The sequence below is a fragment of the Megalobrama amblycephala genome, linkage group LG6 (assembly GCF_018812025.1).
Source record: "Megalobrama amblycephala isolate DHTTF-2021 linkage group LG6, ASM1881202v1, whole genome shotgun sequence".
NCBI classification, from domain to species: domain Eukaryota; kingdom Metazoa; phylum Chordata; class Actinopteri; order Cypriniformes; family Xenocyprididae; genus Megalobrama; species Megalobrama amblycephala.
In genome coordinates this window covers 11,948,620-12,092,757 of record NC_063049.1, presented here as the reverse complement: position 1 = coordinate 12,092,757, position 144,138 = coordinate 11,948,620, and the positions used below count along the sequence as shown (strand labels likewise).

The 144,138-nt window shown below is 37.8% G+C and overlaps 3 protein-coding genes across 3 annotated transcripts in view; 2 read left to right on the top strand and 1 right to left on the bottom strand.

Moving 5' to 3' along the window:
- The window catches only part of LOC125269609 (polypeptide N-acetylgalactosaminyltransferase 13-like), a 46,662-nt gene extending 1,077 nt beyond the window's left edge, over positions 1 to 45,585 (top strand). Inside the window, exons 2-11 of the mRNA XM_048192540.1 lie at positions 2,485 to 2,651; positions 2,891 to 3,098; positions 7,220 to 7,390; positions 8,846 to 8,963; positions 9,162 to 9,342; positions 15,859 to 15,998; positions 16,218 to 16,316; positions 18,523 to 18,657; positions 23,474 to 23,503; positions 43,014 to 45,585. Coding sequence (XP_048048497.1) covers positions 2,485 to 2,651; positions 2,891 to 3,098; positions 7,220 to 7,390; positions 8,846 to 8,963; positions 9,162 to 9,342; positions 15,859 to 15,998; positions 16,218 to 16,316; positions 18,523 to 18,657; positions 23,474 to 23,503; positions 43,014 to 43,154 — 1,390 coding nt within the window. The 3' untranslated portion in view covers positions 43,155 to 45,585. The remainder of the gene's footprint in view (positions 1 to 2,484; positions 2,652 to 2,890; positions 3,099 to 7,219; positions 7,391 to 8,845; positions 8,964 to 9,161; positions 9,343 to 15,858; positions 15,999 to 16,217; positions 16,317 to 18,522; positions 18,658 to 23,473; positions 23,504 to 43,013) is intronic.
- Positions 45,586 to 67,194: 21,609 nt separating this feature from the next.
- kcnj3a (potassium inwardly rectifying channel subfamily J member 3a) lies at positions 67,195 to 133,092 on the top strand. Its single transcript, XM_048192945.1, has 4 exons — positions 67,195 to 67,945; positions 68,898 to 69,566; positions 71,272 to 71,488; positions 128,233 to 133,092. Exons 2-4 carry the CDS (start codon positions 68,904 to 68,906, stop codon positions 128,823 to 128,825), a joined length of 1,473 nt encoding a protein of 490 aa, XP_048048902.1. The 5' UTR covers positions 67,195 to 67,945; positions 68,898 to 68,903; the 3' UTR covers positions 128,826 to 133,092.
- Positions 133,093 to 137,177: 4,085 nt separating this feature from the next.
- On the bottom strand, positions 137,178 to 142,083 carry LOC125269608. The gene is made up of 3 exons (XM_048192539.1): positions 142,068 to 142,083; positions 138,913 to 139,595; positions 137,178 to 138,777 (listed from the first exon to the last, which is right to left on the bottom strand). The coding sequence occupies exons 1-2, from the start codon at positions 142,081 to 142,083 to the stop codon at positions 138,916 to 138,918; spliced, it is 696 nt and encodes a 231-aa protein (XP_048048496.1). The 3' UTR covers positions 137,178 to 138,777; positions 138,913 to 138,915.
- Between the last annotated feature and the right edge of the window lie 2,055 nt (positions 142,084 to 144,138).

Here is a 144,138-nt window from a genome sequence, read left to right as displayed (position 1 = left end):
TTTGTGCTCCGATGCTTCCTTTTTTTTGGCGCTCCAAAAATATTCTCGTCACTCCAAAAATATTCTCGTCGCTTTATAATATTAATATTGAACCACTGTACTCACATGAACTGATTTAAATATGTTTTTAGTACCTTTATGGATCTTGAGAGAGGAAGTGTCATTGCTCCCTATGGAGGCCTCACGGAGCCATCAGATTTCAACAAAAAAATCTTAATTTGTGTTCCGAAGATTAACGAAGGTCTTACGGGTGTGGAACGGCATGAGGGTAAGTAATAAATGACAGAATTTTCATTTTTGGGTGAACTAACCCTTTAAGGTCAAACAAATTGGAAGAAACAGGGAATGAAAATGCCAGATCTTTGGTAAACTGCCGAGCAAATGTTTCTTCAAAGAGAATCATACATCAATGAGTGCAGGGAGGGGTGACATCTTTCAGTTTGCTGAACGGTGGCATAACTCAAACACAGCAGATGAATGTGGCATGTTTTGCTCTAACAGCTCTCTGGGATTTCATTATGTAACTCAAATGGCTCTTTGGATTCTGTAAACAAAGACCTTTTTCATTGCACTGAGAAAGAAAGAGGGAGGAGAACAACTAGATTTTACACTTCCTGAAGAAAATGTCAGTGGTTCTTGGCCATACAACATTCACTACCGCAATATTAGGTTGTACACCAATGTTGCTATAAGTTTGCTAATGTATTTTGAGTGGTTTTAAGCTTGTTACTATGTGTTTCTTGGATATTAAAGATGGTTGGAGAATAGTTGCTTACCAGCCCAAGTTAAAAGAGCCCACCTCCAAGTCTAGAAATTCTGGCCTCTATAGATATATTGCTGTTTTATCTACCAGGTGAAAATTGTCAGCTGGACATCAAAATTGCTAAAAATGCCAGGTCACTTACGCAATTAACAGCCAACAAGCTGCTTGATTTGAGGAAACATTTATGTCCATACTACAGTGTGGTACGACTCGAGTTACATGCTTCAGTTTAATACTTTGGGGTTATGGGTTTGTTCAAACCACTAATCGTAGCCATGAGCAATAGTAATAGTGATGCTTGCCATAGTAAGCACTACTAATGAATACTTTAGAAAACATGTAAGAAATCTCCTTGGGGTAAGATTAAATCCATTTGTCTCCCAGAGCAACAACATTGGTATAATAGTGTAGTAAAACAACTCAGCAGCACTATTGTTTGTCCAATTCACTCACTGCCTACAGCAGAAATCTCCTGTGGGTCGCTCTTGGGTGATATTCATAGATAGATGCTGCATGCCATCATCTGTAATCTGCCTCCAGTTTGTACCCTTTTGCCCCCATCCTGTCTGTGCACACAAAGAGAAGCAGAACTATTAACCTCCTTCCCCAGCTGCTCATCCATTTATTCACCTATCTCTTTTCATTCCCTCTCTCATTGTCTCTGTTTTTTAGCTCACTCCGTCTCCAGTGCAGTTTCATGCTTTATTTAGGATCTCTTGGTGACACTAGACCACTAGCTACTGTTGCTACATTAAGCCGGCAGCAGAATACACTTGTCACTCTCTTTGCAATGCTTGATACAGTTTTTTTTTTTTTTTTTTTTTTTTTTTTTTCACTTTATGGAAGAGAAAGACCATATTCTATAACTGAAGAGATTTTGACTGATTTGTGATGGGGACCATTTCATGTTATTTTCACTATATGTATGTGACGCAGGGGGGTCAGTATTTGGCTTGCTAGATATTTAGATACCATAATTACCATTTTGCTTGCAAAAAGCATCTTTCTCTAATGAGAGCCGTTCAATAGCCATGTGTTTATATGAATTTGCAAGCAACATATAAACAACATGCATACAAAACATATATTTCAGCATCTGCTGCAAGTTTTAATCAAGAAGAATGTAATTGCAGAAGAGTTGATTTTTATGTTTGTATGAAATCAGTGATCAGAGATCAACAAAGATTCAATGTTGTATTAATGCAACCTGGGACAAATGTGTCTTGAAAGCACAAAATGATAGAATGATTCACAATATACTCTACTAAGACCATAACAATGTTTTCAATCTTTATTGCAATTTTAACCTTTCAAGGAAACTGTATTGTCGTGTCACCACATAACTAATTAATAACACTCAACATAAGCCATATATACTATAGCAAATCTCAACTGCTTGTTTATATCGTTGCAAAATCTAAACTATTATATTATTGCCCACTGTTATGTTTAAGGTTGGATATACATACCTGCATATATTCAGTACACTCACGTAAAGCAATATATACTATATAGCAAATCTTGGTTGCTTGATTGTTTATATTGCCGCAAAAAGTAATCTGTATTTTGTCAGCTCTAAATGTGCTAAATGCAAGGCATGAAAATATTAACATTTCATAAACATTAGCATAGATTGTCTGTAAATCTGCTTTTGCACAATATGTATTGTGAAAAACCAAATAAAATGGACTGACTTGACTCTGTTCTTGTCTGTTTCTCAGCTGTAAGACGAAGACATACCCCGATGACCTTCCAAACACCAGCATTGTGATCGTGTTTCATAATGAGGCATGGAGTACACTCCTAAGAACCATACACAGCGCCATAAACCGCTCGCCCAGACACCTGCTGCTTGAGATACTACTGGTGGATGATGCCAGCGAGAGAGGTCATAATCACATCATTTGATTTACTGATCGTATTAATAACGCTTCCATGTTGAGTTGAAACTTTTGGTATCACACTAGCAGTTAATGGCAGAATAACTGCAATTCTAGTTTTTATACAGTCCATTTAGTCCATAAATGTCATTCAGCTTCTTAGAGACCTCAGTAGTGCAACATTAAGATGTTGTCCACCATAATCTCATCTATGTAGATGTTTGTTTGATTGTTGTTTTTCCCCCAGATTTTCTAAAGAAGAAATTGGAAGACTATGTTACAACTCTAGAGGTTCCAGTACGAATTTTGAGGATGGAACAGCGATCCGGTTTGATTCGAGCACGGTTGAGGGGGGCAGCTGCCACGCGAGGGCAGGTCATCACCTTCCTGGACGCCCACTGTGAGTGCACTGTAGGGTGGCTAGAACCGCTGCTGGCCCGAATCAAAGAGGACAGGTGAGTGTACTTGACTCGAACTGAAGACAACACTATATTCCTGAGTCCCTAACTTTGAATTCTGTCCACCTTATTTTTACAGTACTAAAGAACTTAAATGTATAGGCATTGCGAAAGTGATGAATTCTCAGCGTAGTGGAGATATTGATAAAAAGCTTTTTTGTTTATGAATGCCATTCTTGCTTGATGTGTTATTTTTCCCATTATTATCTATTAGGGATGAGCGAGTACAGCATTATCTGTATCTGTATCTGTTAACCATATGAATTATCTGTATCTGTATCTGTACTCGGAGCGGGTGGGGCCTAACCCGGAAGTAGGCGGGGCCTGTATTGAAATGGGCGGGGCTTTCACCTGGTATGTTATTTTAAGCATGCAATTGATATGGGTTGATCAGAAATTGTTATATTTATTGCTGATTAGAAAAATATTTACAGGACAGCATCAGGATTGAGCTTCAGATCAATGGTTTTGATCACGATAGCAAACTAACTATATTACAGAACAAGTTTTGCAACAATGAAAACAAAACAATGCAGTGCAATTATGAAGTAAAATGTAATGAACAACATAACTTTCTTTTTTAACTTGTAATTTTTTTATGATCAGTGTGATTTTTTTTTTTTTTTTTTTGGGGGGGGGGGGGTTCTTTTTTATTTTTTTATTTCCACACCGGGTGTGTGTGTGTGTGTGTGTGTGAGTGTGTGTGTGTGTAGCTTAATAATTAATTTGTAATATTTATAACACTAGCTTACTACCTTTATGTTTTTATGAAATACAGCAAAAACGTGTCAGACACTCAGTGTCTGGTGGTTACTGGTTAGAGACAGCTGAAGGTTTAAAAAAGAAAAAAAAATCTCCGACATTCAGAGACGCAATGCGAGTCGCATTCTATTCTACCAAGCAAGCACCACGTCTGAATGAACCCACGTTTACCAGAACTCTACTGGTTAGTAAGTACGTATTATTAACGTTACAACCCGAAGTAAAAAGCTGAAGAAACCCTAAACGTTAACGGAAAAGACCCGCGAACCCGAGTGACTGAGGGAGAGACAGAGAGCTGTTCTGTGTGTGACTGTGAGTGAGCAGAGCGAGACACAGCAACACAATACATCTGCATGTGTGTAGAGGAGGGGCGCTGTGACTAGCCTATCACAGAACGCTGACACAATCAGCTACCCAATGATGATTTTCATTCAATCCGAGCACAGATATTGACTCGTATTACTCGTATAATACTCGTACTCGGCAGAAGTGCTTTATCCGTACCGGATACTCGTTTCAGCCGAGTATCCGGCTCATCTCTATTATCTCTATTATTTATTTGTTGTTCCAGATGGAGGGGTAATCATAATCTTCAGGTCTAGAAATCACATTTTTAAATTTTTTTCTCATATATCCAGGTTTTCCAAGATTGTGAAAGCACAGTTCATAAATGGCAGTTATGGTAAAAAAAGAAAAAAAAAAAGGTGTCAGCTTAAATCCTGACTTTTAGGTGTTTTAGCTTATTTGAAAGTTTGTTTTGTTTCATTTTAAATAATTCTAAGCCATCTTGAAAGTGTGCTGAGGCCTCTGCACCACTAGACACAGTACACTTGCAACTGCATTGTTGTTTGTGGTTTAATATAGAAATGTAGTGAAAGGGTCTAAATGTTTTAAAGTTTAGGTGAAAGTCCACAGAAACATTTATACTCAAGTAAAATTGAACCAATAATCAACTTAACACTCGGAAGTCGGCTGGTCGTGCCGGCGATACCACCTTGCTCTTTTTCTTATCAGTATGAAAGAGACTCAAAATACTCTGTCAGTTTTACACATACAATTAAGAGTTATACACCATTTTAATCTGTGAAACATCTTATTTTATTTGTGTACACTCAGATTAAAAACAAAATGTTGTGCATTTTGCAAAATAAAGAAAACAAACATGATGCGTGATCTGTCGTCTCCCTCTGAACGAAGTCCAATCTGATAGTTCTCAGAAAATGAACTGTAACTTAGTGAATACTAATCACAAAAAAATGAGTGATGACAATAAATATTGAATAAATATCACTCCTCTGTATAGAAAATTGACATAAACATATGAGAATCCATCAATATTTCTCCAAATGTGCATGCTTTTAAGCTAAAAGCTGATGGATGTTGTTTTGTCCGTTTTTCATATTCATAACTCCTGACGCATAGGCTATTAACAAATTACGGTCACTATAAGAGTAAAACAGAGATCAAAATGTGAAGCTTGAGTCTTAGATCTTTTTAATGATGTATAGTTTGTCAACTACACATTAACATTTAGGCTATATAATATAACAAATAGCCTATATGAAATGCCATACAGGTAACATAAATGTTCAGATGCTTTGCATCACAGAAATACAATATATTTTATAGTATATTAAAATAGAAAACCATTATTTGGTTAGAGACTTGAGACTTGTTTTAAAAACATTATAATAGTAATGCGTCCAATCTTTTGACTGGTACTGTAATTTTAAACTATAATAGGCCTATACAAAATTTTCTTCACATGATGTGCAATAATATGTGCATGCATGAGATCACAAAAATCATGTTTTTTTGTCAAGAGAAGACATTATATTAACGTTAATACTGTTATCAGCGTGATCACAGAGGGTATTTTCACATATCCTACCTGACTGAAAGGGCTCATTATGCGGGTCATTATGCAGGTCATTATGCAAGTCTTTGTCTTCTCAGGTGTGAATCACAGCATTATTCATGAAGATTCACGCCTCCACGCATACTGTGTTTCTTGACAAAAAGTGTCTTACAAAATTTAAATCTATATATTGTTTTACATGAACGAGTAGGCAGGATCATTTTCTCCTTTATTTCAGTGACTTAAGTTTTTTCAATAACCATGCATAAACGTTATTCCTTCAAAAATACAAACATGTACATACATGTTGCCCACATATTATGGTAGCCTAGTTCGTGCTGAATACAGTGTAATGACACTTTTTTCCATTAATATGTTTATAAACAACTGAAAAAAGCACAAATGTCAGGGCATGTCATAACTTCTCCAGGGCCCCAAAAATCCTCAGACCCCAGAGGGTTAAGTACGAATTTTTTCTATTGCTTATTTAGCTTGCTTTGAATGCTTACCTTTCCAGCTGCTTTAGTTCATGGTTTCTCAAAATATAATCCTTTTACCCATCAGTAAGTGTGATGTCCATTTGTAAAGTGATCTTTATTACATTCTCACAGATTCAGGTACAGAACATAGATTCAGAATTACATTACTATGAATATCCTGTTACTCTACCGAGCACACACACACACTCAGATACTTATATTCTTGGAAGCTGTGTCGGTCAGCCTCATGCCCTGGTGCGCCTGTGGTTTGATACAGAAAACTTCTCTGTTCGAGCATGTGCTGTGCTGCATGCTTTAAAGATTTTTACTTCCCTGTCTGAGAAAATCACTGAGCAGTAAGAGATGAGTTGGTCATTTGCAGTTCGTGCATTGAGTTTGAATTGATCAGAATCAGTCTAGTGTTGCTGAAGCTGGAGGTGTTTATCCAATTAACATGGAAGCATGAGCTACAATGCACTGTTTCTATTTGTAAATGCATTTAGGATTATTCTGCTACACTACAGATAATGTCCAGTAAACCTGACATTCACTTGAATCCAGGATCTTAGGGTGGTATGATCGTTTGAGCGTTCTTTAGGTGTATGTTTGCTTGCTTCAAATACCTTTGTTGTGACTATCTTGGAGTGAATTATGCTTGTACGTTATTCCAGTGGTATTAACTCCATTAACCATTTTTTGCCAGTCTGCAAAAGTCATAATATTAAAGAGTCTCTTCTGTTACCTACAGAAGTTAACTTACTGCTAGACATAATAACAATATCAAAGGATTTATTTTTAAGTTTGTAGAACTTAGTGAAAAGGAACTGTTAAAAAAAGTGTCCATGTTTAGAGAAAATTTTGGCTTATCTTTTTTTTTTTTTTTACTTTCTCATGTTTTGTTGATCATTGTCAGTGATTGGTATATGACTGTAATTAATTTGATATGTTGAAAAATAGAAACAATTTTCACTGCAATGCCCAGTTGAAGGTGAATGGGTTATTTTTGTTTGTCATTCTAGGAGGGCTGTGGTCTGCCCTATCATTGATGTCATCAGTGATGAGACATTCGAGTATATGGCCGGCTCAGATATGACCTATGGGGGATTCAACTGGAAACTCAACTTTAGATGGTATCCAGTTCCACAGAGAGAGATGGATCGACGCAAGGGGGACCGAACCCTTCCTGTTAGGTAATACAATTTGTATTCTATTTTAAAATTTCCTTTATTAATTTAATTAAGTATAATTAAAACAAATTAATTAATTGTATTATGAATTATTATAAATTTATAAAAATTATGTAAGTTCAGTATTCTGTTAATTACACACATTGGCACTGAGAATTAAATGTTCTGTGCTATATTGTTTCTTTTAAACACACACAATGACAACAGCTTCATAAAGACACTCAGCCTTTATTCCAAATATTTCAAAACCCTCACATAATAGCTGATACTTCTTGGTTAATTGAGCAGACAGCATGTAATGTAGGCGGCACAATGGTTTAGTTGCTGTCACTGCAGCACTGCCAATTTTTAATTAACCATTAAATAAGATGTAAAACTCAAATCTGATATTGTCAGCTCTTTATACCAGTTCAATCATGACAACTCTCGGAATAGAACAGCATTTATTGATAAGAATGGAATGTACATAGGCTTAGTCTTGGAGGACTAGACCTGCTATGCTGCTGCTGCATGAGTGAAGGCTACTGCTGTAACACACACATAAATATGGTTAATAGAAAGCGAGCTGCTGCAAGGAAAGTAGGGAGAACCCCCTAGCAGATCTAGGCAGGTGGTGCTGGGGAAGGTGGAGGGCTAGGAAAATATCCATGGTGCACTGCACTGAGTTGAGCCAGTTTGGGATGGAAATAAATATGCTACTGTACGTAGAAATAACAAACAGATCTATTGGTCATGACTGAACTATGTATTTCATTTATTAACATGAGATTTTATTTTTTAAGGAAAGTTTTAAACGGCATTACTTTTAAATTTCATTTGTTTGTCAAATCTGTTATGCAAAATGTACAGTTGTCAGTGTAAAAATTAGGGTTGTAAATCAGACGTTTCACCACGTTACAATCTGACATTGATTCTATTCGCCAACGACACAACATTTGCCGATACCTCAAACCAAGCCACGATATGGTTAGATTCAGAGGACTGCAATAAATATATTGATATTTTGATGTTATTTTGATATTATTATATATCGATATTATGTGTTTCACACAACCAGCTACATTTTTATTAACTCGTTAATGCAACCAAAATTACATTGCAATAAAAATTGCATATCCTATATCCCAATTTAGACATCCACAGCAAAAAAATACACTGTCATCTCATGACATTTCATCATTGTCTTGCTCATTGGGATATGCAGTTAACAGGGGATAACAGTCAGGAAAGTCTAATATGTGCATGTCATACAATTAGTCATTTGATTGATGCATCAATCCATATTGATGTGTTGTTACACCCCTATAAAATAAAGTTATTGATCAGAGGATTCTCTTACACAGAATACAGGGGTTCACATCACTTAATCTAGCTATTGATGGTCACTGTACACATATAAACCCTGTCAGCTTTTTTTTTTTTTAATGCTGAGTTTTTTTGTTTGAATATTTTCAACAGAACTCCCACGATGGCAGGAGGTCTGTTCTCAATTGACCGAACTTATTTTGAAGAGATCGGCACTTATGATTCAGGAATGGACATATGGGGAGGGGAAAATCTTGAGATGTCTTTTCGGGTAAGAGTTCCATTTTATAGTTTAAGATATTAAAAAAGAACACTAGCAGGGGTCATAAATGTCTCACATAATCTTAATGTTGTGCTATGCCATTTCTGTATTCATAAATACACTTTGTAAGGCTCTTTTTACTGTAATTGTATGCAACCAATTTTTAAACGTATTCTGATTTCATTCCTTTTGTATGTGTGGAAATAGATCTGGCAGTGTGGAGGATCTCTAGAGATAGTTACATGTTCTCATGTAGGGCATGTATTCCGGAAGGCCACACCATACAGCTTTCCTGGTGGAACTGGTCAGGTGATCAACAAGAACAACAGACGACTGGCTGAAGTCTGGATGGATGAGTTCAAAGATTTTTTCTACATCATCTCGCCAGGTAATACTCTTCACTGAGATGGACCATCACATGATCTTTGTTAATCTTGGATTATGGTTGTTGTGTCTACGACTTTCAAACACAACTAAAAGTTAAATTGAAATAAAAATTATGCCACAATCAATTCTCCTAAGCTAGTTCTTTAATGAAGCAGTAACCGTGTTCTCACAGGTCTTCATTAGTGTCGCCATGAGGTATGGCTGTCTTTACAGAGATTTCATTTTTCTATAAGTGGCATGTTGATTTGCACATGTTGTCATGGTTGTTGTGAAAGACTGCAATTATCTTATCGTTCAGCCTCCTAGACCATTGTTGTGGTCTTTTATTTGCTCTCTGTCCTGGCACAAACACAGCTCTCCTCAAGCTTACGCAGACAATAGGGGAGCAGATTAAATTTCTTCAAATGCAATTCCTTCACCACACTTCCTCTTAACTTCCTCTTTCATTTTCTTTGTACCCTTTTCTTTCTCTCGCTCACCAGCACATGTTTGCTTCTTAAAGACGCTTACACTTACACTTCACTTCACACTTCACAATAATACATTTTATAAGGTATAACTGAATGTAATTCAGTAATTTCTTTTTAAAAGATGTAATATAAGTCTAAGGTGTCCCCTGAATGTGTCTGTGAAGTTTCAGCTCAAAATACCCCATAGATTTTTTTTTTTTATTATTCATTTTTTTTAACTGCCTATTTTGGGGCATCATTAAATATGCGCCGATTCAGCGCGCAGCCCCTTTAAATTCTCGTGCTCCTGCCCCCGGAGCTCGCGACTGCCATAAATAGCATAAACAAAGTTCACACAGCTAATATAACCCTCAAAATGGATCTTTACAAAGTGTTCATCATGCAGCATGTCTAATCGCGTAAGTATGGTATTTATTTGGATGTTTACATTTGATTCTGAATGAGTTTGATAGTGCTCCGTGGCTAAAGCTAACATTACACACTGTTGGAGAGATTTATAAAGAATGAAGTTGTGTTTATGAATTATACAGACTGCAAGTGTTTAAAAAATGAAAATAATGACAGTCTTGTCTCCGTGAATACAGTAAGAAACGATGGTAACTTTAACAACATTTAACAGTACATTAGCAACATGCTAACGAAACATTTAGAAAGACAATTTACCAAACTAAAAGTATCATGATATCATGGATCATGTCAGTTATTATTGCTCCATTTTTCGCTATTGTCCTTGCTTGCTTACCTAGTCTGATGATTCAGCTGTGCACATCCAGACCTCCTGCCCTTGTGTAATGCCTTGAACATGGACTGGCATATGCAAATATTGGGGGCGTACATATTAATGATCCCGACTGTTACATCACAGTCGATGTTAAGATTCGCCTGTTCTTCGGAGGTCTTTTGCACAAATAAAAATTTACACAAGAAGGAGGAAACAAAGTTGTTTGAGATTCACTGTATGTCATTTTCATGTACTGAACTCTTTTTATTTAACTATGCTAAGGTAAATTCAATTTTTAATTCTAGGGCACCTTTAATTGCATGTTGTTTATAATTAACTGAAAATGCTTTATAGTTTAAATTTATATTAAATGCAATTGAACTTAAAAGTGCCCTTTTTACCCACTTAAGTAGGACTTAAGTACATCTTTATATGTAATTTCATAATTACTTGAAATATGGTTAAAGTGTACTGCAGGATGTACTAAGAAGCATTTATACACTTTGTAATTTGCAATTTCTGTTGAAACTTCTGTCAGTATTTACATATATTTGTAATTACACACTACAATTATAACCGAGTTCCTGACATGTGCATGTTAGTCAACACATCAAATTGTGCTACCATTCACAAATTTTGTTTCACAAACTTACCTGTGAAAGATTTTTTTTTTTTCTACAAAATATTTCTACAGTGCCTCTTATTCCTAACATAAATATTTGATCCCCATTCAACTTTAACTGTGCCACATCCCCCTAAAACATTTTACATCCATCTGTCTTGCTCGTATTTGCTGATATGGACTTTTTTCATGACAGCCCGCAAGCGGTTCTGCCAGAGCAGATCACCCGGACATATATTTCACTCTGATGAGAGATTTTCCATATTTTATTCATGCCTGGCATTGTGCTAAGTGTCTTTTGCTCTGCTGCTCACGTATTCATGAGCGTTCTGCTTTTCTTATCTGCATCTTGTCCCCAGGGAGACCTGGGAAATGTAGTGCTATAGTGAGATTAGAAAGCCATAGTATCCTGTACAAGGACAATAATGAGATTAGCCTTTACTGAAACCTCTGTCAGTTCACTTGAGAGGGAAAGATTCAGGAGGAACTCTGCGGTAATGTGGAGCACAGGAGGGAGATTGTTCCTGGAAAGGCGTCCCAGTGGTGCTGTGTTGTGGTGTGCCGACTGGAGCGTGTGTGTGTGATGAATAAATAGCGTGGTCTAGTATGTTGAGAGTCTAGGGCATTGGCTGTTCTTAGGATAGAGAAACTGAGATTATTTGGAAGATTTGGGGCTCAACAGAAGGAAGTGTCAGATCTTTACACATTTAAACTAATAGTTCACATAGAAAAGAAGGCTCGGTCTTTATGTACTTACAGTATACCCTAATGCTATTCAAAATCCTTTTGACATTCTGTATCCAGTGCATGGAATACATAGTTAACGTAATATTCATACTAGACGTCTTGTTCTATGATCTGTACCTGACTCGAACCACTTACATTTACATTTGGCAGACGCTTTTATCCAAAGCAACTTACATTGCATTTCATTTTTCAAAACCAGCTTTGAGACTGGCCTAATAAAAATAGACCAGAGTCCGACCCAATGGCAGTTTTCTTTTTCTTCACCCCCTCCCCCCCCAACTGTACCTAAATGTAAAGAGCAGCAAAAAGTCTGAACAGCCTGCCCCAATTAAGTCACATGAGTGGGGACTTTATCAACCAAGTATGACAGACCAAAATCAGAGATGATAAATTAGAAATTATAGACAAATAAGATGTATCTGTATCTTATTTGTAGATGAAAATTCATTCTCTGATCCTTCTTTGTAATGTTTGTTAGTTATGTTTTTTAATCCATGTTGCCAGATAATGTAACCTATACTTTGTGTGTGTCAAAAATGGGGGAGAATATGTTTTTATATATATATATATATATATATATATATATATATATATATATATATATATATATATATATATATATATATATTTTTTTTTTTATTTTTTTTTTTTTTTTCACACAAATATGTTTGAGGAAAAATTTGTTTGAGGAAAACACATAACATTTTATTTAATTGATTAGTTGGATAATAAATAATTTAGATGGTTTTCTGTAATTAATATCTGGCAACTGTAGGCTACATAATTTTTCTGTTTGAGCGGGCAGTTCAAAGATAAACCACTCATAAGCTTTATGTTGCACCTCAAATGACAGGGAAATTTATATTTATGTTAATATTAATAAGCACATCCCTGCACATCCCGTTCTCTCGAATGGCTCAGGTATTTTGCAGAGCACAATTTATAGGGACCACATGCTGCTGGTTCATGCACTAGTGTCCTGTATGGTTCGGTGATTTACATAGAAACACAGCTTGACAAAGAAGAAGGGGGATAATAATAATAATGTTTTAGAATTATTGATATGTTTTGTTTTAAATAATAAAATATTGTAAAACACCCAAAATAATGGAAAGTTGATATGTTTTAAGAGTATTCAGGTCTTACCAGCATCCATTTGGTAAAAGTGCATTTATTTAAAATTTCAATACCCCAGGCTACTAATATCAGACCGACCCATGTCTGAGGCACTCATCAAAGCCTGCTTGGGTCTTAGAAACAAGTGGACTGGTGAAGACTGAAGGTTCACAGTATTCTTTTTTCATACAATGAAAATTAATCATACAGTCAGTCTCCAAAAAGGACAAAACAGAACAATAAAACTAGTCCATATAATAAATGTAGTCCATATGATTCTCTGACTAAATTGCTATATTATTACATTTTATTAATCCATACAACAGCTTTGAGTAGGGAACAGAGTGAAATCTTAGACATTATTCACTGGAAAATCTTCTACTCTGCTATAAACCTCAAATCTCATTCATGCAAGGTCACAAGTTATGGTTTATGTGTATTTCAAAACACATGATGTGACACATTTGAATATGTGGAAATGTTAATGAGATTTGAGAGCTACAGCAAAGATATTCTATAAATAATGGCATGAATTTCGGTTAGTTAAATTTTGACCTAACGCAAGTTACTTGGACTGCATTTATAATACAGTTATATTGTGGTTTTTTTTGTCCTTTTGAACACCTGTCACTGTCTTTTTTCATTGTATGGAAAAGAACAGAGTGTACATTTGTTTTTCTTAGAAGAAAGAAAGTTGTATGGGTTTAGAAGAAGGAGAGTACGTTATTTTAATTGGTGCCCGAGCTCAGAGAGGAGAGACATAACAGGGGACACAAGAGCCCATAACTAACCCAGTGATCACATCTGAGAGCAGCTCTGCCCCACGGCGTCTACTGAAACACACAAGATCATTTATCATCTGCACCACAGACAAAGAGAGAGAGAGAGGGGAGAGGTCACAAAACGTAGCAGAAAATATCAAAGCAGACATAAAGAGAGAAAACGTTTAGACGGTGAAGAAATGCACAAAGTCAACACTCAGCAGAAAGACACAAATGCCTGACGCTTCAGCTGTCAGTGTGTGCTCTGATCGCTGAGGCCTCTGGGATGTCAGCAGCTCTGTATTTGTGTCATGCAGATGTATTGTACCTCCTCTACAAAGCCACACATATGAGAGACCACCCATCTAGAAGATAAGATAAAGAAGATAAGTGGTTTGTTGATGGGTGGATTTTCATAAGTGAGCAGATAATGTTTCATATAAATTGAGCGTTTACTGGAGAAAAGTGATGTTGATGCTCCCTCTAGTGTCTGATGTTTCAAATTGAGACTTTTCAAGATTTTTCAATTGTGCCAAATGCACTTTATTTTAGGAATAAAAAATTGGGTTTTATTGGGTTATTTGCAGTTCATGAAACCATTCTTATTTCAGGACCAGTTATTCACATCACTGCAATGAATAAATACAATTAAATAAATAAATAAATAATTCTTAGTTGTCATATCTATACATTCTATTCAGAACCATATTCAGAAAGATCATATTTGTAACTGGGTCATGTGTTTATTTAGCAGACTGTCATGATCGCCTGCTGGAGTGCCCTTGATAGCCACCAGAGGGCACTCCACCCCGGACTATTGCCACTATCACGGACTCCATTTCCCATAACCCACTTCCCAGACTCATTACTCTTCATTGCACTCAGCTATATTCGCTCTTGTCATTAGTTTCTGTCTGTTTATACCTGGTTTGGTTTTGTCATCAAGGGCCGGTTGTTCAAATGTAATCTGATCGGATTTCGGCTATCTGATTGGATCACATCTTGAAAATGGGTTGTTAAAAAGGAAAAAAGGATTCTGAAATCAGATTAGATCACAAAATTCAATCTTGGTTTTTATCTGGATAAAATCATCAGTTTGTGTTGTTCAAAACTTTGTAGTAAGATTGGGATACCTTTGATCCAAAAAATCTGGATTATACTGATCCCATCAGAAGAGTGGATTTCAGGAACAAAAATTTAATTTTTATGTAATGTAACTTTAAAACTGGTCAAAAATACAACATTTTTATCATGTAATATACATGCACATTTTGTTTAGCTCTTGATTAGTTAACTTTTAAAGTAATTAATTAGAAATAGACATTAGGCTACATATTTAGCCTTTCGGTAACCTAACCTAAAGTAAAAAAAAAAAGTGATTTTGGTGCCATGAAATAATCCCCAAACAGCTGTAAATATGAAAATATAATATTATATTTGATTCCAAGTGTTTGTATCACTATTTGTAAACTACATTGGCACAATCATAAGAGATGAACCAGTTAAAATTTATTTGCAGGCGAACGCAAAGTTTCTCGTGTGAAAGCTACGTGGAATTTTTCTGAGAGAATGCAAAAGCATTGAAATGTGTTTTTTTTTCCCATCTCATATTCTTTCTATCACCATGTCCCTTTAGGGGCTCTGTAGAGCACTAGTAATCCAGATTTGGTAATCTGAAAAAGTGTGTATCTGGATCAGGGAGATCCAATCCAATTTTGCTTTGAAAAACCAGCACAAAAGTAAGATGGATTACCTGATCCTGGATAGCAAAACATGGGATTTCCAAATCCAGATAATTCTGATCCATATTAAACTTTTTGAACAACTGGCCCCAAGAGTTTTGTGTAATGTTACCTGCACGTCTGAGCACTATCTCTGGTTTGTTTTCTTGTTTTTGTGGACTGTTTTCATGGATTTTGACCCTTTGCCTGGCATTGTACTCCTCTTTGGATATCCCTAAATAAAAACTGCAATTGGATCGTACCTGCAAGTCTCAGAGCACAGTGACAGCAGACACTTTTACCTCAAGTGGCCAAAATATGATGAATTTAATGAATTTTAATTGCTTGTGTTTCTTCAGGTGTGGTTCGGGTGGATTATGGAGATGTTTCTTCTCGGAAGGCTTTGAGGGAAACTCTGAAGTGTAAACCATTCTCATGGTACCTGGAGAACATCTACCCCGACTCTCAGATTCCACGCAGATATTACTCACTCGGGGAGGTAAGAGACTTCCATTGTTTTCTTTTTCAATATGGTCATTAAAAGAATCAGTTTTTAATAAAATGTTTCATGTTCAGCTTTCTGTTTGGCATTCTGCACACATCTAAATTTGCAGGTTTATGTGTGCAGTTATGCTGAGTTCTCTGTACAAATATATAAATAAAAAATTTAATTAAAACAAATACTGCATTGTGTAAGACATTGTCCTCTTGTTCATAGATCAGAAATGTTGAGACAAATCAGTGTGTGGATAACATGGGCCGTAAAGAGAATGAAAAGGTTGGCTTCTTCAACTGTCATGGAATGGGTGGCAACCAGGTAAGAGAGCTTTATCTTAAATGCTTATTTTGCATATAAATCTAACCTAAAATAAATGAAAAATCTACAAAAAGAAAAAGTTCACCCAAAAGCTGAAATTTTGCCAACATTAAACATATCATTCCAAACCTGTACATAATGGCTTTCTTCTTTTTTTTTCTGTTGAAAACAATAAGGATACATTTTGAATAATTCGCTGGTAGCTCTTTTTCTTGCAATTACAATGCATATGGGCTGAGGCGTTCAAAGAATGCACAATGAAAGTATGATTAAAGTCAATCTTCTGAAGTAGTAGAAGAGCCTTGTTAGATAAATATTTAAGGAGACCATTTGATGCTATTTTAAAAGGTTGTTATTTTATTTATTGGGTGTACTAGAATAGTTAATATGTTTTAATGTTCAAAAAACATTATTTTCTCACATGCTCTACATTATTCCAGTCTGTCTGAAAACCTCTACCAAGCCCCTCCTTCTGCTCTGATTGACCAGCTGACCCAGTGCGCTCTGATTGGCCAAACACCTCAAGCGTGTGTCGGAAATGTAACTCCTCCTACCATAATCACGAGTTTCAGTTTCCAAGGCTTCTAAAGCAATTGTTAACACAAACGCTTAATACTGTTATCGGTTTTACCGTATCAGTTTGAGCCTGAGTCAGATTCTGACAATGCAGCTAATCAAGCAGATCGATCAGGACGCCACGACATGGCGACAACACAATGGCGACATCGCTACATCTCTCTCTCTCTCTCTCATGAACATTGTAAGGACAGCTAGGCAAGATGTCAAGATTTTAGTAAATAACTTAAATTGAAATCTTTTTTTAACTAGAAAGCCCAATGTTTGGCTGAACTAATCCTTTATTTAGGAGTAGGCAGTCATGGCCTAATGGTTAGAGAGTCAGACTGGTAACCTGAAGGTTACAGGTTCGATTTTCAATTCTGGCAGGAAATGACTGAGGTGCCCTTAAGCAAGGCAAACGCTCCCTGGGCGCCAGAGCAAAATGGCTGCCCACTGCTCCGGATGTGCGTGTTCACTACTCACTACATTTAAAGGTGCTGTAGAATGTGTTTTCAAAAGATGTAATATAAGTCTAAGGTGTCCCCTGAATGTGTCTGTGAAGTTTCAGCTCAAAATACCCCACAGATTTTTTTTATTAAATTTTTTTTTAACTGCCTATTTTGGGGCATCATTAAATATGCGGCGATTCAGGCTGCGGCCCCTTTAAATTCTCGTGCTCCCCGCCCCCGGAGCTCGCGCTTGCCTTAAACAGCATAAACAAAGTTCACACAGCTAATATAACCCTCAAAATGGATCTTTACAAAGTGTTTGTCATGCAGCATGTCTAATCGCGTAAGTACAGTATTTATTTGGATGTTTACATTTGATTCTGAATGAGTTTGATAGTGCTCCGTGGCTAAAGCTAACATTACACACTGTTGGAGAGATTTATAAAGAATGAAGTTGTGTTTATGAATTCTACAGACTGCAAGTGTTTAAAAAATTAAAATAACGATAGTCTTGTCTCTATGAATACAGTAAGAAATGATGGTAACTTTAACCACATTTAACAGTACATTAGCAACATGCTAACGAAACATTTAGAAAGACAATTTACAAATATCACTAAAAATATCATGATACCATGGATCATGTCAGTTATTATCGCTCCATCTGCCATTTTTCGTTATTGTCCTTGCTTGCTTACCTAGTCTGATGATTCAGCTGTGCACATCCAGACGTTAATACTGGCTGCCCTTGTGTAATGCCTAGAACATGAGCAGGCATATGCAAATATTGGGGGCGTACATATTAATGACCCCGACTGTTACGTAACAGTCGGTGTTATGTTGAGATTCACCTGTTCTTCGGAGGTCTGAGATTTATATAAGAAGGAGGAAACAATGGTGTTTGAGACTCAGTGTATGTCATTTCCATGTACTGAACTCTTGTTATTCAACTATGCCAAGGTAAATTCAATTTTTAATTCTAGGGCACCTTTAATGTGCGTGCACTAACTTGGATGGGTTAAATGCAGAGAACAAATTTTACCATACTTCACCTTCACATGCACTTGCACTTTAATCTTTATTCCTGAATTGAAAGATTGGCTAAGTGTTAGTGAAATATATAGGAATAATTGTATAAAAAGTAAGGAATTTCATAATTATTAACATAATTAATTCCCAGTTGATCAACCTGTTTGCAGGTGTTCTCATATACTGCTGACAAAGAGATCCGTACTGATGACCTGTGTCTGGATGCATCACGGCTTAATGGACCTGTTGTTATGCTGAAGTGCCACCACATGAAAGGAAACCAGATGTTTGAATATGATGCAGAGGTACATATTACACACAATATACCACACACACCAACCACATCACTTTTGCACACACTGAATCTAAGTCTATGGAACATAGACATCAAATTATGCACAGCTTTCCTCATAAAAAGTAGTTTATTCAAGTTGTTGGTAAGTATACTACTTAGAAACGAAAAATAAGAGAGTATAAGTTTAGTCTAGCTTTCATGTTGAGCTATACTTAACAAAACAGAGTATAGTAATATATAAGGTATAGTATAGTAAACCATTTTTGGTTTATACTGACAACTATACATAAAACTTGTACTTAATCTTTTGATCGAGATAAGCTTAGGTAAAGTTTAATTTATTCTGAGTATACTTGAATTGTAGTGGTGTTTTGACTCTTTTGATAAAGTAACCTGTTAAATATTATTTTCACACATATTAGGTTATTTGAGGTCCAGCGTATGTTTTACATACTATGTTATAATCTTACATATTCAAGTTTATAGTAACAAGTCAGCTTTGGGATGAAATAACTAGTAAATAGTATTTAAGTGGAACTGAACTTGACATTTTTTTTTTTTTTTGTATACAGTGCTATTAACCCCCACAGAAACATAAACATTTGGATTTTATTGATTTAATTTTTTCAAGGGTGTGAAAGTATTCTAACAAACAAGATTGTTAGAAATCTATTATAAGGCATTACCAAAATAAATCATTTTAAATCTCATCACAAAATGTCAAGTCAAATAGACAAAGGACCAAGGTATTTTATGTAATGCATATACCTTTGGCATAAATCCACGGGTATTGTACATAGAAGTCCACTTACTGTACCTAAAGCAGTGGTTCTCAAACTGGGGGTTGGGGCCACCAGATGGCACAAGGGGGACTCACAAAAGTCCTATAACTTTAAAGGGTTAGTTCACCCAAAAATGAAAATTCTGTTATTTATTACTCACCCTCGTGCCGTTCCACACCCGTAAGACCTTTGTTAATCTTCGGAACACAAATTAAGATATTTTAGTTGAAATCCGATGGCTCCGTGAGGCCTGCATAGCCAGCAATGACATCATCTCTCTCAAGATCCATAAAGGTTCTAAAAACACATCTAAATCAGTTCATGTGAGTACAGTGGTTCAATATTAATATTATAAAGCGACGAGAATATTTTTGGTGCGCCAAAAAAAAACAAAATAAGGACTTACTTAGTGATGGCCGATTTCAAAACACTGCTTCAGGAAGTATTGGAGCATAATGAATCAGCGTATCGAATCATGATTCGGATTGCGGGTCAAACTGCGAAACTGCAGCAATCACGTGACTTTGGCGCTCCAAACAGCTGATTTGACACTGATTCATAATGCTTCGATGCTTCTGAAGCAGTGTTTTGAAATCGGCCATCACTAAATAAGTCGTTGTTTTGTTTTTTTTGGCCCACCAAAAATATTCTCGTTGCTTTATGATATTAATATTGAACCACTGTACTCACATGAACTGATTTAAATATGTTTTTAGTACCTTTATGGATCTTGAGAGAGGAAATGTCATTGCTCCCTATGCAGGCCTCACGGAGCCATCGGATTTCAACTAAAATATCTTAATTTGTGTTCCAAAGATGAACAAAGGTCTTACGGGTGTGGAACGACATGAGGGTGAGTAATAAATGATAGAATTTTTATTTTTGGGTGAACTAACCCTTTAAGCTATTTTGAAAAAAATAACAATTGTTTTTAATTCAATATATGTAAATTAAAATTTCAGTATTCATCTACTATGTGCATAGTAAATTAATTTATTTTTGAGGGCTGTGCCGGTCAGCATGGCAACCTGCCCACCGCAGTGGCCGAGTACCACATTTTTGTGCACATGATTGCTTTTTAACGTGGAGTGAATGTCAGGACACAAGTGAAGTACAAAAAGAGTGTTTACAAAATAAATGACAGGTTAGCAACCAAAATGTAGCGACAATGGAAACATTTGGATTCATGCCGAATGAGAGAGATACTTGTTGAGCCTGTTAAATCAGTATTCTGTTTGCGATTTTCCATGAATTTAACAATAGCCTATTACACAAATTAGCCTATTCCTCTGGACATGAATCTTGTTTCTTTCCCCAAATCCTTACTCACGTCTCCTTTCACATGGGGATTATAAACCTTTCTTCCTTTCATTCACTTTCATATCTTTTATTATGGTAAAGGAGAAAAACACTGTATCTCATTGGTTTCACAGTTTTTGCAAGTTAGACAAGGTAAGGCACGTCAAGTTTATTTGTATATCGCATTTCAAACGCACCGGTAATCATTGGCATTCAGTGCGCGTACGCTATTCTGAATGCTCGCGGAGCAGAAACACTCCCGTGCGAGAGTGGTATTCTGCTCCCGGATACTGTTCTGTGCCCTCTTATCCTATGCACACACCTACTTTTTATGTGCATGAGTTTTGAGACATAATAAATGCCATAATATTCAGTTGTAGTAGTACATATTTTTCTCATGCAGCAGAGGATAAAAGAAAACATAAAGAACATTGATAGACTCTGTTCAGCTCAGTCCCCAATAAGCACAGAGTAGGATATATGTGAAACCATTTATCTTTGTGTGGAAATATGATTAAATTTGGCTTAGACCTATAAATTTTGAGCAATTTCTAGGCTATTGATTTCCAAAGTTCAAGGACTTTGTCTGTTGTTTTTTTTTAATACATTTTTAAAGTTTGAATTAAATTAAAAGCATGATTAATCTGCAAAACTTTGTCCCTTTACAACCGCAATTGGTAAATAAATAAATAAAAACAGCCACGTACACAAACATACCATTTTGTTGCACTTTTCCCAAACAAAAATTTCTGAAGGTATCAGTTTTAACGCAATATATTTCTAACAAAACGTGACAATTTATCCATTGTATAAGATATAACCAGCCAACAGAATTGATGTTCCAGCACTGTATAATTTAATATGCTTTTGCTTCAATTAAAATTGTAAATTTGAGACTGTTTTGTGCTATGAATTTTCTTTGGGGGGGGGGCCAAAAGGGATGCACCCTACTCAAAGGGGGCCTCACGCTGAAAAAGTTTGAGAACCACTGACCTAAATTACTAGTACGAACCTAGTAGTAAACCAAGCACATTTTACCAATTTCAAACTACATCAATCTTAAAAACTACTATTAAAGGTGCTAAAGAGGTTGTTTTGTTTTATACATTTTTGCAATATTACTTGAAACTGTCTTTACTAACTGATAAAAGACTATTTATTAGGTGCACTGAAAGGAATAATATTAATATACATCATCTGTGCACGAGGTAGGGCCTTAAAAACATCAGCCAATCGTTTACGCGAGGCCCTCTGGCTTGTCAATCACTGCCATTCCGTTCCTTGTGAAAGACGTGCGCGGATTGGCCCTCTGGCTTGTCAATCACTGCCATGACGTCACATTTCTTGTGCGTGACGTGCCCGGCTGCGCGCTCCAGTAACTTTCCACACTCTACAGGCGCCGCATGCAATGTTTTTGTCAGGAGACAGGAGTAACAACTGCAGATTATGAGTTACCTGCGGTGAGTCCGACATAATGAATCCACTAACACGGCACAGCGAATGCCGGTGGTAAACACTCGTGTTCCAATACTCGTGCACGAGTTTTGGGAGGCGTTCCCTCGAAATAAGCTGTGAAGGAGGGGGGTTGTTCTTATGCATGCGCTCATTTCAAAAACTCACTAACAGTCTTTGGTTTCTCAGTCGACGAAAAGATCCTCTTTAGCACCTTTAATTTTGAATCTAATAATTTACAAGTGATATATAATTGTTCATGAAGGCTGGAAGTGAAAACGCCTTATATTCAGGTGTGCATAATTATTAAGCAGGTTTTCTTTTAGAGATAAAATGAGCCAAAAAAGATATTTAACGCAGACCGAAAAGTCAATTTTTTAAATACCTATGAGAAGGATGCAATACTAATGCAGTACTAGAAAATGCAAAGTTAAGGCATGACCATTGGACAGTGAAATGCTCATTGGGTCAGCAGGGTCAGACAAAAACAGGTAGAAAAGAAAAGACGCTTACAAGTATACTACTAGTGCATTGATTTTAGTATAGGAATTGTTACATGAAGAGTTCTTGGAAAATATAATTAACTTTAAATTTACTTAAAATGAACTTGAGGAAATGAACCTCTTTTTTTGTATGAGTTGTTGCATATGACGTCATGTTCGCCCTTAATCATACACACTCCCAAGCAGTAGTGCAAATTTAAAGCTGGTGTGATGCAGCGGCAAAATCCCAGGACTATCAAGAAGTTGTTGGTTTGAGCCCCACAAAGATCATACAGAGTGGCCTGAGACCTTAAAAGAATATTCATCCAGAAATGAAAATGATCTTTTATGTCATTTTAAACAAGTATAACTTTTCTTCTTCCTTTCTGCTATAGCTCTCAAATCTCATTCTCACCTCTGCATATTCAGGCTTGCAATTTCTTAATTGGTCATAATGACACAGTCGTCGTTCACATGCTCACAGATTTATGTAAAGAAAAATATATTTATAAATATTCATATTTATAGAATGAAAACATTTACTTGTTTTTCCAGGTTTAGCATTGTTAGTGCCCTGCTGTCCACAACCATATCACATCAGTACTTCAACTAGTCTCTGCTTTTAACCACCAGATGGTGCTACATATCACATTATTATCCACCTTGTGTGCTGCTTTATTTTTGTAGTATGTCATACTTTTTCCTTGTCTGGATATTGATCACAATTCCTGGAGCAGAACTGTGTGTTTGAGATGCTGTGCACTTGCTGGCCCTGAAAATTGATGCACTATTCTTTGTGTACCTGTCTTAGTATGTTGGCAAATGGGAGTATGACTTTAAGGTAAGATGATCTGAATTGTGTTTTGCTGCGTGTTGTTTTAGCATTCTGGTAGTGATGTTTGTGAACTAGACTCCCACTGTATTTGAGTCACATTGTGAATGGTATAGAAACACAGATGCATAAATTCATTTACAGACATATTTGTAGACCTGTTTAGAGTGATGGCATGGAGGATATTTGTTTACTATACAGCCCTATAACATCTCATCTAAGCCTCCACGGGCATTGATTTTCAGTGAATATAACATAATCAATATATGAGATTCATTACAGCATTCTCAAGATATCAAGAAACACATCACATACGCCGCAGCTGAACAACAGCTGGATATTTCTGTTAATATAACAGATTACACTTCTTTGTCAACTGGGTCGATTCTGGTGCTTATATCTCAAAATAAATAAGTCATTTGATTAAAAAGAAGACATCACACTTGAGCCGTAAGGGACATTAGTGCTGAATCACAAAGGGGCACACGAAATCAGAAGCCATCTAAAAATAGATCTCCATCCCCTCGGTGGCTTTGGTTTTAATGTTGGACAGACATGAATCCAGTGTTTATTTTTCACCTATAAATTGCCTCTAATGCAGGGCATTGTGTTTATTCCACCTCCTAGAGACTTGTGCTGCAGGATTTTAGCCATATACAGGGAGTGCAGAATTATTAGGCAAGTTGATTTTCTGATCATATTTTTTTCCCAAGCACATTTTACCAATTCCAATCCACATCAATCTTAATAACTACTATTAATATTGTTTTTAATCATTTATAAGTGATATATAATTGTTCATGAAGGCTGGAAATGAAAAATGCCTTATATTCAGGTGTGCAGAATTATTAGGCAAGTTTTCTTTTACAGGCAAAATGAGCCAAAAAAGAGATTTAACTCAGACTGAAAAGTCAAAAATTATTAAATACTCATGAGAAGGACGCAACACTAATGCAATACTAGAAATTGCAAAGTTAAAGCATGACCAAGGGACAGCAAAATGCTCATTGGGTCAGCGGGGTCAGACAAAAACAGGTGGAAAAGAAAAGACACGTTAACTGCAAAATAATTAAGAATTATGTGTGAAACCATCAGGAACCCTTTAGTCTCCAGCGCCACCATTTTCCAGAACTGCAACCTACCTGGAGTCTCCAGAAGTGCAAGGTCTCAGGATCTCAGAGACTTAGGTTAGCTAAAGAATCCTAAAAAATGACCCGCACTTGATAAGAATCACAAGCTGAAGTGTTATAAAATACATGAAGACTGGGTTTTTATAGGCCTTATAAACAGACAGCTTGAGAGTGACTCCTGAAGGACCAGCACCACATCCTCTTGTACCACTGTTTGAAGAATTTATCTTCCAGAATCTGGCAGTAAGTTTTGGAAGATCATTTTTAGTCCATCTCTGCAAGACAGACATTTCAGGATAAGAGATGGACTAAAGTGAACTCAAACACCTTACTGCCAGATTCTGGATAAATTCTTCAAACAGTGGTACAAGAGGATGTGGTGCTGGTCCATCAGGAGTCACTCTCAAGCTGTCTGTCTATAAGCCCTATTAAAACCCAGTCTTCATGTATTTTATAACACTTCAGCTTGTGATTCTTATCAAGTGCAGGTCATTTTTTAGATTCTTTAGCTAACCTAAGTCTCTGAGATCCTAACACCTTGCACTTCTGGAGACTCCAGGTAGGTTGCAGCTCTGGAAAATGGTGGCGCTGGAGACTAAAGGGTTCCTGATGGTTTCACACTTAATTCTTCACCTTAATTCTTAATTATTTTGCAGTTAACATGTGTCTTTTCTTTTCCACCTGTTTTTGTCTGACCCCGCTGACCCAATGAGCATTTTGCTGTCCCTTGGTCATGCTTTAACTTTGCAATTTCTAGTATTGCATTAGTATTGCGTCCTTCTCATGAGTATTTAATAATTTTTGACTTTTCAGTCTGAGTTAAATCTCTTTTTTGGCTCATTTTGCCTGTAAAAGAAAACTTGCCTAATAATTCTGCACACCTGAATATAAGGCATTTTTCATTTCCAGCCTTCATGAACAATTATATATCACTTATAAATGATTAAAAACAATATTAATAGTAGTTATTAAGATTGATGTGGATTGGAATTGGTAAAATGTGCTTGGGAAAAAAATATGATCAGAAAATCAACTTGCCTAATAATTCTGCACTCCCTGTAAATGATCAAAACATAAAGAAAGATGATACTGTCATCATTTCACATCCTAGAATTTGCCACCATTAAATTGTGATTCAGTTTCCAATTTATTCATATATGGACTACTCAATTCTTAGCAACCAGAGAGACAGACATTTGTTTTAAAAATAACTCTCAGGTTTTTCACACTGCATGTGGAAATTGATGATTTTGGTTTACCGAGATGTCATTTGCTCAGTTTCTGGCACCGTTTCCAATTAAATTGCTATTTTAGAAGGTAAAGAGCCATTAATTCAGCATTGCTGGTCAGCCCTGTTACAGTTATATTTCTGTCATTATGAGACACCAGCAAATACAAACTACACACCCAGACTTTCGAGCCCTACATTTACATTTCAACATTTGACCTTTTCCATGACTCCTATTAGTTTGTTCCCTTATTTAGAACGTCTGTGTTTTTTTTTTTTAGTCTTAGGCACGTCAGTATTTTCACCCCCCCCCCCCCCCCCCCTTTTTTAAGCCAGTTATTTATATCATTTGCTATAGTGTGTCAGTAGGAAACATCAGTTTACATCTCCAAACATTCATTTTGCCATTAATTGTAATTTCTTCAAGCATCTTAGAGACACGGCCACAGTTCTTCTGGATTTAGTTTGTCTCAGTTTCATCTGTTTCTTAATGTAATCACAGACGGATTTGATGATGGTGAGATCAGATCTCCGTGTGGAGCACCAGCTGTTGTCAGACTCCTTGTGCATATAAAAATCTCACTGGATTATTACAATTAATGGCAAAATGAATGTTTAGAAATGTAAGCTGATATTTCCTACTGACACACTACAGCAAGAGATATAGATATACAAAAGATATATAATATAATATAATATAATATAATATATATATATTATATTATATATATTATATTATATTATATTATATTATATTATATTATATTATATATATCTTTTGTATAATATATACACACATTAGGGTCTGAGACCCTATGAGAATCTGGAATTCAAAGCCTAATTTAAACCTGGAAATAAAGTTGGCTAAAACTTTATGTGTACATTGATAAAGTATTTACAAAATTTGCAAACTATTAGTTTATAGTTAATTGATAGTTTATAAACTGTAGTTAATACATTAATAGACCATATACAGACATTGTCACTGTAATTAACAAATTATTATTGTTTAATTAGCTCATATATAAAGATTTAGATAATGCTTTGTTAACAACTAATTAACCATGAATAATTCTCCCTTTAGATTAGGGTTAATCCTTTATTTCAGGGTCTTTTAACTAGTTGCTTATTAGCATGCATATCACTAGAATATTGGCTGTTTATTAGTAATTATTAAGCACATATTAATGCCTTTTTCTGCATGACCTTATTCTACATTCTTAATACTACCCAATACCTAAACTTAACAACTACCTTACTAACTATTAATAAGCAGAAAATTAAGAGTTTATTGAGGGAAATGTCTAAGTTAATTGTGAATATGTGTTCCTTATGCTAAAGTGTTATAAGATTAGGTCACAGAAAATCAGAAATTGTCTTTAATTAAGTGATTTAAACTAACCTTTATTAGACATAAATTGCATTCACATTCATGTATTTCATATTGACAGCATTATGTTATTTTTTTTTAAAGTGGTTATGTTTAGTTTTGATGATAGGCTTAATGTATTTGTAAGCATTTTAAGGAACACTTAATACTAATGCTATTAATGTCAGATTAGTTGGTTTAAAACACTTAATTAATGATGATATTCTGTGACCTAATCTAAAGTGAGAACTTACAGTTAACAAAGCATTATCTAAATCTTTATATATGAACTAATATACTGTATGAGCAGCACTATTTATAAATCATAATCAAATCAGCAAATTAGTGCCATTAATCGTGTGAACTTCTACAATAGGTCAGATTTTGCTCTTTGAAACATTCTGAATGTTTCTAATGCTTCTAATGTTTCTGAATGAATAACCTGGATCATCAGGTTTTGTCCATGTCGGTTCAAGTACTGCTGTCATTAAAGCAAATACATTCTGAAATTCATTCATATTTTCAATTCATTTGTTTTTTTTTTGTTTTTTTTTCATTTGTGGTTTCAGTCTCTTTTTATTTCTCTTTCGGACACTTCATTGCATGTTAATTGCAATTAAATAATACTGTATTATAGTTTACATTTACATTAAATGCAATTACCTGCAGTTAAGTACATCTTTATATGTAGTCATTTAAATTGTAAGAGACTGGGCCATGTTTTGACCTAATTTTCATCAGTACCCATACCTGGTTTATTGTCATGTTTCATGGGAACCATCAGAAACGCACCTTCCTCCACATCATCACCCAGTCGTGTCTAACCATCAGTCGGCTGGAGGATGGAACGTACGGCCCAACAGTGGAGTACTGTGATGATAGCCCCCTTCAGACCTGGACCCTCCGCAACTTCACCCGACAGGAGGTCTTTAAGAAGCTCTACTACAGTCCAACTGATTACTTTCTGTAATTACCAGAACTTCCTGTTGATAGCAGGTCAGTACTGAATGAGTCAAGCAACCCAATCCAAAATCAACCCGTTGAACAGTTCCCCTGAGGTGATAAGGATTTAGGTTGGCATCCCATAGTTATTAGAGCTGTCGTGGTGTAACAACATAGTTGTTGTAAGAAATATCAGGCATATCTGTTTTGCACATGATTCTGGGTTTAGTTTGACTGTTATTTTATTTGGTCTCTGTGGTGTTTTTGAGCTTTGGATATGTAATGGTGCCATTAATGGACTATGCTTTCGACATTCTCAATTTGAAAGGTTACAGCTGAACTTTTTTTCACCAGACATTTGGAGACCACGATGGGGGATGTGTCCCAATCAATATTAAAATTAATGGTCGGCAGACATGGGTTTAAAGAGTGTATGATTACTACGCCAGTAGTTAGTTACAGCATTTCAGTAACCAATCACCAAGCAGCTAGACAAGCAGATGTGGTTGCCAGAAATTTACTGAAAAAATATGCAAAAAAACATTTTATAGGTCTTTGGTTAGAATTTAATTTTACAGTAAAACATTTTGGTAATACTTTATTTCGATGGTCCACTTCAAAATAGACATTCAGTTTATTTCATCATTAACTACACAGTGACTGGAACAACAATTAACTGCTATTAACTAACAAGAAACTCTGATTAACTAATAGTGTTCAGTTGAATGAGGTAGTTCACTATTAGCTAATCAATAACTACAGTTTTTTTCAAACCTCCCAGAAGACTAAGAACTACTATACAGGTCCATAATTAATGTGAATAATGCATAATGTATAATTAATATTAAAGTGAAGATCATGGTAACCCAATAGTAATGACTTTGGTATTACCAAATCCATCAGAAGGAATTACTAATTATTTGGATCAGTATTTTAAAGTGAATATCATGATATCTGCCTAATAATGACTGACATCATTGTAAGCTTTTGAGGTTTTTGTAAGGTTTTGGATAGTATTTGCTTCTGATGGATTTGGTAACACTTGAGTCATCACTATTGGATTACCATGATCTTCTCTTTAGAATACTGATCCAAATCGCCAGTGATTCCTTTAGAAGGAGTTAGTAACACTTGAGTCATTCAAAAACCTTACAAAACCCTCAAAAGCTTACAATGACTTCAGTCACTACCAGCAGTCAATACTATGCTTATCACTTTAGAATGCTGTTCCAATATTATTAATTCATTCTGAAGGATTTGTTAATACTTGTCATTTCTATTGGGTTACCATGAACTTTAATTTAGAATTAATTATTGTGACGAGCAGGGCGGGCGAGAGCCGTAAGGGAATGGCGCGAGGCTGGTGACGCAAGTGATAACGAGCTTCACCTGCGAGGTGCACCGGCCTTGAGTCTCTCACGGAGGAGCTCCAGGAGCATAAAAGGAGGAGCGACGACAGTGAAGGACGAGAGAGGACCAGGCCTGGACTTTATTTTATGTTTTATTATGTTTGTGTGGCCGGCAGACATCCGTGAGGGTCTGCCGGCATTACTTTCGTTTTGTTCTTTATTTTATTAAAGATTATTGTTTGAACGTTCTCCGGTTCCCACCTCCTTCTTCCCACATCTACAAACCATGTTACAATTATACATTGTGCATTATTCACATTAATCATGAACCTGTATATAGTAGTTCTTAGTAGTCCTCTGGGACTCCCAGACTGGGAGAAAAAAAATTACTGATTAGCTAATAGAGCTAACTACTTCATTCAATTACTTAGTTATTACTTACTAATTTGTTAATTGAAAGTTTCTTGTTAGTTAATTGTAGTTACTAGAAATTTTATATTGCATTACTCATTTGTTCCTGTGTAGTTATTCATTAATAACAGAACAATTTTCTAAAGTGTTACCAGACATTCTGCTAACTATATGTATTTGCAACTACATGTCAACTTATTCTACTAACCTGAACCCCTTACCCTACCTCCTACTAATGTCTACTAATACTCTAATGAGAGTTAGTTGACATGTAGTTGTTAAGTTACAGTTAGAAGAATGTCTAAAGTGGACCATCGAAATTAAGTGTAACCAAAATTTCATCTTAATTCAGTGATATCACACCATTTTCATTTGTCGTATTCTGTGAATCTGAATTCCCTGAACATAATTCACTCTTGTTGATCCAACCAGTGTTTATCGCCACCCACAGCCTAACCATAAGCTCTACTTTTCAGCACAATAGTAACCACAAAAATCAACATAACAGAAACTCTTTTAAATGTCAAACATAACTGAATATTACACATTAAAAGGTTTTTCCCTTTACTAAGAACGCATTAAATAGCACATAATTTCAACACTGAATCTCCTCATCTAGTCCTTTACAAAGCATTCTAGGAACTAGAAATCCACTGCTCTATTTCAATCAATGCAACACAAATGATTCATGTAATCCCAACACAAATGGATTAAGTTAAAACTTTACAAATTTAATTTCATTTGATGTAATAAAATTGAGTGTGAATTACAATTGAGTAAAACAAATTCAACATTTTTGTATTGCTTTAAGTCATTTTAAAGTAAACTGAGAAAAAAAAAAAGTACTGAAAAAAGTGTTAAAGAGAAAGCCACATTATTTACCATTATTAACCCTAAACAAAATGCTAAAGCATTACACATTTTCAACCGTTACATAATTTCTGTTCTTGTAATTTGTATATCTGGAAGCATCACTCAACTTCAGCTTATGTAAAATATTAATAACCCATGAAATTTCTCTTTCACAGCGTGTTTTAAAACAATATTGTTACATTCAAAATGTTTTAGGCATTTGCAATCCATATTCATGTGCTTTGTGCCAAGCACAATATTTGTTTAAAAAAATAAAAATGCTTTTCTCCCATAAAGAGTTGAGCTTGACGAAGTGAATTTAACCGTAAACAAAAAGAAGACTGACTGTAAGAGAAATAGCCCAAATGTTGTGGGCTTTTTTATGAAGTCACTGCCTTAAATATGATGTCAAACCATTATTTTTTATAGGGAGAATAGGTATTAAAAAGTGTAGGGGCAAAGACACATTCTGCAGATGCATACAGAATTTAAAAAAGCATGATTAAATCCATTTCAAAAAAGCACTAAAACTAAATTTATGCAGAATCAGGGTTATTACTAAAACTAAAACCATAAACATTTCAAATATTTGAAATAAACATTGACTGAAATGAAATTAAAAAATATAATACAAAAAGCTTTTCACCTAGTCGCCAAAGAAACATTTTTTATTTAGTTTGGTTCATTTAATTTAGTTCATTCAAGTTGGCATGAAACGGAAGTTGTGATTTTCTTTTCTTCCCTGATGTGACATATCCAAAAAATGGCTTCTTGAACAAGAACAAACGTAAGGCAGGAATTGATTTTGTCAGTCGGGAATTGATTGGATTTTTGGGTCATTGTGGTTTGCTATTGGTGGATCTCATGTGAGTGACAGATTGTCCTGCCCTTCGCAGTAAACACGTCATCAGAGAAGAGGTGTCATTGCACGAGGGAGGGGAAGTTATTTTGATTAAATAAAACAAAATAATGATGTGCACGGATAACTAATTTATAATACATACTGCTATATTCCACAAACAAGACTATAACTTGAAATATATATATATATATGTTTGATGACAAAACACGACAAAACTATTAAAATGTAATGTAAAATATACATAACTCAAATTATTTATTTTATTTAAAAAGTTGTGTATATAGACTAAAATAGTTAAATATATCAAAAATGTGTTAAGTCATGGGAAGATGCATAGAACACAAATCACAATTATTTTAATTTGTGTGGTTTTAGTGAGTATTTATTGAATGTGAGGCATTTTTTGATCTTAAATTGGTTTACGGAGCTCAGGCTGTGCTGTGAGTCTACATTCAAGGCAGGTTTCAATGCATTTAGGAGCAATTACTGCTGACCTTTTGAGGGAAATGGGAGGGGACAGCAACTCAAAGACACACAAATTCAATAACAGACATCACAGGAACTGCTGGATATATACCACTATTTCAAGGACCTTCAGAGCACCTCTCTGTCAAATTAAATTTTATTTGAAATTTATTTTATTACATAAATATTTTATGTTGAATTGAAAATTTACTGGCAGCCAGCATGGCCACCTATATCCCAGCTATTATTTAGCATCAGATCAGAGAAGGCGGTTTTATTTAAGCTTGATTATCTGTTCGTGCTGGATTGAAATGGGCCTGTCTTTGTTTACAAGCTCTTTTGAAGTGATCTCATTGTGAAAGGTTTCTTTCATGGCCCAGGCTTGCAGAGACGGACCCTTTGCATTAACACGCTCTCACGGTCACACGGCAGCTGCGTTGTGCACAAAAAGGAGGAGGGTTTTTTTTTTTTTAGTATTATTGTCTAAACCCTGAATTTGAATGTCCACTCCAGCATTTTTAATCTGCATTTTTTTTTTCAGCTTATGTTTGGCCACCAACGCTTCATCAATGCTTGTGTCTTTGTGCATGCTTTTTTCACTCATAGGTTTTTCTTTTCATCATTCGTTTGTCCTCTAACTGGTGCATATGAATGACAGCAGTACTGTATGATTTTACACACTGCAAAGACTTTATTTTATGGCTTTAGAAGCTGAATGTCTTCCAAAGGATATACCATTTAACTTTTATTCTTTTGACTTTCTGAATGCATATTCAGTTTACAGAGTGGACACCTAAAAATATCACACATTCATACACAAATAAATATATTATCCCTTTTCTTTCTTCATTTCTTTCTTTCTTTCTTTCTTTCTTTCTTTCTTTCTTTCTTTCTTTCTTTCTTTCTTTCTTTCTTATCCCGCAAATCTATAAACGTGTTTTAAAACATACATTTACATTGCTGAATTCATACAAAACACACTGTTGAATTCATACAAACTAATGGCTTGGTATCTAATCATTTATGATGAACAAATTCAGTGTTTTGTAGTCTAACCAGCATGCAAAAACACATTTTGTCACATTTGATATATCCGATATGTCATGGCAAAGTTTGTTCACATGCTGCATTGGCATAAGCCCATTAAAAAATGTTTAAAAAAATTAAGAGGTTTGAAAAAATCTCTTAAGATACCAGTGCTGTTGGAAAGGGCATACAAGTGTTTTGTGTTTATTGAAACCCTACATGAATATAAAGAACTTGGAAGATGAATTTTAAGTTGTTATGTGTAATCTGTGTTGTCCTGATCTCAAGGATATAATTTAACTCTTTTTCAAACTCCCCTGTATTATAGAGCTGTATATATATATATTTTTGTTCTAGGTAAAATAGGCATCAATTTGAATGAGTGTTATTGACTTTAGTGAGGATGGGACATTAGTTTGAGCTCACAGCGGATGCTGTGTCTGTCGCTGCTCAGATGAACACAGATAAAAGCATCTCACCCAGAGATCTCTGTAACCCCACACACTGAAACTATATCTGCCACTGAGAACCACACAGGCTTTGACTGCCATTGTAGCCAAAAAAAAAAAAAAAAAAAAATCTAATGTAATGGCTTCATATAATACTGCTTATTATTTTCCTCACCTCTGTCCATTTCTCCTCCCATCTGTGACAAAGTGTTCTGTGTTACTCTCAAACATGCAGCATTAACACATTTCCAAACATTTGTCCCGTTGTCACTATACATCTAGGGAATTTCCACCTCCAAATGGTTCGTTCTCAGTAAATGTTGTGATTTGTGCCTGAAAATTTCATTTTGTTTTTTAAATTATCTTTTTCTGAGTCCGTAATCACCATTGGGCAACTATCATGTAGGGAGATGTGTCCAGTTATAGTGGTCAATAAGTAGTGTTTCTAGGGGTTGATTATTAAACTATTTCACTCAATCCTAAATATATGCATGGAGTCTTGCAATGGTTATGTGTCATTACAAGCCTAATGCCTTACAATGCTATTTCTAGTCAGTATTCTTGTGCTTTCTGTCAATAACTGTATTTTTTTCTGTAATATATTGATCATTATGATTTTTTATTATAAACGATTTGAACTTTTGAACTTGACGAGGCCCTTATAAGTGTAGCCAGAATTAAGCCATGATGCCAGTCCATTCATTAATAATGATGCCAGAAAGGACAAACCATTATTATTTTAATGCATGCGAAGAGATGATTCTGGAAGTATTCAGAAATAGTAAATCCCTTTGTAATTTCTTGTTTTTGGATATATAGTATGTGGATGGGTCCTTTTTTGACATTAAAGGGTTAGTTCACCCAAAAATGAAATTTCTGTCATTTATTACTTACCCTCATGTCGTTCCACACCCGTAAGACCTTCGTTCATCTTTGGAACACAAATTAAGATATTTTTGATAAAATACCAAGGGTATGTGATCCACACATAGGCAGTAATGTCATTGCACCTTTTGACGTCCAGAAAGGTAGTTAAAAACATAGTTAAAATAGTCATTGTGACTGCAGTGGTTCAACCTTAATGTTATGAAGCGATGAGAATACTTATTGTGTGCACAAACAAAAATAATGACTTTATTCAACAATTTGAACCTTTGTCATACGTAGTGAACTCAGTGCAGGCTTCCTTGTTTGCCAGCTCATTAACAACAAGAGGGTGAATACTTAATGACAGAAATTTAATTTTTGGGTGAACAAACCCTTTAAGTGAGTTGCCATTAACTTTTTCCACATAGATCTAAGGCAGCAAAAAACACTCAAAAGAACTTGTGACATTTAATATTATAACTCCCTGTGATTGTCTTGGTCAGAAGATAAAAGTCTAGTTTCAGTCATGAAACTCTAGAGGACGCAGGCTGATAGGTTCTTCACATGCAATCCGCAATCATATCATTACCGCATAACAAAAGCTGATTGGCTTCTGCTCATCCTGCAGCCAATGAGATTGCTTGCCCGACATTTAAATAGTCTAGTTCAGTATTTGCTGTAAGCTGGTCCTGCAACATGCTATCAGAGTTCCTCTGAAAGCCTCCACCTCCCCCAGCTCCACCTGCCTAGATCTGCCACAGGATTTATGTATGTATTTATGCAGCAGCAGCACATCTTACAAGATCACAGCAGCACTAGCATTGCCAATTCAATAACATGTTAAAACTGTTCTGAGATTTCTGAGATCATGATTGAAAAACTTTCCAATTTCCAAAACAGTACCAGTTGTTCTAATCCATCTCATATTTTAATAATCCAGTATTTTAGATCTACATTAGTGGATGTATATCAAAAGTGGAACATTTGTTAGGATTTTGTTTTGTCTTTTTATTTGAATGCTCAGCAAGCCACTGCAGCAACGAGAAAAACCCTAACAAACAAACAATAGATTGCATCTGTGTGCAGATTTCTGTCACTGATAACAGCCACAACATACACTTTGAATAAAACTGTAAAAAGGAAAAAAGGACATGGTTGGGTAAATCTTCAAATCAATGTAAAATTAAGTTATTAAAAAAATAACTGAGTTAGTAAGTAAATTTTATTTATAAAGCACATTTAAATCCAAAGTGCTGAACAGAGTAAGAAAACATAAAATAAAATAAATAAAATAAAACAGAAATAAAGCAGAGTAAAACCAAACAAAACAGACAATAAACAGAAGTATAATAATATTAAAATATTAAAATGCTAGGGACTAGAGATGCGTTTTCAATTTGGATTTAAAAATGGTAATCAAAGGTGCAAATCGGATGTCCAAAGGCAGTTGCTTCCATAGCATGTTCAATCAGAATGTAAAAATCCCTCAAAAAAAAAAAAAAAAAAAAAAAAAGCTTTAAAAGTGTTCCCTACCTGTAAATGATGCTTAAATGCCCAGTCTTCTTTCCACATTACTTCAGATGAATAAAGACCTTGCTCTTGCACTACTGTTATCAGTGAAGAATAAGGTATTGCCTTTATATTGTGTGTTTGATCAGACAGACAGACAGACAGACAGACAGTTTAACAAATCTGCATAGATTTGTTAAACCACCCGGAACAACCTTGCATCCACCAAGCAACCCCCATAACACACTAGCAACTGCATAGCAACATCTTAGCAACCACCCAGGGTAATCTGCTGCTTTGACACAATCTGCATTGTAAAAAGCGATATATGAATAAAGATGATTTAACTTTACTTAATCCTGTGTGGAGGATTTCCTTGAGTAGGAAATCAGTTTTGACTAGTTTACCCAAAAATAAAAATTCTCTAATCATTTATTATTTATCACGCTCACTGTCTTTCCAAAAGCATACTTCTTTCTTTAAGTGCTTATCAGAATGTTGATCATACAATTAAAGCAGACAGTAACCAGGGGCTGTCAAACTCCAAAAAGCACCATAAAAGTATCATAATAATGTACTGTAAAAATGATTTTTCATACATGCAAATAAAGATGATTGAAGTGCTTTTTACAAGAAAATACTATTTAAGTCTTTATACTGATGTATAAAGCATCAGTATGCTGTGAGAGCTCTAAAGCACAACACATGCTTCTCATGTTTGGACATTAACTATCTGCTGTTCATGATGAACTCAAAATGCTCAGTGATTTATAATAAACCTGAGACTGCATGCGGTCAACTCATTTGTCTTGCTGTCTTCTGCATGAACTGTAAAATAGTGTCAGAGTCTGAGCAGTCTACAGTTGAGGAGAGGCAGAACAGTGCATATTCTCACCTATCTCTCAGTGTGAGACAGTGACTGATTACCTTCATTCAGAGCTGTTGAGGTGCAATCACCCGCAGGCTCCAGGCTTTTTGGAAGGGTGTCTGGACTCAGCAGGGCAGCAGCTTTCATTATCCGCCTCTGGAGTTCTGTTGCATGGCATGATGCATTGGCGACTGTGTTGAATACCCACTCTGAAGACTCATATAACTAAACGGTGTTAAAATGGAGTTTGGTTTTAATGAAATCTACCCATGTAACTGATCATTTACACCATATGCAGTATTTAATAAATGCAGTTAATTCTGTGGGCTGTTTTTGACATTTCTGCCCTGCACATTTAGGGCATGCAGAATAAAATCACATCTATGCTGCTAGAAATGTGTCAAACCAATTTCAGTGCCACAGACATCTGTATAAACATTTACAAAGTATGTTTCCCTTTCGAGGGAACTCAGTGCTGCGTCAGATTGATGCTATGGGAATGGCTCTGCATGAGCCTGTGTCTGAAGCACGTGTGCCAACACTAGGGTGACCATATGTCCTCCTTTTCCTGGACATGTCCTTTTTTTTTTTTGGACCTAAAAAAAATGTGTCCGGCCGGGATTTCCAAATTGCCCAAAATGTCCGGGATTCGGATTTTGCTTTCTATAGTCGCTATTCCTTCTCGCACGCAAATTTGGAATATAGCATAAAACATTTGCGAATAAAACAGCGTTTCCATACAGTGAGCCGAAGAGAACGAAATTGTCACTTCCTGATAAACTGGTGCTAAATGGAGAAATAGAAGTTGTTGTAGTAGAAGCCACTCTAAATAATAATTTTAGTATATAATAAATTATTTGCGCCTCAGAGCGCGCAGATGAAACACAATAAACTCATGTTATCTTGCATTCAGATGCCTGGTGTTTGTGAACGCAATCGTGTGAGAGGCTTCTGGGAGGGAATTACGCAGAACCACATTAACGACAGACTTTGCTCAGGCATTATAGAATGAACAAAACAGCATTTCAGATGCTGTGCAATAAGATTGTTTGGCTGGTTGGTCCAATTATGCTCTCCCATCGCAAAGTCACGTCTTTTTTGATGCACATCATGAAATTTATTCAATGAAATTGGCCTTTAAAGTAGTCAGGTGACAACCGGTAAGCAAGTCAGTGAGAGTTGTCTTCAGGAAGCTGCTTTGTTTGATGTGTGTGTGTGTCTGTTTTTTTTAGGAGTTCTAAAATGGCAAGGAAGCAATTTAAGAGGTGTATGCCTCCGTGCATATGTTTTTAACGGAGGATCACTCGTATGATTTGTACGTTCAATGTTTGGGAATGGAGCATTACGAGAGATGCATTGTGAGTGTTTCACGCTGAAGAAGCTCCACTCCTGCCGGGCTCTTTTAAATAATGATGAGAACCTGGAGTACCCGTGGTTCAGGTCCCGTGACTGCTGAGGCAGCTTGGTGATTAAGATTTTGTGGATCGCAATTGAGGTAGTGGAGGGATTTATGACAGGAATCTCCCTTTCTTAATCTTCACCCGCTGACTCGGGAGTTCTCAGGTCGGATCTGAAAGCCCACCTTTGTGGCATCTTCTGGCTTGATCTAACTCCGAGGAGATGGATGTGCTTAAAGTTTAGACGCAAACAGCAAATGAAGTTACATCCTTCCACACCCCTGTGAACGAGGAGTTGCTGGAGGTGTTGACCAGCTATTGGAGGGAGTGCACATCTCAATGAACCACACCTTGTGATCCTTTCTGGCCTCAAACTCTCATTTTCAAGAAGATGTTTAGCTGGGGTAAAGAGTTAGCTGGATCAAGAGTGATGGACATACAAAAGTAAATAAATAAATAAAATGTGCCTAGCATGTTGAGACGGTTGTGTTTCTCTTGTTATGGGAGTAGGGCAGTGGTTTTCAAACTTTAAGAGTGAAACTTTTTTTATTTTTAAAGAAAAAAAAAACATATATGGATTTAACCGACGGTAAGAATTTTGACAGATTAAATGTTATTGATTGGTTAAACGGTTTAAAAAGTAATTTAGGTCTTTTGTCAGTATAGTTTGAAAACATTTGCTGCATGGTTCAAAAATACACCACACATAAAATTGAGTTTTTGAGAGAGAAAAAATGGCACAGATTGTGTTACAGACTATTTAAATTGAGCAGTGTAACTTTTTATGTTTGGTGGATCAATTTATTTTAATAATGAACAGACTGCAATGTCAAGTTAGCAGTGTTAGAACTGGTATGTTGTTTGTGCATGAGGCGCCTGTGCGATCACTTGAATTGTTTCCTTATAACAGCGAAAACAACTTAAAATACTCCATCATTTATGTTCATACAAATAAGAGTAAGACATAATTTGAAACCCTAAAGTGTTTAATTTATTTGTGTACACTAAAAAAAAAAAAAAAAAAAAAAGTGGTTTTATAAAATAAAGAAAACAAACAGGATGCGCTTTCTGTCGTCTCAGTTTCTTTTCTGTGAAGTTGTTATAGAGAGCGCCACACATCAAAATGTACTCGAAACTTTTGATGTTTTTTCTTTCATTTTGTTAATCTGTTAATTATTTAAGTGAAACATATTTGGTGTATTTATTCATTTTATATGTAGCCTATGATTTTATTCTGTTTTTCTCCATTCACAGAAGCGCTGCAGGTGTGTGAAGTGACAATGAATCCTCATTGCACATGTTTTGCACATGTAAAACTAGAAAAAACTAAAAAAAAAAAAAAGTTATTTTTAATGGGTCCCAGACATCCATTTGAATTTAATTCTAATTTAACAATCTTGTCGGTTAAAGGTTAATGATTGGCTAATGATCATCGGTTAACGGTTAGGGAAAAAAACTAAAATGAACATCCCTAATTTGTGGCATGAAGCTGTGGGAGCGGAGTGAGGCCAGTGGAGCAAATGTTAATGAGCGACACGTGAATAGACCTGGGGATGAAGCTCTTGGAAGTATAAAGTGGGGTGTAAAAGCATCCCACCTGGCAATATTGGCCTCCCACCAGTGTGTGAGCCTGGAGGTGGTCATGCATTTTTCGTTAGCATGCATCTCTGAGAAGTCTATGAGGGGATGAGGAATGTTAGACAGAGACTGGGTGTAGCTCACACTCTCTCATTATTTAATCCGATATAATATTTCCTCGTGTTTTGGTACAACAATGTGGTCAATTGGTTCTTTGTCTGGCATGATAGATTCCACTCATCTCATGCCCCCTTCAGCACTTTAGCTGGAGTTGATAGTGTGGACATGGATACAGCTTGATGCACAATTCTTGAGTGAAGAAGGAAGAGGCAGATTAATCAGCAGCAAAGTGGACTGGGGAACCCACACTTGCTTTTTAACTGCGTTCTCCAGTACTATGCTGGAGGTGGAGATGTAGATGCTTCCATGTGGTACACTACCTGTAGGAGTGGCAACAGAGTAGAGATAATCATATTTCTCTAAAGCTGAGACCTAGAGATGGTAGCTGTGCAGTAGAATGCCCTCTGCTGTAGCTGCAGCCTCCCTGGCTGACTCTGCTAGTTGTTCATCTCCTCTGTTGCCTCCTCTTTCAGCATTCTAGCTGAAGGTGAGAGCATGTACTACATGCTTTCATGTAACAGGTATGATGATAAAGTCAGAAGTGGTTGTAGCTGCTTTAATACTGTGAGCTGAAGGTGAAAGTGTGTATGCTTTCCTGTGAATAGGATGGCGGTAGAGTCTGAGGCGTTGCACTCTGTTTGACCTGGGATGGTAGCACTAACCTGCCCTCTTCCATTGGAAGTTGCTGGTGAATGTGTTCGTAATTTTGGCCTCCCTAGATGACTAAGTTCCCGCTTCCTTTTTTGCCCCCTTCGGCATTGAAACAGGAGTTGAGAGTATAAATGTAGATGCATCAATCTATATAACCTTCCTCAAAGTTTTCAAGGTAAATGAACAGTATATAATCCAGCTATCTGTCATCCTACCCCAGGGGTCACTGTGTGGCATCAGCATGCCTCCTTGATAGAACTCCCTATATATAGCAACCGTTCAGGGCGACCGTGTTGGCGGCCCACTTTCTCAGTTGCCCCTCCAGTCTTCTTTTGGAGGGAGTAGCCTATGCAATTGATGTTGGCTTACTTCCCTAATGACGGTGTCAATGTTGAGTGGTGTTTGTGGTTGTTTGCCCTCGGGCATCCTGCCCTCTGCCTCTCTAAGCTATCTTGGAGTAGCAGTGTAGAGGTAGGGTGGTGATTGTAGTTGTAAACCTAGAGCATCCTGTGGATTGCCCTGCTAACGCTGAATGTGAAAACCACCTCAGCATCTTCCACTATTTGTCCATGGCTGGGGCCAGTGGATGAGAGTTGTAGTGGTCTCTTGGGGGTCTGCATAATGAGCCTCTAATATGATACCCAGGGAAAGATGACTTATAAAGTAGAGAGCGGCTTGAACGGCTTTCAGATCTTGGCTTTTCCTATTAGGAGGACTGAGGGTTGAGCAGGAAGTTGAGAGAGCTGAAGGGCTTTGCTCTCTCTTGTTCATGGGATTCCATGTTTATATTTGCTCCCTTCTGAGCAAGACAGGGTAGGGCTAATATAGCGTTGCAGTAACCTGCGCTCTTCCATTGGAAGTTGTTAGTGGACACAACTTGACTGAGTTCCACTTTTTCTGTTGCCCCCTTCAGCATTGTGATCCAAAGGTGAGAATGGTAATAATAGTAAAGTTAGAGGTGTTGCAATCTATGCTTAGTCTGAGGAAGGTAGCAACCTGCCCTCTTCTATTGAAGTTGTTGTCGGATGCAGTTGCAGTTTTTATTGACCAGGCATTTTGCAGTATGGCGGCATGGGTATTGACGGTCCCATAGCGTCAAACTTACGCAGTGTAAAGTTCCATCGAAAGGGAACGTCTTGGGGTTACGTATATAACCCTGGTTCCCTGAGAAGGAAACAAGTCGCTGCATCGCTTTGCCATACTGCATGCATGCCTGGGCATCTTCCTAGACAATTACAATCTGATGACCTCTGTTCATGTGTCTGTTTATAGTCTCACTGACTTGCTTACCGGTCATCACCTGACAACTTCAAAGTCAATTTCATTGGCGTGTTGGCACACATGCTTCTGACACGCAGAGGCATTTCCATAGTGTGAATCTGACGCAAAATTTTGTTCCCTTCTCATTCATACAGCATGGTTTCACATACCATTTCTATGTTACTGCACATGCGCAGAACTTTCCAGTTTCAGTTTTCAATCAGACGAAGTGTTTACATGTCCTATCAAAATGGATTAGAAAAGGTTTTTGGCCAATTAATTCTAATTAACATGGTTACATGTGACTTTTTTATCTCGACTATGCTACTAATACAAACGGATTATTGGGGTCTATGTAAATGCAGAGATAGTATGTAATAAATACGCTTATTCGGTCAAGAGCAGTGAATGAGTTTCAAAAGTTGTTGATTAACATTAATGACACAGACAGCAGCAGGTATATTAGGCTAATTGCATGGATCCAATATACTACTGACATCTGATTTTCTCCCACCTTTTTTGAGCAATAAGTGTGTGCATTTGGCCATTCAAGCACAATAACTGAATTTCAGCGCTGATGATACACATTATATTTTGCTAAGTCATATTTTCACTTGCTAACTTTTCATTTATTACAAAATATATTACTGTTGATTAATTGGACTGTGTTGAATAGTTGCTTCAAATAACAATCCAAAATTTGGGGTTAAAATCTGCTTAAATTTCATAAAAATAATGTCAAATGCTGCTGGTTCTAAAATATTTTTATTTTATTGGTAACACTTTACAATAATACTCTAAAAAAATTGTTTATCAATATAAGTCTCATGATCAATATATTTTTACAGCATTTATTAACCTTTGTTAATGTAGGTTAATAAAAATACAATTGTTTAGTTTTTGCTCATGTTAGTTCATATGCATTAACTAATGTTAACAGACACAATGTGAATTTTAAAAATGAATTCAATGTTAAAATTAACATTAACATTAATACATGTCGTATAGTTCAATGTTTGTTCATGTAATGTTAGGCTGAAACCTTATTATTTATTTAATGAAGTTTATTATTTTTATTATTAATTTATGGTGAAATATGAGCCAGATATGTTGTTGACAGGCTTTTTGAGATTCATCCACACCAGTTTGTTTTTTCATTTTTCTATAAATCTATGTTCCCCCACAGCGGCTGACTCTGCTCCATGTGAATAGTAACCAGTGTCTGGACATGCCTTCTGAAGAGGATAAGATGGTTCCCACTCTCAGAGACTGTAGCGGCCGGCGGTCACAGCAGTGGATCCTGAGGAACATGACTCTAAGTGTCTGACAGAGCCAGCAACCTCCAGATCAGACCTGAATCTCGGCACTCGCAACACAACACGAGTCCTGGAGTCAGGTTTATGGCCTTCTTCACAGCTCTGTGAACTGTCATTTTCTGGTTCATGATCAAGTTCATCCAGGCCTTGATCGGAAGAACCACACACAGCCCATTTACTGACCCATTTGTGACCAGGCTTGTGTCTCTGTTGATGTCTGGACTGCATTCTTTAGCTTTCAGATTCACTGGTCTGGGGTCAGATCACAGCCCATGACCATCTTGGCAAGGTTTTAACGCATGCTGTCTCTGATATGAGCATGTGTCACTGGCTATCTATGCTGCTCATCCTGTGTGGGAGTTCTGATGCCTCTTAATATCCTCCACGTCATATCTTTGACAGTAGCCCATATGTTTCTTCAGAGATGGAGTGATTGTGTCAGCCTCCACTGTGCTGAAATGCATTTAACACTGGGCAGAATCTTCAGCTCCACTTTCTTTACAGCACCTGAAGGGATTGTGTGTTTGTCAGTGGATTATATGGCGACAATATTACTTGCTGCTGTTTCTCAAAAATATCTTGATCTCTTTCAGCGAGGCTGCAATATATACTTGACCTGCCTTAAGGAAACTTGATCAGAAAAGCACATTTGCTTTTTGTTTTGTTTGTTTGTTCGTTTGTTTGTTTCATGAACAGTGCTGGGTAGTAACTTGGATATGTCATTTGGATTACGTATTCAGATTCCAAAAAAAACAAATACTTGTAATTAGATTAATTGATTCTCCCCAATTCTTCTTTTTTATCTTTCAGATTTTCCTTTTTCAAAAGTTTTGTGGAATTGCACACACAGACCGGCTATGGATCAGGCTACTATAATTACATGGGAAATTGAGAAGCCACAGAGCATAAACAAATAAAACATATAATCTTTTTTTTAATTTGTGTTTTTTTATTATTATTAGTAGTAGTAGTATTTTCAGATTATTTATTTTTTTATATTTTAACTTTTTATAATTTAATTAATTATTAGCTTTTCATAAATTTATGAACACCCTGCAGTTTCTTCCTAAACCCTAGTTTGGGAAACCCAGACACAATGTAAAGTTTAAAAATGTAAGATTATACTATTCAAACCAATGTTATAAAAAAGTTAGGTCAAAATTAGTCGAAAAGTAATGTATTGTGAAATGTGTAAATAGATTATGTTACTAAATACAAATTGTATCATTTAATTTGTATTCAGTAAGGGACTACAATTTGTAAGTAATCTCCCTGGCACTGTTCATGAATTAAAGTTTTTTTTTTTTTTTTTTTTTTTTTTTATTAACAGCAGCTCATTTTGAGGTTGCATTTCATCATAATGCATAGTACAGTTTATGTGATTTATGGGTGTATGATTTATCTGTATTGTATTTAGTTCATCTGATTTTAGTTTGATAATAAAATCTTGGAAATTGTACATTTTCATAATAAAATTGAACCATATCACATTTTATCAGGTCCACATGCAAAAAAGTGGCTTCATATTTAACCCCAAATCAGAGACAGTAAGAAAGTGTAGTCCATTTTAGGACTTTTTTTTTTTTCTCGTGAATTTGGAGTAAAATATGACCTGGACATTTCTTTTTTTTTTTTTTCAGGGTATTTACCTACCAAGTGTCCATTTTTTATTTTTATCTAACATTTCTAGAAAATGTAGTGATTGTGTGTCTACATTTGGTAATGTGCTATCATTTGTGTATAAAGCATTGTAGGCAGCAGCATCTCATAGGCAAAACTAAAACAAATCATTTGAAGCCATCATCATCATCTCCATAACCACAGGTGTGTGTGACTGATGGATGCTTCTGGACACACAACTGTACAAATTATGAACTAGACCTTTTTGAGCATTGATGTACATATTAAAGCAAATATTTTTTTAAGATGAAATCTAAAAACTCCAGTGGAAAAATTGATACTGCTGTGATACTGCTTGGTGTATATAAAATATGTTTGAAAATTACTGTACAGCTTTATTCCACTGCTACTGTATGTACACATCTAATGCATCCACCATGTATTGTTAGTGTTCTATTAATGTCTGTTTAACTCACACACACAAAAAAAAACTTAACTTTAATAATATTGATTCTTGAATTGGGGGTATAAGGGTTTGTGTATTTAGTTATTAAACATGCACACAATTGAGAGTGGTGTTATAAAACTATATCTCAGTTATTAATATGAACTATCACATGCATGGTACAGTCTGACTCTGTACATTTCTGTATTTTTTTAATCTTCATAAAAATGTGTGACTTTGTACTTGTCTTAATGTTAACTGTTTGTACTTTCTTTCTTTTTCTTTTTTGTTACAACTTTTTTTGTCTCAACTGACCTCATGTTTAATAGATTAATGTAATAGAACTGTTAACTGTAATAAACAAATGTTGTTAAATGTATCACTTTCTTATTCATAAGATTAGCATAGTAAAACTACTATGTCTGTGGGTTTCTTTTTTTTTTTTATAATGCAGATTGTCAAACTGTTTTTGGAAATATCTGGACTAAGTTATCCATTGTGTTTTTTTCACTGCAGAGAAAAAGAAGAAAAAAAATATATATTTTTTTTTGCCGCATGAGCATGCAGTGACCGGCAGTGAAATCCATTGTGGTTTTGTAAGTTAAGTGCATTCAGAAATGAAGAGAAATGCATATGTCACCAAAACTGAAATATAATTTGTATAATTCTAATTCAGCTAAACCAAACAACTGCATTAGGGTCAGTTCTTGCATTTAGCCTACAGGGAATTGGTTTTACCTAAAAAATCTATATTTTTAAAATTCAAATCATAGTTTATCAGTGTGTCTTTGTTTGTGACTGGAACACTTCATTTTGAAAGTGTCTTTGTTACTTTTTTACCATGTGTAAGTATGCCTGTATATTAACGAATGCTACTTAGTATATAAAAAAAGGGACAAGAAATTTGAGAATTGCAATCGTACGGAGCCGGAGCTGGAGCTCTCTAATTGCTCTCGCAATATTTTGATGTCATACACCAAACGGTCTGTGCATTGACGTCACTTTCGCCCTGGTACACGCCCCCTCAGCCAGCCAGAGAGGCAAAACACCCTGCAACATGTGTGGCTTTATTAGGAGAAACTGCGAAAAATTTAGATACAAATCTGTATGATTACTTATATCATTGTTATATATCGTCATGCCAACCAGCCCTAAAACTTGGATAGACATGACATTATGATTTTCTATAAAGAAACAATATGTATTGAAGCACTATTCAAATAAATTTGACTTTGACCTGACACTTGGTCTTATGTAAAGACGGAATTTGTTAGCAAAATTTAAGTGACAAGGACATTAATGGATGTTCAGTCTGTTTCATTATATTTTGTAGAAACTTTTAAAGTCTGGATAACTGGCAGACGAAGGCAGAAAATACAGGGTTCCACAGTGTAATCTGTCTAAACTTGCTTTGTAAGGACAACGTCTCGGGTTACGCCTGTAACCCTTGTTCCCTGAGAAAGGAACGAGACGCTGCGTCGGCACGACACTTTGGGGAATGCCTCCAGCGTGACAGTGTCTGACGTACGTATTGAACTAATCCAATCTTGATTGATGTTACATGATGACGTCACATGTGCCGGCGTACCAGAAGCTACAAAGGTAAGCCGGCACACAACAGTGTCAGCTTTTGATGGGTCGAAGCAAGTCATTCTCAGGCACTCAGGAGGTGTGGCAAAGGGACGTAGTGTCTTGTTCCCTTCTCAGGGAACATTGGTTACAGATGTAACCCGAGATATTCCATTTCGAGGGAACTCGCGCTGCGTCTGAACGACACTTTGGGGAATGAAATACCCATTGTGCCACACCGTCTGCCCTGGTGTGAAGCTTGTCAGGCACAGCTAAGGACATAAGAACTTGAGCACCCGGCGTTTAGACAGATAAATAGACAGGAGCACAAAGGGATTCCTAAATAGATTCAGTTTACACTGTGGAACCCTGTATTTTCTGCCTTCGTCTTCCAGTTATCCAGACTTTAAAAGTTTCTACAAAATATAATGAAACAGACTGAACATCCATTAATGTCCTCGTCACTTAAAGGTGCTAAAGAGGATCTTTTCGTCGACTGAGAAACCAAAGACTGTTACTGAGTTTTTGAAATGAGCGCATGCGTAAGAACAACCCCCCTCCTTCGAAGGAACGCCTCCCAGAACTCGTAAACACTCGTATTGGAACATGAGTGTTTACCACCGGCATTCGCTGTATTGTGTTAGTGGATTCATTATGTCAGACTCACTGCAGGTAACTCATAATCTGCAGTTGTTACTCCTGTCTCCTGACAAAAACATTGCATGCGGCGCCTGTGGAGTGTGGAAAGTTACTGGAGCGCGCAGCCACGCTCGTCTCTCACAAGGAACGTCATGGCAGTGATTGACAAGCCAGAGGGCCAATCCGCGCACGTCTCTCACAAGGAACGTCACGGCAGTGATTGACAAGCCAGAGGGCCAATAGTTTACGCGATGATCGTGTAAACGATTGGCTGATGTTTTTAAGGCCCTACCTCGTGCACAGATGATGTATATTAATATTATTCCTTTCAGTGCACCTAATAAATAGTCTTTTATCAGTTAGTAAAGACAGTTTCAAGTAATATTGCAAAAACGTAAAAAACAAAACATCCTCTTTAGCACCTTTAAATTGCTAACAAATCCCGTCTTGATGTAAGATCAAGCGTCAGGTAAAAGTCAAATTTATTTGTATAGTGCTTCAATACACATTGAGTGCCATGGATAACCCTTCCAGAACCACTGCCAGGTCCACACGGGAACTCTGGCCTGGACGACAGGCCTCATATTCCGAGCACCACAAAGGTAATGAATAATAAATTGGTGCTTCCCCAAGGGGCCCTCGATTAAAGGCGTGTGGAAGGCCACTATGGCCGCCACATAGACCTTTAACGTGGATGGGGAAAGACCATCAGAGAAACGGCTTTGGAGGAACTCCAGCACTAAAGCCACTGGCAGTTAACTGGTCCAACTGACATTCCCTGCACCATAAAATGAACACGTTCCACTTTAGGGTGTAAAGTTTCCTCGTGAAGGGAGTTCAGAATGGTCTCAACTTCAACTCAAATCAGTCTTTAAAGGTTTATAAGTTACTGTTCAAAATTACTTTCCTTATGGAGAAAGTGAATGGAGTTTTTACTTCCTGGAATTCGACAGTTGCACTATTCATCAGGATCAATGTTCATAGTATTCAGGTCTTTAGTATTGTGTATTCACCATGGTAACCACTACTTTAGAACATGGGGACCATGGAAGCCTTCCAGTGACATTAACACACATGTAAAGTACAACACTATGTAAACCTGTTGAGAATAACTGACCACAGTCAATCTTCATTTATTTCCACATGATTTCACGTTAACAGGTATTGCTGAAGCACACACACACCCACCCACACACACACACACACACACACACACACACACACACACACACACACACACACACACACACACACACACACACACACACACACACGCTGGTTTCCATGTTTTATGGGGACATTCCATAGACATAATGGTTTTTATACTGTACAAACTATATAGTCTATCCCCTAAACCTACCCATTACAGAAAACTTTCTGCATTTTTATGTTTTCAAAAAAACATTTTGTATAATTTATAAGCTGTTTTTCTTATGAGGACCAAAAAAAAAAAAAAAAAAAAAAAGTCACCACAAGGTCAAAAATGACTTGTATTACTATCCTTGTGGGGACATTTTTCCAGGTACACACACACACTATCTCACTGCAGACATCCAATCCCCCATTCTATTCATTATGATAAACACACACACAGCTCCCTGAAAGAAACGTGAAAGATGTATAGAAGAGCACTACAACATTTCTCTCCTCTGATGCTGCTCAACATGACTCCTGTGCTAGATAACATAGACCCTCCTTTTAACCATGGGAACACAGCCATAACATCCTTTCTCCATGGTGAATTGGCCTTAATATTTTTCTTACCATTCTGTGCCAACTTTAAGGGTTTGGGATAATAATTCATTTTTCAGACTGCTCTGCCGTCCATCACTGAAAATTTGCGATCAGAGCTAATTCCAAATCATCAGTCCTAATCCTTCTAGATCTGTATGCTACTTTCGACACACCACATCTTCCTGTTCACTCTCTTTGACCTCGGTGTCTCCACTGGTTTGAGTCCAACCTCAAGATCCTTTAAGGTTTTCTGTAAATGCTCTGAGTTATATTAGCTAACCCACAGGGTACCTCAAGGTTCATTGCTGGGCTCCCTATTTATCTTTATATACACAGTTGTTTATCACAGGATGAGCATCGCTGAAGACACCTTTTTTACGATATACTTTTTTACTAGTTTACTTCTTTTCATTCTTTTCTTTTGCTGCATTTTCACTACTGTTAAGATGCCGTTGCTCTGTGAATTTTTTGTGAAATCCAGTCATTTTAATTGGAATCCACATGATCATAAATTTGAAATTCGTTATAGTGTATTTTTTTATATGGTTGTCTACTTTATAATAAATTGTTTGTTTTTACAAATTTTTGATAAATGCATCTGCTAAATGGATGAAAGGAATCTAAACGAATGAATCTGCTTAATGACACTCATGAGAACAAAGCAGTAATTAATTATTTTTCAAGTTAAAGACTAAAATGAGTAAAAGCCATGATATGACTACATTAGGTATGTTTTTGGAGCTATTAAAAGGGACCCCAAGAGAATGCAGTTTTAATTTGTTCATAATGTCATCTCAATGGATAAATGATCTTACTGGTGTCAGATGTGACCTGACATGACATTTAAACCATATTAAGGAGGAGAGATCAGCAGATGAACTGACAGACCTCCTCTCTACAACAGGCTGGTTAATAAGACCCTCTGCTTCATGTTTAGACTTGTTTTGTGTTTCTTTAAATAACACTGCAAAATAACTGCAGACGATTATTTCTCCAGAGAGAAAGACAGTGAAAAGCAAAGGGAGATATGATTATAAATACAGCGCCTGGACATTTTGTGATTTGTGTGTGTGTGTGTGTGTGTTTTTTTTGTGCATCTCCCTTAGGTATTGTGGTTTTGTAAATGTGAGATTATTATAAATATGTAAAAAAATAAAATAAAAACAGGCAGGTCAGTGTCTCATCTCTCTCCCACTGATATCAGAAATTTTGCTGCTCTTAATTGGGGTGGGGGCGCTTGGATCGGTTGCTCCAGAGAACAAAAGCGTTTTTAATTAGTGGGTGTTACAAGTGTGAGTCTCATGGGAAGGGTTGATCCTGAGCTACAGTGAAGCTGGACACATTCTCTAAATCCTCAGTATGGCAAAAACATTCCCTTGTTCCCATATGGACATGAGACTCATTCTTAAAATGAACCCCAGTATTTCTGTGAGATTATACAAAAGATTATAGTTCTGTGAGATTATACAGAGATTGACTTACTACTGTCACACTGTGTGTATTAGTTCACAGTAAGTACTCAGTGGTTCTCTGGGCACTTTGATAAACATAACTGGGACCACGGATAGGGACCATGGTGAGGCGGTTAGTCCGAGTGCAGCCCATATGAATCTCATTAAGACTGCAGATCCATTTCCTCATGCTATGTTTTTATAAGAAGGTATTTTGATATCTGATTTCTTGGGGATTTGATTTTATCCATCAGAAACTGATTTGTGAAAAATGTTGCATATTAATATGCTAGAGAGGTTTAGTAAAGATTGTTACTTTGTTTTTGTTTTTTATCAGGTTTATTATCGTTAAATTAAAACTAAAACCATTAAAAAATGTTACTTAAAATAAGACAAAATTGAACTGAAATAAAATAAAATATAAAAATCTTATTTTATTATCTTATTTTTATCTTATTTCGTTTATTTCAGCTAGTTTCCAAGGCATCATTTATCATTTTATTTTAGTTTAACTTGTACTAAAATAACAAAAACTAAAACTTAAATAAAAAAATAATAAGAACTGTATAGACATAAAAAAACTAATAAAAATGATAAAATTGCACAGTAAAATTACTAAATATTTTACTAAAATTAAATGAAATCAGAAAATATAAAAAATAAAAACTACTTCAGTATATTAATAGTTTATCAGTGATACTAAAATAACAGATTCTAGTAAGATCAGGTTAGTTGTCTAGTGATGCTGTACAGTCTCAGTAAAGTATGCCAGATTATGGTAATCTGCTGTTTTCTCCACAACCTTACACATTTAGAACTGAAACATGGGAAACAAATGACAGTGGGCACAAATTCATTTTTAGTGAATTGCCCCTGTGCACTATAGTGGATACTGTGCATTGTAAAAAAAAAACAGTTACACCTCTACTGAATTTTGGAATCCTAGTCTGAAATGTTTCTAATTTGCTATGTACGCATTGTCTTTTACTTACCAGCAGATAATCGTCTCAGTTACCACTGCAACATTACAGAACATTAGATAGAGTATCAACAAAACAGCCAGAGAAGATTGAAAATAGGTTTTGTACAGCATTTCCTCAGTGAAGATGAGAAACTGTGACCCAGAAGGCTGTTATTGGTAATCAATACCTTCACAACAGAACAACGGATTCCAATATCTGTGAAATAGCTAATCCTACACTACCCCACCAGTCTCTGAGAAGCACTAAAGAAGACTCTAATAGACCTTTTCTGAGCTCACAATGGAGGCAAACAACCTCATGCAATAACTCTGATGAGAGTGATTAAGGCACACGGTGGGAAACGAGAGAATGATTGTCTGGAGTGATTGGCTGAGTGACCCTGCATGGAAGTGCTGTGAGAGAATTGAACTCAGTCATTTTGTGTCCCCTCTCCTTGCTGATTATATTAATAAGATGAATCCAAGATCCCCCACCAGGCCTTAACCCGACTATTTTTATGAAATGGGTTACACAAATCTCTTTTCCTGGTCTCTGGAGAGTAGAGTATCAGTTTTAGAGAGGAGGGATAGGGGGTCATTGCTCTCACAGGATTTGTCAAAGATCGGAAATAGATAGAAATGGGGCGGCAAATCGAAGTCAGAAATAGATAGAATTGGGGTAGCCAATCAGAGTTTTCTGCCCCAGAATGGCAGAGACCTAATTAGTGGTGTTTGTGCTACTGACATAAATTATTCCCCAAATCATACAGCTTGACAAGTAGAATATTTAGTTGCTTTTCCTGGTGGATGATGCAATGGGTGAAAAATTCCATTAGACATGCATCGAAGGTTGAATCCAAGCATATGTAGAGATGAGAATATCAAATATACTTGAGATGGGCTCCAACCACTAGAGGTACAGTTACATTTAATGTTGCTTGGTGAAATTTCAGTCATTCCAGTAGGAATCTGTGCAATCAGGGGTTTTGCGTGTGGGCAAAAAAGTTCCCTATGTAGATTTAGCTCATGTTCAAGTTGGTCACGTGAATTCAATGTGCTGCTTAATTTGAAAGTGATGTCTGTGTGAGCTATGGTTCAAACATCCCTATGCTATTGACAGTGGATACTGAACATGTTTTGCAAGTAAATTTTTGCTAAAGTGACCGCACCATAACAGTGTATTTACACTGCAGCAGAATGAGCTGCAGTGCAGTAAGCAGAGTGGGCATTTTCATTTAATGAAGCTGAGTTTCACATTCACAAGGTGACTTGTGGGACTGACAGTGGACAGGATAAAGCGTTGAGAGTGGCCAAGAGCTCTAAAAATTGAGAAATGCTCAACTTTATGCATATAAGGAGCAGAAAAAGGCAGATTCCAGCTAATACAGTAGCTGTGTGGTTAAGGTAGTGACGTCTGTCTTGGGCATTTCAAAATATGTAGATTGTGCTGGAGTTTCTGCTGGTTTAAATGCATAAATCATTGTTTGTACACATTGAAATACTGCGGTTTGAACATTTTCATTGCGAATAGACTGTGTTTACAAAATTGACTCTGTATCTTTAGTTTGCCATTCGGAAACAATGTTTGCATCTTTATTGCATGTATATGTGACCATTGTATTGGCTGTGCACTGAGGTGTTTTAGCATTGTCAACAGCATTGAGCAGAGTTTTGCCTGCAGTGTAAACGCACCTTCAAGAACACCTTAGCAGCCACATAACAACACCCTGACAGCTACTGGAAAACCCTAACATCGTGGTGCACATTTTGCACAAGCTCATTCTCTTGCTCTGTGTGCTTTTTTTTTTTTTTTTTTTACACCTACATCAGTCTGTCTTTATTTCATGCTCTTTTTCTTTTATGACAAATGGTTAATAAAATATTTCTAACAGAATCTGTATCATTTACAAAGATGGTCTGTACTGCAAAATGATTCTTCACTCACAGCACCCCCTTATCTTTGGAAGATTTTTTGGCTGCTGTGTTAACTGCGAAAGTTTAAAATGCATTAATTGCTCCTCGCTGATGGCAGATAATCTGCACAATTAAAATAATTGTTCTGCTGGAGCTGTGCTGGAAGAGTCCCCTGTCACAGCTCTTGCGGGAGGCTGGCCATAAATAGCAAGATGCTCCACGCCATATGCTGTCGAGCTCATAGGGGACCGCTCCAGTTCAGACTGTCCTTATGCGCCACTTAAGAGTGAATCTTAGAGATAACAGCAGTCAAATTACATTTGTAACTGACTGTTTTTGAGCATTACAAAGATCGAGATAATGTGGAAAGTCTTACCAGGAAATGTGATGTGTTTGTTTCGCTTGAGTGAATGTGTGTGTGTGTGTGTGTGTGTGTGTTTACAGTATGTTATGCTGTGTATGATGCATTGCCAGAAAGTAGAAACCTGAGTTTCTTGTCATTCTTTGTCATGCTGCTTGTCATTATAAAATAAATAAATAAAAATAAAAAATAATAATAAGAAAAATAGACATATTCTTAGCCTTAGTCAGCTAACTTCTAAGGAGGATACTTTATGGTAGTGTTGTAGTCAAAACCACCTAAACTGAGTCAAAACCAAGACTTTGAGGGGTTGAGACCAAGACCAAAACAGGGCGATACCGAGGCCAGAAAAGAAACACTCCTCACGTTCATTACATTACATTTACAACTACATAAATAATGTTTAGATTTATGAACATTCAATATCAATCAATTCATACAATCAATATCACATTTTGCATGCTCATACTGTATGTCTCTCTTGCTCTTGTGATATTGTTTAATTATATCACGTTATACAACCCAAATTCTGGAAATGTTGGGACTTTTTTTTTTTTTTTTATTTGAATAAAATGCAAACTTAAAGACTTTCAAATCACATGAGCCAATATTTTATTCACAATAGAAAATAGATAACATAGCAAATGTTTAAACTGTGAAATTATATGCACAAAATGAGCTCATTTCAAATTTTATGCCTGCTATAGATCTCAAAATAGTTGGGACGGGGGCATGTTTACCATGGTGTAGCATCTCCTCCTCTTTTCAAAACAGTTTGAAGACGTCTGGGCATTGAGGTTATGAGTTTCTGGAGGTTTGGTGTTGGAATTTGCTCCCATTCTTGCCTGATATAGGTTTCCAGCGGCTGAAGAGTTAGTGGTCATCTTTCATTTAATGATGCGCCAAATGTTTTCTATAGGTGAAAGATCTGTACTGCAGGCAGGCCAATTCAGCACCCGGACTCTTCTACGACAAAGCCATGCTGTTGTAATAGCTGCAGTATGTCGTTTTGCATTGTCCTGCTGAAATACACAAGGCCTTCCCTGAAAAAAACGTCATCTGATTTCCATAACATGCTGTTATTCCATATCTTATCAAACTCTCACAAACAGACTGATAAAACAAAAATAAAATCTTCTGATTTACCCCAAATATTTTTAACCTTCGCAAAATATATAGCCTTTGCTGCAATGTAGAACACAGACTGTCAATGTGGGAGGACCAACATAATGAACTGTCAATATAAAAATGCCCAAGTATTTATATGATGAAACCTGTTCAATAATATTTCCATGTATTATTACAGGACTATTGTCCCCCACATATCTGGGGTCGAAGATCATCTCAACAGTGTTTTTTCCATTTAAAATCAAGGAATTATCATCACACCATCCTACAAACCTTGAAACCTCATCAAAATACTGCAGAGGTGTGGTGTTCCTGTACAATAAACTGAATATTGCTGTATCATCTGAGAATTTGATTAAAAAGTTGTTATCCTGACATGACACACACTCAATAGTATATAACGTAAACATGATGGGTGTACTAACACAACCTTGCGGGGCCCCTATATTAGTGTTTTTGACCTCCGAATAAGAGTTGTTAATCCTGACCTGTTGTGTATGGTTTGTTAAAAAAAGAGTAAAACCTCTTAATACAAAAAGGGTTCACGTTCAACTCTGTCAGCTTATTAATCAATTTGTTAGGTTGGAGTGTATTAAATGCCAAACTTAATATCTATAAAAAGTAAACGTGCATATGCTTGAGTATCTTCTAAATGTCTACTCACCAAGTGAGTGATACAATTAATAGCATCCTCGGTGCCCCATCCGGCCTTATAAGCGAATTGAAATGGGTCAAGGGCTGATTTAACCTCAACCTTTCAAACATTTACTACAATTTTTTCAAAACATTTCATAATGTTTGAAGTCAAAGCCACAGGTCTAAAATCACAGTTCTTGAGTGGACAATTTTTCTTGGGAACTGGCATGATTATAGATTTTTTCCACAAGGAAAAAGGATAAAATGCTGAAGTAAGTTCATAGGCACAAGTTTTTAGCAAGAAGGCAGAAATTCCATCTGGACCTGTAGATTTTTCCATATTGGTTACTACTTTCATAGCATCCCATAATTTTCTGGAATCCCTTGAGTTAAAACTGTGTTCTATAATGTCTCTGTGTCTTTTCCTTGCCCCCTTCAACAGAGAATTTAATTCCTTTTGGACCAATTTGAATTCAATTTTATCTTGATTGATAAAAGCCAACTTCTTCCTATTTAGGCACTCCTTAACTTCCTTTGTTATATAACTTTTGTTATTAGGAAATACAGTATACCTTTCAGCATTCATAGTGCCTTCCAAAACATGCAAGCTACCCATACTGTATGCACTTATGCACCCCCATACCATCAGAGATGCTGGCTTTTGAACTGAACACTGATAACACGCTGGAAGGTCTCCCTCCTCTTTAGGACACGGCATCCGTGATTTCCAACAAGAATGTCAAATTTGGACTCGTCTGACCATAGAACACTTTTCCACTTTGAAACAGTCCATTTTAAATGAACCTTTTGCCCCAAAGGACATGACGGCGCTTCTGGACCATGTTCACATACGGCTTCCTTTTTGCATGATAGAGCTTTAGTTGGCATCTACAGATGGCACGGCGGATTGTGTCCGACAGTGGTTTCTGGAAGTATACCTAGGCTCATTTAGTAATGTCAATTAGGACAATGCAAAAAAACATAGTGCAGCTATTACAACAGCATGGCTTTGTCGTAGAAGAGTCCGGGTGCTGATCTTTCACCTATAGAGAACATTAGGTGCATCATTAAATGAAAGATGACCACAAACTCTTCAGCAGCTGGAAACCTATATCAGGCAAGAATGGGACCAGATTCCAACACCAAACCTCCAGAAACTCATAACCTCAATGCCCAGACATCTTCCAACTGTTTTGAAAAGAAGAGGAGATGCTACACCATGGTAAACATGCCCCTGTTTTGAGACCTGTAGCAGGCATCAAATTTGAAATGAGCTCATTCTGTGCATAAAATTGTAAAAATTTCACAATTTAAACATTTGTTATGTTATCTATTTTCTAGTGTAAATATGTGCTAATATGATCTGAAAGTCTTTTAGTTTTCATTTTATTCAAATTTCAAAAAAGTCCCAACATTTATGGAATTCGGATTGTAATATATATATATATACTTTTTTTTTGCAATCATATATTGAATTTGTTGTCACCTTTATTTTTATGGTACTTTATACAATGCAGATTGTTTCAAAGCAGTTTTACAGTGATCAACAGGAAAATAATGATTCAATGATGCAAACATAGTTCAATTCAACTGTAAAGCAGCTCTAAAAAGAAAAAAAAAGAAGTGTCATTGTTCAGCTGAAGTCAGTTCAGTGTTAATTCAGTTCTGTTGTAAAGATCATCAATTATTAAATTAGTTCAATTTGGCTATAAAGCAGCTCTGCAGAAAATAGTGATGTCATCGTCCATCTCAGTTAATTTCTCATCAAATAGTGTCAGATCAATAATATAGTTGTATATTAAGTGTCCCCAGCTAATATTAAATGTCCCCAACTAATCAAGCCAGTGGCAAGGAACCCAAACTCCTTGGAAGAAAAAAAGAAAAAAAATGCATATAAGGAGCAGAATCTGCTCCTTATATGAGCAGGTTCTCCTCTGGCCAAATGAAGCAACTTATTAAGGCATCTTTACACAGAAAAAGCGGCACAGAAACCAACTCTGAAGCGGCATAAAATCACAAAAATGTGCATTTACACAGACTGTTTAATGCTCCTCTGAAGCGGCATAAATGCATTTACACAGGAATTAAAATCGCGGGAAACAATGCTTTGAACATAAGTATTTCAAAACTAACAGTTTTAACAAAATTAATTTAAAAATAATTAAATAATAAACAATGAAATATAACTCGAAATAAAAAAAATACGAAAATTTAAAGTAGTAAACTGCGTGCTATATCTCACGCTTTGATGTTTGTCATAATAAAAATTGAACGATGCAACAAAAAATTATACATTATTACACCGGGTAGTTCACAACAGGATTAAAAGAGGTCAAACTTTTTTTTTTTTTTTTTTTTCAAAGAGACAGAAACAACAAATGATGCTAGCGTTTGCGCGTATCAGGCAGCAGCAGATCGCCAGATAGACCGTCGTGTGTGGGTGAAATATCGTCCTCAAGGAGATGATTTTTGGAATATAATATAACAGTACACAATCACAGTGACGCCGATTGTGTTAAGCATTTACCTTATCTGAGAAAAATGTAGCAGCGCGTTGATCTGACAGTCTCTTCATGGGAAGATTACAAACGGCGAAAGCCAATTGATGACCCACGACGATTCTCTGCTGTTATTTTGGTGGTTTTGCTTCACGATGTGAGTACAGGACTCTTTTACTTCAATGCCCCTTGTTGGAAGACATTATTTTTATTATTTGCCCTAAGTTATATGTTTCGTCTCCTGCTTCTTGAATCTCGCGCCGCCTGAGCTGACTGGAATGCTTTTGGTTGTCATGACAATGACGTAGTTTAGAGCAGCTATATTTCGCGTTCATTTACACTGAACCAGAACAGTATCAGACTCGCCTTTGATACTAGGGGCTGAGGTGGGTCAGACCCGGTGTATTTTAGGTCTTCTTTAACACAGCATTGCGTCTTTACACTGAATTCTGAGCAGGTACAGACCCGCTTCAGAACAGCCATAAATCGGCTGTGGTTTAATTCCAGGCTGCATCACAAATCAGAAGTCAGATTGTGGATTGGTATCATTCAAAATATTTCATCCAGTTTCTTCTGCTTGAAGATTGGATTCATCACGTTGGTATGGAGACGCAGCTGGCCTTTGGGGTCTGTGCAGAAGACTTGTCTGGTTCTCGTGGGCATGGTCTCTGCTGACCTTCAGAACTGGATTGTGGTCGTGTCTAGGTGCAGGTCCACCATTTGATCTGGATACACCTGGATTCTGCTTACTACAACAGCCTTGAGGATAAGAATGAGACAGACTAATATTAGCGTAGATGGCATTCTTCTTACAATGTAACAAGTACATCAGATGTTGTGGGAAATGTAGGGGCATTTCAAAAGTTAGTGAACACCTGAATCCCTTCACAAAGGGCCTTTCCACAAGTTTGTTAGCTGAGGGTACATGCGATGGTCACTTCAACAAAGTAATTTTATCATTTACTGTCATGTGACCCAGGGAGGTGAATCCTTGCGATTCATTTAATTTTCAAGCTAGATGGCGGGAGAGTCTGAGTTAATGTATAAACAGAATAATTCAAGTTATTTTGTTTGTGATACATTACACATATTTATGTCATACATTTCATTTGGAGCTTAAATAAGTTTCATAGGTAAGAAATGTGCTTAACAGTATAGATACTTAAGGTTAACATTTCTGCATCAAGCTAAAGTTTTCTCTCTAGGTCTCAGAAATACCTTGTTGTCGTCAGAATCCACTCTGATCTTAAACCGCTCCAGCGAGACATGTGAATTTCTTTTGTTTAGAGTCTTCCATTAGCAGAGACTCAAGACAAACAGAACCTCTTCTGCTCATTAAGGAAGGGAAGAGCAGCAGTTACACTGACCTGCTCTCACCCGGAACTCATTAATAACACTGACGCTTCCGTGAGCCGGGGCTGCTGCTTTTCTTATCTGACATCTCACCATATTTAAGACTTAGAAGACTGGCCACAGGAAAGTTCATTATCTCTGAAGAAAAGGAAAAGGCCAGGAGAATCTGAATACTAATTGGATATATCTGTATATAATTGAAATCAAAATATTCCTTGAAATTTTCCCATTACATAACGCAATAGGCTGAGTAAATGTTAACAGCGGTGCATGTGGACACTTCTAGTGACAAATGATGTGTAAAATATTTTCATTATATTCAAACTTTCAAAAATATGAAATTTTTTTAATTCCACACCAGTATATGTCAGTTAGAATGCTATGAAGAATTCTTCCCACTGTCTTCTGTACTGATATTGATCCATTCAAAGGCAGACTGAGAAAATGCTAAATTGGCTGGGAAAATATCTATACTGCATCACTCTGGGCAAAGTATGATATTTCAACATTGATTTAAAGGCTGGCTGGATTTAGCTGTTTGCTCAGTTTACTTAATTAAAATGAGCTAAAGCAACACAAATCTTTTTTTTTTTTTTTTTTTTTTTTTTTTTACTTAAAGGGTTAGTTCACCCAAATATGAAATTTCTGTCACTTAAAATTAAACTTAAAATCGTTATTAGGGCCCGAGCACCGATGGTGTCAATGGCTTGATAGCGCCACCTACAAAATTTCAATTAAGCACCTTTTAAGCCAAGTTTCACGTACAAGTATGAAATTCGTTAGACACATATAACAGCGCAATATCTACAAAAAAATCCCGGGTGCAAAATCTGAAAACCCGGGTGAAAATCTGAAAACTAAGTGAGATATTTTGTGTTTTCACTGCAAAATTTTTGCTGTTTTTGCCATTTCCAGACGTTGTACTTTAACAAACTCCTCCTAGAGCCTTAATCAGATCAACATCATATTTGGTCAGTCTAATGTAAAGGCCTTTGCGACGTTAAATTGCGAAGATCTTGAGTTTTCGCTGAAGGGCGTGTCCGTGGCGGCCTGACAAAATTCGATGTTTTGCCACGAAAAAGGAAATTGTTGTAACTCAGGCAAACAATGTCTGATCTGCCCCAAACTTCACATGTTTGATCATATGTTTGATTCCTAAAGGCATCTGCATGGCAATATTCAGTATTAGTCAAAGCGCCACCAGGAAGAGTGGCACGTCGAAATGACTTATTCATATTTCTCCTGTATTTACTCGCTTACATGCATGTCACCCAATATATTCACTGTTTTCCTAAGGCCACTGGGTGGCAGGCGTGGCCCCGGGTGTGAGGGCCCTTTCATTGCTGCTTGCAGCTTTAATTTTTGTTTTGTTTTTGTGCACAAAAAGTATTCTCATCACTTCATAACATTAAGGTTGAACCACTGTAGTCACTATGACTATTTTGACTATGTTTTTAACTACCTTTCTGGACCTCAAAAGGTGCAATGAAGTTGCTGCCTATGTGTGGTTCAGAAACATTTGGATTTCATCAAAAATATCTTAATTTGTGTTCTGAAGATGAAGGTCTTACGGGTTTGGGATGACATAAGGGCGAGTAACTAATGACAGAAATTTTATTTTTGTGTGAACTAACCCTTTAATTGTCATTTGCACTCAATTTTATTACCTTTGCTATTTGTTTTAACTGAAGATCTACTTTAGTTAAAACAAATAGCCAACATACTTGCTCACAAAACTAACACAACTTAAGCACAAGCTCCTGTCATAACTAGACATTAAACATGTCTTTCCTTTTCCTCAAAAACACATAAATATCATGCAACTGGGCACCAATCAACAGCACTGGTTGGATCAACAAGAATGAATTATGTTCAGGAAAATGAATAGTGTTGGGGATAACGCATTACAAGTAATATAATTTACATAAGAGTTTATGAGTTACATAATTAGATTAAATTTTTTCATGTAATGAGTAAAGACATTGTAAAATAGATTTTAAATTTCAAGAGTTTTATTTCCTGGTTGAATAAAGGTTAAAAAAAGAAAGAAAAAAAGTAATGCATTACTTTTAAATTTACAACAAAATATCTGAGTTTCTTTTTCACATAAGCAATGCAAGTTACTTTGACACCTTTCCTGTCCCCCATGTTGAAAGAAATTGGGAGTAAGATGCAGAGGCGTTGTGTGTGCTGTGTAAACATGGTGGTTATTGAAGATATATACGATATATATGCGAGCATGCATTTGCTCATCTCGCTTGCAGAAAAAACAGATTCAGTATTCTTCAAAAATGAATAAAAGAGAGTGAAATGTAAACTATTTTTGTTTATACTATTTTTCTGCAATCCAGAATGCAATCTCTCTACTGTACAGACGTGAATTTGCATTTCCTTCAGCCTATTCATTTCACTTTTTGTGTGAAAGGACCTTTACAATTGAACAATTTTTTGTAATTAAAAAAATAAACAATCAAGCCCAGCCCAGGTGAGAAAAAGTAAGGCAAGATTAATGTAACGCATTACTTTCCATAAAAAGTAACTAACACAATTAATTTTAAGGAGTAACATGATATTGTAATGCATTACTTTAAAAGTAACTTTCCCTAACACTGCAAATGAAATTGGTGTGATCTCATTGAATTAAGATGAATTTTACTCATCATGAACAGGCAGCCCAGAGGCATGGCCACGAGATGAAGTGTCTCGTTCCCTGTTCTCAGGGAACCAGGGTTACAGTTGTAACCCAAGACATTCCATTTTGAAAGAGAACTCACACTGCATCCTGAGACACTGAGGGGAGTGTGTGCCAAAAAATGGTGGTGACTAAGCACAATAGAAGCAGTTTCAACTGAAATGCCAGAACCACTCCCCCACATACTTGGCTGTCAGTGACAGTACTCCCTACGGCCACTGCCCAAGCTATATGCTTCAATGAGGAAGTGCCTTCATATAGTACTGGAAAGACTTGTCAAAGGCCGCTCAAAGGCTTGGAACCAGCATCTTCACTGGGAAGTTGTACTTTAAGGGAATATCTTATTCTGAGTCACTTTTTAGGGGGACATAATGTTAACCCCCAAAGCCACCAGGGAGGCTTACCCAGTCTGACTTGAGACCCAGTCTAGCCAACAACATGTCTGTTTCTTAGGTCTCTTACATTATCTGCCTCAGGAGAGGTAACCAATGAGAAGAAGTGCAGAAGAGGCAGTAACCAACTCACACCAGACAAAGAAACGGGCATCCTGGGGAGCAGGACTAAGCATGGCGCTTTCCTTACCCTTGCAAATGAGGGAATTTTACTCTGCTCTACCCTGGATCTACAAAGCGCTTCTTTTTCAAAGCACTGTGGAAGCTGGGTACTCTACATATTGTCCCTAATAAGGAGAGTACCTCCAGCTCTAAAAAGCTGATCTACCAGGGAGGTCTCACAAGAGCCCTTTGGCCTTCTGACCAGACTCAGGGAGCAAAGTACTCTACAGAATGACCCTTTCAAATGAGGGGAGTGTTAACTAGGCTCGACTGAGTAGAGTATCATCCAAGCTCTGGGGCTAGAACCAGGGACACTCCTGTGGAGCCTGCAACATGATATCAATCTGCACACTCTGGGGAGCCAGGATACTCATACTAGCTAGAAGTGCTAGGAACCTAGCTGAATTGGAGGGAGTACTTAACCGTCTCAGCCTGAGCATCATTGGTTTTGGACACAAGGGGCACAGAGCTCTGAGAGCAAAGAACTCTATGGGGACCCTGAACAAGGGGAATTAATATCAGCTAGACCTGAGACAAAGCTTCAAGGGTGGAGGCCTGAATGGATAATGACTCTTGCTCCAAGACAGGTTGCTGTCTAAGCTAAGGGGGAATGGAGGCCTCAACTGGGTGAATCTCCAGAGAAAAGGCCTACGAGACTCAACCCCACGACTTGATACTTACAATCAAGGAGCTTCCACAGGAGAGCCTGCTCTAAAGGCATGAAGTTAGATAATAATACTAACCAAAGCTCTAGAGAGCTTAAAGACATACATAGCTACTATATGTCTTAAAGTGACAGCAGCCTGATATTCCTGCGGTCTGTGTTTTTAATGTTAATCAAACAACAAAAGACAAGGAAATCACTCACTGCTCTTGAATGAATGGCTTATGTAATTTTAATATGGATTAATCTTTAATTTATACAGTCAAAATGAAATGTTATTTTACATTTGATTACTTTATTAAATTTTTGTACCTGAAAACTAATGTTAGACCTACATGAAAAACCTGAAAAGAACTGTTTATTTTATTTTATTTGTATCTTTGCTCTATTGTATTTATTTGTGCTGTTGTTTGTAGTTAGATTATTTGTTCTTATTTTCTTTATTTTTATTTGACAGTAGTCCTTTTTCCCTGAACATAGCATACACCGAACCATACAGAAACCATGAACCTAAAACCGTGATACAAACCGAACCATGAGCAATTTGAACTGTTACACCCCTAGTAGATGTGCAAACCATCAGAGCAAAGGACCACTTCACTATAGCGCTGGGAGCGTCTGTGTTGGATCACTTCTCTCAGTTCCTTCTTCCTCTTCCTAGTGTCACACCTTCTCCGCAACCTGTTCCTCAGAGAAGGTGGGGCCAGAGAGGCAACAGTAGTTCTCTGGCCCTGTCTATGGTCCTCAAACCGAGACGGGTCAGGGTCCCCTGGCTGTTTAGTTGCAGACTCGTACCAGCGCGGTATGCAAGATTTAAATGCGGCCGAGTGGACCTTCGCCTCCCTGAACTTTCCAACCACCGCCTCTACAGAGTTGCGAAACTTGGGCATTGAGGATAAAGCCCTTCTTATTCTCCCTGATGTCCGCCAGGTTCACCCACTGATGCTTGTCTGTGGCCACCATCGGCGATTGGTAGATCGATGCTTCATGCCTGGTTGGCTGATGCTGATGCTTTGTTTTGAGGTGATGGGGATGGGGATTTGCGTGTCAAAGGCTGCACTGTGCATGGGTGTGGTCACATTACAGATAATGAGGCCAGGCAGGGAAGATTGTACCTCTCATTGGTTTCATACAGATATTACATAAATGAAGAATATTTTCAATATGACTTTACAAGGTTTTGTTGTTTTTGTGAGTGTGCACAAATAAAAGTAGACCCTTTATAGTTTATAGTGATGTTTTACACTTATCTGTAGGGCCCAAAAATGAAGTTGTTTCCGCTGTCAAGGGGAAAAAATCCAGCAGAACGTGTCGGTGTCAAAAATCACTAAAGATATTGAAATTTAATACTTATTGTTTTAAACCAATATAGAAAAAAAAAAAAAAACACTTCTAGAGACAACTGGCATTTCTGTAATTGGACTTTTGACTCAAAACCTTCTAGTTACTAAGATATAACTCTTGTGACAACTTCCCAGTGGCACAATATGCATCATGTCAATGAAGCTTCTTCAGTCTCTATCTAAAAGGAGAAACAGACAGAGAAAGACAGATAAATCAGTCTTTATCTTTGTGAGCTCTTTGACATAAAGACAGCACTCCTATTATATATTGATATTACTACTTCTAGTAGCTTCTCCTTTAAATTTCTGAGTCAGTTTCAGCAGTTATTGCGTCTTGCTTTAACAAGTACAGATCAATAATCTATTTATCCTTGAATGATGGGAGGAGCTGCTGCTCATTTTTCAAGGTGTAATGAAATGGAAAATTTCTCCTGATTTGTGACAAAAGGCACACACACACACACACACACACACACACACACACACACACACACACACACACACACACACACACACACACACACACAGGTTTGTTTTGCTATCAAAGTGAGGACATTTCATAGGTGTAATGGTTTTTATACTGTACAAACTGTACATTCTATCCCCTTACACTGCCCCTACCCCTAATCCTACCCATCACAGAAAACTGTCTGCATTTTTACATTTTTAATAAAACATTGTTCAGTATGTTTTTAAAGCTATTTTAAATATGAGGACTCATGAAATATCCTTATATTTCATGTTTACTTCGTAATACCAGTGTAATACCCATGTCATTATACAAATTTGTGTCCTCATAAATCACAAAAATGCACGCGCATACACACACACACACACACACACACACACACACACACACACACACACACACACACACACACACACACACACACACACACACACACACACACAGCCAACAGAAAAACAACTTTAGAGTATAAATATGCTGTTACTGCCTTGATAAATCAGGAAGATGTATGTACAATAATATATAGTCTATATATTTCAGAGAACAAATGTGCAAATGACTCCCTTATAGAAAAGATCATTTCAGCTGACTGCCTCACTTAGGTATAATTCAAAAAGCTTTTCTGTATACAGAAAGTGTTGAGATTCTTCAACGTGTCTAAATCTACATCCTCTCAAGGCCTCAGTAAATCAGACTGTCAACACAAATCAAATTAGGCAGGTAGACTACAGCGATATGTCAGGCAGGTGGCTGGTCATCGCTCTCCTTTGATGGGTAAATTACATTTGACATCCACACAAGCTATAAATAGACACACACACACAAAACAAGATGTTTGATCTTGATAAAAGAAAGATTATAGCAATTTGACAACAGACTATAACGTAAATCATGCTTTATCTCTTCTGTTGTTTGACTCAAAGGCTTTGAGCATTACTGCGTTTGATTTGTTGTGTAACCAGAAACCATAATTTGCTTAAGATGAATATGCTACATTTGTTCTGTTGCTGTGTGCAAGGAGGATAAAAACCTCCATGATGTTTAGTTGCATTTGGGATAGTCCATGTATGTGTATGTGTATGTGTATGTGAGTGTAGCCTTCATTAATTCTGTACCATTGCTGCACCATTGAGACATGTAGTGGTATAGTGGATAAAAGACTCACATGCATTTGATGTGCTGTTTATTTCATTTACCTTTCGTCCAATGAAAACATTCCATGGATGTTAAAGGATTGAACCACAGATACCAAAAAATAAAAACATTTTTTTTAATTATGTATACATAAAGTTAAGATCAGGAATTTGTTTTAAGAAAAGGTTTATTTTGAATTAATGTTAACTAAGTAGGCCTACTGTTTATTGCATTCTTTACACCACTGGTTGCCAACCCATCGATTGCGATCATGCGACTGTCCCTGTAGCTCCCGAAAATAATAGAAAAATAAATACACAAATAGCCCTGCTTGACTGTATTTGTTTCAGTGTTTCGGAGCGGCTTGGTTCATTTACTGTGCATCAATCATCTCTAAGACGCTGAAACTCCATGAGTTGCACACTTGTAAATTCCTCGACAGCATAGGCCTATTATTTATTTTCCAGCAAAATAAAAGCTTAATTTTCTAAGTTATGGTAGTTTCACAATTTGCAGTAGTTTTCTCGGTTGCATCAATTTGAAAGTTGGCAAAAAACATAAATAGAAATCTCTATTATAAAAATACAATTAGCCTAATTTAAAGGCCTCAAATTGGAAATACAATCTGGGCTGTCTTTTTCGCTCAACTCTCGCCTTTCATCAAGCCCGAGGTCAAGGAGTTTGGCCTTAAAAAGGTTGGTGACCTTACACCATTACACATCCCGTAGCCTATGTGTGCTGTAGCCTATTATAGCGTATTGCAGTGTATTTTCTGTGCATGTAGTGAATACTGGTATGTGATGTATATTGATCGTTTGAACTATTACGAATAACTAAAGTCAAATTTCTTGCAAGTATAACTTCCTTAGCCAATAAACGCGAATTGTGATTGTGAAGTTCCGCCCTCCCCTGCTGAATAACACACCTCAGTATCCCGAGGAGCTTCAGACGCTGCGAGAGAAACGCTCAGTGCACAGGAGAACTGAAGAGACAAAGAGCAGCCTCACACACTCACCCTGGGGGTCTGGAGGACACGACCTGGCTGTCCCTGCAATCATCTGGACTATTTTATTTCATTCTCTTGCAACGAGCTCGATAACACAGGAACAACAGAGCTTTGGGTTGGCGAGCAAAACATAGTGTAAATCTGTCTGTCCGAGGCGCGTCCGGATGAATTCATAACCATCAGTTTGGTTTCACCACACTCAGAGCGGTATAATCTGATTAAGTTGAATATGTTCTACCGGTGAACATACAGAGGTGGAGAAAATTCAGCCAGATGTTGAAACGCATCTAGACTAGTTTTTGTATCCATCAATTGTTGCGCAAATTGCTGGACAGGCGAATGCGCTAATCTGTTCATTTGAGACTGACGAAAATCATCCACAACTCTGAGCTTCGGTTTGTGAAACTCAAATGAACAGATGAGTGAAGACAGACTGAGTGTTTCAGGACCCGAGCCGCTGGACAGCGCCTGTGGAGAGTTTCATGCTTTCATCCCCGACGAGGGAACATGTATCTTTACACCTTTTCCGTAAACAAACAAACGATTGCTTCCCTTTAAATCACGCTTTATAGTCTGAGATGATACGCAGCTAATGAGAAGAGAGGAGAAATCACTGTATGGTGAAATATAGGTAAGACTATTGTCTTCTCTTCTTCTTCTTCTTCTTCTTCTTCAGATTTTCATTAGACCGGGGCTATCGTCACAATTTCCACTGACTGTTTCTCAGGGTAGGTTTTGAAAGTCAATGTTTATGTTTTACGACTACAGAAAAGCTATTGAACATTCCCACCGCCAAAATATTTAATTTATTATTATATATATATATAATCATGAAATCTGCTAATTCTTTAACTTTATTTTATCTAAAGTACAAAAGCCATCTTCCACAACACGTAGCCTATCTGAAATATTACTATACAGGCTATTTAATGGTTTCAGAGCAAAATGTAAATAATTAAAGAATTATGGAGCAAAAACACTTAATAAAACAGCCAATGAGGAAAAAAAAGTAACACACACACACACACACACACACACACACACACACACACTATGGTAACATTTTCTTTTTGCGTCCTTGTTACCATGTACTTGTTCTCACAATAACAGAAAAGTATGTATAATTATAAGCATTATAAGTAATAATTATAAGTAAACCTAAACAAACCCTAAACCTAAACCTATAGTACATGTAATTAATGTTACTTAGTATATATGTATGTAATTACACTGTGACAGGGACATCTTAAAATAAACTGTAACCTATAAAACCACTGTGTTGGTGAATAAATTTAGTAGGTATAAAACACATGAAAACTTGCCTGACCTGACATATCAGCCTTTCAATTTACATGTTTTATTTTTATTATTATTATTATTATTTGACTTTTCAAAAGCTTGTACGGTAAGAGATAAAGACCTTGTGACAGCTTCTTCTTAATGTGACAACTAGCTTCGGTCTCTTCTATTTCTGTGGTCTTGTTTTTACTTATAAACTCTTTATCCACTGAAAAGGTCATGACAGGTCTAATACACTGCTAAAATATCAGACAGTCAAGTTAGTATTACTGCTGTCTCTGCAGGATAAAATGTCTACACTTCGTAAGAAATTTGGAAGTGACTATCAGGTAGTGACCACCACATCCTCCAGCCATCAGAAGGAGAAGAAGAGGAAACGGCAGCGATTCGTGGACAAAAATGGACGATGTAACGTCCAGCATGGAAACCTGGGTGGAGAGACCAGCAGATATCTCTCAGACCTATTCACAACTTTAGTAGACCTCAAATGGCGATGGAACCTCTTCATCTTCATCCTCACATACACAGTGGCCTGGTTATTCATGGCTTCAATGTGGTGGGTCATTGCATACATCAGAGGGGACCTGTACCGAGCCCACGATGAAAAGTACACGCCATGCGTGGCCAACGTCTATAACTTTCCCTCTGCTTTCCTCTTCTTCATTGAGACAGAGGCCACTATAGGATATGGCCACAGATACATCACAGATAAATGTCCAGAAGGAATCATTCTCTTCTTATTTCAGTCTATCCTGGGCTCCATAGTGGATGCCTTTTTAATAGGCTGTATGTTTATTAAGATGTCTCAACCCAAGAAGAGAGCAGAGACTCTGATGTTTAGTGAAAACGCAGTCATCTCCATGCGTGACGGCAAACTCACGCTAATGTTCAGGGTGGGAAATCTGCGCAACAGTCACATGGTTTCAGCACAGATCCGATGCAAATTACTCAAGGTAAGGGCCTGCCTTTTGGCACATTTTAGAGATTGTTAACTTTTAATAGGACATGTATGTACTGAGTAATATACTTTAACAGCATGTACACAATTTGTTGCCTATTAATGTTGTGAAGCTAAACTTTTTTTGTGTGTGTGTGTGATTTTGCAACTATCATTGACTAATAGGTCTAACATGGACACTGTAACAAAACTATTGCATTCAATACTTATTTACATTAGAATGCTTAAAATGTATTAATCATTTGTGTAGGCATATATTTCAGAACATGTACACTACCAGTCAAAAGTAATTAAGATTTTGTAATGTTTGGAAAGAAGTCTCTTATGCTCACCAGGCTGCATTTATTTGATCAAAAATACAGTAAAAAACTGCAATATTGTGAAATATAATTACAATTTAAAATAACTGTTTTCTATTTTAATATATATTTAAAATGTAATTTATTCCTGTGATCAAAGCTGAATTTTCAGCATCATTACTCCAGTCTTCAGTGTCACATGATCCTTCAGAAATCATTCTGATATGCTTATTTGGTGCTCAAGAAATATTATTATCAATGTTAAAAACAGTTTTTGCTGCTTTTTATATTTGTGGAAGCTGTGATACACTACCATTCAAAAGTTTAGGGCAAGTAAGATTTAAAAAAAGACAAAAAGAAAAAAAAAGAGAAAAAAAGAAAGAAAAAGAAATTAATACTTTTATTCAACAAGGACACATTAAATTGATCAAAAGTGACAGTAAAGACGTTTATAATGTCACAAAATATTTCTATTTTAAATAAATGCTGTTCTTTTGAAAAATCTTTCTTGTGCACCAAATCAGCATATTAGAATGATTTCTGAAGGATCATTTGACACTGAAATGATGAAATTGAGCTTAGCCATCACAGGAATAAATTACATTTTAAAAAACTCATATAGAAAAAAAATATAAAAAAAGTAATTTTAAATTGTGATGATATTTTACAATATTGCTGTTTTCTTTTAATTTTACCATATTTGTTTGCAAACAATGCCTTGGTGAGCATAAGAGACTTAATTTAAAAGAAATTAAGTATCTTAAAAGAATCTTAATTATTCCAAACTTCTGACCGGTAGTGTACCCACCGTATCATTATTTTCTATACCGAAGCTGATACACTTTATTAGTATTATTAATACTGCTGTATCTATATTTACCTGAAATGTGTGATATGAGCACTGTAATGGAAAGTGTTACTCTGCCCTCTGTTGTTCATCTACAGACTCAGCCGATGCTTGGATGTGATTCTTGACCTCCTCTCATTTAATTAAAAAAGAAACAGAGAGAGAGAGAGAGAGAGAGAGAGAGAGATTTTATTTCATTTAAATGTTAAAGATGCCATCAGAAAATATGTTTTCAGTCTCTATACATCCTAGATGGCTGCATGATTGCATTCAGGCCTATATTTAAGTATGCTGGCCAAAATCTCGTACAGTAACATGAAGACATGTTATGTACAGTAGTGTCTCCCTGACATCTTTGTTGTATTCAGAAAGTAAAAATGAACCTAAATCTAGTGATTGGTATAAAAAAATTGTAAAATTAAAACTTTTAACTTTAATTTGATTTCCTGCCTCTCTTTCCTTTGATGACTGACTGTCTACCCTCACAGCTCACTTCACCGTACAGTTTGTAAAGCAATGTTTACGCCCCATCTCCCCTCTTCTCGCTCCCGCAGTCCCGACAGACACCTGAGGGTGAGTTCCTCCCCTTGGATCAGCTGGAGCTGGATGTGGGCTTCAGCACTGGAGCGGACCAACTCTTTCTCGTGTCACCACTCACAATCTGTCATGTGATCGACACAAAAAGCCCCTTCTATGAGCTCTCGCAGCGATCCATGCAGACAGAACAGTTTGAAATAGTTGTGATTTTGGAGGGTATTGTTGAAACGACTGGTAAGTTATCTTGTCTGCTCTTTTAATCATGCATTGGTTTCGCCTTTTGATTTTAAATTTAAAAGGCCTCTGAAAGTTAAAGGCTGGAATACACTACACAACTTTTACAGTCTGGATGAGTCAACGCTAGTTGCCGAAAATCAGAGCCAGTCTGCAGATTTTGGGCAGCCGAAGTTGATAGTTTATGATGGGCAAAGCTTCAGATTTTCATTCCATCCATCAGAGGATATATGACATATTTGATATTTTGAGCTGATTTTAGAACACATTGTTTTCATTTTAAATGCGCCTCCTAGAAATGAGAGTTTGTTGTTTTCTAAACAGCTTGAATGTATGGTAGTGTGTGATCCTTAGTCGTTTAGTGTATATTTACAAAGTCGGCAAGTGTATGATTATGACTATTGTTTTAAAATCTGGTCTGATTTTAAAAGTCATGCAGTGTATTCCAGCCTTAGGGTGCATGCACTAGAACAAGGGACATTGTACTATTTATTCATTTAGAAAGACTACCACATCCTGTTAAAGCTAAAATAGAAGGCATTGGGTCTCACTGGCCTTGAAGTGCACTTGATTGATTGTGTTCTATTGATCAGCAATGAAGTGTAATTGTAGACATGCTGTTTGGGGAAGTTGGTAAAACCAGTCTGGTGTCAGCGTGTATCCCTTAGGATGAAAAGCACAATAACATTTAACAGGGCTCAGTAATTAACATATATGTCTTGAAATCAAAGTTACAGTATGTCCTACAGTATATCTGATTTTCATATTCATGTCCATTTAGCTCTCAGTGTTCTACAATTTCACCTTTATTTTTTGTTTAAGATAATGAATCATTTCAGAGCTTAACAGAAAATATTCTTGGGGAAGAAAGAAAGAAAAAGAAAAGAAATCATATGTGTTCTGAAACACACTGTATTTGCCTTAGCTTTTGAAAATCCTATATATAAAGCTCATTTTAACAGGTGGTTGTCAGTTTTCATAATTATATTCTGTTTACGTAGCATAACTTTTATGTTGGGATATGATCAAAGATAAAATAGTCCTGTTGGATGTTTGGAGGTGGACATATCAGAGGTTGGCCAGCACTATGAGTTTTCGATCTAACAGTGTTAGATCATTTTAAAAATAAAAATTAAAAAAATAATTAAAAAAACTGGTGACTAATAACATGCCAGATTAATGATACTGCCTACATGTTAGGCAGTATCATGTTAGCATATCAGTTCTCTTCATTGCCATTTTGTCAACAACCCAAAGAAAGTCTCAAATACAGTACTCTTTTCCAATATCTCAGTATATTCCTCCAGGACTGGAAGACTTATTGGTACTTTGGCTTATATTAAACAGTAGGCATAAACAGAGAGCCAAAATTTGCATCTCACTGAACACTAACTCAGTTCATCTCTTTGTTGTTAGAAGCATAGTTTCTGGTACACATACACATAGATACATACTAAAAAAAGAATAGAAACAATAGTAAAAGTAGTAGTAGTTTCAGTAACACTTTAGAATAGTGGACTATCATTAAACGGGTCCTGAAGTGGATTTTTTTATTAATTTTTATTAACGTTTTCTGAGGTGCACTTATAATGTAAGTATGATTTTTACATCAAAACTTGCCATAATTTAGAAATAAAACACATTTTTCTATCCTGATTTTAGCCCTCTGGCTTGAACACTCTGTTTGAAAGGGTGTGTCTGCTGTGAGACTTGTGTAAACGCCCACTTCTGTGATTGGCTGACATCTTTGCATTTGAAATACACATTACATGTGGAACCCTCTCGGATACTTTTACTATTAACGAATTTGTTAGATTTACGAATCCTGAAAAGTGTTCATTATAGCCTTATATTTAGATCTTTTCCCATCACATGAAACGTAAAAGTAGGTGTTGTTGTCTTACTCCAGAGGTAGTCGTATGTCACATGCTACCTTGGATTCAAATGAAGTATTTTCAGCTTGATTATATAAATGCTTTTTTATTGATGACGAGGGCATTTTAAGTTATGGAACTTGCAGGGTGTATTAATGATACAAAGACCTCTTATATGCCAAAAGATCAAGGACAATTTGATTTCTCATGTCATGACCCCTTTAATAAGTAACTATGTAGGAAGTAATGCAGGACAAATGAGTAGTATGACATTAACACTTCAGCTACTACTATTAACGTCTCGGTTACAAAGGTAACCCTCGTTCCCTGAAGGAGGGAACGGAGACGTACGTCGGACAGACTGACGAATAGGAATCTCGCTAGAGAGGCCAATCTACTTCGAGTGTAACTAAAACGAGCCAATGCACATTGGCATGCAATCATATGCATCAGCTGCTCGCCTCGCAGCGTGGGTATATAATGAGCAGCAGGTGCGTTGCATCTTCAGGTTTTCGCTGAGGAGCCGAACCGGATAGGCGGCAGCATCAGCGGGGTACAGCGACTATGGCGACGGGACGTACGTCTCCATTCCCTCCTTCAGGGAACGAGGGTTACCTTTGTAACCGAGACGTTCCCATTCAGTCGGTCACGTTCGACGTACGTCGGACAGACCGACGAATAGGAATCCCTACCAAAGCGCCACAGGAGCTGCCCCCTTCCAGCGCTCTGTTGTAAGCCACCTGAACCCCCTTGCCTGAGGATGGTGGGACACAGAGAGAAAGGAACTTTCTTGGGAAAGGAACGCTGCAGAAGCCACATCCTTCCCCGGAGGAGTTATGTGGAGAAGTACATATGGACTAACCCTGTAGGGCTGTGCTACATATGGAAGAGCTGGGGTGACTCCAACCCGATGAAGGGTAGGTTCTCCCAGAGGGAAAGACACAGGCTTCGTTTAGGAACAACCGTGGAACCAACCATATGGGATCCCCGTAGGGTCACACATATGGAACCCAGCCTAAACCCGGTTCTCAAGGATACAACGGAGTATAGGCCTGGCGCCAGACGCTCTGCCACGTCGGCTGCCTAAGGGATATCGGAGGACTCGACAGGGTCTGCCTTGTAGGGACTCTCTGGAGAAGCGCATGTAGCGCAGCAAGCCGACACTAAGCCGGGGCCTCTCCGTGCCTCTGACCTGTGGCGAGAACACGGGAGGAGACCGGCTCGACACGAAGGCTATAGTATCTAGCGAACGTGTTAGGTGTCGCCCAGCCCGCAGCTCTACAAATGTCTGTCAGCGAGGTGCCACGAGCCAGCGCCCAGGAGGATGCGACACCTCTCGTGGAGTGAGCATGCAACCTGAGCGGGCAGGGCACGCCCTGAGCTTGGTAAGCCAGGGCGATGGCATCCACTATCCAGTGGGCCATCCTCTGCTTGGAGACAGCCTTTCCCTTCTGCTGGCCTCCATAACAGACAAAGAGCTGGTCTGAGGTCCTGAGGCTTTGGGTTCTGTCTATGTACTGTCGCAAAGCGCGAACTGGACAGAGCAAAGCCAGGGCTGGATCTGCCTCCTCCGAGGGCAGCGCTTGCAGGCTCACCACCTGGTCCCTGAAGGGAGTGGTAGGAACCTTGGGCACATAGCCAGGCCGGGGTCTTAGTACCACGTGGCTATCACCCGGCCCGAACTCCAGGCACGATTCGTCGACCGAAAATGACTGCAGGTCCCCTACCCTCTTGACGGAGGCCAATGCAACCAGCAGCAAAGTCTTCATAGACAGAATCTTTAAGTCTGCCGATTGCAAAGGCTCAAAGGGAGCAATCTGAAGTGCTCTTAGCACCAGAGCGAGGTCCCAAGAGGGTATGGAGGGGGGACGAGGAGGATTTAACCGTCTCGCCCCCCTAAGGAACCTGACGACCAGGTCGTGCTGACCAACAGATTTGCCATCTTTGTGGTCGTGGTAAGCGGAGATAGCAGCAGTATGGACTTTGAGAGTGGAGGGGGACCCTTGCTGCAAGAAGGAAAGCACGACTCCGATCGAGCATCTTCGGGGGTCTTCTCGGCGAGAAGAGCACCACTCGACGAACAGGTTCCACTTTGAGGCGTAAGCACGTCTCGTAGACAGTGCACGTGTCGAAGTGATGGTGTTAAGTACCTCAGGGGGTAAGTCACCTAGAACCTCCGCGTCCCGTCCAGGGACCAGACATGGAGTTTCCAGAGGTCTGGACGCGGGTGCCAAAGAGTGCCCCGTCTCTGAGAAGAAGGTCCTTCCTCAGAGGAATGGGCCAGGGAGGGCTGTCGCAAGGAGTGAAAGTTCTGGGAACCAGGTCTGGTCGGGCCAATAGGGCGCAACTAAGAGGACCTGCTCCTCGTCCTCCCTGACTTTGTACAGGGTCTGTGCAAGTAGGCTCACTGGGGGAAACGCATATTTGCGAAGGTCCCGGGGCCAGCTGAGTGCCAGTGCGTCTGTCCCGAGTGTTCCCTCGGACAGGGGGTAAAACAACTGGCAGTGGGAGGTTTCCGGTGAGGCAAACAGGTCTACCTGAGCCTCTCCAAACTCTCTCCAGATCAGCGTTTGAGAGATCAGAGTTTGCTCTTTTCCCAGTTGACCTGAAGACCCAACTGGCTGAGGTGTCTGAGCACCAAATCCTTGTGTTCACACAACTAACCCCGGGACTGTGCTAGAATGAGCCAGTCGTCGAGGTAGTTGAGAATGCGAACACCCTGTTCTCTCATGGGAACAAGGGCTCCCTCTACGACTTTCGTAAGACGCCGGGAGACAGGGCCAGCCCGAAGGGTAGGACTCTGTACTGATATGCTCGACCTTCGAACGCAAAGAGCAGGAATGGCCTGTGTCGTGGAAGAAATGAGACATGGAAGTACGCGTCCTTCAGGTCGATCGCTGCAAACCAATCTCGGGGACGGATGCACTCAAAAATGCGCTTCTGCGTCAACATTTTGAACGGTAGCTTGTACAGGCTCCGATTCAAAACTCGCAGGTCCAAGATCGGTCGTAACCCACCGCTCTTTTTGGGTACAATGAAGTAGGGACTGTAGAACCCTGACCTCATATCGGTTGGAGGGGCCGGCTCTATCGCGTCCTCCGCCAGTAGGACTGCGATCTCTGCACGCAAGACAGGGGCAATGGCATCTTTCACTGTAGTGAAGAGGACGTCCCTGAACTTGGGGGGATGCCGGGCGAACTGAATCGCATAGCCGAGCCTGATGGTCCGAATGAGCCAGCGAGACAGACTGGGGAGCGCTAACCAGGCTCGCAGAGACCGTACAAGCGGGACCAAAGGGACCACCAGCGTACCCGCAGCGGGGCAGCGAGGTGGAACACAGGGACGCGGCTCGGGGGCTCTCTTTGTGAGGCGGCCCGAAGCGGCGTCACAGTGTGCTAGGCAACACTTACCTGGTTCCACGGATGGACAGAGGGAGCAGTCGAGGCTTTGGCTGCCCGCTGCTCGCTGCTGTCCGCTGGCAACAGAAGAGGGGGATGAGAGTGGTGAGGTTTTTCTCCTCCCACTGCTCTCCAAACCCTCTTCAGACCTGGAAATGGAGGAACTGCTCTTTTAATTTTGGGTACCGCTGCCTCTTCGGAACAGAAACAAACCCAATAAAAGGATTTACCACCCGGCCCTCCTCCAGGGGTGGAAGAGCAGCCCCACCCATCTCTGGGTCGCCCGTCTCAGGGGTGATTCTCACCAACCATTTAAACAGCTGCAGAGACGGGAGGCGTCATCTCCCCGCAATGGACACAGCAGAGCCTGCTGGGCCGGAGTTTCTTGCAGGGGACGACACCCTTGGCGACGAGCAGACCGAGGGGCGGCCCAAGAGGAACTCAATGGTTTGTCATGGGAAGCTCCCCGATCCGCTACTAACTGAGGAGAACTGCTGGGCTCAGTCCTCGACAGTGTCACCGAAAAGGCCACCTCGTAAGATGGGAGCATTGAGAAAGCATTTAGCTTGACAACCTCTCGCACCTCACAAGGTAAGCCAGGGGGCACTTCTGGACCACTGAGGTGGACATCGTCTGGCTGAGGGCCTGCGCCGTGACTTTGATCACGGTTAGTCAACAAGCGCAGCTCAACCCCAGCACAGAACTACCCTCATGCAAAAAGAGTGCCTTGGCCTCACATGCAGGGTGGGTGTGGTCTGTGTACAGCCACCCCAACCAAGAGGGTAGTGAGAGAGGAAAAACTTATGCAGATTTTGGCACTTTTGGCATTCCATATTTATGGCACCAACATACCCCCATACTGCCAAGTTTTCCATGCACATCTGGAAGACCCAGGAAAGCATGGCTGTAAACTCCGAATCTGAGTCAGCATAAGCACACACCATTACAGTGGGCAGCGTCACCCTCATTTCCAGAGCATAACAGCACTCTCTCCGATGCTGCAATCGACGTCTGTCCCTCAGCTGGAGCTTCTGAATGAAATGCTAGGTTCCCCTATGAGAAGGACCAGCAATCCAATCCAGAAACTGCACAGCTTGCAATGCGCTAGAGAGGGAGGGGCCCTAGGGGGTTGGTTCCCCGAAGGAACCCCTCAACCTCATGTCACCCAAGCCATATCAGCAAAGTAGACCTCTTCTGGTGCACCAGAGAGGGCGCTACAATGGAGATTATGCAAGGGAACCGCGCATCTAGAGCGCCGAGCGAGCGCTGGGTTGCCGTGACAACCCGCGCTGCAGCCCGGCAGCTCGACGGCACACGACACGCAGAGGAGCGAGAGGTTTGCTCTCGCTGATCTCCACGGTCTTCCCAGAGTGTCGGGCAGACCCGCGGCTGTGCTTTTACACACAAGCGGCAGCTGGCCAACAATAGAGGGGACTCAAGCTTCCCGGAGAAAGAAGAGTCACGACCGGCGTGTCGACGTGATCATGTTCTCATGAAAACATGAAACACCCACGAACATCGTTTCAACACGCGCCCAGACATGTGAAACAGTGATCGTGGCCGTCAGTGAGGACAGGAACGACCGCATCCAGAAACACAAGTAGGATGTCATCTTTAAAAAGACGCGAATCTTCTTGTGTAAGCTTTTTCAGGGACTTTACTCTTTTAAAAGTGCTGAAGCACGCAGGGGAACGGCCGCCGCAACACAGACAGGGATTGTGTGCAGCCTGTCGTGTGCTCTCTCTCTCTCTTTGAAGGCGCTCACTCTTACCAGCCGTAAAAACGGCTTTTCAGCGCTCAAAAGCGCACCGTACCGGCCGTGAGAACAGCCTTCCGACGCTGTCAAACAGCTATTTGCTCAAAAACGGCAAACGAAACAAAAACAGAAAAAGAGAGGACTTCAACCCCGCTGCTGTGCTGTTCGCCCGCACTCGGAAAAAAAGAGAAGTTCAACCAAAAAGCTTGACTCGTCTTCTAGCAGACACTCGCTTGCAGAGAACAGGAACAAACACCGTTCGGCTCCGAAGCGAAAAGCTGAAGATGCAACGCACCTGCTGCTCATTATATACCTGCGCTGCGAGGCGAGCAGCTGATGCATATGATTGCATGCCAATGTGCATTGGCTCGTTTTAGTTACACTCGAAGTAGATTGGCCTCTCTAGCGAGATTCCTATTCGTCGGTCTGTCCGACGTACGTCGAACGTGACCGACTGAATGGGAACTAATATGGAAACAAAATAAACTAATCAGTAAGTAGCTAATTTAGGACTGAGATAGTTCCTTATTAGGTAATCAGTAATTACAGAATGTTATTAGCCTAATTAAGAACTATTAACTAACTATGACAAATTATAAAGAGATATAAATTAATTATTAATCACATTAAAGTGTGTCGGAGAAATAATAAATGGCCTTTTTACTCTGAACATTGTCATAATACTCATCACTAATTACTCAAGTGTTACCTAGTCACTCTTCAAGACAACATGTTCTCCAACCAATACGCCTATATACTGTAGGTCATTTGTCACTTCCCTGAAATACGACCCATAGGAGGGTTTACTAAAGTTGTGCCCCTCTAGACAACAGGACACTTTCATTTTAATTCATTGTACTCTTTTATCTGCATCATATCGCATAGCTCAATTGGCAGAGCATTGCAATATATAACAATATGTGATCATGCGATCATGGGTTCAATCCCAGGGAACACATGGGCTCATAAAGTGTATATGCACTATAAATCACTAAGGGTAGGTTTAGGGGTGGGGTGATAGTAGTCATTAATAAAAGAATGAGTTTTGCTAAATGGAAATAGGACAAATGGTGTAAAAAGTCCACACATTGCATTTAAATGAACACACATTTTGATTGGTAACTACAGTCATACGTCATTTCATGACGACAGACGTAACACGACACTGTCATTATTTTTACGGCAGCTAGAGGGCGCATGACTTTAAAACATAAATATAGGTCGTAATAAGGTGCTTGAAAAACTACCTATAGGGTCATTTTTTAGCATATTTTCTTAGCAATCGGCCTACATTCTATTTACATTAAGTGCAAATAGCTATAGATGCTATTTACACTAAATGAAAATAGCAGTATATTCTATTTACACTAAGTGACAATAGCAGTATATTCTATTTACATTAAGTGACAATAGCAGCAGTTTCTTAGCGATATGCTATTTACACTAAGTGAAAATAGCGATGTATTTACAGTAAATAAAAGTAGCAGTTCCTTGCAATAAGTGCAAATAGTTGTTAGATGCTATTTGCTATATATAAATATTATACATAGTGGAATACTATTATAAATAGTGGAAAATCTCTACATTGTTGTACATTTACGGTATGCAATAATAACAGACTGTATATGACTATATTTATTAAAATTATTAAAGGATTAGTCCACTTTTAAATAAACTTTTCCTGATAATTTAATCACCCCCATGTCATCCAAGATGTCCATGTCTTTCTTTCTTCAGTCGAAAAGAAATTAAAGTTTTTGATGAAAACATTCCAGGATTATTCTCCTTATAGTAGACTTCAATGGGTACCAAACAGATGAAGGTCAAAATTAGTTTCACTGCAGCTTCAAATTGTTCTACACAATCCCAGATGAGAAATAAGAGTCTAATCTAGTGAAATCATCGCTGATTTTCTGAAAAAAATTGAAAATTATATATGTTTTGGCCATAAATGCTCATCTTGAACTAGCTCTCTTCTTCTTCTCCTCTATTAAAATTCTGGCAGTGTAGACACTGCTAAGTGTTTTACTGCCCTCCACAGGTCAAAGTTTGAACTAATTGTTATATACTATATTGCATATAAAAATTAGTTCAAAACTTTGACCTGTGGAGGGCAGTAATATGCTTAGCAGGGTCTACACTGCCAGAATTCTAACAGCGGAGAAGAAGAAGAGAGCTAGTTCAAGATGAGCATTTATGGCTAAAACTTATATAATTTTCAATTTTTTTTCAGAAAATGAGTGATGGTTTCACTAGATAAGACCCTTATTTCTCATCTGGGATCCTGTAGAACAATTTGAAGCTGCAGTGAAACTAATTTTGACCTTCAACTATTTGGTGCCCATTGAAGTCTACTATAAGGAGAATAATCCTGGAATGTTTTCATCAAAAACTTTAATTTCTTTTCGACTAAAGAAAGAAAGACATGGACATCTTGGATGACATGGGGGTGAGTAAATTATCAGGAAAAGTTTATTTAAAAGTGAACTAATCCTTTAAATGGATGCTGCCTTATTGGGACAATAAAGCCCGCCCTATACCTATCCCTAACCCTACCTGATAAATAGGCCTACTTACTGGTTAAGCACTTTATTTCCACTTTTCAAATATTTTCTTAATTTTTACTGAAAATAAATGCCTTTCTGATCTGACATGTGATGGAAAAAGGGAAAAGAGCGAGTTCGGCAAAACACGGATTCGAACTCGGTTCGAACGTGTTAAAAGCCACTTTCACGCACCATACCCCCTACTGCCTATGCCACTGCAGACATTAAGTGGCATGTGTCTTTCTTGTGTATATAAACAGTCACTTGTCGCCACCTGGTGGCATAACGATGTAATTGATTCAATCGTTATTTGAAGCACCATGTTACTTTCCATAGGTGATTTACTCTATTTTGATAGCTTCCATAGACATCAGTGTTTGTATAAGCATTAATCCCAGTTCTTCTATAATAATATGAATATTTATAACACAGAAATACTAAAACTGTGTTGCTGAAAGTACTGTTTGTGAAGATGTTTCATACATAGTCTGTAAATGACAACTGCAATCTTTGGCTCAGCAGCATTGTGAACACAGATTTGAATATTCTAGTACAATTTTGTCAAAAGGTTATTAGACAGGCAAATCGGAATGAAATCACGTGGGTGTTTGAATTGAGATCAAAATGTGTATGTGTGTGTAAAGTATGTGTACAATAACACTGTTTTCTTCTAGAAGCTGAATTATGTTCCCTCTTTCAATATAAAGCTTCTTTGGCACAATATGCATTGTAAAAAGTGCTACAGTATATAAATAAATGTGACTTGACAAGGTGAACTGACATGTTCAGAGTAAAAAAAAAAAGTCAATCTTCAAGAACTACAGTTGTGGTCAGAATTATTGGCACCCTTGGTAAATATGATCAAAGATGACTATAAAAATAAATCTGCATTGTTTATCCTTTTGATATTTAATTCATAAAATTAGCAAAAATCTAACCTTACATTGAAGGAGAAGAAGTGAAAGTGTGGGGAAAATCACATTATGAAATAAATGTTTTTCTCCAAATCACGTTGGCCACAATTATTGGCACACCTAGAATTTTTTATGAGTAAAATATCTCTGAAGTATATTCCCATTCATATTTACATTTTTTCAGCACACCAAGGTGATCATGAACATGAAATTGTCCAGCCATGACTTCCTGTTCCACAGGAATATAAATATGAGGAAACACAAAGGCCAAATTCCCTTAATCATTAATCACAATGAGTAAAACCAAAGAATATAGTTCTGATGTGCAGCAAAAGATTGTTGAGCTTCACAAAATAGAAATTGGCTGTAAGAAAATAGCTGAAGCATTGAAAATCCCCATTTCCACTATCAGGGCAATAATTAAGAAGTTCCAATCAACTAAAGATGTTACAAATCTGACTGGATGAGGACGTGTGTCTAAATCGTCCTAATGCACACTGAGGAGGAAAGTTTGAGTGGCCAAAAAATCTTCAAGGATCACAGCTGGAGAATTGCAGAGATTAGTTGAGTCTTGAGTCTCAGAAAGCCTAAAAAAAATATCAAACAGCACCTACATCTCCACAAGTTGTTCAGGAGGGTTTCAAGAAAAATCTTCTGCTTTCATCCAGAAACAATCTCCAGCATACTCCGCTTCTGCTAGAAATCCAATAATGGGCCGTGGTTGGATCTTCCATCAGGACAGTGATCCAAAACAAACATCAAAACCAACAGAAAAATGTGTCACTGAGCACAAAATGAAGCTTCTGCCACGGCCATCCCAGTCCCCTGACCTGAACCCTAAAGAAAATGAGTGGAGTGAACTGAAGAGAAGAAGCACCAACATGGAGGTGGGAATCTGAAGGATCTGTAGAGATTCTGCATGAAGGAATGATCTCTGATCTCTTATCAGGTGTTCTCCAAACTCATCAGGCATTTTAGAAGAAGACTCAGAGCTGTTATCTTGGCAAAAGGAGGTTGCAAAAAGTATTGAATAAAAGGGTGCCAATAATTGTGGCCAACGTGTTTTGGAGAAAACCATTTATTTTATACTGTGATTCCCCCCACTTTCAAATCTTTTCCTTCAATGAAAGGTTCGATTTTTGATAATTTTATGAATTAAAGATCAAAAGGATAAACAATGTAGATTTATTTTTACAGTCATCTTTGATAATATTTATCAAGGGTGTCAATAATTCTGACCACAACTGTACTTGTGATATATATATTTCACATATCTTTGACATCGATTCAATCACTGCAGAAGTCATTGGGTCCAATCCCCAACATCTCAGACATCACTTGACAAGCATTTCTGCTGTAGGGGACTCATGTGGCATGAGCACAAGACAACGTTAATAACTGATGAACAGTGAAAGTACAGAATCCCAAGACTCTCCAGTTTTCTGGTGGCTGTAACACTGTTTCTATGGCAACCCATTTTGAACCCCCCCCCCCCCCCCCACCCGCCTTTGAACATATGATTATTATGAAGCCCTGAAAAGTGTGTGCAAAGCACTTTTTTCAGACAGCCGAGGAGGAATTTGCATCAGACAGAACATAGAAAGAGGCAGAGGTACAGAGAGGGCAAAAGTGCCTTGGCATAGGTCTGTGTTAAACAGTTCAGAGATACAGAAAAGAGGCACGTTTATGTTCAAGTATTGATAGTTTATTTCATATTGGCAGTTTCTACAGTGTGTAGAAGAATAACCTCAACTACAACAGGAGTAGGTGATCTCACGAATGCACAAATATCTGATATTAATAATCATGCCCATTTTGTGTGTTAACAGAAGCCTAGTTCCTCCTTGTTTCAGTCCCAAAATTTATCAAAAGTTTTCTGTCAGTACATATTGTGCAAAAAAAAAAAAATCACTACCGTCTGCTCTCTAGGTATTAGCATTGGATGTTGAAAAATAAATTTCAGTTAGTCACTATTAATATTGGTGTGATCTATGTGTGTGTATGTGAAACGATGTCAAATGAGGGAACATTCATCAGCAACAGACCTCACCCCTTAAGAATTTTAACACTTACAGAGCACTTTTCAATGAGATGTCTATTTTCAGAGCTCTCAGTTCACTCAGCAAATATTCCTGAATATTTCTGACACAACAACAAAAGCTTTGGAGTTAGATTTTTAGTGCCCGTCATGCTGATTTGAGAAATGTTGTCAGTGAATGCAGGAGCTCTTAAAAATAAAAATACACAAACTCTTTGAAATGTCATGAAAAATAATCTCCTCAGACTGTGAAGGCTGTCACTGATAAAGTCTATTCTAAAGATATATTTTAGTGAATTGTGTTCTAGTTCAGGGAATTTAGAGGAACACCTTTCTTTATACTCTGTCATTTTTGAGAGAGTTGAGAGGTTGAGCTGTCTACGGTTTTTATATATTTATGTACAGTATATATATATATATATATATATATATATATATATATATATATATATATATGAGCAATATCACACGAGTAGCCGTGCGATATGGCTGTATATCAGCACGCTGTGATTCGTCCGTAGGTAATCACAGCATGCTGATATACAGCCATATCGCACGGCTACTCGTGTGATATTGCGTTTATATAACAGTTCGACCGCACGAGTGTGTAAATAAATAAGAACAACAACGGAGTGTCTTTAAAACCCTCTTTTGTGCAGCTCTACTTCCTTCCGCCACGGATTCAAATCTCAAGTTGTCATTTGGACCAAGCCTCCGTTACTAATTCTAAAACGTCACTTCAGAACTAGTAACGAAGGAACGTTTCAAATCTCAAGTTGTCAGTTGGACCAAGCCTCTGTTACTAACTCTAAAACGTCACTTTAGAACTAGTAATGAAGGAACGTTGAGTCGCTTCATTGAAACTCATTGAATTTTGTACAGTATTAGAGAGAGAGAGAGCGAGAGCGCGAGAAAGAGAGAGAGAGTAGGCTATTACCTGTGTCTGATATATTGCATTACATTCATTCTTCAAGTCGATATCCATAATATTATATCCATTATAAAAGTCCGTTTGAATGTCCGCTGAGGAAAGTGATCTTTCTTTTTTACAGCTTTGGGAATTTTCCATAGCATCCATAACACCACAGCGCTAAAACAACTTCCTTTTGCAACTGAACTGAACTATTTAAGTCTTAGTTAAAGAGGTTCGAGACCGAATTGGAGCAGGGTGGTTAGTATTGGAGTGTGAGTTTTGGAGGCGGAGCAATGAAGAGAGGGGTGTGTTTGTTTGTGTTGATTTCAAATATCAACAGTGTTCAACAACGAATTTGAGAAATCACATACAGCACCTTTAAAATATGTTTTTAAAAATGTCATATCTTTACTGTTTTTCATCATTTTATTTTTTTGTCCCTGAGGTCCACTTTTAAAGTTAGTCAAGGTTTGTCACAATTTAGAGTTTTTTGTTTGTTTGTTTGTTTTTGCTGCTGTGTCTTTAAGGTTCTTTAAGAAAATGCCCTCTTTTTTGATTGGCTAACCTCTTTGCATGTAAAATGAGAAACAGCAGTTAACTCAATGCAGCAGCTTTGTTGTCAGGTCCAGTATTCAGTATTCTTCTTAATTACTCATCCTTCAATAAGAGCTTTAGTACAAAGACACACTGAAATGTGCCTTGCATGAAGCATTTGGTCACAAGACACACGAGAGCCAATGGAATTTCACAATCAAAGCTGACATAATAATTCTGCAGGTGGCAATTTTTTTTATGTGTTTGTAATTTGAGAATTATGGCATATTGAGGGTCTGTTCGCTTTTGGGTCTGTTCCTCACGCAAAGCAAATGTTTGGTCCCGGAAGACTTGGATTTTTTTTTTCCTTAAATTGTGACTGTAGTTATATCTGTCTTTTTGTATCTGTGTTTTATATTGTTTGATATTCACAAATGGTTAAGTTTAGAGGTATGGGTCGGGTTAAGTGCTCAAATATCTAAATAGTGTAATGTAAATAAAATTATTGTGGCTGTTTAAATCAAAGCCCAATATATATGCCATAATGGCAAAATTATACCCCAGTATATAATTTCATGATGATAAAATTTCTGTTTGCATAACCATGCCCTAATGATGACAATGGTTTCTCATTGAAAGCAATGGAGTTCCTTTCGTCAATATAGTGACATCTAGTATGGAGTCAAATAATATTAGTATGTTTTTTTTTAATGTACAGTACAGTTTCCATGTAGCTTAATCATTTAAAATGTTGTAATAATGCATGTGTAATAATGAGTGTGTAATGATGACTTGTCAGTGCTTGAAATTTCTCATCAGCTACACATTTTAACAAAAATAGCTGAAACCGAGACATAATTGCATTCTTTAGAAAACTGTCGGAACACTGGGATGTCAGGCTACCCTGGTAATACGTTAATATATCCAATCAATGATTCTCGAAAGAAGGACAGGTCATGATTTTATCTGCGTATGTAGTATGCATGAGTATGGCAAATAAAAATGCAGCTTTAACTGAACTCTAACTTCTTTACCTTAAGCAAACACTGTTCATACACATTCAATTAAAATGAAACAATACACATTTTAATCCTACTGAACTAAAAGAAAATGACCAATTTTGTATAGCTACCTGAAATCCACCCTCATGCCTCTGCTCCGCCATGATTACTGCGATTTGTGTCTCAAACTGATGTTGTAACTTTGAGGGAGGCATGCCCAGGCCCGTTATACACGCCCAAGTCCCTGACTCATCCCCCATGTCAAAACAATACTACAAAGTGAAACACACAGAAAAGTGATGGAAAAACAATACCAAGAGCACTCACTTATCTGAAATGCAGATGAAAAGGAGCTTTGCAAGCGAATTAGTATCACCAATAAAAGAAGCTTTGCAAATGAAAATAGTATCACCAAGGAAAATGTGTTGCAAATCATTGCTGTTAAAAATCTTTTACAGAGATAAAGGATAAAAGTTCTTAAGCGTCTTTTAGAGCAGTCACTGATTTTGCAATTACTTATATCTTATATTTTGCAATGTTTTTTTTTTTTGTTTTTTTTTGCAAAACTTTTTTCGCGATTCATTATTTATCTTTTGCGACTCTATTTTTGTTTGCAAAAAAAATTGTCAATACTTTATTTTTCTTTTGCAAAACTTTATTTTCTTTTGCAATACTCATTTTGCAAATGTATGTAGCATGGATTTGACTCAATATGTCTAGGGATAACTTTAGCATCTCAATAGTGATGCTTAAGAGTCAGTTCAGATGGCTGTTTTAATTGTTTTGAGAGCACTGACCTTTGTTTGGAGAAGATTGAGAACGATGGTAATCTGGTAAGAGAGTTGTATATACAGTGAAAAAGATTCTGAGATTCTTAAGCTCATGGACTCTGCATTCTGTTGAAAACAAGCATCTTTTTTATTCAATCTTGTCTTCTCTTGGATTATAATATTGTGTCCTTCTTAGTACAATCATGCATCAGTTTGTTTGCATCCATGCTGTTTGTTTGTATTTTCCATTTAAAATATCCCAGCATTTTGTGTCCCTGTCCACATTATCATTTCATTCATGAGGAGGATTTCCCGCTTATTTTCTCTGTGAGGCTTTTGATGCTTTTCTGGAGGGATGTAGCCCGCAGCAAAATCCTTTCACAAAGAATAATCAAAACCCTCCTAAATGCAAAGTGTAAATTTAGCCCTGCTCTCAAATCAGCCTGATAAAGGCCCTCATATATACAGAATGAGCTCTGAGCTTTCCTCAGCTGTTCTGCAACCAGTGATAAGAAGTTTCATAAATGATGAAACCAATGGATGGAATATAGCACATCTTGCTGGCAAAGCCATGGCTTGAATTATAGATATGCTGAGATGAGCTAGTGGCCCTTGACTGCATACACTGTAAAACCCAACGAGTTAGGATAACTCATTTCATTTGAGGAAAGGTTTTGTCTAACATCATATGGCTCATCATATGGATGTTTTTTTAATAAATGCTGACAAAAAACAAAAACTTTACAGTTATACAATGGTAAATATTTAATTGATGATAATTTTACCCCAAAATCCAACATATCTGACACAAAACGGTCAGATTCCAAATCTCTATGTACTGTCAGTTATGAAACTCTTTCCCATTTTCGATGTTTTGTGTTTTTTGTGGCATTCAAGCTGAACACCAACTCTGCCACTCAGTCTTTTTGCCAGTCAGTGTGTGTAACCGCAGTGACTCCCATCTACTGTGACGTCATTTGCATACCCTGTATAGGTTGAGTTGGAAAAACATTGACAGATCTGAGTGGACCACTCTCAGTGTTTTGATGGTGCCTGGGAGGCTCAATGTTTACACTTTTGGGCAAGATAAACCCATGAATGGCAAACTACTAGTAGTCAATGTACAATAAACTGGGTTGAGAATTTTAACATAAAAACTTGTATACTTCGACATTAAACACTAACAGATCTCCTCCTATATTAATATTGTGCAAAAAACACAAAATAACACTTAATTTTAACATTTACTATACCTTATCGAGTCTGAAGCAAAGTATGTTCTGTTTACTGTCATTGGATATTGGATGTACAGTATTTCATATTACAGACTGACTACAAACCAATTACATATATAGTGAAGACGAATGAGCGGAGCAATATTTTGTGTGTGTGTGTGTCTGTTTTTTTTTGTCTCTCAGGTGAAAAGGGCTTAGTAATTGTGTCTTTAGGGATTTGCTATGGCTAAGCTGACTGGTGATAAATTATTTGAGGTTGCGGAGTGGCACACAACCCCATATGAACCCTGTTTGGTGAAGAAAAATATCTTCCAAGGATCTGTCATACACATAGAAAGGAGATAGAGGAAAATAATTGGCTCAGCAGTGCAGCTGATGTTGTTCTCGGTGTATAAATGATTTGTTCTGTACAGAGTTCAGGGATGGGCTCATGGGGTTTTACAGTCATAAATGTTGCGATTAGCCCACCTGCACTGCAAACATCAGAACACTCAGTCTGTAACCCGTGAAAAAGCAAAAGCCTTTTTTTTTTTTTAAATCCATAAATGTTACAATAATAAATATACAAACATACACACTTTATACAGTGCTTAGCATAACTTTGAAAAGTAACATTTTAAACAATATCTTGTAGCAAATTAGCTCAAAATAAATATGATAATTAATCATAACTAGTTATAATTAATTATAAATATTTGGATCAGTTAATAAAATTGATGTAATGTAATAAAATTAATATTGCAATCAATTAACATGTTTGGCTAATGAACCCTCAGTGTTAATTGTTTATTAATTCTAAGAAATGTTCATTTCCAGGTTATGGGAAATAACAATGTTATTGTACAGTACTACTCAGAGCATGTAGTCAGGATCGTCATAATTAGGGACTCCAGTATATGAGCATGAAACATGGACAACTTTGCGTGTGACATGTACAAGACTTTGTTAACTAGACTAAACACTTAACTACTCTAACATTCACACACATACATACATACAGTTTACCAAGGGAAAGAGAGGGGTAAGGATACAGTATGTATCCTTACCCCTTTAAAAGGGGTAAGGATACATACTGTATCAAATAATGAAACTAAGTTTGATACTTGCATGTCTCGCCCGTTTGAATTTAAACTGTCCTGATGCAATGCCCATTGATATTTGCTGATATTGTCTTGATGAAGGAGAACCAGTTGGATTCAGTGGATCTTTGGTGAATGGAAGGTCTAGGCTGGCGACTGGCACAAACTTGGGGTTCCTTAGAAACTTCTAGTAGCCTACGGCATCATCTTGACATCAGCATTTTTTCAGTATAGGAAAAGAGAGAGTGAAGAGGCCGTGGTCTTGTGATCAGTGATTTTAAAGGGTGAAGATGTCACACCCTCTTGAGGTGTCTGTGCCATTAAGGAGTTATCCCTTTAGAGGGAAGATTTTCGAGTCTTTGTTCTATAGCAAGATATTAGCATAAGACATTGGACTGAATGTATGAGAGAAGAACCTTCTAGATTCTTATAATAGTAACATGTCACAGAGTTAGTAACATGTAACATAAATTACCAAATAGGAAACGAACGTTGGAGTCCGTAGATACCAAACATGCTACCCATGTGATTTTAGTTACCTATAAATTTGCAACTTTTAAACATTAATACCAAAATAGTTCTAAAGAGAGAATTAAAACATAGAATAAACCATATAAAAGGAAAATCATGAGAGGGGAAAATTGGATACACGTTTATACATTTTTCATGTGGTTATATATAGTATATATTGGATTAAGAAGGTTTATTTGTCCTTCTCAGAAAGAATGAAGTCACTATCTTCTCTGCACATTCCTGACAGCAATAAAATAGGACCAGGACACCTATTCTGTCTCTGTGTTGCAGTTGTGGGGGATGGAATTAACAGGATTTGTGAGGGAGACTTTCTGGATTATTCATTAAATAAAATGAAAAATTGTGTGTCTGGTCCAGATTCTACAATCTCGAAAACAAAAACAAAATGTTTCCAAAATGTTAACAAGACTAAGTTTCCTATAACATCTGTCTAACTTATAACATGAAAGTAAGGTTAATAATATAACTTAGATTACACATTTTTCAGTTTTACTCAAATTAGGGTGATGCAAAAATGAGTACAACCCACAACAAAATCTACTACATCTAGTACTTTTTATGGCCTCCATGATTTTTAATGACAGCACCAAGTCTTTTAGGCATGGAATGAACAAGTTGGCGACATTTTACAACATCTATCTTTTTCCATTCTTCAAGAATGACCTCTTTTAGAGACTGGATGCTGGATGCTGGATGGAGAGTGATGCTCAACTTGTCTCTTCAGAATTCCCCATAGGTGTTTGATTGGGTTCAGATCAGGAGACAATTCTTCTTGTTCTTCTTTAGAAATCCAACAGTGGCCTTAGATGTGTGTTTAGGATCATTGTCATTTTATGACATGATAGCATCTTCTCTTTCAGTATAGATCAGTACATCTGTGAATTCATGATACCATCAATGAAATGCAGCTCCCCAACACCAGCAGCACTCATGCAGTCCCACATAAGGACACTGCCACCACCATGTTTCACTGTAGGCACCATGCATTTTTCTTTCTATTCCTCACCTTTGCAACGCCATACAGTTTTGAAGCCATCAGTTCCAGAAACATTTATCTTGGTCTCATCACTCCAGAGTATAGAGTCCCAGTAGTCTTCATCTTTGTCAGCATGGGCCCTGGCAAACTCTAGGTGGGCTTTTTTGTGCCTGGGCTTTAGGAGAGGCTTCTTTCATGGATGACACCCATGCATGCCATTCCTCTGCACTGTACGCCATATTGTGTTATGGGAAATAGTCACCCCAGTTTGGTTTTCTACTTCTTTAGATAACTGCAGTGAACTTGCATGCTGATTTTCTTCAACCCTTCTCATCAGAAGACACTCCTATCGAGGTGTTATCTTCCGTAAATGACCTGGACATGTCTGTGAGATGGTTGCAATTGTACCACTTTTGATAAAGCATTCTGACTGATAAGTAAAACTTTGCTGATCTTCTTGTAGCCTTCACCTTTCTGGTGTAAAGAAATTATTTTCTTTTTTTTTTAACACCCTTTTATAGTCAACCTGTGTAATAAATAATTAGCCTCACCTGTGGTTGAATTCTTGTTCACAAGTTCGCCTGCCCATTCATTCTGAATTGTTAATGGTAAAACAAACTTGGCTTGCTGTCCTCGAATGAGGCTCGAACCTGAGGCTCAGCTTGAGCTCAGAGTTAAACCCTCCTATAACAGTATTGCATAGAGGGAGAATAAGAGAAATAGAGGAGGAGATGGGGAGGAGGAGGGATGCTGGAAGAATTGTCGCTGGGATGACGCAGTGACTGCTGCTTATTTACGCTCGTAATGATGATTGAAAGGACTGAATGTTTAGGCTCCTCCCGAGCCAACGTTTGTAACTACATTTCACAAGTTCGTCTGCCCATTCAGTCTGAATGGTTAATGGTAAAACAAACTTGGCTTGCTGTCCTTGAAGGAGGCTCGAACCCGAGGCTCGGCTTGAGCTCTGAGTTAAACCCCCAAAAAGATATTTACAAGGTCAGCAAGCTGGGCAGTCAACTAAGAGTAGTTCAGCAATATAAGAACAGAAGACTTAAAGGATTTAATCCCTCTCCCCCCAAAGATGAGCAGATTTTTTATTTTTTTTTGCTGTTGCCATATTGGGGGGAAAATAAGGCAGCTTGTGTGGTGAATTTCCTGCGGGAGCTAAAAGAGACAACGAAAGACTCCTGCAGGAACAGAGAGAGAAATCACTGCTGGGGCAGTGGAGGGATACTTTTCTGTTCCTACAGATGATTAGTTGGAGAACCGCTTCGAGAGTGGAGGCTGAAATCACTGCTGCGGCAGTGAGAAATAAGTTTAGAGAGCAGCCAGTGGGGGAGATATCATTGATGTGGTAGATAGAAATAAAGTTTTAGTCTGAAAGCTGAGCAAGAGCGTTGACCGAAATCACTGCTGCGGCAGTGGGAAATAACGTTTTTTTGGTCTAAAGGGTGTTGCGAGATCAGTGGCCGAAATCACTGCTGCGGCAGAGGGTAATAAAGTTTTAGTCTGAAGGCTGTTGAGAGAGCTGTGGCTGGAATCACTGCTGCTGCAGTGGGGAAAAAGGTTTTAGTGTGAAACCTGATGTGGGAGCAGTGGCCAAAATCACTGCTGCGGCAGTGGGTAATAAAGTTTAATCTGAAAGCGGTTGCAAGAGTGCAGGCCAAAAGACCTGCTGTGGTAGTAAAACTCAATTCACATTTATTTGTATAGCACTTTTCACAATACATACTGTTTCAAAGCAGCTTTACAGAAATTCATGTATCTACATTACAATTTAGTGTGGTCTGTTATCAGAGGTCACTGTGTCCAAGCAATGTATTTCAGAAATGTACATAATCCAAATCACAGTTATCTAAAAATGTATTAATTTACACCAGAAACAATGGTCTCATTAAATTAATTATTATAAGCTGTGAAAAAAATAATAAAAAAATTAGCATTGGTGTTTACTAAAAGATTATTTTTAATGAGAGGAGAAATCACTGCTGTGGCAGTGAATTGATAGATATTTAGTGTTGGAAATCACAGCTGTGAGAAATCAAAGTCTAACTGGAGAGCCTAAAAAGAAACCCATGCTAGATGGTCTTGCACCACTTGAATGGAGATTGAGTGGTGCAGGCTGGTGGAGCTTTTAGGGTGGAGGTGGAAATCCTGCAATTACAGAAGAAAGGAAGAGAGCAGGAGGAGTTATTGATTCATGCGGTACAGGTACGCAGCAATACATTGTTGAATGGGTAATTGATGAGCTTGTGTATGTGTGAAGTCTGTTGAAGTGTTTTAGAACAATGTTTCAAAAGAGTTGGGAGTATTATTGTTGTTGACAAAGAGGGGATCACCAGGAAATTCAATTTTTGAAACTTCTGTGGGCTGAAAATAAGGAAACGGACTGGTTAGGTTGGAGGGGTATGGGTAAATTAACAATGAAAATTGAATGGCTGCTCATTAATTGATCTGTTTTGCTATGCTTGATATTGTGGATGGTGTCGCTGTATAATGCTTGGAGATTGGAGAAAGACAAATGGATATCTAAGGCCCCATTTACACTGCATGGTTCAAGTGACCCAATTCCTCTCATGTGGCACAGATTGGATATGACATGTGAACATGAACATATGATTCAAATAAATCTAATATGATTCAGATACGTGCATTTGCGTCTGCCATGTAAGCGGTCAAATTGGATATTCCCCCAGTAAATGTGAGTCGTATGTCATTGACAAAGGGACGGAGGCGAATGACGTCAACTCAGGTGGACACAAACTGCGATCACATGACACTAATGGCTCTCCTCTTTTTTCTCCGCCTTACGAGAGCAATGTTTTGCTGCCCTTTAAAGATAGTGCGGAAAGCAAAACATTGTATAATCATTTTGTCTGCATCCATTGCGTCCATTGCATATCGTGCCGTTTTACTTCCTTATCTGGGTCAGAACGTCTTGCTCTGTTTCGCCAGTGTATAGTGTAAATGCAAATATCGGATACGGGTCACTTTTAAAAGATGATGTAAGCGGGTTGTCAAAAAAAACGGATATAGTCACTAAATCGGAATTCTTCATCAAGACCTGCAGTGTAAAGGCGGCCTAAAAGGCTGGGTTCAGATATTTGAATTTGTGGGCTATTAATAGCGGGAACTCTGCTGGCAAAAATTTGTTTGTAGAGAAAATGAAGGTGACTGAGGAGATGATTTATTGGAACTTCAGAACCACGTAGAGTGGCACTGGGGTGCATGACGAGCTTGCATATGGAGCCAATGTCCAAAATTTCTGAAAGGCAAAATTTGGGTGATTGATTTTTAATTGTGCTATACGTTCTGCTTTATTCATAAACTAATCGCTAGTGGAAGACCAGATTAGCCGTCTGAGGAATGCCATTAGTTCGGAGGATCTTGACCGGTTGATGCAATAGACTGCATTGGAGTTGATGCAAATAGAAGAGAATGCTTTGGAGGCCCATTGTTTCCCCCACAGGGTAGTGGCCGTGAAAAGCGGAGGGAGAAATCTCTGCTGCTGCAGTTAAGTAGCACGGTTTAATCAAAAAGCTGAATATGTAACTGGCCACTTTAAATATATTTCTTCGCATTAGATGTTGTACTGCTGCTGTCTGTCTTGTCAAACGTATTTGTTTTAAATGAACGCGCTGGTGGTATAGATATGGCATTATGAAGATAGCTTTTTAGATTCCAATCACTAGCCGAAATTTTGTAGCATCACAGCATGCAGCCAGCTTGTACCGCAGATGCGGTTTACTTAGCCCGAATGGAGCAGTCCATGTTTAGAAATTGAACAATGAGGTAGCACTGATTTACTTATGCGGTTTTTCTTCTGCCCTCAGCTTGCGTTTTTCTTATTTTACTTTGGCAGCGAGCTAAACAAAGGCTCAGTAAAGGTCGCAGACGGAAATCAGGGTCAAACTTTCTTTACTGAAGACCAATTTGTGAAACTGTAACCAAAATGAACAAAGATATTGAAAAAATGCTATCTTTACAAAGCTATAGTTACCTCACATATCTCAAAACAGTATGTAAGATACATATGAATCACCTTTACATAATCTAGAATATAACAATGGTGAGATATACAATCAATCATAAACAGAATAAACAATAATATGTTACTGGATAGATTAAACTTACAGATTGTGCCTTTTCAAGAGTAAAACAACAAGGATGGACATGGATGCACCTCTACACTCTGCACCATGAGCTCTGAAATCCAATATGGCTGCTGTATTAATAAAATGACAGAGTTCTTAAAGGCACCACTAGGTGTCAGTATGTACAAAGTAAATTAAAATATTACCAGGGCCAGGATACTCCCCGCCTGACATCAATAGATGTCACACTAGACTTACGGAACAGTAATTAAATGTCAACATCGTACAGTCAAGATTGTTAGGCTACCAATCTAACTTGTTTCCTTGGAAACCAAAAGAACCACCTCTGTGACTGGTCTCAGGAAGAACCTTTGTTCACCTTTCTTTATGATTTTTACTTCAACCTTTCTAACTTTGCCGTCTTCACTTGGGTAGGTTTTAGTTATGATCCCAACTGGCCAGTCATTTCTTTTCTCCTGGGCATCTTTCAGAAGCACAACATCTCCATTCTGTAGGTTTGGCTTAGCTGTACGCCACTTGCGACGTCCTTGAAGTCCACTCAAATATTCATTCTTCCATCTTCCCCAGAAGACATTGGCTAAATACTGAACACGACGCCACAGAGCTCTGCATAGATCGTGATTTTCAATTTGACCAGGTGGTACTGGTGGGGCTCCAACTTTTTGCGTGAGCAACATTGCTGGCGTTAGTATCATCGGTTGTTCTGGATCAGTGGAGACTGCAGTTAAGGGACGAGCATTCACAATTGCGCTCACTTCTGCCATGAATGTTACCAAAACTTCATGTGTGAGCCTAGCAGGGCTATGTTGCAGGAGCATGGCATCAAGAATACGTCGGGCAACTCCAATCATGCGCTCCCAGGACCCTGCCATATGTGAAGCATGTGGAGGATTGAACTGCCAACAACATTGGTTATCCGATAGGTAAGCTTGGATGTTTGTGTTTTGGCAACCTCGCTTATCAATTTGTAGCTCTTTGCAGGCTCTCACAAAGTTGGTTCCACAATCAGACCTCAGGATCTTAGCGGGGCCTCTGATGGCAAAGAAACGCCGCAGAGAATTGATAAAACATGAAGCACTCATAGACTCGATCACTTCTATGTGAATCGCTCGTGTGGTCATGCAAGTAAATATGACTGCCCATCTTTTAGCTTCTGCTTGGCATCCTCGTGTTTTTCTGGCTGCGACTGGCCATGGACCGAAGACATCCAGACCCACAAATGTAAATGGTGGGTCTATGTGTAATCTGTCGGCTGGTAAATCTGCCATGATCTGCTGCTCTTGCTTGCCTCTCAGCTTGCGACAGGTGACACAGTTAAAAATGGAGCTGCTAACTGATCTCTTACCTCCAACAATCCAGTAGCCACCTGCCCTGATGGCACCTTCTGTGAGATGACGGCCTTGGTGACACACTTTCTCGTGGAAGTGTCGAATCAAAAGCTGGGTAACATGACATTTACCAGGTATGAGAGCTGGATTCAGTTCTTCAGATGGTAGTTGAGCTCTCCCCAGCCGACCTCCTACTCTGAGACACCCTTCTGTGTCAATGAATGGATAGAGTTTGTTGAGAGGACTTGACCTTTGCACAGATCGACCTTGTTCTAGGCGTTTAAAGTCATCTCTGTAGACTTCTGTCTGGACAGTTTGAATGATCGTAGCTTTAGCCTGTTTTAGCTGCTCTTCCTCCTTATGCTTGTTGCAAATGTGCCATCCGTGACAGACATTTCCTGTACCGGGCTTGAAAGATTTGGCTATGTGTTGCAGTCGTGCTACAGCCTTTAACAGGGAGCTCCATCTGGAGAATCTTTGGAACCTTGCACTTCCAAGGTTTCTTTGTGACAGGCTAGTAACACAGGTAACACACTCAGGACGAAGCTCTGCATCTGTTTCAGGACTGACAAGGATGTAAGGCCTTTTATCAAGTTCGTCTTGCCTTGTGTGAAGGAGAAATGGAGGCCCTGTAAGCCAATATGATGAAGTCAGTTGCTCGGAGGAAAGCCCTCTGCTAGCTGCATCAGCTGGATTAAGATGAGTGGGCACAAAGTTCCACTGATGAGGTTGTGTAGAGTGCCTAATGCGCTGCACTCGGTTGTGAACGTAAACATAGAAATGCCTTGTTTCATTGAAGATGTATCCAAGCACTACCTTGGAGTCAGTGTAGAATCTCAAATCATCCAGCTTTGTATCCAGCTGTTCTTGAAGCATTTCTGCTACTTCCACTGCTAGTACAGCCGCACATAACTCAAGTCGAGGGACAGTGACATCTGGCTTTGGGGCAAGTTTTGCTCTGCCGAAGAGGAAACCAACTTCACTAAAACCATCTGCGTCAGTAACTTTCAGGTAAGCTACTGTACCTACAGCCTTAGTGGAAGCATCGCAAAAAATGATGACCTCTTTCTTGTGTGCAGTAGATAATGAAGTAGAGGTATACATTCTTGGGATTTTCAGCCCTTGCACATGTTTGAGTGAATCTTTCCATTTTTGCCATCGCTCCTGTTTCTCTTCAGGCAGAATAACATCCCAATCATCTGCATTTCCAGAGATGTCTCTTAGGATGGAGCGACCCTCGATGCTTACAGGTACTATAAATCCTAGAGGATCGTACAAACTGTTGATGGTAGAGAGCACTCCTCGCTTAGTGTAAGGTTTGTCACTGATGGAAACTTGAAACACAAATGTATCTGTTGACAAGTCCCAGCACAATCCTAAGCTTCGCTGAATGGCTGGTGAGTTTACACCAAGATCAAGGCCCTGCAGAGTAGTTGCTAAATCCTCATTCGGAAAAGCTCTCATGACGACGTGGCTGTTGGATGAAATTTTGTGTAGGCGGAGGTTGGATCGTGCTAGCATCTTTTGAGCTCTGCTCAACACATCAACGGCCTCCGCTTCCGAACTGAATGATTTCAGCCCGTCGTCCACATAGAAATGGCGCTCAATGAAGAGCCTTGCATCACTTCCATACTCCTGTTCTCCCTCTACAGCTGTTCTCTTGAGCCCGTATACAGCTACTGATGGAGAGGGACAATTGCCAAAAACGTGGACCCTCATACGGTACTCCACAATGTCTCCATCAAGATTGTGACCCCGAAACCACAAGAAGCGCAGGTAATCTCGATGTTCTTCTTTGACCAGAAAGCTGTGAAACATTTGTTCAATATCCGCCATCACAGCATAGGAGTCTGATCTGAAGCGGATGATCACACCTATCAGGCTGTTGTTCAAGTCTGGACCTTTAAGGAGAACTTGATTTAAGGATATGTTGTTGTATTGGGCGCTTGAATCAAACACTATCCTGAGCTTCCCTGGCTTTTGTGGGTGATAAATACCAAAACTTGGGAGGTACCAACATTCCTTGTTGTCTTTAAGAGGGGGGGCAGTCTCGGCATGTCCTTTTTTGAACATTGTCTCCATGAATTCCACATAATGGTGCTTCATGTCTGTCTTCCTTTTCAGAGTACGACGAAGTGATAAGAGACGACTAACAGCCTGATCTCTATTGTTGGGCAAACGCGCTCTGGGACAGCGAAACGGGAGTGGAGCCACCCAACTATTTGCATCGTCTTTGGTGAATTCATTGTCCATAATGTCCAGGAAAGCCTCATCTTCTTTAGATAGTGCAAGCATATTATCTTCATTGGTTTGTTTGAAGATATGCTTTCCAATGTCATGAGATCGTTTTGTGCTCTTTATAAAGAGCCTGGGATCTTCACTAGTGAACCTTTCTTTAGAACAGATGCTGTTTTTGCAAGGCATGAGAAAGCTGGGCCTGCCGTTCTCAAGCACACTAGTTTTGAATGTGCTCACCATGGGTATGTGAGCTCCACTGAGGCACACATCTCCTACAATCACCCATCCCAAGTCGAGAAGTTGGGCATATGGAGCATTGTGGGGCCCATTGCGCTGCTTGCGGACCTTGTGTGCACGGATAAGATCTCTCCCTATGAGAATGAGAATATCCGCTGCAGGATCCAGTGAAGGTATCTGAGAGGCAATAGTTTGAAGATGAGGGTAGTAAGCAGCGGCTTCAGGAGTAGGAATTTCCATTCTATTGTCAGGGATCGAGTTGCACTCTATGAGTGTCGGAAGATTCATTGACACTTTCCCATCCAAGGACTCGACCACAAAGTCTTTTGCTCTCCTCCCACTAGTATCAACTGTGCCTGAACATGTTCTCATCGTGTAAGGGAAGACTTCACCTTGAACATTGAACATGCGAAAGAAGGCTGATCTCGCTAAAGAGAGGTTACTTTGATCATCTAGCATGACGTAAATGCGCTTCTTTTCCTCAGGACGACCGGCAGGGTAAACATTGACTAGGCAGATTTTTGAGCATGACTTTCCTTGTAGCCCTGTTCCACATATTTCTGTACAGACGGATGTGGTCACTGTGGAGGTTGGTTCCTCTTGCTCCCCGCCTTGAGCCTCTGTTGGTACAGTAGGTTCATTTTTGAGCCATGGAGCTGGACCATCATGAAGTGCAGAGACATGATCATTGCTATTGCATTCTGTACAGTGGATAATCATCCTGCAGTCTTTAGCCCTGTGATCTGAGGAAACGCAACACTTGTAGCAGATAGAGTTCTCCTTGAGAAACTTTTTTCTTTCAGCTAAGGACTTCATTCTGAAACCTCTGCATTTCACTAGTGAGTGATTCCTTTTATGGATGGGACAATGTCTTGTCAGGTCAACTGGACTGATGTCGGAACTTACAGACGTGTTTGATTGAACCTCCGTTTTGCTGGCAGAGATAGAAGATCTGAATCTTGACTGCTTTATTGGGATTTTTTCAGCTTTAAGAGGCAATGTGTTGGAAGATTGAAAATCGAAGCTGGGATCTGTTCTCATTTCAGCATACTCATTAACAAACTCAACAAAGAATGAAAAAGGTGGATAATGAAATAGATAGTCTTTCTTGTATTTTGTTCCCTTAACTATCCATGCTTCCTGAAGATTGTGAGGCAGTTTCTCAACAATAGAGTTTATACCCTTTGATGTGTCGAGGAATCCAAGACCAGGTAGATTGCCTTCTTCTTTCACTGCTAGCACTTCCAGGAGGAGATCTGCGAGTGCTTGCAACTGATTGAAGTCTTTGTGAGAAATCTTAGCAAAATTCTCTAAACGTTGGAATAAAGATGCTTCAATTACCTCAGGGGAACCATATTTTTTGTCTAAACGTTGCCACAAGTGCCTGAGGCCTGCTTCAGGATCATGTGCATGGGCTGCTCTTATTCTCAGAGCATGTCGAAGGGACTCACCTTCTAGCCATTTGGTAAGCAAATCAAGCTCTTCATTGCCTTTTAGATTCAGACCATCAATGGCATTCATAAACGCTGTTTTCCAGGGTATGTAATTCTCTGGCTTGTTGTCAAACACTTTAAAGCTGCTAGTGAGTAGATCACGGCGTGCAAGAAACACTGCAAGATCAGACACCTCACTGGATCGAGGTGCTGGCGTACTTGAGGAGCAGGGGTTCCTCACAGGAGAAGGAAAGTAATTCGGCTGCCTTGTATGCTGATACCCCATTTGTTCATGTCTGCTCGTGTTATTTACAGCATCAGGAGTAATCTGGATGATTCCAGGAATGTCTTTGTGCTCAGCACTTGCTTGATCATCTTCTTTCTTCTCATTTTGATTCAGAGAAAAGTGCCTTCTAATGTATTCATCAGTACGTTCCACAGCAACGGAACTGCCCCTTTCAGTTTCATAATTTGAACAAACTGCTGCAGATTCCAACACCCTTGCTGCTGCGAGAGCTGCTTCAGCTTCACCCTCCTCTTTCAGAGCGTTCAGCGTTGCTTCGATCCTAGCCTTTTCGATCTCCATGTCTATCTGACGCTTTGCAAACTCAGCTCTTGTGCGTGCGGCCTCTGCCTTTGCGCGTGCTTCAGCTGCAGCTTGGCTTGCATTAGATTTATGGGAGCGACGTGAGGATGAAGTGTTACTGGCTGAAGATTTAGCCTCTGACCTGGTTTCCAGCTTAGATGCCTGGCTGTGCTTCGACGAGTGTGACATTCTGGATCTTTCAGAAGATAGTGTGCATGTAGTCCACTATAAGGCTCTTGATACGAAGTCAATCTTTTCACTCTTCTGCCCTCAGCTTGCGTTTTTCTTATTTTACTTTGGCAGCGAGCTAAACAAAGGCTCAGTAAAGGTCGCAGACGGAAATCAGGGTCAAACTTTCTTTACTGAAGACCAATTTGTGAAACTGTAACCAAAATGAACAAAGATATTGAAAAAATGCTATCTTTACAAAGCTATAGTTACCTCACATATCTCAAAACAGTATGTAAGATACATATGAATCACCTTTACATAATCTAGAATATAACAATGGTGAGATATACAATCAATCATAAACAGAATAAACAATAATATGTTACTGGATAGATTAAACTTACAGATTGTGCCTTTTCAAGAGTAAAACAACAAGGATGGACATGGATGCACCTCTACACTCTGCACCATGAGCTCTGAAATCCAATATGGCTGCTGTATTAATAAAATGACAGAGTTCTTAAAGGCACCACTAGGTGTCAGTATGTACAAAGTAAATTAAAATATTACCAGGGCCAGGATAGTTTTTGTATATACTGTCTAAAAGGGATCAAAAATTATTATAATTAGTCACATTTATTTTGGATTGTTTTCCTTGAATCATATTTATTTTTTGCACAAAGAAATGGTGACATCAGCATGGAAATATTCACACAGTGGTTTAAGAACATCAATAAATATTGTTCTGTCATGACAACTCTCGGAGTGTTTGGCATGGTAATGGATATGACAATGTAGATATATTTGGTCTTGGCAGAATTGATCTGCTACGCTGCTGCTGCTGCTGCTTTATTGCTGCTGCTGCTGCTGTTGATTATTGCTGCTGCTGGTGCAGAGCAAGTACGGGACGCTACTGCCAATATATACACGACACGCTGCTGTGAGCAAGTAAGAAATGCTGCTGCTGTACAATATAGCGTACATGAATAACCGTAGCAGATCTATACAGGTGGAGCTGGGGAAGGTGGAGGGTTTCTGAAGCATGCTATGCTGCAAAGCAATGCTAACTCATGTATTTAAAGATTAAGCACGCAAGCTCATTGGCTACTAATACAGCAGGAACCAATCATCTGTGACCTATAGATAATTATGTGATAATTAGCAGGTTTTGTTAAAGGACCTATTAGCCTGCCCATTAGAGTTTCATGCCAGAACTTTGTATTCTTGTGGACTTAAAACAAAATTAACACGAGAGGCTCTCTCACTTGCAATTTGGATGTGGCTGGCACATGTATGTCGTAAATGAACAATTTGTAGAGATCTGTCAGAAGCAGCAGCCGTGACGATTAAGATTTTTACAGAAGCATCTGATGACCAAACCAGTTGGAATTAGCGTAAGGAAAAGGAGAGTGTCAGGAGAGTGATTTGCGTTCACGATGAACATTTTAGTGAAATGTACCTGTAGCTGAAAGCAAACCGTACTCAAACCACCAGCCGAAAGGCTATCAGTTCTCTTTTAAAAGGATCTGAGATCTTTGGAATGCTCAACATACAGGCCAAAATCCAGCAAACCATGCTTAGGCTCCTGAAAATGAGAACAAGCAGAAGTTCCATAGTGGTGTTGTGGGTCGGGTTTGGTACTAGGGCAGCTGTAAAGAGGGTGTAAGATGGCATTTGAGTTGATGTAGGTAGTAGATAGCTAGTGAAGGGTAGAGCAGAGGCAGGCACTGTTTGCGGAGGCAGCCTCATGCTGGGTTTAGTGCTACTGAAAGGAAAGTTGAAGGAAGAAAGGATGAGCCAGAGCAGTTCCTTGTTTCAGAGGCAGCCTCACGCTAGGTTTAGTGCTACAGAAAGGAAAGTTATAGGAAGAGAGGAGGAGCCAGAGCAGTTCCTTGTTGCGGAGGCAGCCTCACACTCAGGGCCACTCCAGAGGTGGCTGGGAAGAAGGCAAGAGGAAAATGGAGAGGAGCGGAGATGGGTGTGTTTGGGCGAGGCTAAGTAAATCAGCAGTGGGTAGGAGTGAAGAGCCGGTCAAGGAAATTCTGTTCACATCTGGCAGTCATATTTGCAACACCGCCGGGCAGCTGTTTTGGACATCCAAGAAGAAGTCCTATATTATTGAATAAGGAAAATCCTGAAATTGCAAAAAACTGCAAACATATTTAAATAACATGATTCAATTTGGCAACAAATCTGATATGAACTATCCCAAAAATAGTGATTCTTATGCTCAAATAATGTTAAAAAGCTTATATTTTGGGCTGGATGAGCCAATGAGCAAATGCAGTCATGCGTCTCACAACATTATGTTTTATTAAAGTAGTTCGGGAGGAACAAGTCAAATAAGCTACCCAATCATCACGTCATCTTAATCATTACGTCATCTCAACCAGCTGTCAACAATCTAATCAACGTATCTACCCAATCGGCATGAGTTCAGGCCTGTATATAATCACAGTCAAACTCACCCAAGGATCCTCGACAGTTTCCAGAATCCCTCCTCCACCCCGTCTCCTCATACTTTCTGGGTTACTTACTCTGCCGATTACCGAGTTCGGGCCGATTACCGAGCTCGGAGCCCTCTCCCCGGACAACACGCCAAATAAGTTTACCAATTAATTAACCTGACTTATTTGTAATTGTGAACTCGTGAAACTGTCTTTCAACCGGAGCTTGGCAGCTGCAGTGACACAATGACTTTACAATTGGTTCTTATTCCTATGCCTTTGCAATTTCTACCATTCATAAGTAATATAAGTGCACCATCTTTGTATATCTAAAATAATCATTGCCACCTGTTTGAACAGGCAAAAGAGGGGGTGTCATTTTTAAGACTTAGGAACTGTTGCAGGAACTGATATGCACAGTTCATGCTCAAAAGCCTATAAATATCACTAAACTGAAGCATTTCTAAATTCCTCCACAGCATTGTTTAAACACTCATAAATAACTACAGATAGCATTTGGTTGGTACACAAAATTGGTGTAGAAACAATTTTCACTTAGAGATTTCTGGTAAATGTCAAAATTACTAAATAAATGGCAAGTAACACATTTTAATTAATCATGACATTTTAATTTAGAAAGACAGAAATAGTTGTTTTTGGTTTGATCAAGCATATTATATATGTAAAATATTCTCATCAAACATACTCCAGTAATCTTTGTTATTTCCCACAGTGTAACCAGATATTTATTCTATTTATTCTTTATGAAATACATACGGGATAGAGGTATTTTAATATTGCCTTACATAGGACAAACAGTTTGTAAGATAGATGGATGAATATATTGCATTGCTGTTGTTATTTTTTTATTTTTTTATTTTTATTTTTTTGCTTGTTTTTTATTTGTTTGTTTTTTTTTTGTTTTTTTGTTAATGAAGAGTCACTTTTATGCATTCCTAAGTTTTGGTTGAAGATCTGATAAAATATGCAAAAATACAGAAAATCACAGCACTGTATTTCATCAGCAATCTTTTAAACATTACTAAGGAGTTACTGGGGCAGAAACGTACTGGGACACTGAACTGTTCACATGAGGATCTAAACCAACATGAAGAAGACATACAGTGACCTGAAAAGAAAGAAGGAGTTAGGGAAGTGTAGCATGATTAAAAAAAAAAAAAAAAAACATCTGGTTGAAATCTGTGGACAAGTCTAGGCCTCCTGGGAAGCTCAAAGCCTGGGTGTATCAGCATGGTATTCTCCCAAGAACTATCTTTAAAATCCTTGGAGGAGGAATTTAGAGTAACAAAAGCCAGAGAAGTGGTACAGTACCAGGATTCAAGTGATCGAAAGGTGGCTAAACAAGGGATCTAAGTAAAGACTGGCAGGAAGTGGAGGGCTGAAAAGGCTGTTAAGGAGGCAGATGCAAGGCTGCAGAACAAGAGGCTGGTGGAAGTAGTCACACAAAGCCATGCAGGGCTAGGATCCTCTACACCACAAATCAGCAGAGGATAGGAAAGGCACTGCCAAGGCACTGCCAAGTTCAGGATGAGTCCAGTCCAGTCCAGTCATGGCAAAAGAAACTTCGGCTTGTATTTTGAATTCTGCAAGGGACTGTTAGATGTTTGTGGATCTGAATGGCAGCTGAAGTTCCCTAGCTATGTTGCAGTCACCACCTTGCACCAGAAATTGACCTTGTTTCCGGTTTGACCAAGCAGGTTGTGTTATTGGAGCTGACAGTTCCATGGGCAGATCGCCAGGAAGCAGAGATGGGCACTCGAGTCACATTTTAATAGACTTCAGACTTGACTCGGACTTGACCTGAAATGACTTCAGACTTGACTCGACAAAAAGGACTCGTGAATATTTAAAAAAAAAAAAAAAAAAAATACTCTTTTAAAAAAAGTCTTTTATCCTTACTGATATCAAAAATAAATTATTTGTGTTTTATTTGAATAGTTTTTTAATACGTTTATGCTTTATCATAGAATTCCATTACTTATGTCCGTATATTGCGCGTTAACTCCGAAATGTCATAAGAGTCCCATGAAACATGACGGGAGCCACCGTGCCAAATGTTCTTTTATTTGGGTTTATTAACATGTCAGATCATCTAGATGCAAAGCATGTAGGAAAACAATTAAAGACACCAGAAGGACAACATCAAATTTTATGAGACATTGCATCCACAAAGGTTAGTCACATTAAAATACATAGCTAACTATTATACTGTTTTGTAGCTGCATGGCTCCTTTGGATTGTCAGCCTGTTAAAACATGAACAGAAAAATCTAGCCTTTAAACCTAGCACTGTGTTTTATCAATCTTTGTAGTATATGTGTAGTATAAGTGGCATTTGTCCACTTAGCAACTGTATTAAAAATGACTACTCATCTTGTTGCCAGTACGATTGTTTTGTACATTGTAATGGATTATAAAATAGCAAGCTGTATTTGCATTATCCCTTACATCTTAGGACTTCTATTACAAACAAAACAGATAATAGAAAGATCATATATTTTGTCTATACAACACAACTAGAATAAAAATAGGATTTTCTTTTTTTTCTTTTCTTTTTTCATTTCTCTTTTAGGCATGAAATGACTTAAGACTCAACTCGGACTCATGACAAAAGACTCCAGACTTGACTCAGACTCCAGCTTAAAGAATTCAGACTTCTGACTCTGACTTAAGATGAAAAACTTGTGAACATGAGTAGTCATTTTTAATATCTTCCACAGCCTGGAAGAGGCTTTTGGGAGGACGCTTTCCAAGTATGCAGGGTTGGTCGGTAATTGTCACCAAGCTGGATGGAGAGCCAAGTGTTTATCAGTGGAGGTGGGATGTTGGGGATTCACAGGTCATTCATTAGCCAGAGCCTTCAGTAATTTGGGGATTGAGGGAAAGAGAAGAAGGAGAACCATCCCCAGTACCACTGAAGCGGCAGAGAGGGTATCAAGATGGCTGTGGCTAAAAAGGGGAGGGCCATGGAGTCAGTATAGCTAGCTATATCCTTGAGGAGAGTGTATGATGTTGAAAGATCGAAACATTCAAGCAACATCACTCAAGATGTATCCAGAAGCAGTTATCAGTAGATGTATGCATACAACAGAAGGGTTCCATTTTTAACAATGGATCATTGGAAAATGTGATTCTACCTAAATTTTTGCAAAATTCCCTACATACAATTCACTGCAGTTTCTAGCTGAAATGATCACTAGTGGTAGTAAACACTTATATATATATAAGGTATATCCAAGTTCTAGAACAACATATGCTCCCATCCAGACTTCATCTCTTTCAGGGAAGACCTTGCATTTTCCAACATGACAATGCCAGACCACATACTGCATCAATTACAACACCTTGGCTGCGTAGAAGAAGGATCCAGGTACTGAAATGGCCAGCCTGCAGTCCAGATCTTTCACCCATAGAAAACATTTGGCGCATCATAAAGAGGAAGATGCGACAAAGAAGACCTAAGACAGTTGAGCAACTAGAAGCCTGTATTAGACAACATTCCTATTCCTAAACTTGAGCAACTTGTCTCCTCAGTCCCCAGACGTTTGCAGACTGTTATAAAAAGAAGAGGGGATGCCACACAGTGGTAAACATTGCCTTGTCCCAACTTTTTTGAGGTGTGTTGATGCCATGAAATTTAAAATCAACTTATTTTTCCCTTAAAATAATACATTTTCTCAGTTTAAACATTTGATATGTCATCTATGTTGTATTCTGAATAAAATATTGAAATTTGAAACTTCCACATCATTGCATTCTGTTTTTATTCACAATTTGTACAGTGTCCAAACTTTTTTGTAATCGGGTTTATATATATATATATATATATATATATATATATATATATATATATATAATGTTGTCAGTGCCGTACAAATGAACTTGTTCTATGGCTTTATTTTGTTAGTCATATTGACATAAAAAGATAAGTCCTTAGAGGTTTCTTATCCTATAATGCAGGCAAAACCAAACAGGATTGAATGGGTTAAACTCTAAACTGTCAAAAGTGTAAAACACACACACACACACAGGAAAAAGAAAGAGAGAGAGAGAGAGAGAGAGAGAGAGAGAGAGAGAAAGAATGCTCATTTGGAGGCTGTTTACGTTAGTTGATTCAGAATGTTTATTAATTTATTTCAACCAGATAGCACCATTCTCTACCTGCTTCCCTTTTTGTCATAACTTTAATCCCTCACCATGGCAACCCTATTTGAGATATCCAGTTTCCATTCACAGTTTAGCATCTTCAATGTATTGGCATTGTGTTGAAAAAGTTTGGTGTGATTTGTATGAATCCCCTTAGAGGAGTAGCAAAGTTCACAGCCTGATTTTTCAAAAAACCCAAATTCAAACCAAAATAGCTGACTTTCTGTTTATTGGAGCTAATGACTATAAATTAGAAAGTTGTCTGAGTTTGTGCCCCATATTCCCGCCCATTTCTAAAGATGATGATACACAGGGCAACTTTTTGAGCAATGTTGCCGGGCAATGTTGCCAAGCGATGTTGCTTGGGCACTTTCCCATTGAGCACTTGGGCACTTTTCTACATTGCCCAGCAACATTGCTCAAAAAGTTGCCCCTTGTATCATCACCTTAAAGCTTTGCCTATGTCTACTGGCTAACAGCTCTGATGTGTTTGTAGAGTTTCATGCAATTTGAAACATGCTAAAGGTGATGATACACGTGGCAACTTTTTGAGCAATGCTGCTGGGCAATGTTGCCATCAACGGGCAACCTGATGGACACAGGGCAACTAATTTGGGCAACAGACAGATAGCAGCAACTAATCAGAGAGGAGCAAATCTATTGCCAACACAATAAATACTTTATTATAAACACTTGTTATGCACTTTATTTCAAATTTTCAAATATTTTCTTCATTTTTCTTAAAAAAATAAATGATTTGTGATAGGAAAAGGGAGAAGAGCGAGTTCAGCAAAAAAGCCGGATTCGACCCGCGTCGATCGCATCAAAAGCTACATTCATGTGCCATATGCCCTACAGCCTACGCCACCGCAGACATTAAACGAACCCCGTCTTTTTAGTATTTAACTGAAAATATTAAATTGCTTACTTACAGCTTATACATATTACATTGGACAGTTGTTGGTATTTTAAGCATTATATGAGGTAAATTCCCTGTTTTGGGTTGACGCATGACAACTTACTAGCGTAAAAAGATATAAGTTCACGCTCCTTTTCTCTGCTCCACTGCCGCTGAGAGGCCGCCATCTTGTTTGATTTTTTCTGAAATCTCCGAACCAGTCACGTGATCAGCATTCTGATTGGAAGATCTTAAAAAAATCGCCCACGACCGATCTAACGTATCCAGATATAAATGTGTTGCTTATTCTCAGTGGGAAAGTGCCCAAGCAACGTTGCTCGGCAACATTGCCCGCCAACATTGCTCAAAAAGTTGCCCCATGTATCATCACCTTAAGAGTGTCAAAATAACCCCAAATGATTTTTAAAGTTTGATATGTTGCCATGGCAACAGTATTTAAGATATCAAGAACCCTTTTGCATGTCTACATTTGCCGTGTCTTGACATTATTCTGACGAAGTATAAAGCAAATCATGTAAAAATAAGCATTTTGAATATGACACTTCATGTTGCCAGTTGGTGACTTTGACTCGCAATAGTCACGTTTATGTGATCTGCTTCCTTCAACGAACAGGCTGAACAACAATTAAAATATTTGTGCAAAGTTTCAAGTTTTTCAGCACGTTGGGGGGAAATAATAGGGTCCTGCTTGGCCCTGATAAACACTTATCAGGCAATCAAGAATAACAAACATGGTTAACAGAACAACCACTATACATTTGACGAGATCTGACAAAGAAAATGAGATATATATACACACAGAACACTTGGAGCTAAACAAGATAATTAATTAGACACAGGTGTAACACATGAGGGCAAATCAAAAACCATGGCAACTAATGGACCAAGGAAACATAAACAAACACATGAGACTGAACTGGAAACAGTGCTGAACCAAACAAGAACAACAAAAACAAAACTAAAACACAGATCAAACCTGACAATTATATCAATTTGTTTTAAACCCGATCTTATAATACTTATGTCTTATAAGATCAGGCTTAAAACAAATTGATATTAATTTCTGTGGCATTCTGGGTTAAGTATTGCTTATGACTATCACATAAATGTCTGTATTGTCCTTTGGTCAAATTAGAACTGTAGCTTTTGTGTTTGGGTCTTCAGTACTATTGATTGATTGTGTTTGAACGCCCCTGAAGAGCACTTTAATCGATTGCAGATAAACACATGGGCTCATGAACATTTTGTTGGCTGGAGTGGCTTCTTGTGTGGTGATCCTCTGGGAAAGATAGTTGCTATTTCTGTCCTATTGTTATGCTACGCCTGTCAGAGCCCTGGAAAAGCCTTTGTCAAAGGAAAAGAGAAAAGGAATGCTCTTTTCGCTCCTTTTCTCTGACCTCACTTGATCTACAACCTCATTTATTCTGTGTCTCTCTCTGCCTATCCCAGTGACACCATACATACAAATCCCTTCGCTCTTCTTCAGCTTTACTCAAATGGAAAACCACTCTAATAAAAAAAGGATTGGGTCTATAGGTGCAGGAATCAATAGCCTGTTTAAAGTAGTAACATTAGCTGTTCCTAATGTTAGTGATTTTCATTGAGACTTTCTTAACCTCATTGTCTAAAATTGCAGTGTTATTTTACATATCCCCTGTCCTGCTGTGCTAAATAGGACATGGGAGTGAATTTATATCATGATTATATCATAAAAAATGGGAAAGACATCCTGCAGCTCTGCTGGAGTCTGGGTATGTATATTGTCAAAGAAAGTTTTTAATGGGACACTATAGGGAGAGTTGCATTTTGCTCATCTCTTGAGAGCAGCACAGCAGATTACATAAAGTCAAATGTAGATTCGTCATATGCCAGAACATTTATTATTAACACCAACATGAATTGCCTTTCAAAACCTATTTTACCTCCATAATCTGTTGTATTTCCAAGTGAAACAAGGTAAACAATGAGATAAAATTTAGGGTGGGTCTTGATTTTATCCAGTGGGAATGGATTGGATTGTAAAAGTCTAAATAGATGTCTAAATATCTAAATATCTAAATATCTAAAAATCTGTCATCTAAATATCTGTTACTCATATATGTGTATATAAATTTACCCGGCAATGTAACATGGCTGGAACCCTATATTGATGTACACTATATTGATGTATGATATAAATCATAATCCAAAAATCACAATGTGGTATTAAACATTCAGAACAATAACTGTAATGACAATTATATTGTACGGTGCAATTGTTATTTTCTTTTTCAAATGACCAATAATCTCTCGAGCACCACCAACAGCCCAAGCCCAGCTCCAGATTCTATTATTAAAAATGTTTTATTTACTGATATTTCATACACTTTCAATTGTTAGGCTTTCAAATTTGTATTGTTGTATTGTAAATAGAGGCTGATGAGATTTTATTTAACTCATACCTAGACTCTTTTCTGACTGCTCTAATGAAGAATATTTAGATTTAAAATACTCACGCCACAGGTCAGGTCATTGTTCTAAAAAATTCTAAATACAATTTTTAATTTCAATCATATTCATTTGCTCTTGCATTTTTAAAATTAATTTTAGTAAATAATTTTCAACAACTGTATTTATGTTGACACTGCCTTGCATTTTGAGAGCCTCAAATTAAATTAACAGAATGTGCTATTTTTCACACATGAAAGGGGATGAAGATCACTTTAGTAGATCAGCTCGGACAGCAGGTGCTATTAAGTTTGTGTGTGTGTTAGGGGTGTGACGAGATCTCGTGGCACGAGATCTCGCGAGACTAAACTGTGACGAGATTTCTCGTCGAGGCGAAAAGTAGTCTCGTGATGTTGACATGACAGAGTGTTAGGATGATTAGGAAAGAATATGCCACCGCTACGTTTACATTATGCCTCCACTGTCGTTTTGCTTTGTATTTAAATAAAATAAAACATTTAATTCAGTTGGATAACGGTCGCCGCCGCTCCATATTTACAGAGTACGCGCGACCGTTTAAAAGTGAAAGTAAACGCGCGCGCGCATTCAAACGTGATTTCAATACCCCGCATTTTGAAAGCGGCTCACTGATGAATACAGATATCTCTCAATATGAAAGCTATTTTAGGCTGGGCAGTGTAGTTGTAACCATCTCTCAGCTCTGTATCAAAGAAAAATTTGGTCTTATTTGATCTTTGAATATTGAGAGAGTGCGATTATGGTTGCACTTATTGTAAAGTGTTACCATAAAAATGAATAACAGTTTTCTCTTCTTATTATTTACTACTACAAACAATAAGGTTTCATTTGTTAACATTAGTTAATGCACTGTGAACTATCATGAACTAACAATGAATGACTATTTTTATCAACTAACAAAGATTAATAAATACTGTAGCAAATATATTGCTTGTTGTTAGTTGATGTTGGTTAACACATTAATGTTAATAAATGAGACCTTATTGTAAAGTGTTACCATTTTTATTTATACTGTTTTTATTTCTGTGATCAGATTGTGGAGAGGAGTTCAGTTAGGAGGTCAAAAGCTGTAGAAGCTCATAAATCATGTACAGTAAGATCTGAAGAGACTGAAATCATACAGGAGGGAAGTCAGTCAGTTGAGTTAGTGGCAAAACCTTTTACATTACTTGAGTATTGTTGTCTTTTACTGCATATGATAATTCAGTCTCAGAAAGTAGAACTGAAATGACATTCATTACAAAATGATTAGTTAAAACATTTCAAATACACCTGCAGAATATTTTTTCTAGTCATGTATTTCGCCATCTTGTCTCGTCTCGTGAACTCAATCTCGAGTCTCGTCTCGTCTCGTGAGATACTGGTCTCTTCACACCCCTAGTGTGTGTGTGTGTGTGTGTGTGTGTGTGTGTGTATATATATATATATATATATATATATATATATATATATATATATATATATATATATATATATATATATATATATATATATATATATATATATATATATATATATATATATATATATAAAACATATATACTCTGGCTCCACTTTCGACGTTCATCACCACAGCATCACATAGATCTCCAGTGCCAGCAATGTCGCTTGTTTCCATTAGGGATGGGCATTTTTCCAAAATATTGTATTAGAATATTTGGGCTCATAAAAAACAAATATTTGTTTATTTAAATTACATTAAATGACAAAGATGTTATTTTTTTATATTCATCAAGATTTTGTAACCATTTCTGAACAAGCTTACGATTAGACAATATACACGACATGCTTAAATTATATCTTAAGGTTTTATTTTAGTTCTAAGCATTAAACAATATGTGCAAACAAAAAATTTAAAGAACAAAAGCATTTAAGCTCAAGCTGCGCGAATGAAAAAAAAAACACAACAAACCTGATTCCAAAAAAATTGGGACACTGTACAAATTGTGAATAAAAACAGAATGCAATGATGTGGAAGTTTCAAATTTCAATATTTTATTCAGAATACAACATAGATGACATATTAAATGTTTAAATTGGGAAAATGTAAAATTTTAAGGGGAAAATAAGTTGATTTTAAATTTCATGGCATCAACACATCTCAAAAAAGTTGGGACAAGGCCATGTTTACCACTGTGTGGCATCCCCTCTTCTTTTTATAACAGTCTGCAAACGTCTGGGGACTGAGGAGACAAGTTGCTCAAGTTTAGGAATAGGAATGTTGTCCCATTCTTGTCTAATACAGGCTTCTAGTTGCTCAACTGTCTTAGGTCTTCTTTGTCGCATCTTCCTCTTTATGATGCGCCAAATGTTTTCTATGGGTGAAAGATCTGGACTGCAGGCTGGCCATTTCAGTACCCGGATCCTTCTTCTACACAGCCATGATGTTGTAATTGATGCAGTATGTGGTCTGGCATTGTCATGTTGGAAAATGCAAGGTCTTCCCTGAAAGAGACGACGTCTGGATGGGAGCATATGTTGTTCTAGAACTTGGATATACCTTTCAGCATTGATGGTGCCTTTCCAGATGTGTAAGCTGGCCATGCCACATGCACTCATGCAACCCCATACCATCAGAGATGCAGGCTTCTGAACTGAGCGCTGATAACAATCTGGGTTGTCCTTGTCCTCTTTAGTCCAGATGACATGGCATCCCAGTTTTCCAAGAAGAACTTCAAATTTTGATTTGTCTGACCACAGAACAGTTTTTCACTTCGCCACAGTCCATTTTAAATGAGCCTTGGCCCAGAGAAAACGCCTGCGCTTCTGGATCATCTTCAGATATGGCTTCTTTTTTGACCTATAGAGTTTTAGCCGGCAACGGTGAATGGCACGGTGGATTGTGTTCACCGACAATATTTTCTGGAAGTATTCCTGAGCCCATGTTGTGATTTACATTACAGTAGCATTCCTGTATGTGATGCAGTGCCGTCTAAGGGCCCGAAGATCATGGGCATCTAGTATGGTTTTCCGGCCTTGACCCTTATGCACAGAGATTGTTCCAGATTCTCTGAATCTTTGGATGATATTATGCACTGTAGATGATGATAACTTCAAACTCTTTGCAGTTTTTCTCTGAGAAACTCCTTTCTGATATTGCTCCACTATTTTTCGCCGCAGCATTGGGGGAATTGGTGATCCTCTGCCCATCTTGACTTCTGAGAGACACTGCCACTCTGAGAGTTTGTACACAATTTGTACAGTGTCCCAACTTTTTTAGAACCGGGTTTGTATTAGGTGGCCTTAACTACTATTAATAATTAATTTTACTTACATTTAAATTAATCATTTGATACAATGCACTTATTGTGTATATAAATGTTTTTACATTGTACTTATTTTAAAACATACCTGCATGTAATTAAATCTGTAATTTCTGTAATTACATTTATAATTACACTGTTGACCCATCCCTTAACCCACCCTTAAACCTACCCATACCACCAAACCTGTCCCTAACTTTACCTGTATCCCACCTCAATAGCAGCAAAAGTGTTTTGCAATACAATAAGTACATTGTACTTATTATTTTTTTTTTAATGTAAGTACATACAGTAGTAGTTAAGGCCGCCTAATATAAAGTGGGACCAAATTTTGTGTTTTGGAACTTTATTCATCGTCTTCATCTGTATTCCTGCAAACACCCGTGACAATATCACAATTGTGTTTTTGTTCAGAATATTAGCAAAATATTAACTTCTGTAAAATATAATCATCCAGAACAAAATCTTTCTTGCTTGTGTGATATTGCTTAGCAATACCAAAAGCAGGCTTAAACTGAAACTGAATTTCAATCACATGTAATTATTGTGTAGCATGTGTAGCTGATAATGTATTCTGCTCAGTCTGGCCACCTTTTAATATTTATTACTTTATTGCTCCATTGTCATCTTTTCTCTCTTTCTCTCCCTCTTTCTTTCCTTCTTTTCAACATTACCCTATAATTCTATGCAATCTTCCTTCTCATTTCTTTGATTAATTCTCTGGCAGAGCATGCCGGGAGGTTCTGGACTGGAGGGTCCCCTTGCTCCTCTGGCTGTATGAGAATGAGGTTTTTTACCCTTGAGGCAGATCTGTTGTCTTAACACAGGAATGAATAGAACCTCTTGTGTACATATGTACCGTGTGTATATATATATATATATATATATATATATATACACACACACACACACACACACACATATCAATTGTGTTGTCTAATACCGTTGTTGCCATAGAAACATATTTCTCAAAAAATCATAGTACATTTGGAGAGATGGAAATTTTAGTATTACTTTTTAATTTCATTTTTATGTAATTGGCCAAATCTTTGGTCACACCTACTATAATTTTATCCCCTTTTAACACTACTATTATTACTGTTTTATTACTCTTCCCAACTAATCAATTTTAAAAATAATAATGATAATTCACTTCCACATCATTTGAGAAGGACGATAAAACCTTTCACCGTGGACACTACAGTGATTCTGAACAAGGGGTCAGTTTCATTGCCAACCAGCTCCAGTGATGTCTACATTAAATGGCTTGTGGCTGACCAGAGAAATGGTGAATGAAGTAGAGAAAATTAAGTCAAAATCATGGGTAAACAGCTTCTGTTTTGCCAGGACCACAGAAAAAAAGTTATGAATGAGACAACAAGATAGAAAACAATAATGCATGGCCTCATTTACATTATGTAAACATTATGTTTGCAATTTAAACTTGTATTGTAATTGAGTAATTAATAATACAATTGTTTACTTTCAGTTTTAAATATTTTTATTCACCTCCCCCAATAGTAGTTCATTTCAATTGCCCTGTGGTGTGACAAATAAATATTTTAAGGACAAATATCCCATGTAGTCTCTCCAGGCAATGTAAACTATACACATAATAATGAAAAAAAAGAAAAAAGAAAGAGACTATAGCACCGAAGAACACTTCATGCTTTATAATTTGGACTCCAGTATGCCAATAGTCACATGACTAAAATTTAAAAGCTTTTATTCTATTAGGTAGTGCTAATATATTACAGCAAAATTAATATCCCTGTAGTCCCACATAATAATTACAAACTGAATTAATTTGTAATAGTCTTGCTCATTTTCCAAGCTGATAAAAAACGTTTTTATTTATTGAGTAAATTCATAACTACTCATTTGTGAAATCTGACCCCATTTTCAACCTCTTCTCCTCATTTTCTGTTCTCTCTTTACACTGTCAATATAAAGTGGGAAAAGGGCAAACATATCAAAAACATTTGTAATGTGAAATCATGAAAGAATATGTAATCATGATAGAAACAGCATCATTGTGTAGCATCACTGTTTTGGTTTTCTTTGCTGAGTTCACGTAAGTGATTTTTTTCTTTCTTCTTCATATTTGTAACACTTGACTTCTCTTAAAACCTCTGGGACTCAGGACAGGCCCATGGCCTCATTTCTGTGTGTGTGTGTTTGTGTGTGTGGCAGTGAGATGAATCAAAGTGTGAAAACACTGCAAATGTAAAGACCATTCCTCCATTCATCTTCATCTTTTATTTTCACACTTTCAATCATAGGGAGCTCTATACCATAGAACCTCATTTGGCTCTATTTTTGATGGTTAAGCCTTGTGTGTGTTATTCACATTCAAATAGAATTAATGGAAGAATGAATATAGTGCAGAAAGGAGATGCAGGCCGAATGTCATCCTCAGTCCTTGTATATTTTTGCACAGTAAATATTTAGTTTATTTTTTTAGCTTTAATGCCGGTTTGATAGCTTTCATCCTAGTGCCTCTCACTGCGTGTACTCTGCACTCATCCTTATGCTGTCCTAATCCCAAAAGACTGAATTCTCACTTCACATTATCAAGGGAACTCCTCTGCTTTTAGTCTGCAGGTGTGAAGGACTGGATTTGTGTGTGTCAGCTCCATTCACCTTAATTTCCATCTGTTTTTTCTCTTTGAATCCTAAGTAATTTAAATTCTTGCTTCCTGGTTATTTCTGCTTTAGTGATTTTGTACACACAGATTTTAGGATTTCTTGTCAAAAAGAACAAAATTAAAGAAATAAAGAAAGCAACACCTAAAGAATAAAAATAAATGTATTGCAGAGTAATCAAGCGTATAGCGTTAGTTCTGGCAAGTCACATTAGTCAAGCTTGCATCAGCTGACACTCAGCTGATTCACATTGACGCCTATCACCACATTCGTATATATATGGACCATTCTGTATTATCAGCAGCTTTATTGCATTGCTCAGGAGCTAATAACCCTCCTCCGTCCAGTCAGGACTTGACCTTCTGATATTTCTTTTGATCAAACTCATTTCTTCATGTATGTTACAATAATTATTGTCATTAAGAAAATTAAAGATATTGCAATACTTGGTTCTGTTCTGTTTACCCTAAGGGGGGTTATCGCTGCTCTCCCTGTTCTTATCCATGCTAGGCTGCATGGATGGGCAGGGAGTTTTTGCCCAGAACAGAACCATACAGCCAATCGAAACTGTATACTAACTGCCAGTCATCTTTGACGATAGTGATCCGGACAGAAATGCATTTGAACTATTTTTAAATAATAGTTCTATTATTTCTATTGTTCTATTGTTTCTTTTCCCATTAAATTGACAGTGTTGTAAATTGACAAATGATGTAACACTTAATTGATATTTTTGCAAATGGTGAAAGAGTAGTTGCATCCTTGGATATTACGCTGGTCATTTAACATCTCTATCGTAAAACAGTTGTCAAAAATGAAATGTTTAGGATCTTAGGATGCATTCGTGCTCAGCTTCTGTTAAGGCTTTTGGGATTTTTATTTATTTATTTATTGACATTGAAATTCTGTGACAAGCTCTTTTCTCTGTTTTTTATCTCTTTTCATCATTATTAATATATTTTTTTGTAGGGATGTCTGTCAAGTAGGGAAACATCACACATCCTTATTTTTTTCCGTTTTAAAAATATTTTAAAAAACAATTTTTAATATTTTTCAAATTCAGTAAATGATGGAAGATTTTCAACGCAACTTCTGATGCAATATGCCCAAATTATTGTAATGCAGGCAATATATCTAACACCTCACGCACTGGATTGCCAGATGTAAATGCAATACAGCTAAACTAGGCTTGACACTATTCAGATAAAAGTGTAAGAGCTCCACAGTCTACAGTAACGATGCTTGCCTTAGAATAAACGGCACTAAAAATTCCAAAGTTCATTAATAATGAGTTTAGGCAAGGGTGCCCTCTGTTGACTGATTTTACTGCTGAATTTATTTGCTTTTAACCTCACAGACACACATAAAGACCTTGCTTCCTTTACTTAGCTCCAGTTGGTTTTTATTCAAATGAGTACATGGGAAGTTCAGAGATTGTCTTATTAGATGAGAGGGTCTGGGGTTTTAACATTGGATCACATGAGGCACCTCACGTACATACATAGCAGTGATAATGTCACTAAAAATGTAATTGTATTGTAATTGTTGAAATCTGGAAGCCATAGAAAGAACACATTTTTTATTTATTAAAATCTTTATATTTTGTTTAGCTTCATTCAATAAAATATTAGGCATACAGTCATAAATCATTACAATTCAAGTCTAATTTTTTGGTTGAAATGTGGCAGCCATATAGAGAACACATCTTTTTTTTCATTAAACTAAACTACATACAAACCCGATTCCAAAAAAGTTTTTACACTGTACAAATTGTAAATAAAAAAGGAATGCAATAATTTACAAATCTCATAAACTTATATTTTATTCACAATAGAATATAGATAACATATCAAATGTTGAAAGTAAGACATTTTGAAATGTCATGCCAAATATTGGCTCATTTTGGATTTCATGAGAGCTACACATTCCAAAAAATTTGGGACAGGTAGCAATAAGAGGCCGGAAAAGTTAAATGTACATGTAAGGAACAGCTGGAGGACCAATTTGCAACTTATTAGGTCAATTGGCAACATGATTGGGTATAAAAAGAGCCTCTCAGAGTGGCAGTGTCTCTCAGAAGTCAAGATGGGCAGAGGATCACCAATTCCCCCAATGCTGTGGCGAAAAATAGTGGAGTAATATCAGAAAGGAGTTTCTCAGAGAAAAATTGCAAAGAGTTTGAAGTTATCATCATCTACAGTGCATAAGTTCTTTTTGGAAAACTGGGACGCCATGTCATGGCGAGGTTGAGGTTTAAATATTGAAATTTGAAACTTCCACATCATTGCATTCTGTTTTTATTCACACTGTACATTGTTGTACAGTGTCCCAACTTTTTTGGAATCGGGTTTGTACAATATAATACAATATTTATAATTAATTATTCATTTTTTTTGTCTTCATTCATTCAAATGCATTACATCAGCATCATAGGCACATATGGCAGTCATAGTCATTACAATTCACAATATTACACAATGCCTATTAATAAATATTACTACACATTTGCTGGTGGTCGTAATGCCGTAAGTGAGTCCTACCTGTCGCGACATTCCCTACTCTGCCTTCTCTTATAAAATAACATTTTTCTCATAGTAAAATCTACATATAGATCCCCCAAAAAAGTATTGTTTAACGTAAAACATGTTAAAGATTAGTGTACAGGCAGTCAGTTCATTAAATGATAAACTATTTCCTCACAAAAGCAGTTTATTCAGTGTAGTGAAGCCTCTCCTCCATTGACATCCATTAAAGAAAACTGCCTCTGGTCTCCTTCCCTGCATACCAGCGTTAGCGTTAAGTTTTTTTTTTTTTTGGCTAAGGTTGCAGGCTTGCCTTCAAGTGGCTTTGGGGAAGTCTCCGTTTAGCAATTATTACAGATTCTTACATTTTATAAAGTTCCCTTTTTCCCTAAGGAAAATATTTATACTGTGTTGTTTACTGAGTTTCATCCTCGGGTAGTTTAGAAATGAAATCATGTTGTGCATGTTTACATGGTCAGAGGAGGGGCACAGGGCATCAGATGACTTGATTAATTATTTTTCTGTTGTTATCCACAGTGCTGACAGGGTCATTCCTTAATTTATACTGTATACATAATGCACAGAGGAGTTTTACCACTCTTACAGTATGCTCTCCCCCACAATGCAGCTAGCCCTGAGTCCAGCTGAACACAATTACAAACGTGTAATATGTGATGCAACTGGATGCACTTGATGCAGAACGCACTGTTTTACGCACTGTTACACATAGCAGTTTTCATGGCTTTGGGAAATAGTGGTTATAACCCTCAGACTGTCCTGCTGCAGATTTCAGGTAAACAGTTTATGTTTATTAATGGGAGCATCAGCATATGCGTTTGAGACATGGCAAGATTAGGTTTCCATAGAAACAAAGTGTTGTAGTTCTCTTTAGAGTGGAACTCAACTGCGCATCATGGCTTGACGCTATGGGAACGCTTCGCGTGAGTTGGTGTCTGAAGCACGTGTTAACACACAAATCAGTGATTGGCTGAACGCGATGACATAGCACCGTAGAGTAGTACATCAATGACACTATAAATAGACACCATGCCAGCGTGTCGCCATGTGTGAGTGTGTGTTTGCTAACTACATAGATGATTGACTGATACTGGCCCAATGTAGTTCTGCAACTGGCCCCCAGTTGAAAGGACAACATTGAGATTTTGTGCTTGCTCACATGAAGAAGTTGGGGTTGAGATTGAACGCCAAGAAGAGTGTGCTTTCTCCAGCTCAGTGAACCACTTTTCTTGGGGTCATTTGGGACTCAACCCTGATGCAGGCATGGCTGCCACCTGCATGTGTGAAATCAATTTAGCATTTAGATGCTATGAAAGATATTAAGCTATAGGTCAGGAGATTTCAGTTCTTCAATTTCAGAGGCTGTTAGGTCTCATGGCTGTTAGTTCCCTTGGAACTGGATGCCATGGTACAGAGATGGCCGAGGCTGAGCCTGTATGCCTTTCCTCTGATAGCTTTGCTCCCGGGGGTTCTAGCAAGGGTTTGCCAGGACAACATGATATCTCGGTTCCGGTTCAGAGAGATCTTCTGTCTCAAATGCAAGGGACAATCTACCACCCCAAGCTGGAGATCTGGAAAGATCTGGGTCTGGCCCCTGAGGGTTCCAAGCTCATAGATTCTGGTCTCTCAACCGAGGTTGTTGAGGCAATTTTAAGTTCTAGAGCCCCTTCCACCAAAAAGCTGTATGGCAGGCAACTGCCTGGTCAGTTCATTGCTGGAGTTCCTTCAAGATCAATTGTCAACGGGGTTGAGCCCGTCTACACTAAAGGTTAATATGGCCCCCATCTTAGCTAGCCACATACCTTTGGATAGAGCTTCTGTTGGGAGACATCCTCTGGTCTCTCAGTTCTTGCGTGGTGCCAGATGGTTGAGGCTAAGTTCCTTCCTGGGTCCTAGCATTGGCATATTAGCTGAAGCACCATATGAGTCACTGAAATCAGTTTGTAAGAAATGCTGACTCTTAATGTGTCTCTCTTGTGAGCATTGACTTCACTAAAAAGGGTAGGAGATTTGCAGGCCCAGTCAGTTGCCTCTTACTGCCTATACCTTGCTCCAGGTCTGCAACCCAGACCGGACTATGTACCAAAAGTTCCTTCAATGGCTGGCCAGCCTGTGGTCTTGCAGGTTTTCTCAAGTCCTTCATGGTTGATCCAGTCTTAGATTGTGCTCACAACTGTCTGTGCAGAATCACAGCCTTGTGGGGCAGGCACTGTCCCATGCTGTGGTGATGTTTTCATTAAAGTTCCCATAGCGTCAAGCCATGACACAGTGTTAGTCTTGGGTTACACATGTAACCTGCTTCCCTGAGAGGAGGATGAGATACCGTGTCGGGCTGCCATGCCGCCGGCTACACCTGTGTGTTTTCTTCAGAAAATTAGAATCTGGCAACACGCCGGGCTGGCATCTTTTCATAGTTTCAGTGACATACTATGCTACATTGCTACTTCATCATACTCAGCCAATTGCCGAATGGTGCGTGTAAACACATTGTTCAGACACCAGCTCACTCAAAGTGTTCCCATAGCGTCAAGCCATGAAATGCCATTGAGTTCCCCTCTCAGGGAACTGGGTTACATGCATAACCTGAGATGTTTTGATTGCATGAACCCTTTCGCTTCTGTTTGACATCATTATTGGTGTTTGCAAGCATTGCTGTTACTATTCTTTATAAGTAGGTTTACTGATTTGAACAAAGTCCCAAAACCTTAACTTTTGCAATGGTAACACTTTACAACATTGTTCCATTTGTTAACATGAGTTAACTACATTAGTTATCATAAACTAACAGCAAAAATACTTCTAAATCATTTATTAATCTTAGTTTGTTCATTTCAAAATTATTAAAACATTATTAAAATCAAAAGTTGTATCTGTTAATATTAATTGACCTGAGCTAACATGAACTAACAATTAATAATTGTATTTTTATATACTAACATCAACAAAGATTAATAAATACTGCAACAAATGTATTGCTCATTGTTAGTTAATGCATTAAATAACATTACCTAACACTGTGCAATAATATGATAACTAAAATTATATAGCAAACAAAGTGTATTACTCTCATGAACAGGCAAATAAACAGAGCGTTCACTACACATGCATTTTCTGTAATCCACCTTTGTAAAATTTTTGATGAGTTCAGGGTTGTCCACTCAGAATGTCATTTAGCACATAAAAAAATCAGAAGACTATAATACTTGGCCCACAAAAGTTAGCTGACTGAAGGCAGCCTGGGCCGTGCTGATAACAGGCTTTTTGCTTCTGTTCTTGTAAGAGTTTTATTGATTCTCTTCCTCCTTATTACTTTTTGTATTGAGGACATTTGCTTTTCATGACAGACATTGTACGTTTTATTGAGGTCAGATATAAGCAAGCTCAAACTGGATGTTCATTTGAAAGAAACAAATATTGATCTCATTTCATGTGACCCTTGTTTTATTGGTCTAATCAGGATATATCAGAAATTTCTGTGATATAAAGAATTTAAATAAGCCTCTTCGTCATTTTTACTTGTGTTATTTATTATTACTAGTCTATGGAAGCATTTCATATGTTTATAAGACTGTTTGGATTTGTTAGCACATTTACATTGCATGTATTCAGGGATGAGTTATGTTGCTGTTGGCCCCCCAGCACTCTGATTTTATGCTGGGGGAAGCGGTGCAGTGCAGTGCGGCAAGAAATTGTTGCGTATGGGTTTAGTGGTGCAGTGTAGCGCGACACTCCGATTTCTCGTTGAGCAGGGAAGGGGGTCGACAGGGCCCGCCTGCAGCTTGTCTGGGCCCCCCCTCTAATCTAGTGCAGTCCCTTTATGCATAACTCCACATGTAGGCTACATAAAGCAGTAAAACAAATCTTGCATGTAAACTGTGGATCAAAATATGACAATTAATCTCTCAAAGCAAAACATCCTCAACACTCTAATAAGGTCCAGAGAGAGAGAGAGAGAGAGAGAGAGAGAGAGAGACATTTATCTAATCTGATTTTTTTTTTTTTTTTTTCATTCAGCTAAGCTGATCTGTTTCTATTTGTTATGGCTTGATAAGGTAAAGATGGTGCCTGAATATTTAAACACTGTGAGACAAAAGAAAGTGAGGCTGGCAAGATTTACATTAATGGCTTGTTGTGACCCAGGCAATTATTGTTGATAGGTTTCATAGTTTTTTTTTTTTCCTCCATAAGAGGCAAAATACCACTTATATTTGCACCACTGATATACAATTTTCAAGTATTCAGTATTCAACATATTTCAAACTTGTTTCCCCTAAATATTACTGATTTCAGTTTGTTTGTTTATTGATTGATTTTTGTTTCTTTTTCTTATGCATTCCAGTTTTATTCTTATGTATTTGTTTCCTTTTTATGTAAAGCACGTTAAATAACCATTGTGGATGAAATGTGCTATATAAATAAAATTGCCTTGCCTTGATTTGTTCTATAAGTCTGGTTTAAAAGAGTCATTGTATTATATTTATGCTTCATTGTGCTCAATATAGCCATAAAATAAACATAAAATATCCTCTAATTGGCTATGAATGTGCCATGTCACCCTTTCAGTGTGGGCAGAATTGTCGCTGGTGTTGTAGTCTGGGTGTTGGGGGGTTTCTTGGATCAGAAAAGGTATAAAGCCCCTGGGGGCCAGTTGCAGAAACTTAGCCAAGACTGTGTCCTAAGAACTAGAATAGAACTAGTAGACTAGTAGTAGAACTAGTAGACTAGTAGACCATCTAGCATTTAGTTCAAGGTAATCAGATTTGCTTTTTGGCATCAAATTAGACCAATCTATGTTTTCATGTAACTGACTTAAAATAATGAACAGTCTTAAAGAAAAAAAAATAAAAGTAAATAAATAAAGATGCAAGCAGCGATGAAAGGGCCCTTGCAACCGGGCTCACCGCCACCCATTGACCTTAGATTTGACTTGACATTTGATATTCAACAGTATCCTTGACATTTATTCAACAGTGCTTTTGATCTGCCTGCATTGACACTATTCTTTAAAAGGAAAAATTATATACCAATTATCAATGTAAAGCTGCTTTGACACAATCTGCATTGTAAAAAGCGCTATATAAATGAAGGTGACTTGACTTGACTTGACTTGACTTAGGAAAACAGTGAACAGTACATGTAAGCGAGTAAATACAGGAGAATTATTGCAAAGTCATTTCAAAGTACCACACTTCCTGCTGCCAACAGGTGGTGCTTTGACTGTAACTGAATATTGTCTTGTAGATGTTTACAGACCAGGACTATTATCAAACATGTGAAGTTTGGAGCAGATCGGACATAGTATGCCTGAGTTACAACAACTTCCTGTTTCATGGTGTTAATCGCATACATTAGCACTTAGCCAAGTGTTGCATGATTTAACATGTTTCTAACATGTTTGGTACTTCGTGGCATATTGAAATGTGTTTCTGGGAGTGAATTACAGTGTAAAGCATGCCATTTCCTGTTGCCAGCAGGTGGCGCTATGACTAATTCAATATTGGCATGTAGATGTCTTCAGGCCAGGACTCTTATCAAACATGTGAAGTTTGGGCAGATCGGACATTGTATGCTTGAGTTACAACAACTTCCTGTTTCATGACTATAATAGCATGCTTTAGCACTCAGCTAGGTGTTGCTTTCATGATTTAAAATGTTTCTAGCATGTTAAGTACTCAATTGCATATTTTAGTATGTTGCTTGTAATGCATCACAATGTTAAAGTTGTTGTAAAATCTTGTGTCGCAAAGGCCTTTTGATTACACAAACCAAACAAAAGGAGTTTGTTAAAGTACGAGGCCTGAAAATGGCAAAAACTGCACAAAAAACACAGAGGAAATTGAAAATGGCTGACTTCCTGTTGCGTTTAGGACTTCGCTCCAAGAGATTTTTTTGTAGGTAATGGGACATTACATGTATGAACCGAATTTCATACATGTACGTCATACATAGCTGGAGGCGCACACTGTTGAAGTTTTATAGGTGGCACTATTGAGCCATTTTGCCCCACCCAATTCTGAAACCTATATCAGATGTAAATTTTCACCAGTTCTTTCGTGTGCAAAGTTTTGTTTACAAAGTTTTCGAACATGTTTATGTCCCCAAAAATGCAATTCATTTGGGAATAGAATAATAACAATAAAAGGAGCAATTCCAATAGGGTCCTCACACCATCAGTGCTTGGGCCCTAAAAATAGATGACTAACTAAAGCAGAGGGTGATAACAGGCAGAAATAATTGCATGCTATAAAAGTGTTAATACAAGGAGTTTAAAATGTATCTTTTGAATATGTACATTATATTTAATTGTAAATATTAGGGATGCACCAATACCGATACCAGTATCGGTATAGGGCCCGATACCAAGTTTGTGTACTTGTACTCGTACTCGTAAAAATACCCCCGATACCAAAGACCGATACCTCGCGTGACATAACTAATTTTCCATGCAGAAACAATGTCAGCCTCAGGGGTGTGGAAATACTTCAAAATTAATGATGACAACACACACATTGTGAACTGCATGCTTTCAATCACAATTTGTTATCAATTAGTGAAGGTGGGATAGGCAGAATCGCACTGAATGACACCGACTAGAAGCACTTTCTCTCTCTCGAGCGCACTCTCTCTCTCTCTCTCTTTCTTGCACGCAATCCCAGTTCTCTCAGACAGTTCTCCTTGCGCCTGAATGGTCAAATGCACAAATAGTTGTCAAAATGTCCATCGTGTGGAGTATCTCATGTAAATACAGTCAGTTATGGCTTAAGTGGACGTAAACATTTGGGTGAAAACAGGATATGTGTCAGTGTCCATGGATTCGGTCTTATAGGGACTGTAGCCTATATTTGTCATTAATGTTAATACAACAACAAAAGATGTTAAATAAATGTATACATGGTAAATAAATAAAACTTGTTTTTCAGATACAGTAGGTTTAATTTGTATCTCTATAGTAGTTGTTGTATTGTTTGTAATTTGTTTGTAAATTTCTTTTGGTATAACAACAATCATATATTGGTAATCATGCCCTTTGAAAGTTATTGGACACTGTGAAACTTTTGTTCTTTAAGTTTGTGACAAGCACATAAAAATTATTACTTTTTTCATTAGAGTAATAATAAAGAAGCTGTCCTACATTCATTAGTCTCACTGTGTTGTGCTTGGAAAACTGCAACATCACCAAAAAAAAAAAAAAAAAAAAAAAAGAAAAGAAAAACAATAAAAGATAGAGAGAGAAATTAATAAATGTATAGGCATCAGAATCAGTATCGGCTAGTACCAGAAAAAAAGTATCGGTACTCGTACTCGGTCCTTAAAAAATGGTATCCGTGCATCCCTAGTAAATATGAAGTTTAATTTATATAGCTTTGATTGATTTTAAAGTGTAATGTTAGACCCCCCTGAAATGGGTCATACTATTGACATTACCTGAGCAGTTGAATTAAATACACAAGAACATAACGTAAGTGTTTAAAGTGCATGGTTCATTTGAAAGCTTGCCCTCTTTGACTTGCTGTTAATGCTGTTAAGTTGAATGTACAGAGCAAACTGATGTACAGTGCAAAACATTAATCTTAAAGGTGCTCTAAGCGATCCTGGGCGGAGTAACTTCCTGTTGACGTTTGAAGTGTTGTCAAACAAAACAGAGGCTAGCTAGACCCTCCCTCCTCCTCCTCCTCCTCCTCCCCCTCACCTCCATGCTTTCTGAAACACGCATGAACGCGCATTTAAAATTATTCTTGTCAGTTATTGGCTGGAGCATGTTTATTATGTTTTGTGGTCCAGGCTGCACCAGTTAGTTTTTATTGCCGTTTTCGGAGCTTGTGGCGTCTACAGAGTCTGCGTTTTTTTTACAGTGTGTTCAGGGGACAGGCAGCTAGCGGATAGTGAGGAGATGTTTGCTGTATGTGACAAAAAATGTTTTGACCTAAAAACGCGTGACATCGCTTAGAGCACCTTCAAAAATGGTCTAGTAATTTTATAGTACATGGATTTTTTTTATTTCTTGTTCCTTTGATTGTTTGATAGTATAGTTTGATAGTATGATAGTTTGATAGCCGGAAGCTCTGTAACTTGTTGTTTGCCTTTTTCACGACACTTCACAATTCAGTATGCAAATGTAGGGAATGAAATAAATGATATTTCAGTAAGCAAATCATCACTGTGAGTTTATTATGAGTGGTGAAATGGCTGGCCGCACACAACCACTGAAGTGTAGTGTATGAAACAAAGGTGCAACAGCACAAACTGTAAGATTATAAAAGATGGTTTATATTATGCAGTTTCTATAGCATATACTTTCAGCTGTCAAACCACAAAAGGACAAACTTGTTACTGAAATAATGTCTATACACAATGTATCTTCCAGCCAAGGGTCAAGTCATTTCTTTAAACATTTTTAATGTTTAATACATATAGGGTTAGAAGTTTAGAACCATTCTTAACCAGATGTTTTAGGGAATATCAATACAGTTCTGCCTTCCAAGCACTGTACTAATCAAGAGAGTTGTGTATAATATTCTTTAGAGTGCAGCAATGCTTTTCCCAATTTCATTTAATTGATTAATCCTTGACCACTTCTTTCATTCTTCCATTTGTTCCTTTTCATGTGTCTTCTCTCACAGGCATGACTTGTCAAGCGCGGACGTCGTACACAGAGGACGAGGTGCTCTGGGGCCACAGATTCTTCCCGGTTATCTCTCTGGAGGAGGGTTTCTTTAAAGTCGATTATTCTCAGTTCCACGCTACATTTGAGGTTCACACACCTCCCTACAGCGCAAAGGAGCAGGATGAGGCATTACTCATGTCCTCTCCACTCATGGCCCCATCTCTGTGCAATAGCAGAGAGAAGAACAGCTCCCTGGACTGTCTAGAGCTGCTGGAGGATCCAGAGAGCACCACTAAATTACCAGCCAAGTTACAGAAAATGACAGGTAGAGATGGGCTGCCCAGGAAGCTCCTGAGAATGAGTTCCACCACATCAGAGATGACATACAGCCTTGGCGAAATGCCCATGAAGCTTCAACGCATCAGTTCTGTGCCTGGGGTCTCAGAGGAAAAGCAGGTTACCAAGGCGACTAAGATTGCCACAGAGTCCATCAGCAAATCAGTTGCGGACTTGCCGCCGAAACTGCAGAGAATGGCTGGGGGAGGAGGTCGCATGGACGGACACTTGCCACCCAAACTCCGAAAGATGAATTCTGATCGTTTCACATAGATACTTTCTTCTTCAGCAACTTTCAAAAGGGCCCGCTTATAATTCAAGATATTTAGCGTGCATATATAGACAGATAAACCGTATATGCAGTACTAACGTAGGTTAATGTAATTCAGAACATCTGTTCCTGTGGTGGGTTCATATTCAGTGAACAGGCTCTTTCAGGTTGTTGTTACTACAAGCACAATCTAGTATGGATGACACCCTCAAGTGCATGTTAAAATGTTTCTCTCCCTCTGATGGCATGACAAGCTGTACATATTTATTTGCCAAGGAAATGTTAGCAAATATTATTTTCTGCAAGCCATATGGTGATATAGCGGACAATTCCTCCTACGTGGCTAATTAGCAATTGTTTACCATAATACCTCTATACTGAGCTTATGTTACAATGCATGTGCACATATATATATATATATATATATATATATATATATATATATATATATATATATATATATATATATATATATAAGATAAATAATTATTTAGAATAGTACATCTATTACTGAGAACTGTCAATTGTGGAAAGCTTTTTATGGCTTTTATTTTTACTGATATTATCATAAAAGGAAAAAAAATAGGGAAATCAATTGGTAAAAGCTGGTATCTGTCACCTCATTCAGAATAGTTCCCCCCAAAATGCTTTTGTTTCTCACCCTCAGGTTGTTTGAAAGCTGTCTTGCTTTCTTTTGAGAAACACAGAAGTAGATGCTTTGCAGAAAGTCCATGCTGCCTCTTTTAATAGAATTGATACAGACAGTGACCAGGGGCTGTCAAAGTTTAAATAAGAAGAAAAGAAAAAGAAAAGATACATTAAAAATATGGTCCAAAAAAAATTCCAAGCTGACGATTTTCTCCTTCACATCAATGGGTTTGAAATAACATGAGGACAGAAATTCCATTTTTGGATTAACTATTCCTTTTACTGTAACAGAGCAATAACTGAATGGCTGATAAGTATCAAAATCAGTGTAATCATTTAGCAAAATTACCTGGAATTTCAACACAAATTTGTTCATATTTCTTGTTTAAACTTGAGACATCTAATACACATTTTACCCCAGTTTAAGCCATTCTTAGGTTTATTTATCTAAAAAGAGTAAACACTGTGGTTCTGTGGTATGGGGTGCTAGTTGTAACCTGACTAATCATTCTGTTTCTTGCACACAACAGTGAATGTACTTTTTATTTCATCAATATCAAAAAAAAAAAAAAAAAAAAAAAAAAAAAAGCGCACAAAATGCATTTCATTTACAGAACACTCAGCTGAGGATATTTTGTGAATAATTTGTACTTCTCTTTTTGGTGACACCTTAACTATTGGACATTTCAATATCATTTACAGCAAACAGGTTTTAAAGCATATTACATATTCACAGTCTTTGATGTGCTTTCAGGACATTAGGGCTCAATATAATCCCCACTATCCACATTATTAAATTATTTCCTCATTATAAGTTGGGTGAAGAATCAAGGAATGACATAACTGATTCTGCCTCTTCAACTTTTAATTACCCTGGACTTAAGTGCACCTTCTGCCTTTATTGAAAAGGATTTAAAGGAAGGTTCATTTTATCCCACGCCCACCCCCACCGTTCTTTCAGATTCTAGATGTAAAATTCGGCGTCTGTGCAATCAGTGAAGTAGAACCGAGCATTAGAAGTCTTGATTGGCTGATCCTTTAAAGTGTTGAGGTGGTGTCTAAATCCTGTTAATGCACCCTCACTGAGCACCTCTCTCCCAAGAGATTTTTTTTTGCCTGGATTGCCATTGAGATCCCTACACTTTTGTCCATTAGCCACAGCATCTTTAAAAAAAGTGTGTAATTTGAGTGTTGTACACCTGCACCCTTAAAGATAATCACTGCTGTAAAATAGATGCTAGATGGATTGAGATCCATTCCAGCCATAAGCTGTAGCACTAAATAGAGGCACTCTGTCAGACCACTCTGATAGCACTTTTATATCACTCTGACTCTCCATTGCAGGTCTGTGGTCATTATCAATGTACAAAAGAATGAGAATTGAGGCTGGAACCAATACCTAATTAAATGCTGTCTATAAAACCATTCAATCAGTCATTAATGAACTGTCTGTTAATTAGTTATATTGATTTCAGAGCTGGGTCATTCTCAGGAAACACTGCAATTAGTGCCTGGTAATTTCAGCAAGGTGGCTTTTATATGTTATCGGAATTATAATAAATATGAGATGACGACTTGGAAATTGCCCATAAAATTCTCCTTATAATTATTACAGGACAAAATCTGATATTAGCGGTTGGATAATCAGTAACGAATAAGAGAAAAGTTTCAGTAGTGAATGGTAAGTTCATTCATACTTTGAAATGCATTAAAATATTCTTGTGCTTCAGAACAACAACAACAAAAAAAAAAAAAACTATTAAGTTGTTTTTTGATCACCACCCGTCAGCCCAACGATGGAATCCAACGGCCTGGGCGAAGGTATAATGCATGTATGTTTTTTCAGTGCTCCTATGAAGTTAATTTAATTTTTAGAATTAGTCCAATTTTACTTTAACTGTGCACTTAATCTGACTTCAATTTCAAATGATTACTTTTAGATTGTGTTTCTACTTAGGAATTAATCATAACTATTGGTTATGTATTAATTTAGATGTTTGATTATTCTGGATATCCTGTATTTTCAATTATTTGTTCATTAAGGAACCGATGTTGCATAGAGAACTTGCGCCGACCGGTCGTAGTTTCACAGACACAAACTTGTCAGTTCTGATCTTGGACAGAGGATGCAGGGTGAATATTTACCTTTAAGTCGGCCACGCTCTGCTTGCTCATAACAAAAAAGTGTAATTTTTGTATTGTCACGAAAACTGCAACTTACAGTTTTTGTAAGTTGCAAAAGCCAGTTTAACAAAAGTCAGTGATAGTCAGAAATCGTAAAGTCTCAAATGGTGTGCCCCATGCTCCATTCACTGAGAATTCAGTATGATCTATCCTGACCACATTTGTGGTAACACCAGACTCCACTTTAATCTACTTGAAATAATGATTTGAGAATAATACAATGAATCAAAAAGAACATTTTATTTGTCAGGTGAAAATGTATTATGCTGATTACACAATTAGAAAAATAGAAGCCAATTCAGAAATAATAGATACATAACATCAATTGCTCAATGATGACTTCAAGAGTAAGAAATGCATACCAGACCATGGGACACACAGTGGTGTGTGGGTGTTTTTAAGACACTCACCCTACTTGGGGGTTTCTGGCTACAGAATTTCCCAAATGGCTGCTCTACCACATTACCTTAAATACCCAGACCAGAACAAAAGGATTGTAAATATTTATTTCACCAACACCTGGTTTTAGAGAAGAGGAGAGGTTTTATTAGATAACTTGAAGAGGTACCACTCAAAAAGGAGAACAGAATTCTTCTAAGTTTTTAATCTTTCTCATGACTGCAGTGAAATTGAGACCATTTTACCAATTGCACTGAGACATTTAAAATGATACCAAACATGAAAGGGGAAAAACAATGGATTCACAAGATACATTATATATGGAATATAGACATTCTTAGTGAACTTTCAGTGTATTGAGTCAGGGGAGAGGGAGTCGGTAAAAGAGATGCATACATAAGCATGGAGAGAAGTTTGAGCTATGTTATTTCTTTGAGATCTTCTCTCTTTTATTGTTTTATTGCAGGGAGTTTGATCTCAGCTTTTATCTTAGCAGGAAAATCAAGCTTTACAATTTCACACCACTCACAAATTCAGGTCTGGAACCCCACAAACACAGAGACGTTGAGTGATTCAGTGAAACAACTCAATGCTTTCTATACTTTTGGAATGCCGCTTGGTCAATATGATCAGAGAACTCAAACAAAATGTAGTATAATATCCTTCATCAGAAACATCTCTTATAAGAGACATTCTATGTTATATTATATTATATATTATACAATGTCTTACTTTCCTGTTGCAGTGAGAGTGTGAGGTAAAAGAGGTGATTTTGCTTTAATACTATGCTTAAGTGGAATGATATGTACAAATCCTCAATACACACCATGACTATATTGAGGTAAATATTTTATGTAAATTCTTAGGAAATGCTAGCATATGCTTATAGCCATAATTGGTTCGTTTTTATGCTAGATTTGGGTGTTAGCTGAGGAAATGAGTGTGTGGGGATATCTGCACAATTTACTGTAGTGATGAACTGTAACCAAAATAAACACAATAAAATGGCTTAATCTGTCCTTTAAGTATCAAACAGTATTTGCTTGCTTGTTAAATATCTGTATTAGGGATGTGCCCAAAGCCAAATATCTTATTTGGAAATTGCACAAATAATGGCTTCAAAATGAAAAACAAATTCTATCGAATAATAGGAATAATATTTGGCAGACGCATTCACTCCTCACGTTTGCTGTAACAGGTGAGCCAGGGGACAGCACAATATTATACTTAAGCCTCTAAAATCACCACACAATAAGGAGTGTGTGAAGCGAATGAGCATAAAATCGCAAATCAAATAGCCGCATTGCTATCTCTGTGCGTCTCTCAGAAATCAAGTCAAGTCACCTTTATTTATGTAGCAATTTACACAATACAGATTGTTTCAAAAAAAACATCTTTACAGTGATAAAAAGGAAAATAATGAGTTATTAATGCAAACAGAATTCAATTCTGCTATAACCAGCTCTAAAAATACAATAGTAAATGGTTATTATTCATTTGAAATCAGTTCAGTGTTGATTCACTTTGGTTCAATAACTGTGCAAAGTTCATCAATTATAGAATGAGTTCAGTTCATATGTAAAGCAGCTCTGGAGAAAACAGTGATGTTATCATCCAGCTCACTTGTTCCCATCCAATAGTGTCAGTGTATTCAAGTGAAGAATATTGCCAAATATTAAGTTTCCCCAACTAAGCAAGCCAAAGAGTGACAGTGGCAAGGAACCCAAATTCCATCAGTGACAGAGAAAAAATGGGAGGAAAAAAAAAAAAAAAAAATGGAGAAAAAACCTTGGAAGAAACAAGCTCAGTTGGGACGAACATGAACATGAACGAACATGGTGTGCTTTAATTCCAGGCTGCATCACAAGTCAAATTGTGTATTGATATCATTCAGGATATTTCATCCAGTTCCTTCTGCTTAAAGGTGCCCTAGATTCAAAAATTGAATTTACCTTGGCATAGTTAAATAACAAGAGTTCAGTACATGGAAAAGACATACAGTGAGTCTCAAACCCCATTGTTTCCTCCTTCTTATATAAATCTCATTTGTTTAAACGACCTCCGAAGAACAGGCGAATCTCAACATAACACAGACTGTTACGTAACAGTTATATTATGAAAGGGATTACACAAGGGCAGCCAGTTAACGTCTGGAGCTGCACACAGCCGAATCATCAGACTAGGTAAGCAAGGACAACAGCGAAAAATGGCAGATGGAGCAATAATAACTGACATAATCCCTGATAGCATGATATTTTTACTGATATTTGTAAATTGTCTTTCTAAATGTTTTGTTAACATGTTGCTAATGTACTGTTAAATGTGGTTAAAGTTACCATCGTTTCTTACTGTATTCACGGAGACAAGAGCTGTTGCCATTTTCATTTTTTAAACACTTGCAGTCTGTATAATTCATAAACACAACTTCATTCTTTATAAATCTCTCCAACAGTGTAGCATTAGCCGTTAGCCACGGAGGACAGCCTCAAATTCACTCAGAATAAAACTTTAACATCCAAATAAATACTTTACTCACATAATTCGAAGCATGCATACAGCGTGCATGATGAACATCTTGTAAAGATCCATTTGAGGGTTATATTAGCTGTGTGAACTTTGTAAATGTGCTGTAATATAGTCGACAGCTCATGTGGCAGGGAGCACGCGATTTAAGGGGGCTGCGCCGAATGTAAATCAGTGCATTGTTAATGATGCCCCAAAATAGGCAGTTAAAAAAATTAATTTAAAAAAAATCTATGGGGTATTTTGAGCTGAAACTTCACAGACACATTCAGGAGACACCTTAGACTTTTATTACATCTTGTGAAAAAGCATTCTTGGGCACCTTTAAGGATCGGGGTACATCACACCTTCATATGGAGGGAGGAGGAGTTGAAGCTGGCCATAGAGTCTGTGCAGAGGATTTGTCTGGTTCTCGTGGTCTTCGCTGAGGATCTGTGCCGATGGCTGTCCAGTTGAAAAGGTCTTCACAGGGGGGGTCTGTCTCTAGGACTCTAGTTGTCATGGTCTCCACTGATATTCAGGGCTGTTGTAGTTGTCTCTAGGTGCAGATCCACCATCTGGTCTGGATATGGACCGGATTCTGGCTGAAAGTTGCCAAAATGAAAGTTGCCAGCGCTCCATTGAAATGAATTCAATTCAATTCACATTTATTTGGATAGCGCTTTTCACGATACATATAGTTTCAAAGCAGCTTTACAGAGAATGCATGTCAACATCACAATTTAAAGAATGTAGTTAGCAAATAATGTAATAATTTAGGCAATTAATTTACAATCACTGTTAGCAGTTTAACTGAACATAGAAGCAATGAGCTCCTGGAAAAATGAATTACATATTAACAATAATTAGGATATATAGAAATTGGGCAATGTGCATGTTGATCCAGATAATTGCGTCTTCTGAAGTCCTCACAAGAGTTGGCGCCGTCTCTTCATAGGTGTTGGTCATCTGAGGTCTTCTTAAGAGGCTGGATCCAAACTGAAGCTGATGTCCTCTAGTAAGCTCAGGACGGGTGTCCCAAGGTAAAGGTAAAACAGAAAAGCAAATGGAGAATAATTAGCGTAGCAGCTGTTCATAACATTAAGCAAAGATAGTCACGTGCAATTGATCTGGTATGAGATGCATTATGTGAATGCTTGGCTAAAGAGATGCGTCTTTAATCTAGATTTAAACTGGGTGAGCGAGTCTGAGCCCCTAACATTATCAGGAAGGCTATTCCAGAGTTTCGGAGCCAAATGTGAAAACGATCTCCCTCCTTTCGTGGACTTATATCCTAGGTACAACCAAAAGTCCAGAGTTTTGTGATCTGAAAGAGCGTGAAGGATTGTAGGGCGATAGAAGATCAGTTAAGTACACAGCAGCTAAACCATTTAGAGCCTTATAGGTCATTAGCAATGCTTTATAATCGATACGGAACTTAATGGTTAACCAGTGTAGAGATGAAATTGGTGATATATGATCATATTTTCTTGACCTGGTAAGAACTCTAGCAGCTGCATTTTGTACTAATTGTAGCTTGTTTATTGAGGAAGCAGGACAACCAGCTAATAATGCATTACAGTAATCTAGTCGAGACGTCATGAAAGCATGAACTAACTTTTCTGCATCAGAAATAGATAACATATTCTGTATCTTAGCAATGTTTCTGAGGTGGAAGAAGGCTGTTTTTGTAACATATGAAATATTATTTTCAAAGGATAAGTTGCTGTCTAATATAACACCCAGGTCTTTAACTGTTGAGGATGGAGTAACAGTACATCCTTCTAAATGCAGATTGTAGTCTGAGAGATTGTGTACAGGTTTTTGGCCCAATAAGTAATACATCAGTCTTATCTGAATTTAATAGAAGAAAATTACTAGTTATCCAATGTTTTACTTCTTTAACACACTCTGTCAGATTGGATAATTTAGAGATTTCATCTGGTTGTGTTGAAATATATAACTGAGTATCATCGGCATAGCAGTGGAAACTAATTCCATGTTTTCGTATAATAGTGCCGAGTGGCAGCATGTATATTGAAAATAGCAGAGGGCCTAACACTGATCCTTGTGGCACTCCATAGTTTACTATCATTATCTTAGATTTTTCCCTGTTTATATAAACAAAATTGTGACAGTCTGATAGATACGACCTAAACCACCGTAATGCCTGTCCCTGAATACCAGTGTAATTTTGTAGTCGATCTAGGAGTATTTTATGATCTATAGTGTCAAACGCAGCACTGAGATCAAGTAACACTAGTATTGAGACACAGCCCTGGTCAGAAGCTAGAAGTAAGTTGTTTGTAATTTTAACGAGCGCAGTTTCTGTGCTATGATAAGATCTGAATCCTGACTGAAATGTTTCATAGATAGCATTTTTTTGCAAGGAGCAATTGCACAGCACAATTGGGCCGACACCACTTTTTCTAGTATTTTAGACATGAATGGAAGATTTGAAATGGGTCTGTAATTTGCCAATACATTTGGATCTAATTGTGGTTTCTTAATGAGAGGCTTAATAACTGCTAGCTTGAACGGTCGTGGGACGTGACCTAGAGAAAAAGACGAGTTGATAATATTGAGAAGAGGCTCTTCTGCTACAGGTAACAATTCTTTCAGTAGTTTAGTGGGTTTTGGATCTAATAAACATGTTGTTGGTTTAGATGCAGTGATAAGTTTATTTAGCTCTTCCTGTCCTATAGTTGTAAAGCACTGCAACTGTTCTTGAGGGGTGATAGTTGAGGTTGAATCATAAAACTCTGTTAAAGGTTGTACATTTACAATTGTATTTCTGATACTTTCGATTTTCTCAGTAAAGAAATTCATAAAGTCATCACTACTAAATTGTAATAAAATGTTTTGTTCTGGTGATATCTGTTTATTTGTTAATCTAGCCACTGTACTAAACAAGAACCTTGGGTTGTTTTGGTTATTTTCTATAAGTTTGCGGAGATGCTCAGCCCTGGCTGCTTTTAGAGTCTTTCTATAACGGGACAAGCTGTCTTTCCACACGATTCTGAAGACCTCTAAACGAGTTTGTCTCCATTTGCGTTCTAGATTACGAGTTTCTCTTTTGATAGCGTGAGTAATACTGCGAGTAATACCAAGGTACAGTATTTTTCTCTCTAATCTTTTTAAATCTCATCGGTGCAACAGTATCTAATGTACTAGTGAAAATGGTGTACATACTGCTAGTCATTTTCTCGAGATCATTTGTGTGTTTAGGTACGATGAGCAGCTGAGACAGATCAGGCAGTTTATTTGTGAATTTATCTATAGTTGTCGGGAGAATTGTTCTGCCTAGTCGATATCGCGGCGCAATTTGACAAATATCATCAGTATGCAGTATGCAAGTTACAAAGTAGTGATCAGAGATGTCATCACAACAACGTTTGGATTGATTCCATGTGATATAATTAAATCTAGTGTATGATTAAAACGGTGAGTGGGTCCAGTGACGTTTTGTTTGACCCCAAAGGAGTTTAGCAAATCTGTAAACGCAGCCCCTAACGCATCATTTATATTGTCTACATGAATGTTAAAATCTCCAACAATCAGTGCTTTATTGACGCTGAGAGAAAGTCTGCAAACTCTTTTAGGAAATCAGCATAAGGCCCGCCTGGAGGTCTATAGACGGTAGCTAAATCAAGAGATAGTAGCGACTTTTTACTTATATCTGAGAGTGTAACATTCAGCATAAGAATTTCAAATGAATTAAATCTGTAGTTTGTTTTCTGAGTAACGTTAAGAATATCTCTAGATTGTTGCAACACCACCGCCACGGCAATCGGACGGCATTTATTTTTATAACAGTAGCCAGGTGGACAAGACTCATTAAGACCGAAATAATCATTTGGTTTAAGCCATGTTTCAGTAAGGCAAATTACATCAAGACTATTATCTGTGATCATTTCAATTATAATAATCGCCTTCGGTGTCAGTGATCTAATGTTTAGTAGCCCTAGCTTTAGAAATTATTTTTGTTCAGTAAATTTGCGAATTTCTGGTTTGATCATGATCAGATTTTTTCTAGATCCTTTATTTTTATTGTTAAACCTCACTATTCGGCGAATAGACACAGTTTCTATAGACTGTACTACACTCACATTTCTATCAATTAAGTGGGCAGAACACAGACTGTGATTTGAGGTTTGACTTACTAGTCATACGGTGCAAAGCGTCTTGGAGATGTTCTCTGACAGAAGATCAGCTCCGATTCTGCTGGGGTGCAGGCCATTAGCACGGAAGAGCCTAGGACGCTCCCAGAAAAGATTCCAATTATTTATAAAGAGCAGCTTCTGTTCATTATACCAAGACATCAACCATTCATTTAAAACAAATAATCTACTGAACCTTTCATATCCTCGTCGGTACGTCGGAAGCGGTCCGGACATGATGATCCTTGTCGCGGGCGATGTGGACGATGTGCGATCGTACCGTCTCTATCAGGCTCCTGAAGTCCTGCTTTAGCACCTCCGTCTGCCGCAGCCTGGTATCGTTCACCCCCGCGTGCAGCACTACTTCTCCGATGGTCTCAGCACCGTTGAGGATCGCGGGAATCTGCGCAGCGACATCGAGAACACGAGCACCAGGAAAACAGTGACTGCGCACCTTACCTTTGGCTGTGGTAGCGTGGACGTGGCGGACGATGGAGTCTCCGATGACCACGGTGTCGCGTTCCGCCTCGCGAAGAGGGGAGAAGCGGTTCCGCGTCGAGACCTCGAAGACTGGGGGCAGTGGAGGAGGAGAGGTCCTGGTCCGAGGCCTGGCTCGCGCCTTCCGCTGCTGAAGAACCCAAGGTCCCTGGTGAGACGGCGCCGGAGTGAACGAGGGCTGGGATAAACGCGTTCTGGGTGCTCGGGCCCTGTGCAGAGAAACACACGGCGTAGAGGAAGCAGGAGTGTTAATATCACGCTGCAAACTTACCGAGGACTGGTGAGCGTCAGCACGGGATGTTTCCAGCGCTGTCTGCCACTCGCGTCGCGTCGCTCCACGGCCTCCAGTTCCAACTGCACTGCATGCAGCTCGAACGTGTCCTCACCTGCACACAAAGGTAGAGAATCATTCGATACACTGGCCATTAGAACTATAATATAGTTAGAGAAGAGTACAAACAATAGAGTGACCACGCCGCTATTGCTAACGGGCTAAAGCTAATAGCGAATGTTCAAGAAGTCAGACAAAACTAGCGATATCAAGGTAATCCGAGTGTTTTTTATATAAAACAATGTTGGGGATGTGTTCCCCCGCTGAAAAAGAAAGAGTGATAGGTTATAAGTTTGATTTTAAGAGACAAAAACAAGCAAATAGGAATCAGCTCGACAGAGCTCTAGCTCAAACAGCGCGGCAGCAACAAACAGGAAGTGACGTCAAGTCAAAAATGAATGGGATCCTGTTGCTTTGTCGCTGCTTGATGCTGACGGTGTGAACAGGGCTTAACAATCCTTTAATTTAAATGTGATAATGTTTTATGTGTATCTGCCCTCGAACAACGCTAGGAAGACTGTTCCAGAGTTTTGCTAATACTTATGTCATAAACACCTTGTGAAACATTTTAATTGGTTTGATATAACCTGATATAACCCTGTAGTTGTGACAATATTTTGCAATTGACCTTGCTTGAATCACACACAGACATCAATATTCAGCATGCAAAACACAACAATGTTAACAATTAAATTTGATTCATTATTTATTAATTGTAACAATATCAATTTAATTTGCTGTTGTTGTTGTGCTACTGCTGATACAAGACTTGGGTAAAGTTGGTTTTATATTCGCACATTCGGACTTCTGATGAATTCAGACTTTCCAATAAATGTGCAATAAATTAATGTTTGCGAATTTTAAGCAGCGACATGATATTGACAACCAACGATTGTCAACTTACAACATTTTTCACAGTCGATCAAAATAGGCAAGTATTGTTTTAATGGCATATTTACTTGTGAATGTCCACTGAATGTCCAATGTAGTGTGATTAACAAGGCTATTGAATACGGATGTCCGAATGTGCGAATATAAAACCAACTTTACTCAAGTTGATACAAGACAGCAAATAAAGCCACAAGCAGGAAGGGGGTCAGAGCATATCACAGTGTCATACTTGTTAGTTCACACATTTTTATTTGAAAGTGAACTATTCCTTTAACACTGCTTCCCTAGCCTTGGTTTTCCAGTTTTCTTGGTTTTGTTGTGTTTTCCCTTGTTTGTTCGATTTGCCTGTGTTTTGGATATCATTGTTTGGACTGGCCACTCTGTGTGTGACCATTTGCCTGTTTTTGGACTTATTTGCGGATTACCCCTTAATAAATAACACTGCATTTGAACCCTCAATGTTCGTGTCTCCATGCAGTTTGTTACGAGGTGGCACAGAATTTTTGGAAGCTTTAGGCTACTCTACATCAAATCACTAAGTTTTTCTCTGTTCAGGAAATGACTACCATTATCCACCAATCAACAAAATAAACTGAATTTTAAACACAAATAATTAATATGAATTAACATATAGTATCTTTGTACTAATAATTTGATGTGTCAGACATTAATTTGCAGTCCAAAAATTATAATCCTCGTTTCAGCAATAGCAGCTCCAAATGGCCAAGTCTAAATTTAGAGTGTTGAATTTGTGTCAGGTGCCGTGTGTGTCTGTTTTGTTGCCTTGTTGACGTACTGCTGAGTGTAACTTGCATGGATTTAAATTTTCTAATCTACTCCGGCCTTGGTATGTTCCAAATAGCATCTCTCACATATTTGATTTTGTTCTGTCTGTCCTTGAGACAGAGATGTAAAGTTGAACTACCCATATGGCATCTGCTGAATTAGGTGCTCTGCTGAAATGCATCATGTCAAATGTTGCATCAAGAGTCGTCTTTCCATCTAAAATGGGTTTTGCTTTTAGTAGTTTCCATTCAGAATGGATTGGCCCTAAAACTGAATCACTCAAGACTCAACATGTAGGAAGCAGGCGGATGTCTGCACTTTCCCTAAAGCTTCTTATGTTGTTGTATCTTGCTGTCCTGTAGCACTATTTGTGTAAAATAAATAAATAAATAAATAAATAAATAAATGAAAAGAAAAAAGAAACTATATCAAACTTCCATTACAAAGTAAATAATCTAATTACATTTTCTCAATATTTACACAATTTATACAGTTTAACCGTTTTATTTTTTATTATGCATTATTACTTGTTTACTTCTAGCTATATTGATGTTTATAGCTAGAAAATAATGAAATTACATAAATCAGGGTTTTAAACTTTATTCAGACATAATGTTCCAGATTTTGGCAAAATTGCTATTATATAAAAAATAAACATTAAATAAAAGATCCATTATAATAATAATTAGTTTGACATCTTCTGGTTGAGAATCAGCATTATTATTATTATTATTATTATTATTATTATTATTATATTAGTTTAAGTATTTCTTTTCACTGACTCTTTGTTGAACGACAACAACAACAATATACAAAAAGAGATTTTAAGTTTAATATTTCCGTACCCTGTTTGTGGAACATAGCATTAACTGGTAATTTTTAGGATTCTTTTTCAAATCAACAGAGAAATAACAGTTATTTTCTGAAAGCTCAGAACAAGCATGATCTTTGTGTATGTGCAATATGGATGATGTTTTCATTAAATGACACTTGTAATTGTTTAATATAAAGGCATCACAATTATTTAATAAGCTATGTCACAAATATTATCAATCATTAGTTATTCTTTAATCTTCTCTTGTACATTCTACACTTCCTTCTTTCCTTTCATCCCTCCTATTCATCTCTCTTCTCCTCATCCTGTCCCTTGTAAGAGCACCTCTGTGTGGCCGTTCTGACGTACATGTTATTAGTCTGAGTTAGGCTGCAGAGATGTGGGAGAATATTTGATTCACAGCAGCTGCACTCTTTACTGTGGAGTGTACAGATGGGGGTGCACCTGCGTCCCTAAGTCTTTTCACATCCACACACTCTCACACACATTACGTATGCGTAGTACACATGCAGCTATACACAAACACATGAACTCAGGCACATACACATGTAAATGTACAGATTCTTAAATAAAAAAAAAAAAAAAAACCTTATTTACATTTATCACATGTAGCATTTTTTCATGTTCATTTATTCTCTGTATGTAGATCATGAGTACCCTTTCATAGATTCACTCGATGGTGTCTCAGTAGCTGATGCTATGGGAACACCCTCCAGGTGTGATGATTGTTTGAAGCCCTTGTGGTTTGAATTGCTCTTGTAGTTCTTTGATGTCATACACCAATCAGTCTGCACAGCGCTGCATCAAGTCGAATACACCAAAACTCTGTGAAGAAAGAAAGGCAATCGACTATTTACATTTTTAGTAGAAAAGGTTGTTGTGTAAATACTCCCTCAATCAAAATATATTTATATTTACATATACCTGGATTTACTTTTTTTTTAAAAACGTGACGTAAATATGTGAGAGCTGTACCGACACATATGACTGTGCATACATACTCTTTTAGTAGTGTATGTGATTTAGCGTCATAATAGCCAAGCAATTATATAAACACAATGATTAAAAACTCAGCTTTTCATTTTTACACGACAATGATATACTAAAAACAGAAAAGTTTTACCTTTGTGTTTTTTTGTGTACAGGCGACAACATTGTCAAAACGATCCCCATTCACACAGATCTGCAAAAAATGACTAAAACTGCTGTATTATGCATGGCAGGCCAGTGCAACATCACTTCATTGCACTGAAACACTATGCACCTGTAAGACTGAACACGTAAAACGCATTCTCATGGTGTCATAATTTTCACAAATTCACATCTTTGTAGTTTACACGGAGACGATAACGGTATCATATTCAAAAATTTGCACTTTGAAACCCATTTTCAAAAGTTTGCATTTTCAGGCCCCCAAAACACCATTGTCGTGTAAATTAAAGCCTAAAACACAAAGGGGCGGTTTCCTGGACAGAGATTAAGCCAAGTCCTAGAATAAAATGGCCCTTTAAACCAGAATAACAGAAATTTGCTTTCTCTGTCATGGTTTAAGGAAGACTAGAGCTACTCCAGGACTAAATTGAGGCTTAAATTAAACCTACCCACCGGCAGGTTTAACTTCAGATTTAAAGTTTCAAAGAAGACTCATGTATTACTTGGATATATATCGATGTTGATATACACTATATATAGCAATATATATATATATATATATATTTTTGGTGCTGTTCACTTTATTTAAACAATTTATTTTGATTGAACACCATTGTTTCTGGTTCAAATGTGATTGCTTCATGTTAAATTGACTTAAAAGAACGCACTTGATGTTTTCATTTTAAAATAACGTGTTTTAGTCAAGTAACCCAATCAAACAGGACTTTCACTTCCCATCATGCTTTGCACCGGGCTGAAGTTGGAGAGTAAATGTTGAAAAAGTGTTATTTTATGCAATATTTAGAAAGATGAGAATATGGAGAGACTTCTTACTGTTTAATGTTCTATTATGTAATTTTTTTTATGTTGTTAATGGTTTTTTGGTGATTACCACTGTGGTAAAGTGTTGAGTTTGTGCTTGGGTTGAG

What these genes read in the sequence shown, in the direction of transcription:
- kcnj3a (XM_048192945.1), top strand. Translation starts at nt 68,904, where the DNA reads ATGTCTACACTTCGTAAGAAATTTGGAAGTGACTATCAGGTAGTGACC. An exon ending in TCCGATGCAAATTACTCAAG is followed by an intron (nt 69,567 to 71,271) that starts GTAAGGGCCTGC and finishes TCGCTCCCGCAG; the next exon opens with TCCCGACAGACACCTGAGGG. An exon ending in GGGTATTGTTGAAACGACTG is followed by an intron (nt 71,489 to 128,232) that starts GTAAGTTATCTT and finishes CTTCTCTCACAG; the next exon opens with GCATGACTTGTCAAGCGCGG.